Source organism: Sturnira hondurensis, unplaced genomic scaffold (genome assembly GCF_014824575.4).
Source record: "Sturnira hondurensis isolate 20B ecotype Veracruz unplaced genomic scaffold, ASM1482457v3 Scaffold0009719, whole genome shotgun sequence".
Taxonomy (NCBI): Eukaryota; Metazoa; Chordata; class Mammalia; order Chiroptera; family Phyllostomidae; genus Sturnira; species Sturnira hondurensis.
Window position 1 is genome coordinate 668,661 of NW_028082350.1, and position 104,985 is coordinate 773,645.

The following is a 104,985-nucleotide window of genomic DNA, read 5'->3' on the forward strand; positions in this document are numbered from 1 at the left end:
CTGGTGTTATGTCTAAAAAAAGTTTGACTAACACAAGGCCCGAGAGATGTTTCTCCTATGTTCTACAAGTCTTACAGTTTTATATTTAGATCCATTATGCACTTTCAATTGTTGTATAATGTGAACATATGAATCAAAATGTGTATTTCTGCATTGGGAAGCTCAATTTTTCCAGCACCAATTACAAGGGCCATCCTTCCTTCACCGAGTTATCTTTGGTACCAACTGTGCTACTTGGACTGGGCCTGCCTGAGTTTCATTAAAAGCTCAAACCAGAACCCAGCTGAGCTGCTCCTGGATTCCTGACTCAGAAACTGTGGGTGATAATACATGTTTTTAGGCTGCTAAATTTGGGATAATGTGCTATAGTGATAACTAAGACATCAGGAAAAGATCACCCATTGTTTCTTCAATGAAACAAGCAAAATTCTGATTAGAATGCTTTTGACTAAGATATTAAACAGCAAAACTCTGTTCAAGACAAAATTATAAACCCATGTTTGAGATGTAGAAAAAAATTTTAAAAAGCAATTCCCAACTTATTCAATTACTGAAACTCCTTCCTCACTGCAAAGAGGAAAAAAAATTTAATATACATGATTTGTATTCAATGCATACCAGTAAATGAGATCACAGCCTTTAGGTGTCAGATGTCTTTAGCAATTACATTTTAAAAAATACAGCAGCAGAAAGACTTTTCCCCTCATTGAGACTGAACTGCAGATACTGGGCAGTGTTCCTGGCAAGTTTCAAAAGGTCTGATTTAGGAGGCCTTGATTAGACTTTCCCTATTTTAATTAGCTTCAAAGCAAGATCTTAAAGAAATGTCAAAGTATTTCGAAAATCAAACAAGCCAACAGTAAACAAAGACTATATAGAGCTGCTGACAGCAGAATTCAACACCAAAGCAGGGTCTTTTCTGGACATTTATAACACATCACAGATTACTACCAGAACATCATCACATAAGTTTATTTCAGATGTAACAGCAATGTTAAAATCAACAAGTTTAATTTTTAACTGCACCAAATAAACTTAGCCATTTAAGTATTTTTAAAGTTATTCCCTCCAAAAAACTGAGGGAGCTTTTCTTTTCCACCCCACACAACACATTTCCGAATAGTTCTGTTTTTGGAGGACTTTCAATTGATGAATAAACTGGGGTATTTCAGAACTTCTTTCCCCAAATAAAAACTAATCTGGACAAATTATGTATTGCATAGATTTCTCTGTAGATTCTTTTTAGAACCCAAATGCAATAGCCATCCAGTATAAATTTTTACCTATTCACCCCACAGTAAAAACTATTTGTCCTGAAAAATATGATGGATATATCCTGTGTTTCTCCAATTAATAGAACTGTTTTACCTAGATAAATTTCATATTTCAAAATAACCAACTAAACATGAGACATTATTTCAGTCTTTACTGACTCATAAACATATGAACTAGTGCCCAGCCTCTACCTCTCTACAGCCTCCTCCTCCATAAGTGGATGGAATTATTTATATAAGTCTGATGTAGGACAGTTAACCCTTTACAAACATTTACAATTTAGGTTAAAGCCATTGACTAGAGTAGAAAAAGAAACATTATATATAATGATAGGGAGCCTACACACTCAATTCAAAATTTAGTTATTTTTTCCCCTCCTTAAATAACATGTACTTAATTGTCATGAGGCAGCTATTCGGTTTTCAATAACCACATTTAGGGATACATTCATAGGACTGATTAGCCAGCCCAGGTGAAATGGTTATAGAAATAGAGGCAGTGTTATCTCAGAAAACTCATTTATATATCAAAATCTATTTTGATATCTGGAATTTTACAAAAAGGCTGAATTCTTCAAACTTATTATGCCTTCTGTAACTCAAGCACTCTTCTCTTGGCAAAAGCAAGCTGAAGATTATCCATGAAGGTAAAGGTGCTTAATGCTAAACTTTTCTTCTAAGCTTAGATTTAGACTGTTCAAGAAACTGATATCCAAGAAATCAGCATGGTCTTTCTACATTTTTACTGTCTTAAGATTAGAACCCTATAAACCCCATTCATCAACTATCTTCCTTTTCTGTATTACTCTTGGCACTCAATTAAGACTGCTGAAGTCTATGTACTTTGTACTTTCACATTCTCAAATAAGAATTTTAGATTATAAAATGTGCATAAACACTGTGTAAAATAACTGTCATTTAACATATTTAGAGATGACTTTCATAGTGGAATTTACATAAGAAAACAAATATTATGAATCAACCTCCCTTTTAAAGTCAAATGACAGAATCTTCAAACTCTGTGCATTGTTTTAAAGCCTAATGAGATCATTTGTTGGGCCACCAATATTGGCAAAGCAGAAAAATTTAAATATTGGAAATGGGACTATGGAGGAAAACAAGAAAATTTCAGTTGTCTCCTACCTTACAAAGTTATCAACCCATTAAAACCACTTCTTATTCATCAGAAAATAATCTGGCATAAACCAATGCTGTCAGCACAGGAGGTCACAGTGATAACTGCATTAGTAACACTTCTAGATTTACTTTTCCAAGAACAGAAATAATATGTTTAACAATTCTCCCTTCCCTCAAATCCTTAAACTCAATATAATAGGCACACAATGTAAGCAAATCTGGGATATTCTCTAACAGATAAGCAATAGCACAGCTATTTTATTCTCAAAAATACTGTCTAGATATTCTTTCCTATATAACCAAATGCTCAGTGGCCACACTTTTAACAGCCTGCATTAGCTGATATTAAATGCACTTATTGTGCCACAAGTCCATCTATGCTTCCTTTTAGGTATGTTTTAATATATCCAAGAGAAAACACCTGCATCAGCATTCTTTAACGGGATTGACCTATAAGGACATCAACTCCATTTTTAAAGTTAACTAACTATGGGTTTACTGAAGAAAAAGGACAGGAGGAAAAAAAAGGTAAATCACAGCAAACCTCTTTAGGTCATTTAAAGGCCATTATCTCTAGCTGGGATATTAAAAAAAATTAATCTCACCAGCTCACACTCTAAAAGTTAATGCCACTAATAACAATCAACAGCAGGAAAAATAAACCTGCTAACAACCAGCCAACTCATTAGCAAAAAGCAGTTTAACTCAAATACTGAGACCAAAGTCTAACACTATCTACCCAAACTATCCCACTATCCACCCTCAGCCATCAGCAAGCAAGGAAGGAAGAATTGCTTAAAAAAAACAACAACAACAAAAAAACCCTTAGTATTTCTTACAAGGATAACAATGGTCCAACTCCTGAGATAGTACTTAGAAGGACAACAGGTGGAGTTGAAGGCAATGTCTAGGGATTAGTATCCCACAAACAGTCTTGAGAAACCCAAAGTACCACAAACACACTAAACTTGTCTATGATTAGAGAATAAGATATTGCTGCTGCTTCTGTTTGTATTTTGAAATATACAGTATTTTGTAGACTCTGCACTTCAATGTGAAAGCAGGACATAAAAAGAAGCTAAAAAAAATTGAAATTGACACTCAAGTTTTTGGGACCAAATATCTTAACCGTGAAATTTCCATCAATCAATACAACTCACAACAATAAGAGAACTAAAACAATCCAAACATGATTAATTTTGAAAGTCCTTGAAAGTATTAAAACTTTTAGAAGGGAAGGAAAAACAGGAGGAAAACAAGAACAAGAGTGGGAAAAGCTTTAAAAGAAGAGGGGTGGGGTGGGAATCAATGGGCCTCTTTTTTATTTGGCGACAAGCAAGTGCAAGAAAGTCCATTTGTAATTTGTTCAGTTGTCTGTCTTTTGCATGTCTGCATTCTGGCCAGAAGGGACTTTGAGGTTTTTCTGTAGCACGTGAGCATCTGCGGGCTCTATCCTCTTATAGTAGTTCTTCTTGGTCTCAATAATCTCAAAGCCAAACTTCCTGTAGAAGTCAATTGCCGACTCATTGCTGATCTGGACGTGCCTGAGATATGAGAGGATATCAGAAAAAAAAAATATATATATTAAGATTTAATCAGCTTTTATGTGTTTTCCACAGAAAGCAGAAAACAAAAATTTTTTAAGTAAAAAACTGGGTCTCAAATGTCTGAATATACCATTCTTTATAATCTCTATGAAAGCATGCTGTATTTTGAAAATAAGTAATTCGCGCTTTCTCAATTACTCCTCAAATAGCATTATATAACTTAATCTCTCCTGCTGCCAAAATAAATATGAGAATTTTAATGTCTATAATATAAAACAATCCATTGTTATGACCTATACTTGTCTCTTAATCTAAGGTCTGTTAAGATTCAAGTACAATGGTATCATCCAGGTAACCTCTGATTTTGATTATTAAACTCTACTACTAATGAGCACATTAACTACACTTTAAACAAAATGCAGAGTACAAACAGAGGGCACAGAAATGTAATACTAATGAGTTAATTCTTATATTTAAGACTTGAATTTTAATCTTGATTTAATCCCTGTGACTTTGGACCCCCCTCCCACTCCAATATAATAAAACAAGAATATTTACCTCAGATTTCTTATCTATTATTAAAATCAGACAATAAAACATTATAACCACTACATCGATGGTGTTTCCAAAACAGTAAGTGACCAGAACTTGAAGATTCTGTAAAGATTTCTATTGCCAATTAAACTTTAGATAATATTAAATATCATTTAACTTACAGATAGATGTTGTCAAAAGTGCCGTCTTTTTCACAGATGTTTAAGACATGATTTAACATTTTAGTTCCTATTAATAAGACAAACAAGTAAGTAATCTTGTAAAGATCAATCTTTAAATTATACATTTAATGGCCATCTTAACACTTACTGAGTCCTTACAGAATTTGAAGTAAATACTAGATATCCTGATTTTCCAAACATTTGTTCTCTTATATATTATGTACATTTCAAACTACTAGCAGAAAAGCAAACTTTATATACAAGACATTCCAGGTAGAACGAAAACTGAAAAAGCAAAAGGGACATTAATAACACACTTATAAAGGGCTTCCTAATGAATTATGTTTAAAAAAGTAAGTATTTTTCACCTTATATGACTCAATAACCATTCCCCCGTATCCCTAAAAGAACTGATTTGACTTAGTGGGTCGAGAACAGTGACAATTGTGTTTATACTTCTTTGACGCAGTTTTTTTAAAAGATCAGTAACTTTTACCTATTCCTAGCCTTCGGTATGGTGCCAGACATCCTAGTGTCATGATGTAAAGTCTCTTCTGATTCTGTGAATGATCCACCCTACAGCACACTGCGCCTACTGCGATATCATTGAAATAGGCTGCCACGGAAAAACAAAAACATAACATTCAACAGACAGAATAACACATTTTATTAAATCTTTCCCATCCCCTTCTTTAAGGACTAAACTGTTGCTATCAGCATTAAATTTTTTCAGTTACTCTGAGTATCAACAGCCTCAAAAACCTCCTATACCTTCTTAGGCATTTAATCCTCATTGAAGAGTACAGCGAAATATGTGAAAACACACAGAAACGATTTAGCATTCCCTCTTAAAATTCAAATATTTTGTCTTGATTTCTCTGGGGTTTTTCTCACAACCTGAATCATCCCCATTTCTTCACTTGTAAAATAAAAGAGATTAAATTGGTTAACTCCTTCTGCTCTACTACTAATGAGGGGTCAAGAATATGAATAACCAAATGAAAGAAGAAAAAAAACACATTATACCAAGTTTTGCTAGCTCGCCAACCTCCAGCACATCCTTGTAGAACTTGTCATTGTAGCTGACTGGAAAGATAACCTGGTTTAATCTCTTCAGCTGCTTAATATTGTGTGGTGTCACATCTCCCAGCTCGATCCGGCTACTGGAACAAACCAAAAAGTACTCAGTAAAATATAATTAGCAGTATTTGTTAAGATGAATATATTAAAAGGGCACCAAATGTTTTTTACATTACTGATAAATCCTTTCAGCCATAACTATTCCGATGAAGATTTCTATTTATAAGCAGATTTTGCCAGCCATTTCATTTACATTCAACTCAGTTTTCATATACTTGTACACATTTACAGATAAACAATCACTAAGAAGCCCAGAATAATATGCTACATATATGCCAAAATTTTCCATGTCATCTACAGTTCAAAAATTAAAAACATCTATTACTTATCAAAACAAGTGACAATACCTAACTTTGGCAAGGTGGTAGCAAATAGGGTTCTTATACTCTGGTGGTGGGAATGTCAACGGATGTATCTCTGGAAGATAATCTAGTGCTATGTATCAAAAAGCCTAAAAAGTGCATCTCCTTTGTCCAAATAATTCTGCTCTAGAAATTTTTTCTAAGAAAATAGTCCAATATATAAAAATGAAAAGCTATACACAATCTATTCATTGAGCCAGGAACTACCTACAGAATCACATGGAGTAATATTCAAAATCTAGATTCCTGAACCCCACCCCATACATTCAGAAGCAGAATCTCTGGAACTAGAACAAGGGAGTCCATATTTTGAATGGGCTTTCTTTCTTTTTTTTTCTTTTTAATTTTTATTTATTTATTTATCTTTAGAGGGGAAAGAGAGAGGGAGAGCAACATCAATGTATGGTTGCCTTTCGTGCGTCCCCTGCTGGGAGTTAGCCTGCAGGGAACTGGCCTGCAACCCAGGTATGTGCCCTGACTGGGAATCGAACCACGATCCTCTGGTTCACAAGCCTATGCTCAATCCACTGAGCTACGCCAGCCAGGGCGGGAGTCCATATTTTGAAAGAAAAACAAACAAACAAAAATAAAGCAAATTACCCCACTTTGAAAATTATTATAATTTAAAAAATTGGTTCCACAGGAAAAGAGATTAAAGTTTCAGATTCATAAGAAACAAAGCTATTTGACCTACAGAGCTATCAACAAAAGGAATTTTTAATAGCTCAAGTCAATTTTACTACCGTAAGCTCAAGGGTGATTGATCAACTGTGACATGACGACTTCCGGCCAAGATGGAGGCATAGGTGGAAACACTGTACCTCCGTGCACAACCAAGTTTAAAGACAACAAAGTTTTAGTAACAAAAACGCAACCAAAACACAGAAAATTGAACTGTATGGAAGTCCTACAACAACTAACCGTTCAGCCAGACCAGTAAGAGGGGCGGAGTCAGCGGCTGGTGGAGCAGGGTCATGCAGAAAAAATCTGCCAGACCGCCCCAGGTGCGCAGGCAGCAGTTCGCAGATCCCAGGCATGGGGTGGCAACGGATAGATCCAGTGAAGGTGCAAGGCGGCTGGCGGAGCACGATCACACATTTGCGGGCAGATAAACCAGGTGAAGGAGTGAGCAGTGAGACAGACCTTGCAGGCCCCCGAGGCTTGCGGGAAGCAGAAGACGGAACCGCCATTGCCCCTCTCTGACCCCGCCCCCACATACAACGTCACAACCCAGCGACCTGAGTAGCCGCACCCTGGTGAACACCTAAGGCTCCACCCCTCATACCTAACATGCGAGAGCAGACCAAAACATTATGGCTCAAGAACAACTCAAAGCCCCAGAGCCAATAATTCTAAGCAACCAAGGGATAGCCAACCTGTCAGATGCACAGTTCAAAACACTGGTGATCAGGTTGCTCTCAGAACTGGTTGATTTTAGTCACAAATTAGAGGAACAAGTGAAGGCTAAACTAATTGAAATGAAGGGAAATGCACAGGAAACCAATAGTGATGGAAAGGAAACTGGGACTCATATCAATGGAGTGGACCAGAAGGAAGAACGAAACTTCCAACCAGAAAAGAATGAAGAAACAAGAATTCAAAAAAATGAGGAGAGGCTTAGGAACCTCCAGGACATCTTCAAATGTTCCAACATCCGAATTATAGGGGTACCAGAAGGGGAAGAGGAACAGCCATGAGTGGAAAACTTATCTGAACAAATAATAAAGGAGGACTTCCCCAGTCTGGCAAAGGAAATAGACTTCCAGGAAATCCAGGAAGCTCAGAGTCCCAAAGAAGCTGGACCCAAGAAGGAACACACCAAGGCACATCATAATTACATTAGCCAAGACTAAAATGAAGGAGAGAATCCTAGAAGCAGCAAGAGATAAGGGGACAGTCACCTACAAAGGACTTCCCATCAGACTGTCAGTGGATTTCTCAAAAGAGACCTTACAGGCAAGAAGGGGCTGGAAAGAAGTATTCCAAGTCATGAAATCCAAAGACCTACAGCCAAGATTGCTTTATCCAGCAAAACTTTCATTTAGAATGGAAGGGCAGATAAAGTGCTTCTCAGCTAAGGTCAAATTCAAGAAGTTCATCATCACCAAGCTCTTATTATATATAAAATGTTAAAGGGACTTATCTAAGAAAAAGAAGATGAAAAATATGAACAGTGAAAGGACAGCAAACTCACAGTTATTAACAACCACACCTAAAACAAAAGCAAACTAAGCAGACAGCTAGATCAGGAGCAGAACCATAGAAATGAAGATCACATGGAGGATTAGCAACAGGGGAGTGGGAGGAGGAGAAGGAGGGAGAAAGTACAGAGAATAAGTAGCATACATGGTAGGTAGAAAACAGACAGGGGGAGGGCAAGAGTAGTATGGGAAATATAGAATCTAAAGAACTTGTGACACATGGACATAAACTAAAGGGGGGGAATGGTGGAGGCGGGGGTGTGCAGGGTGGAGGTGAACGAAGGGGGGAAATGGGACAACTGTAATGGCATAATTAATAAAATATATTTAAAATTTTTTAAACTTGACACGACAAACCTGAATAGCATCTACATAATTTTTTCTTCCTATTACCATTAACACTATCATTAGTAGAGTTGCTTATATACATTATTTGTTTTTCTTAAAATCTTAATCAGGGGTGATAAAAACATTAAAACAACATCAAATAGCCCTGGTTGGTGTGGCTCAATGGACTGAGTATCAAACGTGTGAACTGAATGGTTGCAGGTTTGATTCTAGTCAGGGCACATGCCTGGGCTGCAGGCCAGATCCTTGTTGGGGGTTATGTGGGAGGCAACTGATCGATCTCACATTTCTCTCCCCCTCTTTCTCCTTCCCTTCACCTCTTTCTAAGAAATAAATAACTAAATAAATAACTTTTAAAACTCAAATGAAAATGAATTAAAAAATAAAAGAATCTGATGCCACCCAAGCAGCTAGAAAACTATGTAGGTCCTATTCTTTCAGTGCTCGTTCCAGATCAAAAGCAGACAACACAAACAATGTAGCCTAACTAATCATTTGTAAAATAGGTACATAGGGTTTTTTATTGAATTATTTTTCAAGTACAGTTTTCTGTCCTTGACTCCCATCCCAGCCCACTCCCCCGTATTCCCCACCTCCCTCCCTTATCCACCCCTCTTAGTTGTTGTCCATGTGTCCTTTATACTAGTTCCTATAGGTACATAGGTTTTGATAACTCTGTTAAAGAAATAGCTAACCAAGAATGTTAATCATCACACTTTTCTAAGAACAAAAAAGAAAAAAAATCTGAGTGTCCACCAACAGGACTGGTAAAATAAAGCATGATACACTTACTAACACAGACAGTGTTGATATATTGTTTAGTATATAAAAATTATGACCCAATTTTTCTTTACGCATACAAAAATATTTAAAAACATACTCCAAAAAACATGGTAAGAACTGTAGGTAATTTTTAAAACAAAATTCTCTCAAATGTTAAAATTTAGGTAATCAGAAAATAATGTATTACAGTTCTTTAAACAAACCAAAAAACCAAAAAACCCTGATTAGAGACCATTATGTTCATTTGAAACATAGCCTTCATTTGAAATAATTAGCCTTCCAGCCTCAATTATTCCAATTTTATGTTACCAGTTTTTGTTATTTAATTGTAACCAACTACCCTTGAACATCTCATCTTCTTAAAATCTGAACACAATGAGTTTCTTATCAGCCATACAAAATTTTAAAATATTTTATAAAAAATAGAGATTTCTTTTCCAGTTTCTAGCCACAAGAGTGAATATGAGTAAACATGGCCTCATCCCAAGAATTTGTTAACTGAAATAAATTCCCTTCATGAGATTCATGTCTTCTTTAAATAGGTTACATTTCATTCACAGAACTTCCCCTCTTTACACTTTTATCTAACCCTGGCTTTCTGGTTGTTATGGTTAATAAAATGATACTTTACCCCAAACCTTTTTGTGATTAAAACCTAGCGGGCTCACATACCTACCACCCACTCACAGTTTTTTTTTTTATCAGCACTATTACGCTGTAAAATACAGGATCCCTTAAAATACAGAAATCACATCTTTCATAAATGTCTATTTTTTTAAAAGAATTCCTCCCATTTAATTAACATATCCAACACCACACATATTTATCATTTTTGGTCTGTGGGAACATTTAAGGTCTATTCTCTTAGCAAATTTCAATTATAAATACAGTTTTCACATTATGCACTGGATCCGCAGACATTATGCATTTTGTAGCTGAAATTTTGTACCCTTCTATCAATCTCTTCCCCACTCCCCTTGCCCTGGCAACTCCTTCTCTACTGTTTCTGAGTTGTGTGTGTGTGTGTGTGTGTGTGTGTGTTTAAGATTCTACATATAAGTGATACCATGCAGCATAAAAGAACCACAAACTGGGTGTAGTAATTTCTTTTAACTATAATATATCTTTACTAATTACACTTAGTAAATTGTTTCTATTAATGTATTAGCTTATCTTTATAATTAAATTATATGTAATACCTACAAAAATCACTCCATTGCACTTTCTAAAAAGCATTTTAAAAGTGATCAAAAATTTACATTAAGTTAAACAACAATAAAGAAAAACTGAAAAACCTATAAGACAGGTTTCTCAATTATAAGTGAAAGAACCTGAATTAGAAAAATTTTAAGAATGGCCCTGACTACTGTGGCTCAGTGGGTTGGGAGTCATCCTGCAAACAGAAAAGTTGCCAATTCCTGGTCAGGCTGCATACCTGGGTTGCATGTGTAAGTGTGGCCACCAATCAATATTTCTCTAAAACATCAATGTTTCTCTCACTCTCTTTCTCCTTCCCTTCCGAACTCTAAAAAAATAAATAAAATCTTTAAAAATAAAAATTAAAACTTTAAGAATGATTTCTAAGTAATTATTGAAAATTACTTAGAAATATACTGGGCTTCAAGTATATTTATAATTTTTAGAGGGAAAATACCAGGTATTTCTTGGTTTCATGTAGAAGGAAAAGGTGGTTATAGTGCAGTGTGCTAGACTGAATCTAATAAAAGTTAACTACAAACAAAGTTCCCATTAGAGTAGACAGATCAAACCTAAGTACAGAACACAATATTAATACATTAAGGAGTAGGCAGCCTAATCTTTCTCCTGCCCAATTTTAAAATATACATGGGCTTGATTAAGAAAAGAAAAAGAAACAGTGCATTGCCATAGAAATGATTTAGAAAGTGAAAATATCCGGTAAGACCAGAAATAACTATGACAGTCTTTCCATATTTTTCTATGTACAAACATTCACACACATATTTTAGAACATTAACTGAATACTATAAAACTGTTTGGTAGCTAATTTTAAAAAAAGAATTAAACAAGTATGATTATTAACAGACTACCAGGATATGCTATAAACAGAATTTTAAAGTGTCAATTAAATGTAACTGTCAGCAAAATTCATCTTCAAATACAGTTTAACTTGCATGAACATGATATGTCTGACTGAAATGAAATACTTCTGTAATCCTGATCACTTAGCTCTGAATTATTTTAAGAAGTGGATGTTCTAAATATATCAGAGTAATATTATCAACTTATAAATATAATTTAGCAAAGAACATTTACTGCACAGAGGGCTATGTAGAAATGTCAACAAAATGAGAATATCACTTGACTGTTAAACAACCAAAAACCTTTTTAGAGGTTAAAAAAAAACCTAAATCACAAGTTCAGAATCCTAAAATATTGTAGAGCTCTCGTTAATATCACAGTTGCTTATTCAAAGCATAAATCAGTTACTTCAATATTTGAACACCTATATGCTAATATACCTAGAATGCAAAGGACTTCACACATACTGAGAAATACAGGTATATATAATGCAACATGCTAATAATACGATATGTACACAAAGTACAAAAATAGTAGAATGGAAGTGATACTGGGAAAGGCTGGGAAAGAGGACTAGGAGTTTGCTTTGTGGAAGGTTAAGAAATGCATTCTAAGGAGCAGAACATGAACAACATATCAATGATGAATTCTTGAAACTATGGGTAATGTGATATGGTAAGACAAAGCATGCTTTGTGTAAATACTGGAGCTAGGGTTGAAGAGAAAAAAATGCATTTTAAGGATCTTCCACATCAAGACAGTACTGGTTGTCTTTTCTATCTACACTTATCTTGGTGATCTCAATCTCATAGCCTTATGGTTTAATACTGCCAACTTTCACACTTCTGTCTTTAGTCTACAGCAGGGGTGTCCAACATGCAACCTACGGTCCACATGGGGCTCAAGATGGAAATGAATGTGGCCCAACACAAAATCATAAATTTAAAACAGTAGGAGACTTTTTGTGATTACATATCACAATATATTTAATGTGTGGCCTGAGACCACCATTCTTCCAGTGTGTCCCAGAGATGCCAAAAGCTTGGGCACTCTGGTCTAGCAGAAAACTCCTAAACTCCAAAGAATCTCTAACAGACCCTCAAATTAAACATATCCAAAACCAGATTTGACCTTCCCCCTGAAATGTTTCACCCGCAGGTTTCCATATCAGGTCTCTACATCTTTGCCTGCAAGTTCTTCTCTTACCTCCTTTAAGTCTTTGTTCAAATACCTCAGGAAGGGTTATTCTGATATACCTGTTGTACTTTCATTGTAATACTCTTGGCAGGCTTTCTTATCAATCAGGCTTATGTTGGCCTCAAAGAAAATTTAGAACTGTTCCTCCCTGCCCTTTAGTTATATCAGTGTTCGCTTCATTTATTTTCAAGTTATGTTATTAAGAACATAAATATGTGAGACTGTTATGAGTAGATCCTTTTATAATTTTTATTTTTTACTGTAATAATCCTTCTCTTAAAGCCTACTTTGTTCATCAATACAGACATAACCATTTTCTTCTAATCAATGTTCCACAGTGTTGCTTCTACCATCCTTTTACTTTCTTCATGTGTCTTTTGTAAACAGCAAATACTTAGGAGTCTTGTTCCTTTAATCTTACAACTGGGACTATTTAGTCTGTTCAGATTTAATGTAATTGTTGATGTGGTCTTTTCAAGTCCATCCATAATTTTCAACTTATACTAATTAATATTTGGTTCCTTAAATTTCTAATCTATCTGGAGATCAATTTTCTTAGCTTTTATTTTTTTTATTAATCATTTTTAAATTTTCAATTACAACTTTATATTAGTTTCAGGTATACAACTAGTGATTAGAAATTATACAACTAAGTAATCATCCTGATAAATCTCATATCCATCTGACACAATACATAGAATACAGTTATTAAATTATTGCTTCCTATGCTATACTTTACCTCCTCGTTACTACTGTTTCCAATTTGTACTTAACTCCTTCCCCCTTTTCATCCATCCCTCCTTTTCATCCAACCCCCTTCCCATCTGACAATCATCAAAATGTTCTCTGTATCTCTAAGTCTGTTTCTATTCTGCTTGTTCATTTTGTTTTTAAGATTCAATTATTGATTAAGTATTTATTGTTCATACTTTCTTTGATCTTTTTCTTAAAGATCCTTTAACATTTCATGTAGTATTGGTTTGGTGGTGATGGACTCCTGTTAGCTTTTTCTTGTCTGGGAAATTGTTATGCCCTTCCATTCTAAATGACAACTTTGCTGAGTAGACTATTCCTAGCTGTAGGTCCTTGCTTTTCATCATTTTGAATATTTGTCAATCCCTCTGGCCTACAAAGTTTCTACTGAGGAATCAGCTGACAGTATTATGGGAGCTCCCTTCTAGGTAACTAACTGCTTTTCTCTTGCTGTTTCAAGATTTTCTCATTGCTTTCAACTTTTTGTACTTTAATTAGGTGTTCATCTTGTTTGGGACTCTCTGTGCTTCCTGGACTTGTATGTCTATTTCCCTTGCCAGGTTCAAAAGGTTTTTTTTTTTTTTTCCCAAATAGCTTTTCAATTCCTTGCTACCTCTTCTCCTTCCGGCACCCCCATAATGCAAATGTTGGAAAACTTGAAGTTGTCCCAGAGGCTCCTTACAATATCCTTTTTTTAGATTCTTTTTCCTTTTTGCTGTTCTAGTTTGGTCTTTTTGCTTCCTTATATTACAAACTGCTCTTTTTCTTCTGAGCTTCATGTATTCCACTGTTCTTTGTAAATTATTCTTCATTTCGGTTAATATATCCTTCATTTGTTCCTTTTTTATGGTGTCCCATGTCTTCTTATGCTGCTCAAGTTCTCCCAAAGTTCATATACTCTTCCCTAATTTCACTGAGCATCCTTATAGCTAGTGTTTTGAACTCCACTTGTCTGGTTCTTTTTCTGGAGTTGTGTTCTGTTTTCACTTGGGATGTGTTTCTTTGGTCTCATTTTCGCAGTCTCCCTGTGTTTGTTTCTATGTGTTAGGTAGTGCTGCTGTCTCTCCCAGGCTTGGCAGAGTAGCCTAATGTAATAGTGTCCTGCACCATCCAGTGGCACAGTCTTCCCATTCACCTGAGCTGGGCATTCCAGGTGTAACCCCTGTGTGGGCTATGCACATCCTCCTGTTGCAGTTGAGCCTTGAGATTGTTGTTGACATGTGGATGGGAGGGATTTACAACCAGGCCAATCGGCTGCAAGGACTGGCTATGACCACCGTGGAGGAACAGCTATGCGGGGACCTATTACACAAAGCAGGACTCAATCCAGCAGAGCTTTGGTACCAACTGAGTTTTCCCCTTGAGTACATCACTTGTAGAGGTGGTTGGGTGGTGCTTCACCATGGTCTGAAGTTGTCCACTGGGTGTGCTGGCTCTGGGACAACCTGGGAGGTTCAGGTCAGGGTCAGCCACAGGCAGTGTTCCACCTGGGGCCACCTGGCATGACCTATACAGGTATCTGCAGATGGCTGCTACTTGTGCTGGGCTTGGAGGTGCCCAGAAGACATGAACTAAGACCAGCTAGTGCCTGTCCTGGGGCCACTTAGAAAGATACTAGGCAACACTCAGGCCAGATGCTGTTTGTCTGAGAGAGTTAGGAAAGTTCAAAGCATGGACCAAGAGCCAAGACAGGCCATGCATATGGAAAAGCCACTGGAAACAGCTTGGATGGGCCCAAAACTTGGTGAAGAGGGGTTTCAGGGAATCACCAGGTTTGGGTGAACAATGATGGCCAGGTTGATGAAGACTCAGATATGGCACCAGCCTTCCGGTATCTGTGGCGGAAGGGCTCTGAAAAGGAACAATGGCCTCTGTCAGCATTTGTCTGGGAGAAAGCTGCCCCTCCAGCCCTCTTCCCATATGTCCCTGGTGCCTTTAGAGCTGTTGCCCCCATGCTGGAACTCATAGGGAGAAAGTCAAGTAAGTCCATCTCACTCAGTCACAATCCCTGCTGGTTTTTAAATTCAGCAGTTATGGGCTCTTTTCTTTTCTGTACTGGAACCCTTGGTTGGGGACCCTGGTGTGGGGCTAGAACACCTCAACCTTCAGGGGGGACCTCCCACAGCCAAGAAATCCCTCCTGATTTTTATCCATCATGTGTGTGTGGAACCAGACTGTTTCACACCTCCACCTCTCTTACCATTCTCAGTGTGGCTTCATTACATCCTTAGCTGTAGGACTTCCATTGAGCTAGATTTTAAGTGCTTCTGAATGATAGCTCTTCTGTAGTTTAGTTGTATTTCTTATGTGGTTGTGGGAGAATGCAAGTGAATTTTCTTAATTTTTACAAACAATTAACTTTTTTGGCGTATGGTTCTGAGACCTGACAAACGTGTACAATCATGTAATCACCACAAGTACCAATAGAATGCTTCCACCATCCCAAAAATCTCACGACCTTTAAAATTCAACTGTACTACCACTCCCAGGCAACCATTAATCTGTTTCCCCATTTTTGTTTTCAGTATGTCACATACACAGAATAAAAAATAACCATTTGCTTGGTTCCTTTTATTCAGCACAATGCCTTTGAGATTCACCTTGCTTTTGTATCAACAGTTCACTCCTTATTATTGCTGAATAGTATTCCATTCTATGAATGTGGCATAATTTATCTCTTTGTGACAGGGCATTTGGGTTGACTGTAGTTTTTGGAGATTATGAATAAAGAACCTGTACAGATTCTTGGGCAGACATGCTTTTATTTCTTTTGAATAAATACCTAGGAGAGGAAATGCTGGGTCATAAGTATATGGGAGTTCCAGTTGCTCTATATCCAAACCAGTATTTGGTACTGTTGACTTTTAAAATTTATGCCACTCTAATGTGTGCAATATTTCACTGCATGGACCTAAGAAACACAATTTTGCAAATCTTTTCATTTACTTTTTTTGCCATACATATATTTTCTTTTGCAAAGAAACTGTTGGAATCTTTTGCCAGTTAAGAAAAATGGGTTCTCTTACTGAGTTCAAGTGGGTTTTTTTGTAGAAAAATGCATGCCCTTTGTAAGTGGTATATGTTGTCAATGATTTCTCCCAGTTTGTGGCTTTTTTCGTTTTAAGAGTTTTTCAGATTAGAAATTTTACATTTTGATGAATTTGTTTTGCAGGTCATGCTTTTTGGTGTCAGAAGGAATTTTTGCCTAAGCCAATATCACATCACTAAGAATTATATTCTCTTCCAGAAGTTTTACAATTAGATGTAAGAGGTCCATCCCTACCCCCTTTACATCCCTCTCATTTACTTTTTTCCTCTCTCTCTTTTTTAAGAAAGGGAAACATCAAAGTATGGTTGCCTTTCGCACACTCCATGCTGAGGACTGGCCTGCAACCCAGGCATGTGCCCTGAATGTGAACTGAACCAGCAACCTTTTGGTTTGCGGGCTGGCATTCAACCCACTGACCCACACCAGCCAGGGCTCATTTATTTTTCTTTTTAAACTGCCTCCTTGATATCTAATTTATTATACTGAGTAGGCCAAAAAGTTTGTTTACTTTTTTCCATAAAATAAAGGACACATTTTTCACTTTCACCAGCAACTTTATTGATTTGAATGTATTTTGAGTATGCCAGCTATCTCCAGCATGGTTGACTGTTCTTAATTAATGTCTTGATTTGATCGCTATCAACTTCAACTGCTCTCCCTGACTGTGAAGCATCATCCAGTAAGAAATCGTCAACATGAAACTTCATAAATCATTTTTGACATGTTTGATCAGTCGTAGCACCTTCTCAATACACAGCACATTTTTTTTTTGGTGCTTCAGGTGCATTTTTACATTTATTGAAATAATAAAGCATAATATGCCAAAAATGTTTGTTTTCTTCCATGTTCAGTATTAAAATGTCTGGACAAATATTCACCAAATTTGGTAAGTTTTTAAAAAATGCACGCTGATAGGACTTCTGGCCAAGATGGAGGCATAGGTGGAAACACTGTGCCTCCTCGCCCAACCAAGTTTAAAGACAACAAAGTTTTAGTAACAAAAACGCAAGCAAAACACAGAAAATTGAGCTGTACTGAAGTCCGACAACAACAAACCATTCATCCAGACTAGTAAGAGGGGCGGAGTCAGCGGCTGGCGGAGCAGTGTTGTGCAGGAAAAAGCAGCTGGACTGACCCAGGTGCGCAGGCTGATCCCAGGCTCAGGATTGCAATGGGCAGACCCAGTGAGAAAGCAAAGCAGCTTGCTGACAAAGGTCACACATTCGTGCACAGATAAGCCAGGCAAAGGAGCGAGCAGTGAGACAGACGGCATAGCCCAGGGCCCCAGTGCTAGGAATTAAAGCCTAAAAGCACCAACTGGAAAAACTTTCGGGGTCCAGGAGCTGGGAGAGGCTCCCAGGCTCACAGAGAGTTAGTTGGAGAGTCCCACAGGGTCCTGGGATCCAGCACCAGAAGGGCCCAAGTTCCTTGTGGGAAACAGCAGAGGGGACTGAAATCCGAGAGAGAAAATAGAACAAGCACCATCACCCCTCTCTGATCCCGCCCCCACATACAACGTCACAACCCAGCGACCTGGGTTGCCCCACCCTGGTGAACATCTAAGGCTCCTCCCCTCATACCTAACAGGTGAGAACAGACCAGAACATTATGGCTCAAGAACAGCTCAAGGCCCTGGTTGGTGTAGCTCAGTGGATTGCGTGCAGGCCTGCAAACCACACGATCGCGGTTTAATTCCCAATCAGGGCACATGCCTGGGTTGCAGGCCAGTTCCCAGCGGGGGACTCACAAGAGGCAACCATACATCAATGTTTCTCTCCCTCTCTCCTTCCCTTCCTCTCTAAAGATAAATAAATAAAATCTAAAAAAAAAAGAATAATAGCTCAAAGCCCGAGAGCCAATACTTCTAAGCAACCAAGAGATAGCCAACCTGTCAGATGCACAGTTCAAAACACTGGTGATCAGGTTGCTCACAGAACTGGTTGATTTTAGTCACAAATTAGAGGAACAAGTGAAGGCTAAACTAATTGAAATGAAGGGAAATGCACAGGAAACCAATAGTGATGGAAAGGAAACTGGGACTCAAATCAATGGAATGGACCAGAAGAAAGAACAAAACATCCAACCAGAAAGGAATGAAGAAATGAGAGAGGCTAGGAACCTCCAGGACATCTTTAAACGTTCCAACATCCGGATTATAGGGGTACCAGAAGGGGAAGAGAACAGCAACAAGTGGAAAACTTACTTGAACAAATAATAAAGGAGAACCNAGAAGATGAAAAATAGGAACAGTGAAAGGACAACAAACTCACAGTTATTAACAACCACACCTAAAACAAAAGCAAACCAAGAGGACAGCTAGATCAGGAGCGGAACCATAGAAATGAAGAACACATGGAGGGTTAGCAACGGGGGAGTGGGAGGAGGAGAAGGGGGGAAAAGGTACAGAAAATAGCATAGACAGTAGGTAGAAAATAGATAGGGGGGAGGGCAAGAATAGTGGGGGAAATATAGAATCTAAAGAACTTGAGACAGGTGGTTATAAACTAAGGGGGGGAGAATGGTGGGGGAGGGAGTATGCAGGTGGAGGGGAATGAAGGGGGGGAATAGAACAACTGTAATGGTATAATCAATAAAATATATTTAAAATATATAAATAAACAAATGATAAAAAAGAGGTGACGATAAACCATGTTTTCTCAATTTGGATGAGAATAAGCCTTCCATTTTGGTGCAGACCTCCCCTTCTAAATCCAGCAGTCTCAGGATAGGCTGTCATTCATTATCTTTGCCTTTGGTGTAAATGGCCACAAGTCCTGACTTTTAAATGTTACCTAATGTCACTGGAAGCAATGTGGATGTTAAGTAGATAATAAAGATTAGATAGAAAAGAAAATGTACCGAGACTTTCACATTTATTTAACTCATAAGAAAAGAACTCCCCTTCTGTAACACACCACTTTGAGAGTTGTTTTCTGGATATAAAAAGTGCAAAAGGTACACTCTCTGACTACGGGAATAGATCACATTACCAAAAAAAATGTCCAAGTGATTAGAACATCTAAAAACAGAAACACTCACATTTTAGGGGTAAAAGAACAAGAACCCATAAAGATGTCCAAGAAACAAATTTCACAAATGTAGGAAAAAAATTTGGAGAAGCACTATTGCAATGTCTAAGAATGGATTCCAAACCCAGCTATACACCAGAATCATCTTGCCAGTTAAAAATTCAGATTCCCACATCTCCCTTTAAAATCTTTTATTTTGTAAATAAGCTTGTTACATTAACCATACAAATTTAAGTCACCTAAATTAATAAACTTCTCACATGTATGTAAAGTTCTAAATATGAGGGTAATAGAAGCTAAACATGCAGGTAAGTGGAATAGGTCATTGGAAAAAATATGCCACGTTTAGAATGGATTTCACATAAAATGTTAATCATTTCCCTGTAAATACTGTAGTATGTAACAGTATATCTTTAATGTATGTGGCATAGCTAGTACGTTTTTTACTCTTGTCCCTACTTTCCTTTGTTACTTCCCCCTACCCTCCCAAACCCTGGTCCCACAGCCAATCTCCACTTTGTTGTCCATGTGTCTTTTATATATAATCCTTCACTAGACCTTCCCCATCCCCTCCACTCTGGTCACTGTCAGTTTGTTCTTTATTTCCATGTCTCTGGTTGCATTTTGCTCATTTGTTTTGTTCATTAGGTTCCACTTATACGTGAGATCATATAGTATTTCTCTTTTACCACCTGGCTTATTTTGCTTAGCATAATGCTCTCCAGTTCCATTCATGCTGTCACAAAGGGTAGAAGTTCCTTCTTTCTGCTTCATAGTAGTCCATTCTGTAAATGTACAACAGCTTTTTTGATCCACTCATTTACTGATCCATGTTTAGGCTGTTTCCAGCACTTGACTATTGTAAATTGTGCTATGAACACTGGGGTGCATAGATCCTTTTGAATTAGTGTTCAGGATTCTTAGGGTGTATATAATCCCAGTGGTAGACTGCCAGCTCAAAAGGCAGTTTTATTTTTAGTTTTATGAGGAAATTCCATACTGTTTTCCACCGTGGCAACACCAGTCTCCATTCCCACCAACAGTGCACTAGGTTTCCCTTTTCTCCACATCCTTGCCAGCACTTGTGTGTTGATTTGTTAATGATGGTTATTCCCACTGGTATGAAGTGGCACCTCATTGTGATTTAATTTGCATCTCTCTGATGGCTAGTGATGTTGAGCATTCTTACTTATGTCTATGGGCCCTCTGTATGTCCTTGGAGAAGTGTCTGTTCAGGTCCTTTGCCCAATTTTTAAATTAGTTCGTCTTCTTGGTGTTGCGTTATTTATATTTTGGAGATCAAACCCTTATCTGAGGTATCACTGGCAAATATGTTTTACCATACAGTTGGTTCCCTTTTCATTTTGCTGATGTTTTCTTTAGCCATTTAACCTTTCAATTTGATGTAGTCCCATTGGTTTATTCTTTTTTTTAAATATTTTATTGATTTATCTTTTTAGAGGGGAAGGGAAGGAGAGAGGAAAGAAACATCAATGTATGGTTGCTTCTTGTGCATCCCCTGCAGGTAACTGGCCCCTGCCGGAAACTGGCCTGCAACCCAAGCATGTGCCCTGACTGAGAATCGAACCGCGATCGTCTGGTTCACAGGGCCGCTCTCAATCCACTGAGCTACACCAGCTAGGCCATTGGTTTATTCTTTATTCTTCCTTTACATCCCTTGCCTCAGGAGATATATTAGCAATAATAATGCTGCTCGGGATATCTGAAAATTTTCTGTCTATGTTTTTCACTAGTACTTTTATGGTGCCAGGATGTGTATTTAAGTTTTTCATCCATCTTGAGTTTAGTTTTATGTATGATATAGCAGAGCTATTATTGAGGAGCTCTGGCTCAAACTCAAACCAGCCTGATGCAAAACCTGGGTTGTTAATCACTGCACTCACTGCTTACTTCAGAAGAAGATCTTGATATAATTTAATAATGTAGACTAATAATTAATTAGTTTAAGACCTCTACTCTGTAGATGACCCTCTAATTCTTGGCCAAAAGCTTATATTGGCCATGTGGCCACATCTAAGTGACTCAACAGGTTTTTTTAAAATTAAGTTGGATGCTAATATTTAAATGAGATTTTACACAAAGCTTCCATTTCTTCTTGTTTTACTCATTTATCTTATGTTTTGTCCTAGGTTCCTACTGGCAGTAGAGTTTACAACCCTAACTATAAAAATCTGAGGACAGCAGTATTAGAGACATGAAATTATTCTCTTCACTCAAGTAAATTCATGTGACATGTTATTTTTTTCTTGGCTTTGAAATTCATAACAAACCCCAAAGCACTTCCTACCAAAGTTTCTAGACTAAGGATCTGAAAGGGGAGACAGACTGATGTAACAGAAGTACCCATAGAAATGTGTATCATCAAGTCCTTAGATCCAGAAAACTTGCTACTTGCTTTCCATTTCACAAAACCCATTAGAATTATGTTGTGCTAGCACCAGAAGATCATTCCGTTATTCAATCAGTTACATAATCTTTTCAGCTTAGACTATGGTAGTTCTGGGAAACCATAGGTAGTTCTTGCCTTATAAAAAAGAGCAGTGTGATATAATGAGAAAATGCATGTTAAGTATTCAGCACACCAACATCAGATAATAGGCACCCAAATGTTTTTAGCTATTAAAGGGAATGCCTATTATGCCCATAATTATAAAAACAAAATTCAGTGGCAGTATTTTCCAAGGCCACAAGATGGAGACATGACTACATGAAAGTGGGTCCTTCTCTACAAATTGACTTTTATATAGCAAAAAAGAGAAAATCAAGTACAGAGCTGTTTAAAGCCTGTTTTTATTTTAGGTAGGAATTAACTGCATCTTGACACTAAAGTTTAACTATTTGGTCACTTCTTGTACAGGGTGTTTGCTCTGCCTATGTCTACAAACTCCCACTATAGTGCAAGATCAGCTACACATACGTCCCTCAGAAGAGTCATCTTTACTCCTTAGGCCCTTAATATATTTGTAACTAATGGGCTCTCTCATCTCAACTAAATTGTACAGGCCTGCGAACCACACGATCTTGGTTCGATTCCCAGTCAAGGGCATATGTCTGGATTGCAGGCCAGTTCCCGGTTCCCTGCAGGGGACACACGAGGAGCAACCATACATTGATATTTCTCTCCCTCTCTCCTTCCCTTCCCCTCTAAAGAAATAAATAAAATCTTAAAAAAAAATTTACAGCAGAGTTCCTCAATCTTGGTACTACTGGTATTTTGGGGCTGGATAATTCCTTGTTGGGAGGGGCTTTACAGAGCATTGTAGGCTATTTAGCAGCCTCTATCCATCTCATCTCATTGTGACAACCAAAATGTGTCCAACAACTACCTACCAGATTTCTAGGATGGCATAGGAGGTATGTCCCTGGTTGAAGTCACTGTTCTAGAGAGGGTTAGCAGGTATCAAAAAAGGGGGTGGGTCAGCTCTCCAAGTTGTGTGACTACAAGTATCGTATGTGTAAAATCAGCAATTATTTGGTTGGGCTCTAGAAATATTAAACACACACATGGACACAATCTACTCAAGATTACAGCCTAGAAAGAATCAAACTATTCGTTGAGAAATTTTCCATGGCTATACATATATTCAATTAGGAGAGCTCCTTCCCAGCTCTGGCTTTTTCCTTAATAGTGTTTTTCTTCAAAATCTCTGAATCCAAACATGTCTTTCTAATTACTTACTGGTTATTTCAAAGGAATCTCAAATTCAATACATCAAAAACTGAACGCATCACTCTCTACAGGGAATTAAAATATCTATATCTGTCTTTGTTAATAGCCCCACCATTCATCAAACACAGAAATTTAGTTTTAGATGTACTCTTATGTCCCACTTTAATCTGTTAAGTCTAATTCATAACCTATTTGTACAGCTTTTGAGCAGTATGGTTCACACCATCATTTCAATCCAAAATCTACAGCCTAATGAGGGTAATAAGAACAGAGGTAAGGCAAAAAAGTCATAACAATGCAGACAGAATAATTCTTCTAAACCACAGATCCAATCACTTTACTTCTCTGCTTAAATTTTTTCAAAAGCTACACATAACCTAACAAATGAAATTCAAATAGTACCAGCATAAATAAATCCCTTTCATCATCTAGCTGTGGACATAGGCCTAGCCTTTTCTTCTTCTCTCATTGTTTTCTGGCTACAAAAAAACTATTACAAATCCCAGAATTCATCCCTTTCCTTCTTGGCTACCCTCCATAACTGCTTTTTCATTACACTATATATACTATACCTGTAGCAGGTGTTTCACAGTGAAGGACATGTTAACTGCTATAAAGAGTAAAAGTGCCATGACAGGGAGGGATGAAAGAGCAAGTCTCCAAAGACAGAGAAACAAGAGCGAAATGAAGACATCAGCTTTAAAAATTACAATTAAAATATGACTTCAAAGTACTGTTTCTTGGTATTATATTGGACTGGCCAAAAAGTGTTTAGTTTCTTCAATAAAATAAGAGATTTTCCATTTTCAGTAATAACTTTATTAATTTGGATATTTTGAGCAAGTCAGCTATTTCCCACTACTGGCTTCTAGTGGATACAGGCCAAGTGTGCTGCTAAACATCTTCCAATGCATAAGACAGCCCCACAGCAAAGAATTACTTGGCCAAAATACTGACTGTACAAGAGACTTTCAAACCACTTTTGACATGTTCAACTAGTCACAGCATCTTCTCCATAAACTGAACAAAACTTTCTTGCATTTCAGTTGCATTTTTACCTGTTGTGAAATAACAAAGTATAATACTCCCAAAATGTTGTATTTTCTCTCATTTTCAATATTAAAATGGCTGCACAAAAATTTACCAATTTTAGCAAGTTTTTTCCTAAATGCACAGTGATATGACAGCTGTCACAATACAATCTAACAAAATTGTTTCAAATGAAGTTAAAGACAACTAAGTACTACTAAAGTCATGGTATGGAAAAAACTAAACAAACTTTTTAGCCAACTCAATATAAAGTTAGAGATGACAGAGACCAGGGATGGCAAACATGTGGCATATGTGGCACAGCACTAATAGATATTAATGATCAATAAGCCCTGACTGGTGTGGCTCAGTTGGTTGGGCATTGTACCACAAAGTGGAAGGTCACTGGTTGATTCCCAGTCAGGGCAAATGCCTGTGTTGTGGGTTCCATCACTGGTTAGGGCGTGTACAGGAGGCAGGTGATCCATGTTTCCCTCTCATATGATGCTTCTCTCCATCCCTCCCCCTGTCTCTAAAAATGAATAAAATCTCTAAAAAACAAAACAAAACAATGATATTACCTTTTTATTTTACAATCTGAGCTATTGACCTATTAAATTATGATAAGTTACTACCAATAAATTAGAACTACCACATGAATTAGAGTTATTTGTCCATTCTTCTTCCATGCAAACTATTCTCTTTAAAAGTCAAAGAAACCTAGGCCCAGGTCAATAAACTTACTAGTGTCCCTACTAACTATGATTACTGGTCAATGCCACAATAAACAATAAAACATGGTTGCTTTCAGTTCAATGCTTTTTGCATCACAGTAAGTCTCCTTTATGAAGATTAAATGATGATACAAGTAATAAACCATACAAACCAGACTGGGAAATCCAAATATATTTTTAAGTATACCTTAGTTTTCTGGAAAGAGAAATAAGAAATGCTTAAAATGCTAAGTACAAAATATTTTCCTTGCTTGCCATAGCTTAACAAGACCCGCCTGCAAAACATTTTCTTTCTAATGATCTGGGTTCTAAACTAGCATCACTGACAATATTTACCAATTTGAATGTCTCAACCTATTTTCTAAAGAACATTATCTCTGATTGTTTTGTAATTTGAAATAAAAAAGTAACCAATATCTAAGTTAAAAACTGTTAAGTCACAAAGGTAAAAAAAATGGCCAGAGGAAGTGGGAAATGTCCAACTGAATTACAAAGCAGGAAAGGAAAACAAAGATCATTTATCACCTAATCAGCAAAGCAAAACTAGAGTTATGGCTTTATGTGACTATGTCCTCAAAGCCAACTCGTGAAGATAAAATGACAATTATTTCTATCATTTTACAACTGTTCAATGTAGACCACTCATCCCAAATAAGGGTATTTTATACCACCCATGGCTGAAACGGCAGCCACCATTGTCTTCCTCCATTTCCTTAAGGTTTTTTCAAGTGCCCCTCTCCATCAGTTCCTGCAGAAGGGCAGTGTATACTGCCATACACCGCTGGCAGTATAAATTGCTACTACCTTTCTAAAGCTAATTTGGCAAAAAAGAATCAGAAATTTTAAAATGCCCATACCACCCAGTCCAAAAATTTCACTTCTAGGGAATTATCCAAAACAAATAATTAAGGATGCATGTCAAATAGTTTTATAAGTAAGCATTCACTTCAACACTATTGAAGACTAAGCTGAGAAAGTCTTTCCTTTTGAAAAACAGGGCTATTTCCTCCTCCCCACCCTCACAACCTCCCCTGCCCTAAACAGCTTCAGCAATGACAGAGACAGAACACAGGTGGCACTAGATCAGAAAAGGCAAATACATACTTCCAATTATCCTTCCCTATTACTGCAGACCAAGTGATTGGATTATAATATTTTAATCTAAAAACTTTGGCCCACAGTTAAAACATTTAGAAACATTTACCACTTGGGACTAGATCCTAAGGCAAGAGGTCACATTTTACACAAATTGGATTCTTCAGGGTCTAGCACAGCACTGTCTAATAGAAATCTAATTTGAGTCACATATGTAATTTACAACTTACTAGTGTGTACATTAACAAGTCAAAAAGGTGCAGGTGAAACCATTTCTACATATAACAAAAATATCAATTATTGACTTATTTTACTTTTTCTGAAATCTTTTTTTCATATCAAGTTCTAAAATCCAGCAGATAACGTTTCTAACACATCTCAATTCACACATTATTTTCATCAGAAATATCTGATCTATATTTACATTTCATTAAATTTACAGTAGATCTACACATCCAAACGTAATATTTTTGTTTTGTTTTTTAGTTGTTCCAAACGTAACTGTCCAACAACCAACTTTGAGTATCAGTTTTTTAAACTAAAATTTAAAATCCAGTTTTTCATTAACACAAGCCACATTTTAATTTCTCGATTATAACTAGACACTACCATATTAAACAGAAGACTAACATTTTGCCACTAAGTCAGGCACTGAATAAATGCAAACATATGATGGAAGTGAACCAGTCAAGAGCAAGCAGTGTTTCCTGATAAGAGTAATTACATAATTTTGTAGTTATTACACTTTAACCCATAAAATTCTCAATATTGTAATAGAAAGGTAGTTTCTATTTGTCAATACTGGTATTCTAACGGTTTCTGCAGACTGCTCTAAAAAAAGGACAACTATTTAAATAACTGAGGTGTATCTTTTAAACTGAACTCTCAACCCAGGCATGTGACCTGACCAGGAATCAAATCAGTGACCTTCACTGTGGTATGATGCCCAACCAACTGAACCACACTGGTCAGGGCTACTTCCTTCTTTACTTTGTGCATATGTATTCACATCTTGTTAGACATTTTTATTAGAACTAAGTTTTACTACACCTCTTTACTACAGATAAAGGGTAAGCAGATTCAGTTTTACTTTCTATTATATAGACCAATTACACTGCCATCACAGTCATGTCTGTGTACAGCACCCCCTCATGCTTAAATTTCACCTTCCCTAGCGGAACAACAGATTTTTTAAAAATCAGCTTACCAACCATAAATTCAACCTACAACATTCCTGGTTTATAACAATAAGCAACCTCAGTACAAAAGTAACAAATCCTAACATACCTCAAATTTTAGATCATGCATATAAATACATGCAGTAAGTAACTGCACATTTATGTACTATGGGGAAAAGACAATTACATGTCAGCATAATAGAATGTCCTACTACTAATAAAAACTAAATAAGATAGGTGAAATAACTAAAAAGTTTGAAAATTATAGGCAATATAGACAATGATGTAAAATATTTAAAATAATTTACAGTGGAAACATTTAAAAATGATTTAAAATTTGAAATCATTTCCAACTTTACATATTTCTATTCAACTTAACAATTCAACTAGCTTCCATATACAATGAAACACTTAAGCAATAAAATTTTATACAAAAATCATATAAGCAGGACCACTACTTCATTTCATAGGCCTTTCAACACTAACCACACTGTGCATGTTGATAAAAGTCTTTGAATTTGAGGACCTTCAAATATTTTAAGTAATGCCTATTGTTTTCATTTATTCAGTGGCTTAAATACAAGGTTCAGAAGTAAAAAAAAAAATTTAAGTCCCACCCTACCTGGGAGTTAGTTCATCTATGAAGTTAAAGGGACTATTCCTATGAAATCATCTTAAAAGTTTATCATTAAAAACACGATAACTAGATTTCATTTCATTTCAGGCATACTTGATGGCATAAGATAACAGATTCAGTAACTAACAATTTCCTCTAAATTTGGCCAGTTCCTCTAAATTTCACTCCATCAGGTGGTTACCCATAAATAATCATTTTAAATAAAAGATAATGGTCTCACTCGTATATTAACTGAAGGTAGACTGTGATTAATACCACTCTTGACCTATTTCTACTGCCAAGTTAGGTATCAAAACAATACACCTTAGCGTGACTGAGCTAAACCAAAGATTTTGGAACCAAATATATGGAGTAATTTCTTGGAGGCCTTCCTTTACAAATCCATGCACAGTCTCAACACTGGGAACTCTGCCTCAGCCTCATTTTTATTATTGTCTCTTCAAGAGAATACGACAAATAAGCATTGAGTGCCCTAGAGAATACAAAAATGAGTACAAAACAGCACCCAAATTCAAGAAAAAAAAGAAAAATCTCTCCAAAATACATCGGATCATATCTAAAAGAGCCAAACTTCCTACATCATAATTCAAGTGCAACAAATACTTCTCCTACCCCTCAACTGGTATCCTGATTGGAACGCTTTAGAACCTGATGTGAAATAGTAAGAAAATTTCTTCGTGACTTCAAAACTTTAATTACAAGAGATACGACTCAACATTAGAATGAATTTCCAATACTTAAAGCAAAACCAGAGTAAAGAATCGCGTTACAGAGGTAAGACCAAATTAAACTCTTGGCGTCTTCTGCAACCGAGATAAATACAACCGAGATAACATTTAGACCCTTGTTTTAGGCAGATTACTTACAATACTGACTTTTATTTCATCCTCAGAAGAGTTGCTGAATAGTTGGAAAGGCTTCACCAACTCAAAACATTTACAATTCTTTCACTTGCTATAATAGAAAACTCAGGAGTCACAAAAAAGCTTTTAACATTGTAAAGATTTCATTTCTTCCTCTAAGGAGGGTGTAAACGCAAGCTCTCAGCCTATCTAGGCAGTATTTTAAAACACCGTATTATGTAATTAACACTTTAGCAGTATGTAACTTAATAGTAGGTGACATCTTATCCAAATCAAAATAGTCGAACCAAAATAATCCTTAATTGTATCCAAGAGGGAAACTATGGGAGAATACTAACTCTGCCAATCACCTGAAGAAAGTGTCAGAGTAACTACGGACCCCCACAGTACAGGGGAGATACTAAACTACTGCAGCAACAGCTCCACCTACCGATCAACAATAGTTCCTTAAACGTTTTGGCACCCCAAATCTACAAGGCTCCCGCTCTCTTCCCCCCTCCTCCACTCACTCTGACCCAACCCAAATCCAGTTGAGTCACTAGCTCTGAATACTCGTCTCCCTCCTCTTTATTCCAAATCCTTCCTCCAGAAGGTCTGCATGGCTCTCAACCATGAATAAAACTGAAAAGTGACAAACACCAAGGTTCTCGATGTGGAGCCTAGGTTTGAAGAGGACAACCAGACCATCCCACTCGAAGTGGCGGACGGGGGGGGGGGTGTCTCAGCCCTCGGTTTCTGGGTTGAAGACCGCAAGGATCTCAACCCTCTTCCCGTGCACACTCAATTGCTATCCTCCAATCAACACACACTCGTCCTCTGGGCCGAGAACCTGGGTTGCCCGGGTCTTGTCTCTGTCGGCCCTTCAGCGCGCGAACAGCCCAAGCCGAGCCTCCGCCCCCTCCAAGAGCAGAGAAACCCAGAAATCTCCCTCCGCCGCGTCTTCGCCCAGTCTCTCCCCTCCTTCGCAATCCTCTCCCGCCGGCTCGGCGCGGCTGCCCTTCCTCACCCTTTCATCTTCCCCGCCTGCTGAAGCCGTCGTTACCACCGCTATCAACGCCGTTGTCGTCGCCGACCTGAGCTCTCAGTGTCCTCAGCTCGGGCCACTCAACCCCACTAGCCGACCTCCAAGCCTAAGGCAAGGAGCTGAGCGGGTGACGAAGGCCGCGAAAGTGGAGCGCGGCCCTGCGTCTCTGGACGGAGCGGGACTGTCTCCCTTAGCGGGACTGGTGCTGCCGCTTCTCCACACGTGCACTCAGGGTACTCGGCTCCCGCCTGCGGCCGCCGCCAGCCAGACCCGCCGCCGCGTTGTGACCTTTCACCCCGCCCCCTCTGCGCGCCGGCGCGTAGGCCGACTCCCGCGCAGCCTCACTGCCGGCCTCGGCGCACCCTTCCCCCTCCGCTTTAAGACCTCCATCTTTCTACTGGGCTGTGCCCTCTGGCGTCATCTTCCTCCTCCCATGCCGTACGACATTCCTTGTGGGGCTTGCCCGGTAGGCCTTGGCGGTAAAATCCGGATTTTTCCGCCCCTCCTAAATCTCTCACTTAAGGGAAGTCAGTCTTCCCCGACCCTGTTCTTCCTTGTTGGTAGTTCTCCTGATGACCTTCAAACGCTCCATTCTCGTAATGAGATTTTTTTATGAAGTAGGTTTTTATAGAAGCCTGTGCGAAACTCAAGTGAATGAGGTTTTTCATTTTTTTGTCTTTTTAAGACAAACGTAATTAACAAATGGCCATGTAATTTGTCTTAGGCCCACCACGTTTCAAGTTTTGAGGTCATGTAATTGCCTCAAACCTTTAAGATTGGGATTGTAAAGTCGGGTGCGGGAGGGACGGAACTCGGCCATTTCCGGTTTGTAGATTGTGTCGTTAGCGTCACTTCCTTAGCAATGCTTTTTTTTTTTTTTAGTCCATTCACCCACTCCTTCTACATTGCACTTAGCAACCTAGTCTTTGTGCAAGTTTTTAGGTTTTGTTCATAAGATTTAATCGTATCAAAATTAATGTTCAAGCAATCCACAAAAATACAGGACCTTGATTTGTACTGCTCCCGGCTGACGGGGCGGAGCTCAGGGCCACATGACTGTGCTTGACCCGCCCCTGCAGTGGAAGACTTCCCATCCTCAGTGACGGAGTCTGTGGTTCTGCGGTGTGCACGGTTTCTGCATCTCGCGCACTGTCAGGTGAGCGGCGCCCTATAACCCGCGGCAGGTGAGGATTAGAGAAGGGGTGGGGGGAGGAAGAGAAGGGGTCGGGGGAGGAAGAGAAGGGAGAGTGTGAACGACCGCCTCCGCTGTTCCAGGCTTCCTTCCCGCTGTCATCCTGCACCGGCAAGGAGCTCATTTCTCACCCCTGCTTTCTCACTGTTTCCGTCCCCGGACGTAGGGGTCCAGACATCCACTTTTCTCAGGGCTGGGGGTGAGTACAGCCATTATGGTTCTCTGTTCGGAGTCTTTGGGGCTTCTGGTAGTGGGATTGGTTCAGCCATTCTTGGGGGATATGCAGTGCCTCTAGGTTCCAATTCCTAAAGCCTCTTCTTTGTCAGACGCCCTGCACTGTCTTTACCTTCATCCTGGTAAGGAGAAGCGGGGAATTAAGAAAAACCCCGGAGGCGGAGGCGTCTCCGGTGAGACTGGCTTGGGAGGGAATGACACTGATGTGGCCCTCACTGCAGAGTCACGGTAAAGCCTGCTTCCGAACGAGCTTTCTCAGTGCTTAGGAGTTTTTTTCCCGTGAATTCCTCGCAAGAGGCGTTCTATGGGTGTTCACATACTTTAGATAAATCTAGAAGGGTAAAAGCAGGTCTTTTACCTTTCTCTGATTTTGTGGTGCAGTAAGGGAGGGGATAGTTGAAAGAGTAAAGATGTCCTACCTTCAAAACAGGAGGTGTGAATAGACAGTCTCGATTTAAAGGTAAGTGAGGCATTGAAAGATAGTGTTATGGTGTCGTGATCTGCAGGAAACTGGCTAGTTTATGTGAAAGTGGTTAAGTTTCACAGAGAAAAAGCTAATTTTTCAGAAACTAATTGGGCTGGAATAAAATTGAGCCAAACGTAATTCACCGTAAATTTAAAGGAAAGATTATGTCGAGATATTGCCGACTTCATGTTTTATGCTCTGACATTTTTTTTGCCATTTTCCTCTAAAATCTCACTCCTAATCAATTCCTTGACCAGTGCTAAATTCATTTTAAGTAGCACCTGTGCCTCTCTTTAGTTTTCCCCATTTCTAAAACTCCAGGTGACCTCTTCAGATATTGATGAATTGTATTTTGTGAAAATACAGAAATTACGTTTAGGTTTTTGCCCAACCCAGTGTACTCCCATTTCATTTGCAACGTAACCAATGTTTTGACCCGAAACAATATGCTTTAGGGAAGAGTATTTTTCAGTTTGGGGTTTAAACTCTTTTATTTACACTTCAAACTCAGAAAGCCCCTTGGTTCTTTTAAATGGAAAGGCATGACATATTACAATTCTGATTTTGAAATGTAAATTTTTGAGCTAAAAAATCATATTTGCATTTAAATCTTTTTGTTTTCTAACCAATATAATTGAAGAATCCATTAAAAAGAGCAGAAAAATGAGAAAGATGGGATCATCTTTGGTAGATGTGACTGGCTTAAGTTGTCTGTGTTTTCCAAACTCTCTACAATAAACTGGTCCTTTTTTGTCAAGGAGAACAAAAAATTAACTTCTAGAGTAACAGCAATTTAACAAGATTTCCCCTCCTGCAGTGACATTCCACCAAATTAGACAAATCCCATAAGTGTCCTAGAGCTTCAGACCAGTCCTGTCTGGGTGAGATGGAAACGGGAAAGAGAAAACCAGTTAAAAAGTAATGAGTACTAGGGCGTAAATGTCAGTATGAAAGAGGTTGAATGACTCTGCAGTTTTCCTTCACAACTCCCCCAATTTTAGGGAACTTGTGAAGGCAATGTCTTAGACCACTAATGAAATCTGAAAAATTAACAGCAGGAAATGGTGACTAAATTGGTATTAAAGTTGAAAATGAAAAAGACCTTTAATATTTTACACAGTTTACATACACGAACAAGTACTTTGAAGCTTGGAAATCACTAGACTACCTTTATCAGTTTTTGAGTATTACATATAGAAATCTTTACATGTTTTAGGGAATTGTGCTGTAGTCCAATATTAAATGACACACAAGGATTTTTGTGTTGGGGTCCCTGATAACCTTGTGTGCTTACTCTGAGGTGTTATATTTCACTGCCTTTATAGATTATCACCACCCTCAAGAATGCTTTCTTTCCCTATGGGCAGAGAGCCTATACACTAATAGACAACATTTCCTATTCCTCTATTTTCACTTCTAGCACATTGTGTTTAATTATTGTTTTCTAGTCTGTTCCTTAGTAAACTGTAAAGCTCCTAGCACTTCAAGGACGGTGTTTCTACTGTTGTCTTTAACACCAGGATGCTGCAGTACCTGATAGCTACTCAGTAAAATGTTTGTTGAATGAGCATTGAAGACAACTGGACAAGAAAATTAAACTACCTCTAAAGCTCTTCCAGATCATAGCTCTTTCTAAGGTTGTGCACTAAGTATAAGCTTTCAAATATAAATTAGTAATAACAGCCATCCAAGTCATGGTCAATACAATAGATATAAACCTCAGATGGACTTTATTAATGCATTGAGCACCTTATTTTCACAACATATTTGGATGATAGGGAAAGTAAGAGGAGTGAGTTGTACTTAATGAAAAAGTGGCTCGTACAGGCAAGAAGTGATTTAGCACTAGACTAAAAGAGGATTGCCATTCAGCTCTGCCACTTTAGTTACATGCTCTTAAGTAGTTGGGGGTGTGGGTTAAAGTTCTTGTACTTAGGAACTTTACTGTCAAGGTAACTGAGTTCAAGTGAGATTAAACTGTAAATAAATAATCTATGTGAAGTATATAAAACCTAAGTGGTATTAAAATGTAAAGCAATATAATACTTTACTAGAATAGATTTCCCAATCATAGACTTGGGTTCATATTCTGAATCTATACCTTATTTAAGTTTTGTGACCTTAGACAGTTTACTTAATCTAAGCTTAAATTTATTCATGTTTCAATCTGTCCCATAGGTAAATTAGTCATGAATGCAGAAGGCCTAGTGCATATAGGGTGGGGCAAAAGGTTTACAGCTGTGAGAGTATGCAAAACACAGAGTTTATTCTTGTATCATTATTTACTAATGATTGTGTTAACTTCCATGTGAATAACTAAATCTACTTTTGCCCCACCCTTTATTTTGTAAAGGAGACTTAAGACATTTTATAAAATTCAGTAACAGGTGTGAAGTATGGCGAAAGGAGTGGAGTTTGAAATGAAGTTTGGGAGTATCAAGGAAGAACTAGAATGAGGTTATTAAAAAATAGAGGAGAAAAATAATGTACTTTTACCAAAGATTCTAAAGTAGATTTATTAATAGGAACAGAAATATCAACACAAAACCCATTATTTTGGCAGTGACTTAATATTTCCTATAAAAAGATTTTCCAAAGCATATGATCATTAGTTTGTAAGGAAGTATAGCTCTTTTATTTCTAAATTGTTATCTCTACAGTGGATTATAGAAATAGATTAAAATTGTATAGACTTATAGAACAGGAACTCTTGAGCTTATGTTTAAAATATTTGCCTTTCATTTTAACTTTTTTTCTTACTTTTATTATAAAGTAGACATGGGACTATAGAGAAAATAATGGAGATATGAACTAGATAAAAATTTTCCCTTCCTAGATTGAGATGATTCACAAGGATTAGTGGCTTCGTATTGGAAAATATAAATAAATTAAGCAGTAATTGAAGTATAGCTATCATGTGTTTATGTTTCATCTTAATCCAGAAAAAAATCATTACTCATTTATTCTAAGGAAACATTAAGAGATCATTGAGTATTCTCTTCAATATCAAGTTCTCTATTATAGTAAAATTATAGTCAGTAACAGTGTTTTCTATTTAATTTCTTTCAGTACAAACTTTAAAAGTTTTACTATTCTCTTTTTTATATTGTGAGATAAAGTTGACTTTGGTTTAATAAATATATTCTCATATGTAGGATATATGTATTAGGTATATAGTAAACATACACACACACACACATACAATGTATGCCTGTAAAGACAGCTGAAGTAGATGAATATTTTTACGGTAGCAAATTTTTATTTTTACCAAAAACTATTAAAGCCATCTTTAAAATTAGCCACAATTGTGAATAAAATTACCTAGTAATTACTTTAATTGATTTGAAATTCCGCTTATATTTGTTCATTAATTCTAATGAATGTGACAGTTGCATATAGTTTTTTAAAAATGGATGGTATTTTATAAGTATGTTCAGATTTAACCGATGATGTTTTGGTTGCTGGGGGTTTTTTTATTGTTGTTTTTGTATCAATATTTGACTAAATTACTACAATAACATTTTCACTTTTGATTCTTTTTTCTTTTTTTAAAATGTCATATTTGTTTGTTTATTTATTTTTAAAGATTTTATTCATTTCTCTTTAGTGGGGAAGGGAAGGAGAGAGGGAGAGAAATACCAATGTATGGTTGCCTCTCGTGTGTTCCCCGCTGGGAACTGGCCTGCAACCCAGGCATGTGCCCTGACTGGGAATCGAACCATGATCCCTTAGTTTGCAGGCCCCCACTCAATCCACTGAGCTACACCAGCCAAGGTATACATTTTCACTTTTGATTCTTAATGCTACCTGTAGAAGCCATTGTTCTTTGGATGGTAAACCTTTTTAAGAATTATACCTGCAACATGCCGTGTTTGGTGTCTTTTCTGAAAATTAAGCTTATTTCATTGAAAATACAATGCGTAGTGCATGGTGTGATGCAGAAGAGTTCCAGATGTGCTTGAGCAATGCAAAACAACCAGACTTTGTTTTAGCTACTTCTTAGTTCAACTTTTAAGTGTTCATTTCAAAGTAAAATACAGTCCTAGCCAGGTGGCTCAGTTGGTTGGAGCATCATCCTGTGCACCAAAAGGTTGCAGGTTAGATCCCTTGTCAGGGCACATAGGTGGGTTGTGGGTTGGATCCCCAGTCCTGGACATGTGGGAGGCAACCCATCGATCTCTCTCTCTCTCTCTGCCCCCTCCTGTCTTTTTTAAAATCAATGAGGGTACATGCCTGTGTTGCTGATCAGGTCCCCAGTTATGGGCACCCAAAAGGCAGCTGATTGATGTTTCTCTCCCCTTTTCTCCCTCCCTTCCTCTATTTCTAAAGTAAATAAAATCATTTTAAAATTTTTTAATTTTTGTATTATACCATGTGTATATTTGATTTTTTACATTCAGAAGTCATTGGTTTGGACAGAAAAAATGTTTTATTTGGTATGGAAAATTAGGACATATACATGATTTCTTCTTAATTACTTAGATACCCTTTTTTTTATTTTTAGAGACAGTGGAAGAGAGAAAGAAAGAGAGGTAGAGAAATCCATGTGTGAGAGAAACATTGATGGGTTTCCTCTCGGTCTGTAAGCTAGGCATGTGCTTTGACTGGGAATCGAACCTGTGACCATTTGGTTCACAGGCTGGCACTCAATTCACTGAGCCACAGCAGCCAGGGCATTAATTGGATATCTTACATGAAAATGTTTTGACTTATCCACATGACTGAATAAATTTTTTAGTTTTATAGGTGTAGATATACTTTTAGGCTTATGCAAGTACAGAATTTTAAAAAGCAAAAGTACACTCCAGCATGTAAAGGAGTATTTTTGTCATTATACAAAAACATCAGAGTAGTAATAATTTCTTAATATTATCAACTATCCATCCAGTCAGTTTGAATTTCTCTGATTTTCTTTTAGTTTCTGTTTCAATTTATTTATTAAATAAATTGAGTCATTTGTCCTATATAGATTTTTATGATCTGAATTTTATTAGTTTCATCCCTTAGGTGTCATTTAATACATCCCTTTGTTTTCTGTATTCTTCAAAATGGTTAGTTTGATCTAGAGACTTGATCATATTTAGGTTCTAGTTTTTGGCAAGAGTATTCCAGAGGCAATGGTGTGTTCTTACTTTTTTATTAAATAATTTTTTATTTTTTAATTACAGTTGGCATAATATTAGATTAGTTTCAAGTGTACAACCAAGTGATTAGACATTTATATAACTTGTGAAGTGATCATTCTGATAAATCTACCCATCTGACACCAAACACATTTATTACAATACTATTGTTGATATTTCTTATGCTATATTTGACATCCTCATGACTATTCTGTAACTACCAATTTGTATTTCTTAATCTCTTCACCTTTTTTGCCCAACCCCCCTCCCATCTAGCAGTCTTCAAAATGTTCTATATCCTCTCTTTCTTTCAGTTTTTATAGTTTTCTTTATTTTTTCCTAATAACATTAACATATATTATTCTCATCACATTTGGATGATTTCAATGTCCTCTGTTACTATTCTGCTTGTTAATTTGTTTTTTAGATTTCTACATGTAAAAATGTGACATTCTACATGAAATCATGTGACATTTGTCTTTCTCTGACTTATTGTACTTATTAGCACAACACCCTCTAGGTTCATCCATATATTTGCAGATGGCAAGATTTCATTCCTTTTTATGGCCGAGTCATATTGCATTATGTATGCCCTACTTCTTCTTTATTCATTCATCTATTGGTGGAAACTTAGGTTACTTCCATATCTTGGGTATTGTAAATAATGCAGCAATAAGCATATGAGTATATATATCTCCTTGATTTGGTGTTTGGGGCTTAATCAGGTAACTACCCAGAAGTGGAATTGCTGGGTCCTTTGTTGTCTCTCATAGTAACTTTTTTTTTCCTTTTCTTTTTAATTTTTTTCATTACCATTTATCCTCCCACCCACAATCACCACACTGTTGTCCATATCTATGAGTCCTTTTTCCTTTTTGCTCAGTCCCTCCGAGCAGTCAGCTTGCTCTCTAACTTTGAGTCTGTCTCTATTTTGCTTATTCAGTTTGTTCATTAGATTCCACATTTGAGTGAAACCATACAGTATTTGCCTTTTTCTGACTGGCTTTTTTCACTTAGCATAATGTTCTCCAGGTCCACCCATGCTGTTGCAAACATGAAATTTTCTTCTTTTTTATGGCTGAGTAGTATTCCATTGTATAAATGTTCCATAGTTATTTTAACCATTCATCTACTGATGGACATTTGGGCTGCTTACATATCTTGGTGATTGTAAATAATGCTGCATTGAACACAGGGTGCTTATGTTCTTTCGAATTAGTGTTTTTGGCTTCCTTCAGATATATTCCCAGAAGTGAGTGGATTGGCTGGATCATAACATACAGTCTTCCAAAACTAAATCAGAAAGAATTAGAATCTGAATAGACAGATTACACCTAGTGAAATTGAAGCAGTAATTTAAAAAACTCCCTACAAACAAAAGCCCTGGATCAGATGGCTTCACATGTGGATTTACCAACCATTCTGAGAAGAACTAATACCTCTCAAACTATTTCAGAAAATTCAAGAGGAGGGAAAACTTTCAAGCTCATTTATGAGGCCAGCATTATCCTAATTCCCAAACCAGATAAAGACACTACAAAAAAATTATAGGCTAGTATCCCTGATGAACATAGATGCTGAAATCCTCAACAAAATAATAGCACACCTTTGTTTTAAAGTCTGTTTTGTCTGGTATATGTATTGCTATCCCACCTTTTTCCCCCCATTTCCATTTTCATAAAATATCTTTTTTGTCCCTTTTAGTCTGTGTATATCTTTCCATCTGAAATAAATCTTTTGAAGGTAGCATATGTAAAGGTCTTTTTTGTTATCCACTGAGCCACTATATGTCTTTTGATTAGAGCATTTAATCCATTTTCATGTAAAGTAATTATTGATTGATATGTGTTTATTGCCATTTTATTTCTATTTTTTTAATCTTTTTTTTTCTAGAAGACTCTTTAACATTTCTTATAACACTGGTTTAATGGTAATGAACTCCTTTAGCTTTTTCTTGTCTGAGAAACTATCCTAACATTCTAAATGATAGCTTTGCTGAGTAATCTTGGTTATGGATCCTTGCTTTTCATCACTGAATATTTGTGTGCCATTACCTTCTGGCCTGTAAAGTGTCTGATAAGAAATCAGCTGACAGTCTCTTGGCATTCCCTTGTAAGTGCTTTTTTTCTTGCTGCTTTTAAGATTCTCTTGGCCTTTAACATTTGGCATTTTAATTGTGATGTGTCTTGGTGTGGGCTTCTTTGAGTTCATCTCTTTTGAAACACTCTATGCTTCCTGGACTTGTATGTCTGTTTCCTTCACCAAGTTAGGAAAGTTTTCTGTCATTTTTTCAAATAGCTTTTCAATTCCTTGCTCTCTCTTCTTCCAACACCCCCATGATGCGAATGTTAGTATGCTTGATGTTGTGTCCAAGGCTCCTTAAACTGTCTTAAATTTTTTGTATTTTTTTCTTTTGGCTTTTCTGGTGGGATGCTTTCTGCTTTCTTGTCTTCCAAATCACTGATTTGATCCTTTGCTTCATGTACTGTACTGTTGATTCCCTAATATTGATGCCCTATATTTTGTATAGGGAATATAAACTGAATATAATCTTTATAACTGAAGTTAGTGTATCCTTCATTTCTGGCTAGTTCTTTTTTCTGTCTGTAGTTTTATGTTTTTTATCTCTTTGTTGAAGTTCTCACTAAGTTTATTTATTCTTCCCCTAAGTTAATTGAGCATCATATAACCATTGTTTTGAACTCTGCATCTGTTACTAGATTACTTGTCTTCATGTTTAGTTCTTTTTCAGGATTTCTCTTCTCTCCTTTTATTTGAGACATATATCTTTGTCTCCTCATTTTGTATCCTGGTTTCTATGTATTAGGTAGAGCTGAGTTAACACTAACATCAATTGTAAATAGAGAGTGGGATACTGAACTGTAAGAATTCAGAACTCTACTTGGACATAGTTGTAATGGCAACTAATAAACCACTGAACACATGGAATCCTAACACAACTAAATATGAGTCAGAGAACCGGCCACAGAGTGCCTCACAACATAGCAATGTGGATAGGGTAGGGCACGAAGACTCTTAGGAGCCACAGATATGTTAATGGATGCATAAAACTGAATATACAACTTTCCCGATTTTTAGCCACCACAGGTAGTTCAGGACCAACCTATTCCAAAGCTTCGCCCCTCTTGCCATTCTTGATGTGGCTTCTTTGTAACTTTAGCCATAGGACTTCTGTTCAGCAAGATTTTACGCAGTTCTGAATGATGGTGGTTCTTAGTTGTAATTTTGATGTGGTTGTGGGAGGATACAATTCTGATTTACTTATTCTGCCATCTTGACCAGAAGTTTTCATATAAAGGAATTTAATATGTGATGCGTTATATGAGGTCTGTCCAGAATAAGTACAGCCATTGTTAATATAACAAAAACAATTTGTGCAACATCACTGTAATCTGACAGCCAAGGAAAGTGGACTGAAATGCACTTGCATGAACAATGATGACTTCAGGAGGTAGATGCCATTCAGTGAGCATGCATACTGTGCGAGTAGAGCAACAAATGTGCATCAATTTAGCGTTAAGCTTGAACATTTCTCTGTAGAAACTATTTAGATGATTCAGCTATAGGCAGCTGGTGATTGGGACCTTCATCAAAACAGTGCTTCTGCTCATGCATCACATCTCATGCAGAGCTTTTTTTGAGAAACATCAAATCACCCAGGTGTCTCAGCCCCCTTACAGCCCAGATTTGGTGCCCTGTGACTTCTAGCTTTTCCCAAAACTAAAATCACCTTTGAAAGGGAAGAGATTTCAGACTCTCGGTGAGATTCAGGAAAATATGACGGGGCAGGTGGCAACAATTGGGAGAACTGCGTGAGGTCCCAAGGTGCCTTTATTTGCATTTTCTAGAATTTTATATAAATGGAACCATTTTTTTCTGTCTGCTTTTTTACTTAGCATAGTTATTTTGAGATTACCCCAGGTTGTTACGTGTTTCAGTGATTTGTTTTTATTACTGAGTATTATTCCATTATGGATATACCACAATTTGTTTATCTATTTACTTATTGATAGATATTGGGGTTTTGTTTTCACTCTCTGGCTATTGTGAAAAAAGGTGCTGTGAACATCCATATAAAAGTCTTTGTTTGGACATGAGCATTCATTTCTTGTGGGTAAACACCCAAGAAGTATAATGACTGGATTATATGGTAGGTATATGTCCATCTTTGTAAGAAATTGTAAATTGTTTTTTAGAGTGGTTGTACCATTTTACATTCATACTAGCAGTGCATGAGAGGTCTAGTTCTGCCTTATTACCAACACTTCCTGCAGTCAGTCTTTTAAAATTTTAGCCATTCTAGGTTTGGAATGGGCGTGAGTCCTGGGAGTTCTTTGTATGTTTTAGATACGTCCTTTATCAGATTTATGCTTTTTAAATATTTTCCCCAGTTCATAACTTCTTTTTTTGTTGTTTATTTTGAAGAGCAAAAGTTTTTAATTTCATGAAGTATAATTTATCTATTTGTTCTTTTGGGCATTGTGCTTTCAGTACTGTCTCTAATAAATCTCCCTAATCCAAAGTGACTAAGGAAGTCTTATAATGAATTTTTAGGTTTTGCATTTAGGTCTACTGTTTGTTCTTAGTTTATCTTTCTCTGTGGTGCAAGATACGGACTGAAATACCCTTTTCTGCATTTACCTGTATAACTGTTTATCACCACTTGTTAAAAAACTATATTTTCTCCATTGAATTGCCTTTGAACATTTTTCAAAAGTCTGTCCATTATGTGTATCATTGCCTTTTGGAGCTAATAAAGTATTTGTAGAAATCTAAATAATACCAAACAGAATAAGAGAGAGAAGGTTCTTACCTATTCTTTGTGGAATTATTTGGTGTTCTAGGATTCATTAGATTACAAACAAAATAACAAACTAAAATTTTATTTGTTTTAGTGGAACAAAGTAACCACTAAAGTTATAACATTTTAACTAAAGTTATAACATTTTAACTTTAGACAAACGTTTTTATTTTATATCAGAAGGTCATTCCGTGATGATATTTGGCTTCAGCTTTGGCCTGAGGTAAATATTGATTTTTAAAATCTTGGCCCCTAACAAAGCATATGAAGAATCTACATACTGAAAACTACAAAGTACTATTAAAAGAGGTTGAAAGATACAGTTATTTCTATTAAAGAAATAGAACAAAAAAAATCATTGTATTTGTACAGAACCACACAAACCCCTGAATAGCTAAAGCAGTCTTGAGAAAGAAGAACAAAGCTGGAGGTATAACTCCCTGGTGTCAAATTATACTACAGAGCAATGATGATCAAAACAGCATGGTATTGGCAGAAAAACAGACACATGGACCAATGGAGCAGAATTGATGGCCCAGAAATAAAACCACATGTATATGGGGAAATAATTTTTGACAAAGGAGCCCAAAAAACACACAATGGAGAAAAGAAAGCCTTTTAAAGAAATGGTGCTAGGAAAATTGGAAAGCCACATGTAAAAGAGTGAAACTAGATTACATTTTTGTCCCCATGTACAAAATTAATTCAAAATGAATCAAAAACCTAAATAAGATCTGAAACAACAAATTGTATAGAAGAAAGCATAGTTACTAAACTTAAGGACCTTGGTCGTAAGGTTACTCGACTTAGGGATTTGATCCCAATGGCAAGGGAAATAAAGGCAAAAATAAATGAATGGAACTATATCAAACTAAAAAGCCTCTGCCCTGCAAAACAAAAAGGCAACAAATAGAATGGGAGATGATATTTTAAACAACAGCTCTGATGAGGGGTTAATATCCAAAACAAAGAATTCATACAACTTAGCATCAAACAAACAATCCAGCTAAAAGAAATGGGCAGAGTACTGCCTTGGCTGGTATGGCTCAGATGGCTGGGCATCATCCTGCAGACTGAAAGGCTGCGGGTTTGATTTCCAGTCTGGGCACATGCCTGAGTTGCAGGTTCAGTCCCCATTCGGCACACAGAAGGCAACTGATCAGTATTTCTCTCACATTGATGTTTTCTTCTTTTTCTCCCTTGCTTCCCTGTCTGTGAAATCAATAAAAGAAAAAAAAATTTAGTGGGCACAGGATTTAAACAGACACCACTCCCAAGAAGACATACAAATGGCCAACAGATATGAAAAGTTGTTCAACTTCACTAGCTATTAGGGAAATGCAAATGGAAATTACAATAAGAGACCACCTCGCATCTGTTAGAATAGCTGGTACTAAGACAGGTAATAACAAGTGTTGGAAAGGTTGTAGAGAAAAAGGAACTCTCATTTACTGCTGGTGGGAATGTAAACTCTTATAGATTGTTGATTCCTTTCTCTAAGAAGGTAAACTGTGTCTGCAAATAAGTATTTTATGGTAATCAACTAGATTTTTCTTCATCTTTTAGCTATTATTTCCAGAGGTAGTCCTTAATCAACTAGATAGAATGTACTTTTCCAAGTGTTACATTAAAATAATATTTCAGTGTCAGTGGAGTGTCCTGGGAATTGTACATAAATATTGTCTTAGAACCTTGGTATTTAGCTTTTATATAACACCTCACCCTTGTTCCCATCAGCTGTATCATCCAAGACTGGTAGTAAAAAGAATTATTTCTAGGATGAGATTACCAGGTATAGTACATTGACCAATAGCAATGTACTTGTAGGAGTAGGCCTTGTAAAATGGAAGGGAAATAAAGTGTGCTGTCTAGTGTGCTGTGATTTTGCCACTGCAATGTTCTGTGCTGGGGGGTGGGGATGGGGACTGATGACTCATTAGAGCAGATGGTTGCCTGTGCTAATCTTCTGGATATTTCCTCTTCTACGGCAGTTTTCTTTTTCAATATTTCAAAAAATATGGAGGAGAGCCCTACAATTTGTGATTGTAAGAATCTTACTTGTAAATTACAATTATCCTTGAAGTAAGGGTTGACAGCTTAAGGCAGAAATTTGATGTAATCATTGAGTTGATTTTTCTATGAATGCAGCTGTGAATACCACATTATTTTCTTAAAAGCAACTATCATGCTTTATTTTTTAAATGATTGAAAGCAGCAAGAAGAGCTACGTATTCTATTGGCAAGGAACAATTAAATAGCATAAAAACTATAACAGTAAAGTATTTTAATGCTGTCATAAAATGATAGTTTTATGGGTCCAAACTATCATTCTATATCGTAGAATGATAGTTTGGACCTTACAAAGATTTAGGCAAGGAATAATTAAATAGCATAAAAACTTTAGCATTAAAGTTTTTTTATGCTATCATAAAATGATAGTTTTATAGGTCCAAACTATCATTCTATGATGATAGTTTGATAGCATAGAATGATAGTTTGGACCTTATGAAGATTTAGGATAAGATTAACTTTCAGTATTACCTAACCTGCACTATAATTTTCTCATTGCAAGTTAAAATGTTTTGGGAGGTTGCTTTCTTAACATTTAAGAGCCTCTGCTTTTTCATATAGAGCAACAATTTTTAACTGGTATGCTGCAGGAATTTTTAAGACATACAGTACCTGACTAATTAGTCAGGGGTATTGACCTTTTTTCCTGTAGATTGCCAAATTAAAAAAATGACAACATGCAACACAACAATATCTGTCTGGTGTGAATGAATCAAAATACCTTTTTTTTTTGACAGATTGGCAAAAAATATAAAACTTTTTGGTGTGCTGCAGAAATTACTGATTTTAGTAATTTATGTGTGCCATGAGATGAAAAAGGTTGAAAGTCACTGACACAGAGCCATAAGCATTTAAGAGTGAAGTAAATTTTAGGGGAGTAATTATATTTTCACTGTTAATGTGTTGTGCCTGTGCTTATCAAACTGCTATGTGCTCAGCTGAGTTCAGTTACGAAGTCAATATAATAATCTATCTAATAAATCATTTTTATTTTATTTGTGAGAAGGTAGCATATTTTTCTTGTAAAAGAGGAGAGGAGCAAATGCAGGCAAGCACAAAACATATCAAAAACAATGCTTGTTCAGCATGATGCTGTCGAAACACTGGCATTAGGAGAAAATGCTAATACTTAATAAATTTACATTCAACATTAAAAAAATATATACAAGAGCATACAAAGAAATTTCCCTGTTTGCAGTAGACTGCTATATCCTATTCTCAGTCCAAATTCTGGGGAGAAGACTGGGGAGGTTATTTATTCACTTCAGGGTTTGCTTGTCATTCTGCTGTTGGATGTTTAACTGTTAAGAGGTTGGAGCCTGCCATGTCCGGACCTAGAAAAACATGTTTTCCAATTCTATCAAAATACAGTATTTTAGAAGTTAAATAAACTTTAATGAGTCGGGACTTACTTCCTTGTAACTACTGATGGTGGGGCTCCATCTAAGATTTAAAGGATGAGCGAGTTTCTTGTAGAAACTAAGGCTTTGGTTGTATGGGAACTTGGCCTTTATGTAGGTTGCTTTATTTAGCCTGAGCATTGAACTAAATGTCCTGCTTTCTAAACCCACTTTTGTATTTCTTTTCCCATTTTCACAAAACAATTAAGACAAAACAGGCCAAAAGTTACATGTACGGGTTTAAGTGTGAGTCTTAAGTTTTAGTTGTCCTAGGAGTAATTGTTCAGTATTTTATTTTTTGAGTATTTTGGGTTCTCTGGAAGAAGATGCCAAGAAGGATTTTGATGTATAAGGTATTTGTTAGGAATCAATTTGTGTGAAAGGAAGAAGGCAGAAGCAGAGTTGGGCAGAAGAATTTGAAATGCAGTGCAAGTCCAACAAAACCTCAGCCAAACTGGTAAGGAATCTGGAGTGAAGTATTACCTGTTAGCATATCCCCACATCGGGCTGATGTGACTGGGCCTTTATACCTCCACTTTGCTCTGTCACCAGGTGCAGGTTGCTCTCTGAAAGATGTGAATTCAGGCTAGGCACAGACCTACCCTGAAGGGTTGACAGCTGTTGGAGGTCCACTGACCACAGTTCCCTGTCCTTTCAGGACCAGGAATTGGGGTACTGCATCTCCATACCTAATCCAATAAATTACTGCCTTAAGGCAGACTATTGTAACTGTACCTTATAGAATTGTTTAGATGTGAAGAACAGAAAAGAACCTGGTTATAGGTTTTGGAGTCAGACTGTCTCAGTTCAAATCCCACCTATACTGCTTGCTATTTAATGTGGTCTTGGATCAAGTTACTTAAATCTCCATTCCTTCAGCTTCCCTATTTGTTAAGGGGTGGGGGTGGTATTAAGGAGATCTGAAATTATTCAGTAACTGTTCACTGAGTACTTGTTTTCTTTGCACCTCATGAAACTTGAATTCTACATAGTGATACAGACAGTAAACAAGTACATGAATATTACAGTCTTTTAGTAGTTAACTATAAGTGCTCCAAGGAAAAATCCAGGTAAGAAGATTGAGGATGACAATGGCAGGGGAGGGAATATTTCGGCTGGAGTGAGGAAAAACCATTCCAGGCACTGGCACAGCAAGTATATAGCTGTGTGTTGCTGGAGCTGAGATTAACATTTTTATGTAGACAAAAGTGCTTGGAATTCCTTTATTATGCTTTAAAAACTGATTTTTGTAATTTTCTTATTTTACCTGAAAGATGTGTTCAGGGCTGGTTTGGGGATGTTTCTGCAACCACTTCTCTGCATATAGCACAGTGCAGTAGAGAAAGCTAAATTACTCCTCTAACCCTGTCTTAGAGAAGTAGCATCATCTTGATTTTATACACATACAGTTCACCCTTGAACAAAGCAGGTTTGAACTATGCATCCACTTATACAAGGTCAGTCTGGAATAAGTCCAGCCAGTGTTACTGTAAAGGGAATAGTATAATGGGAATACATCAGTATTTACATTGATGTAACCTGGCAGCCAAGGAAAGTGAACTGGAGTGCACATGCATGAACAATGACAACTTCACTGTACTAGCCAGTGGAGATAGTAGATGCCATTGAATGAGCATGTGTACTGTGTGGCCATTACATTCAGAATGACTGCAGCAAATCATCAAATTTTGTGGTAAGCTTGAACATTCCTTTGTGGAAACTATTCAGATGATTCAGAAGGCTGCAGCTATGGGCAGCTGGTGATTGGCAGCCTCATCACAGTGAGCCTGCTCACGCATCACGAATCATGCAGATTTGTCTTTTGTGAAACATGAGATCACTCAGGTGACTCAGCCCCGCTACAGCCAGATTTGGTGCTCTGCAACTCCTGGCCTGTCCCAAAACAAAGATCGCCTTTAAAAATGAAGAGATTTCAGACCATCAGTGAAATTCAGGAAAATATGATGGCTCAGCTGATGGCGATTCCAACAAATGATTTTGCGGTGTTTTGAACAGTGGGAGCGATGCTGGATAACTGAGGTCCCAAGGTGCCTACTTTGAAGGGGACTGAAACATCATTGTCCTATGTACAATGTTTCTTGTATCTTCTTCAATAAATGTCTCTATTTTCCATATTACATGGCTGCATAATTTCTAGACCTCATGTATTTTTTTCCAGTAAATATGTGCAGGTAATATGAATATATATTCTTTTTCTTATTATTTTCTTTTTTAAAAATGTAATCCTTTTTTTCACATTACCTTTTAGTGCCCTTATACTTCTTCCCCCCAGCAATTATCACACTGTTGTCCATGTACATGAGTCCTTTTTCCTTTTTGCTCAGTCCCTTCACCCCCTAAACCCTCCCCCCAACTAGCTGTCATCCTGCTCTCCATCTATGAGTCTGTCCCCATTTTCCTTGTTAGTTCAGTTTGTTCACTAGATTCTACATAATAATTTTCTTTACTGTAACCTTATTGTAAAAATATAGTATATACTACATATGATATACAGAATATGTGTTAATCAGCTATGCTATCAGTAATACTTCTGCTCAGTAGTACACTGTTAGTAAAGTTTTGGGGGAGTCAAAAGCTATATGTGGATTTTCAACTGTTGGGGGGTCGACATCCCGTGTTGCTCAAGTATGAACTGTATAAGACTATGAATCAGATAAAAGCAAATTTGTGGATCTGGTTGAAAGCATCTCTAAGTAGTAAATATGTAGAATTCACTGAGACTCTTGATTCTCTTGTTTGATGTCACTGTTCCTGACGCTTGCTGTCTTTGGCACAAACTTAATATATTCCTAAAAACAAAATATTAAAAATCATAGAATCATCAGTTCTCATGGTGACTAGGGTAATCCAGCTACATGATAAATCCACAAGGCAGCTGAATTATGAACAAACTCATTTGATTTCCACTAATCATTGCTCATACATTTAGAGGTTTTCACTGTTTTTTTAAGTGAAAGTACATAAATTCTTATATTAGAACATCAGCCCTAGCCAGATGGCTCAGTTGGTTGGAGCATCGTCCTATGCACCAAAAGGTTGTAGATTTGATTCCCTGTCAGGGCACATAACTAGATTGCATGTTTGATCGCCATTTAGGGTGTGTACAGGAGGCAACCAATCAATGTATTTCTCCCTTCCTCTCTCCCTAAAGGTAATAAAAAGCATATCCTCAGGTGATGATTATTTTTAAAAATCAGAAAAAGACCACTTTTGCCTCATGAACTCTAAACACCTTTATGAACCCTAGGAGATTTGGACCATCTGTAAGGAAGCGCTACTGTAAACTCTAATGCCACCTTGTTCATTTTTCAAGTCTCAGCTGTCTCCTCTAAGTCACTCCTGTCCTGCCCGAAAGCCTGTGTTTTAATGCTCTTCTAGAGCAGCCTGCACTGCTCCTGTGAGAGCACATATGCCACCTTATTGTGATTACCAGTTTGTCTCTTTAGCCCAAGACAGAAGCTCCTTGGGGCAGATTGTGTCTTACTCCATTGTATTCTCAATTTATAATACAGCACCTAGCACATCATTGATGCTTTAAAAAATATATTTAGTTTTAGAAAATAAAGGTATGGTAAAAATATGCATAATAACTAAGAAAAAGCTAGCCAAGTGACTAGATTTGGTTCAAGCAACAAAGATGATAAGAATGCATAGGTAGTTTTTAGAAATTAGGTACTTTTTCAAAATTAGGCAGTCTTAGCTTGCATTACCAGAACATTAGTTATCAGTATTATTTTTCTATTAGACTCACTGCTAGGTGCCTAACAACAACCCCATTAGATTTTACAGGTAAAACCTGATATCAAACTGTATTACAAGGCCGCTGTAATCAAAACAGCCTGGTACTGGCATAAAAAGGGGCACATAGATCAATGGAACCGAACAGAGAGCCCAGAAATAAACCCAACTCTCTACAGTCAATTAATATTCGACAAAGGGGGCAGTAACAAAATGGAGTAAAGATAGCCTTTTCAACAAATGGTGTTGGGAGAACTGGACAGCTACATGCAAAAAAATGAAACTCAAGCACCAATTTACATCATACACCAAAATTAATTTAAGGTGGATAAAAGACTTAAATATAAGGCGTGAAACCATTAAAGCCCTAGAGGAGAACATTGGCAGGAAAATCTCAGATATTCCACGCCGCAATATTTTTATTGATACGTCCCCTAGAGCAAGGGACATAAAGGAAAGAATAAACAAATGGGATCTCATCAAAATTAAAAGCTTCTGCATGGCTAAGGAAAACAGTATCAAGATAAAAAGAGAAGCAACAGCTTGGGAAAACATATTTTGCTAATGATACCTCAGACAAAGGTTTAATCTCCAAAATATACAAAGGACTCACTCGACTCCACTCAAAGAAGACGAGCAACCCAATTAAAAAATGGGCAAAGGACTTGAACAGACATTTCTCCAAGGAGGACATACAAAGGATCCAGAGACACATGAAAAGATGCTCGGTATCACTAGCTATCAGAGAGATGCAAATTAAAACCATAATGAGATACCACTTAACACCAGTCAGAATGGCTATCATAAACAAAGAAACAAACAACAAGTGCTGGAGAGGTTGTGGGGAAAGGGGGGCCCTAGTTCACTGTTGGTGGGATTGCAGACTGGTACAACCACTATGTAAAACAGTATGGAATTTTCTAAGAAAACTAAAAATGAACATGCCTTTTGACCCAGCAATTCCACTCTTAGGAGTATATCCTAAGAACCCTGAAACACCAATCCAAAAGAACCTATGCACCCCAATGTTCATAGCAGCACAATTCACTATAGCCAAGAGTTGGAAGCAACCTAGATGCCCATTGGTCAATGACTGGATCAAAAAGCTATGGTACATTTACACAATGGAATTCTATGCTGCAGAAAGGAAGAAGGAACTCCTACCCTTTGCAACATCATGGATGGAACTGGAAAGCATTATGCTGAGCGAAATAAACCAGGCAGTGAAAGACAAGTACCATATGATCTCACCGTCAACAGGAATCTAAACAAACCAAACAAGCAAGCAAAATACGACCAACGACACTCAAATATGGAACAGGCTGTCAGGGCCCAGAGGGGAGAGGGGAGAGAATCATAGGGGAAAAGGGGATGGACTCACGTGAACAAGTATAAAGGACACATGGACAATAACTAAGGTGGGGGGGTGGAAATGGGAGGAAAGTGGGGAGCACTCGGGGCAGACAGGGCTGGGAATATAAAACAGAAAACTGTACTTGAACAAGAATTAAATAGAAATTAAAATAAAAAAGACTTCACTTGGGGTGATGGGCACGTGATACAGTGTGTGGATGATAATTCTCTTTAGTTGTACATTTGAAATCTGTTTGGTTTTGTGAACCAATATCACCCCCAATAAATTCAATAGAAAAAGAATAAAAAGGATTTTACAGGTAAAACAAAGGCTCATAAAGTTGAAAGAATTTGATTTGCCGAAGGACACAACTTTTAAATTCAAACTCAATCTGTCTGATTCAAAGCCTTGGTCTTTCTCGTAATATAATGAAACATCCAGAACAAATGAAGTGGTACTCTTCAGTACTTACTCATACCATATCTAGAATACCGTTTTTATTTTTTTTGCTCCGATTTAAAATAAACATTGACATTATGAAACACTTCCAGAAGAGGATAGCTTAGAATTAAAGGATCTGAAAAGAGGTTATCTTTTGAGGAAGACACTAAATGGTTGAAGGCACTAAAGAGAATTCACTTGGAGAGGGAACATACTAACTCTGGGGCTATAGTACTTTGACGAAACAGGGTCAGAGCGTAGAAGTTATGGGGAAAGTGATTTGGATTAGATATAAGACAATTCTCTAAGAGGAGATTTCTAAAAGTAGAATGGACTTTTCAATATTGAGGCCCTGTTTAAATAGTAATACTACTGATAAAATTGTATGAGCATTTTACATTTCATAAACATTTTAATAAATTTGTAATTTAATCATAACTCTGGGGTAGATGGTAAGCATTATTCCTATCTTACAAATAAATATATAAGAGATTTTCATTTGTGGCATGTGACTGGCAGAATCAGCTGTGTCCCCTCCGCTGACTCAAGCTGTTGTGCCATTTCCACTTTAATAGACAGATGACTGTGCATCATGAATGCCAAGGAAGAAATACCCATATTTGGGAAGGAAGTTAGACTATGTAATTATCAGGTTCTCTTCTGACTTTGAAAATGTTTGATTTTAAATTTTGACCTCATTTGTGCCCTGGCCAGTGCAGCTCAACTGATTGGAACATCCCTTAGACCAAGGGGTTCCCAGATTTGATTCCCAGTTGACGCATATGGGAAGCCAACCAATTGATGTTTCTTTTCTCACAGCAATGTGTCTCTCTCTTTTTCTGTCTCTAAAAGCAATGAAAAAATGGCCTCTCGTAAGGATAAAAAATATTTTTTTTTACCTCATTTGTTTATTCACTACTTCTTTGAAGACTTTGACCAACCCATTCCTCAAATGTGTTTGTACCTAAGCTTTGGGGTTTTTTTCCTCCTATTATCTAACTGGTTTCTAGAAAAACTTGCCCCATCTGTTTATATTCTAGTCCTTGTAGTCCCATACCTGCTTAATCAATATCCCCTTCTTTAAGAAGCTGAGAATCGTGGTAAACCAGTTTCCCCTTTTCATTATTTCCTCCGTCAAATGCCCTTCTAGTTAGTTTGTCTACTGAGGACTCCAAAATCCTTGTGCCCTTTATTTTTTTTTAATTTTTTAATTGTTGTTCAATTACAGTTGTTTCCACTTTTCCCCCATTACTCTCCCCTGCCCCCAATTGTCCTCATCCTTTATTGTGATATTTGTGTCTCTAGAAGTATTTGGTTTCTTTCTCCTTTCTTTCTAACTTATCACCAATATCATCTACAAGTTCTTGGTACATTTCCTGCTCCTTAGATCATATTTGATTAACTTTTTTCCCATATCTCCATAGATTTTTAATCTTTGTTGTCACTCTTCCCTGTTTCTTTTTTTTTTTTTTAAGATTTTATTTATTTATCTTTAGAGGGGAAGGGAAGGAGAGAGGGAGAGAAACATCAACGTATGGTTGCCTTTCATGCGTCCCCTGCTGGGAGTTGGCCTGCAGGGAACTGGCCTGCAACCCAGACATGTGCCCTGACTGAGAATCGAACCGAGATCGTCACTCAATCCACTGAGCTACACCAGCCAGGGCTTCCCTGTTTCTTTAATCACTCAATTTTAGCCCTGTCCACCATCGCCCTTCTGGCGGCACTAATTTATCAAACCAGAAGTCGTCTGTTCGTGATTTCATTGTTATACTTCCCTCATTGATGCCTTGCTATTTTGGTTAATAGATTACAAATTACATTCTATGGAGTATGTGGTTCTCATACTGCTCCTTCAGTAAGTAGCTCTCCAGACTGAAAAACATTATTCTCACCAGAATTGATCCCCAAGGCTCAGGGTTTCGTTCTCTCTTTATGTATTCTTTGTATCTGGGCTTAACTCAATCAGCCTCAAAAGCCTCAAAACTTACTTCACAGCTACCTGTGTTCTCTATTTCATCCACATTGGTAACACTTCTCCCACATCCAAATCATTTCTCTTTGGTGTTCAGTGTGTGGTCATTTTGAACACTTACGCATTGTGCTTTATATAGTACAGTTGTTTAGTACCAGTGAAAGTTCCTTTTATTCATAATCCTCATTCCCTACATTTAACACAGTTCCTTTTCTTTGATAAGAGCTCAATAAACATTTAATAAATTGAATTCCATTGACACTCAAGCCATAACTATTTCTAGAGCTTTTCAGTGTAATCTGTTAAATTAACTAAACATCATTTTTCCCATAAAAGTTCTTTCCCAATCTTCAGTTATTTCCTATTGTTTGTAGAATCAAGTCTACTTGGCATTTATTTCAAGACCCACAAAAAGGCTCTGTCTACCTTTGCATCTTTATATCTCACTTTTGTCCTAATATAACCCTTTTATTGTAGCCAGAATGGCCTATTAATTTCCTGTAAATGTTTTCTTCATTCCTTTGTTCTTGTTATTTCCCCATCTGTAATGCCTTTGCTACCCTTTGTTTTTTTCTATTTTTTCCAAATTCTACGCCTTCAACATATCTTCCCTAAACATTCTAACCTTTGGATTTTTAGTATGTAAGTTATATTATTTGACACTCTATTACTTACTGATCTATCACCCTTTATGGTTGGTTTGGGGCATTGTTTAACTTTGTGTATGTACACGTATTTATCTCCATTATTAAACATCAGTAATTGTTAAGTTATACCAGTAGTTAAAAATAAACTTTCTACTTTGGAATCTGCCACCAATTTTCTGTTAGCCTTAAATAGTATATTCTTTAGGTTCTTCAGTTTGCACATCTATAAAGAAAAGAGATAGAACTGAATTGCTTACGCTATTCTGTGTTCTGCTAAGGAAAAAAAAAGGAAAACCCTTTCAGAAAATTTTTAAAGATGGATAATACATTAAAAAATTAACTAAGATGTAATTTGTTAGATAGTGAAAAATAAAGCAATGAAAGGGAAGTAGTTGTGATTTTAAATAGGTGGGCGGAGAAGCTTCTTAAAATAAGGGACAATCGAGTCAAGACCTGAAGGAGGTACAGGAGCAGATATATCTGCAAGAAGAGTACTCCAGGCAGAGGGAGCAACATGTACGAAGACCCTGAGGCAGAAATGCATATATGTTTTTGAGAAACAGCAGAGTTCAGTGTATACAGGGGTAGGCTAAAGTAGGTTTATAGTTGTGAGTACGTGAAATAGTTTATTATTGTGTTATTATTTATTAATTACTGTATTATTTATTTGTGTTTACACTGTAAACCTAATTTTTCCCACCCCTGTGTTAAGGGAATAGGTACATGAGGAGAAGGTCAGAGATAATGAGGGAGAAGGCAAGATGTAGGGCTGGATAAGCCATTGAGAAGACTTCACATTGGTATACTCCTTGGTATTTTCTATGGAATATTTTTCGCACTGAATTGTAGAGCATCCAGGAATAAGGTCCTTTTAACCAAATTTAAGAATTTTATATTTTAAGTTTGAAGAGCTGGTAATAACTCAAGATACACTGAAGATGAGAGTTGGCTACCTATATTGGTTCTTTTGCTTAAGGGTTTGTAATTACAACTTAATTTTTTTTACTATAGGTAAATTAACATGATGGATTTCTCCAAGCTACCAAAAATACTTGATGAAGATAAAGAAAGTGCATTTGGTTATGTGCATGGGGTCTCAGGTCCTGGTAAGTAATATATAATAATCTCAGTGGCAAAGATTCCTAACTTAAGTTACTGTCTTTTGAAAGTGTTTTAGGTAGGTACGCAAGGTTCTGGTCACCTACATAAATTCTGTCCTGAAAAGACTTTTTTATAACTGCAGCCACAGCTGGGTGGCTCAGTTGGTTGGAGCTTCATCCCCTACTCCGTCAGAAAGGTTGCAGGATCCATCCCTGTCTGGGCGTGTCCCAAAGCAACTGATTGATGTTTCTCTTCCTCTCTCTGTCTCTCTCTCTTTCCCTTTGTCTTTCTGTCTCTGTGTCTTTGTCTCTCTCTCTCTCTCTCTTTTTCCCCCTTTCCTAAAAAGCAATGGAAAAATGTCAAAGCGAGGAAAAAAAAACACTTTACGACTGCTATAAGACTGAGGTAATACCTCCATCATAAGGGCTCATCTAATAACCATTATCTAAATTTGATCATTATTAAGGTACTAATTTGTAATAACGTGTTTATTGTGTAAATGTATAATCACTGTTCAGAATTTTGCCTATTTTTTGTTGAATCTGAGGTTAAAAAAATATAAAGTTTATAGTTTTTAGTATGTAATACCTTGTAAATTAAAAGTATTCAGTAAATATGTTAATTTGGTTTGAGCTTTAATGTTTTCAGAGCATTTCTCAGCAATATCAACCCTAGCTCTTTACATATATAAATCCTGTATGGGTGTTTCAAATATCACATAACCAATTAGCTGTGGAAAAAGAAGTTTTATGATATGACACTGATAATGGAAAGCAGTCTTATAGCTCATGTTCATTTTGACAAAACTTTGGGTACTGCTATATTTTAAATAATCTCATTCTAGTGTTCATTTTCTTACTCTGTTATACTCTTACTGCAAAACATGATTCACAGTTTTTGTAGGCGAACCTGCACATTGATTTATAATCCTTAATGGAAATCCATATTTGATTAATGCAAATGAAGACTGACAGTCACTGTGCTTCTGGTATTTCTCCCCAGGAAGCTTCTACCACTTAGAACTTGGTGTTTGAACTTCAACTCAGCGGCAAACAATACATTTTACAGTTTTCAGTCTCCTTTGCCATTCAGAGAAACAGTTTTCCCCTTGATAAAAATAAGTTTTTAGAAAAGATGGTCAGGCTACACACATAAGACCTTTTAGGGAAAAGACAAAAGAACACAATCAAAAAAGTTTAAGTAGTCCTAGCTGGTATGGCTTAGCAGAGCGTGGGATTGCTGATTGATTCCCAGTCAGGGCACATGCCTACATTATTGATACCCCATCGGGAAGCATATGAGAGGCAACCGATGGGTGTTTCTCTTCCTTTCTTTGTCTTGCCCTTCTCCTGTCTCTAAAAACAAAATAAAATATTTCTCACTAAAAAGTTTAGGTAAAAATATTTTTTTGAAACTTGTAGAAAATTCCTGGAATCTATTTATAATCTTTAAGTACTTAATAGGATAAAGAAATGGCGTACTTTTGGTTTATGAAATAAGATTTAAAATTTTAGTTATTTCTGATATTTCAATTCATCTTATATAGTAAGTATATATGTAAATATTTATGAAATTAATAAATCTTCATTGTTCTAAAAAACTAATGAAACTTTAATACTTTAATAGTTTTCACTTCAGTATTTCCTAATATACTGCTCTAATCAACTATATCAGAAAGATAAATATTAAAAGTAGATTTATTCCTATACCTCTCTGAAAAGTGCACCCTTCCCTCCCTGCCAGAAAGGTAATTTTGATGTAGTAGACCATGTCCAAAATGGTATGTACACATTCTGGTTCAGTATTTATAAGAATTGTGGATTCTTAGTAAAAATTTCAACCATTAGTGGTAACTGATTATAAATATCCCTATGGTATATGAAAAAAATTTTGTGGATGCATATGTGAGTTTTTCTAGGTAGAACTGTCATTAGTTTAGGAAAAAAGCCCCTGTCCCAAGAGTTTTAAGAACCATTGATATAACGTGGTACAGAGTAACGATACTGTTTCAGACATTGTCTCTCAAAGGAATGATGACAGTACAGCAAAGGGATTGTGTAGCATTCTATCATGCTACTAGCTAAAGTTCCTGTTCTGATTTTAGTCTTAAAAGTTTTTAATATTGTCCTCAAACCCATCATTTCATGTATCTTAGCAAGCTGAGTTGACCAAAACCCATACTTATATTATGGCTTATTATGGATTGTTATGGGTATGTTATATAAATGACTAATCTTTAGCCTAACGAATCTATTTTGTTTCCCTCTATATTATGTGCTAAAAATACATCTTTCCATGAAACTACATGTATGTTCCATAGTGAATGTTTTATTTTTCTTATGAATATATGAGAGAGCTGTTTTATTGGATTTATAGGATATTTTAATTATCTATAACTTTCACAGTTTCTTAAGTCATCATAACACTCGTGTTCTTTTCAGTCGTTACAGCCTGTGACATGGCAGGTGCAGCCATGTATGAGCTGGTGAGAGTGGGCCACAGCGAGTTGGTAGGAGAGATTATCCGATTGGAGGGTGACATGGCCACTATCCAGGTGTATGAAGAAACCTGTATCCTTTTTGGTTCAAATTCTTCCACTTGCTACAAGTCACATTTTAAGGATTTATGGCAAAAGTAGAAGCAACAACCGGTAATACAGAAACATGAAATATTGGTGTTAGCAATCTGCTTTATATAGGAGGATATTGAAGAAAGGTGCTAGGAATTAGTGCTTTCCTTAATAAAGTAGTCCTCTTTTTTCTGCCACCCTGGCTAGTGTGGTTCATGGACTAAGCACCAAAAGGTTGCCAGTTTGATTCCAGGTCAGGGCACATGCCTGGGCTGTAGACTAGGTCCCCAGTAGTGGGTGTGTGAAAGGCAACTGATTGGCATTTCTCTTCCTCTTGTCCTCCCCCTTCCTCTAAAAATAAATAAATTTAAAAAAGAAATTAGCATTATTTTCTGAACTTTCATTACCCTTAATATTTCAGTAGTTCAATCTTTAGGGGGAACCATTTAGAGACATTGTAGAAGAAACAATAAACAATAACATCATCACTTTTCATGGTTAAAATTCTCAATTTCTGTTTAAAATACTAAATCCATAAATAAATTAGTCACCACTCTATCTGTTTTCCTAATAAACAGTGCTATGTGATGCATTACATTATAGTTTTAGCATTAGGAATCTTCACTGTTTGTTTGGTTAGCATAATTTTGCTTGTTAAATGTAATATTTTCAATTTTCTATAAAAAATAAAGAGATAGCCCTGGCTGGAGTGGCTCAGTAGATTGAGTGCAAGCCTGGAAACCAAAGGGTCACTGGCTCAATTCCCAGTCTAGGGCACATGCTTGGGTTGCAGGCCAGGTCCCCAGTAGGGGGCACGCAAGAGACAACCATACCTTGATGTCTCTTCTTTTCTTTCTCCTTCCCTCCCCCTCTCTAAAAATAAATAAAATTTAAAAAATAGTAAAGTGATAAAGAGTTAAGCCTTGTGAAGAGAAACACTTTTCTTTTGCTTTATTTGTGTATTTTACTTAGATTGGCTCTCAATATCAGCATTAATTCTTTGGCTATTTAAGATTTATTTGGTACAATAAACCTTCCCCACTCCCATACTAAAATGCATGCTTGCCAATAACTTTTTTGTCTGTGTGAGTACTGGGGTGCTAATTCAAAACAAAGTCATCTGGAATATTTAAGCTGCACTATTTACCGTAGCCAAGATTTGGAAACAGCCTAAGTGCCCATCAGTAAGTGAGTAGATAAAAAATACTGTGGTATATTTACACAATAAAATAATACACAGCAGTGAAAAAGAAGGAATTCCTACCTTTGCAACAGCATGGATGGAACTGGAGACTCTTAGGCTAAGTGAAATAAGCCAGGTCAGTGAAAGACAAATACCATGTGATCTCACTTGTAAGTAGAATCTAATAAACAAAATAGCCTAATGAGCAAAGTAGAACCAGAGGCATAGAATCATGTAGTAGACTGACAACTGCAAGAAGGAGGGGTGAGGTGGGGACTGATTGAAAGAAGGGGAAGGAATTAGTCAAAGTACATGCATACATGACCCATGGACATGGACAACAGTGTGGGGATTGACTGTGGGAATGAGGGAATGCTGGGGGAAGAGGGCAAAAAGGGAAAAGTGGGACAACTATAATAGCATAAACTACAAAATATTTAAAAAGAAAACAGTTATTTAACAGTATGCTGAAAGTAAACTAATTGAAAAATTAAAAGTGGTAAAGGTCATCTCAAACTTAAATGAGAAATTTATAGCTATGAAATCATATCTAGTCAAAAGGATTTTTTTCTACTTTTACCTTTATCTTTTGCACAGTTTGCAGGTTTAAAATAAAAAAATGACATGTATATAGTTTCAGTCCTCCCTGCTTTTGTCATCCTGTATCTGACCAGTTTTCAGAATACATGCATGCATGCAGCCCTTTTTATTAAGTTTTTAAAATTATTGTATACCTTTCTGGTTAATTGCACATGCGAACCAGTATAAATATGTATTTTTCTTCTCTTTTTTCTTAAAAGATAGCATATTGTATGCACTTAGAATTAAATGTATAGATATGTGATAAGTATAGAAAAATGTCAATGGTAGAATCTAACTAGTAGAGATTGAGGATGGAGTTCACTATAAAATTCAACTTTGCGGTAGGTTTAGAATTTCTTAAAATATTAGAAATGAACGTATATTTTGGAGATCTTTCTAGAGAAATTCATAGAAGCTCCTATATCTTTTTTACAGCTACATAAAATTTTATCATATGCATATACATAATTTATTCATCACTCTCTTAATGATAGAAATTTTTGTTGTTTCTAGTCCTTTACACACAAATAGAATGAATTCACAGAAATCGAAGTCAAGGTTTATGCATTTTAATTTTACAGATATTGCTAACTTGCTGTCAATAAAAGTGCTGATTTTACTCCTATAAACAAGTAAATGAGAGCAGGGGGGATTCAATGCATTTATTTGCAGGTTTTCTTTTTTTCCTTTTTAACCCCACTTTTTAGTTCTTAAGATTTTAAGTTTTTCTTAGGTACTGATATTCTTCTTAGGGTACTGATGTTCTTCAGTAATATAGTAAAACAACATATTAAGGAGAGACTTTTGCTTCTATTTTTAGTTCTGTGGTTTACCAAACTGCACCAAGGCACTCTGGGCAGCAGAGTCATGTGGGTTGTAGGACATTTAAAATTTTTGAGGTTAACACAAGAATATTAGACATCTTGTCAGACAGCATGTAACCTAGCAGCTTGAGATAATAAACCGTTTCGTTACCTGGCTGTACTATTGTTGATGATGTCATGTGTTCACAAAGCTGAGTTTTTGGTGATTGCTACGCTAAAAAGCAAGTATTATGTGTAAGTGAATATGAATCAGGTGTCCCAAGGTTTGAAAACTGTTAAATGCCTGACAGGCACATATATCCCATTTGTAAGAACTAGGAATATTTAAGAATGAAATTAAAATATATTGTTTTCTCTTTATATTTTTCTTTCAAAGTGCTACTCAGTTGTTTGGACATGTATATTTATTAAGTTGTTTGGACATAAAACTAATAAATGAAATTACTAGATATGAGTTTTATAATAGGTCACTATGAAAAAGTCACTAAAACACTCAGGATATTGTGTAGTATCCCTAAACTTTCATAGTGAGTTTTCCTCAACTACTGTTTCTAGCTGGTGTGTCTGTTGGAGATCCTGTACTCCGCACTGGTAAACCCCTCTCGGTCGAGCTTGGTCCTGGCATTATGGGAGCCATTTTTGATGGTATTCAAAGACCTTTGTCAGATATCAGCAGTCAGACCCAAAGTATCTACATTCCCCGAGGAGTAAATGTGTCTGCTCTTAGCAGAGATATCAAATGGGATTTTACACCTTGCAAAAACCTGCGGGTATGTCTTTGTAACCAAGATTTCTAAAGTTCATGAAAGAATGTGAAGTGGAGATTTGGTGAATTATTGTACACTCTTAGTTCAAAGAAAAGTAGACCACAGAAGCGTAGCTTAAATTTTTGTTTGAATCTACTAGAGTTATAGAACTAATAAGCTTTATTGGTAAGTGAGGCAAATGATTTAATTAACAATAAGTGTGAGTCTACTTCATGTATCTTTGAACATTAAACAACAAATGCATATGTTCTCTAGGTTGGTAGTCACATCACTGGTGGAGATATTTATGGAATTGTCAATGAGAATTCACTCATCAAACACAAAATCATGTTACCCCCACGAAACAGAGGAACTGTAACTTACATTGCTCCACCTGGAAATTACGATACCTCTGTAAGTATCATGTAAACTGTATCTCAAAGGGTGGCCCTTCATGTATATGCTAGTTATCCTGCTTTAGTGCCCTGAATAGTTATAGAATTGTCATTTAATGTGTAGGTTTTTAGGTAATTTTTGTAGAATTGTTTTAATTAACTTTTTAAATTTAAACTTGAGCTTGGAATACAAAAAGATGGTTTTAAAAAATGTTAAAATATGGTTGGCATACAGTATTATATTAGGTTCAGGAGTACAAGAGAGAGGAATATCTAGTATAATATTTTCCTATCTTGTTAACTTAAGCTCCATTATTTAAAGCCCTGATTCTTTAGACATAGAATAGACTTTGATTTTAATTGTCAGTCTCTAGTCACATAATTAGTTGCATAATGGATTATGGTATATGACTTCTTGGGTGAACCATTTAAAACTTAGCCCTTTAGTGTTATTGATAGCTTCATCATATCACATACACTAAATTCCTGATATTTTTTGTGGGTATGAAGGTTATTGTTACCAAGAGAGCCAAGTTAGAGGGCTACCCCTCCTCAATTGTTGCCTTAATCACAAGAAAGGAACTCAAGCAAGAAGCAACACATTTCGTGGAAATTAGAAAAGTTTATTTATGAAGTACACTTGAACACAAAGCTGCAAGCAGGCACCCAGCTAGTCTGAGTGCCCCAGCTATTAGGATCTTACGGGTTTTAATGCTTTAACCAGCCTCTAGGATCTCCCTGCTCCTCCTACTTCCAGACCTTGGAGTGAATACACAGTTTCAAGGCTTGTCTTTCCCAGCTAGTGGAAATGATACATGCAGAACTTCAAGGGCTTCTCTCCTCCTGCACCATCATGGTTTTTGCAATTTTTGGAATGCCTAGCAATCTTACTGGACCAGGCTCAGGACTTCTGGGTTAGTGAGTGAGACATGTCTCCCTCCCCTCCCTGCATTGGTTTATTATCATCCTGCCTAACATGGCATAATGGATTACAGTATATGAATTTGTGGGTGAGCGAGCCATTTAAAACTTAATCCTTTAATGTTATGGATAGTAGCATCATATCAAATACACTAGATCCCTAGTAGTCTTTGTGGGTATGAAGCTAACTATTGAGAAGACCATTGTGATGTATCATTTTTTCCTGATAAAATGTGATGAGATAATTTTCTAATATTTCACAAGAATAAGTTTGTGCCCTATAACACATAGAGAATAAGAAATAAGAGTGTGAGATACTGGGCAATGAGCTAGTTTTAACTCACTAGCTTAGAGACTCATTCACTCTTATGTGGAAGAACAACCTTCACGTGGCTCATGTATCAACAAAATTACAGATTTCTCTAGATGTGTAGGCTTTGGGATTATTTAAATAGTTGAAATCAAGTCAATGTTCATAAATGTTAGAGTATTACTCATTGCCTTTTTGCTTTTATAAATATTTAGAAATATTTAAATTTATTAAGTATTCTAGGGTCCTTTAATAGATGTGTTTTTCATTAAAGCACTATAGGAGCATTATAATAGCACTATAGGAGCATTATAATGCTCCTAGCATTATAGGAGCATTTATTTTATTATAATAAAACAATAGAAAGTAACTTTTAAAGTATATTTTATTGATTATGCTATTACATTTGTCCCATTTTTTCTCCCTTTTATTCCCCTCTACCATGCATCCCCCTCCCTCCAGCATTCCCCCCTCTTAATTCATGTCCATGGGTCGTACATATAAGTTCTTTGGCTTCTCCATTTCCTATACTGTTCTTGACCTCCCTCTGTTTATTTTGTACCTACCATTTATGCTTCTTATCCTCTGTACCTTTCCCCCCATTCTCCCGCACCCCTGAACTCCCTGCTGATAATGCTCCATGTGATCTCCATTTCTGTGCTTGTTTCTCTTCTAGTTGTTTGCTTTGTTTGTTTGTTTGTTTGTTTAGGTTTAGTTATTGGTAGTTGTGAGTTTGTTGTCATGTTACTGCTCATAGTTTTGATCTTCTTTTTCTAAGATAAGTCCCTTTAACATTTCATATAATAAGGGCTTGGTGATGATGAACTCCTTTAACTTGACCTTATCTGGAAAGCACTTTATCTGTTCTTCCATTCTAAATAATAGCTTTGCTGGATAGAGCAATCTTGGATATAGGTCCTTGCTTTTCCTGACTTTGAATACTTCTTTCCGGCCTCTTCTTTCCTGTAAGGTTTCTTTTGAGAAATCAGCTGATAGTCTTCTGGGATTTCCTTTGTTGGTGACTGTCTCCTTTTCTCTGTCTGCTTCTAAGGTTCTCTCCTTATCTCTAATCATGGCTAATGTAATTATGATGTGCTTTGGTGTGTGTTTCCTTGGGTCCAACTTCTTGGGACTCTCTGAGCTTCCTGGACTTTCCGGAACATTATTTCCTATGCCAGATTAGGGAAATTCTCCATTGTGTTTCAAATAAGTGTTAGATTTCTTACTTTCCCTCTCCTCTTTTAGTCACCCCTGTGATTTGGATGTTGGAACATTTAAAGTTGTCCCAGAGATTCCTAAGCCTCTCCTCATGTTTCTGAATTGTTTCCTCATTCTATTCCTGTTGAATGTCAATTTCTTCCTTCTGCTCCAAGTCATTGATTTGAGCCCTGGTTTCCTTCTCTTCACTGTTGGTTCCCTGTATATTTTTCTTTATTTTACTTTTCATAGCCTTCGCTTTTTCCTCTATTTTTGGACCATACCCAACCATTTCTGTGAACATCCTGATTACCAGTAGTTTGAACTATGCATCTGATAGGTTGTCTATCTCCTTGTCGTTTAGTTCTTTTCTGGTTTCAATCTGTTCTTTCATTTGGGCCATATTTCTTTGTCCTGATGTACCTGTTACATTGTAAGGAGCAGAACCTGAGGTGCTCGCCAAGGCAGGGCGACCCACTTGGCTACACTGTGGTGCTGTATGTGCAAGAAGGGTCAGAGAAGGAACAATGCCACTTTTTGGCTCTCAGCTGGCTTTCAGTCACTTCTGCTACCCCCAAGCCAGTTGAGCCCTTTTGGTGTTGACTGCCAGCTGGGTGGGCTTGTGTACATTCTCAGACCCTGTGGGTCTCTACAATGAACTCTCTCATGAGACTGGAAGTTTCTTTCACCGCTGCAACCTCCACAGGTTTTTACAGCCAGAGGTTTTGAGGCTTGCTTCTCTCCGCACTGGAACCCTGGGTTGCACAGTCTGTCTCATTTCCCAGTTGTTCCTCCTGTTTTATCTACCCACAAGTGTGGGACCACCAGCCACCTCCTTGTCCACCAAGTCCTCTGGCTGCTACCTTGCCAGTCATCGCCCTCTCCACCCCAGCTGCCTATCTCTGCCCCTCCTACTGGTCTGGATGAATGTGTCTTTAACTCCCTGGTTGTTGGTCTTCCATACAGTTCAATTTTCTGTCAGTTCTGGTTGTTTTTTCTTTTTAAATTTGTTGTCCTTCTTTTGGTTGTGGGAGGAGGCAAAATGTATCTACCTATTGCTCCATCTTGGCCAGAAGTCAGAATAAAAAGTGATTTGTGAAAATATTTATTTGTCCTCTCTCTCAGTCCCAGGAGTATCTATCTACTTTATCCTTCAAGACTTCTGTCTGTGTATATCCAAATAATTTACCTGTTGCTCTATTACTTGAGATATCTCATTCTCAGTAACTCCTAAACTGTTCTTAATAATTAAAACAATAAAAAGCACATCTGATTTTAAGAATTAGAACTAAATATAAGGATTTACAACAAAAAATATGAATCTCCCTCCCCATTTCCACATAAGACCACCCTATCCTATCCCCAAGAAGAACCTGGGGTTACTCTGATTTTAGAGGAATAAATGTTCATAACTTTGACGGTACTTCAAATCCTGATGTATTTTTATAGGATGTTGTCTTGGAGCTTGAATTTGAAGGTATAAAGGAGAAGTTCAGCATGGTCCAGGTATGGCCTGTACGTCAGGTTCGACCTGTCACTGAGAAGCTGCCAGCTAATCATCCTTTATTGACTGGCCAGAGAGTCCTTGATGCCCTTTTTCCGTAAGTTTGAGCTGTATCCCAGTTTTCACTCCATTATTGTATGTCATTATTTTAAGATTTTATTGATTTATTTTTAGTGAGAGGGGAAGGGGGGGAGAAAGAACGGGATAGAAACATCAACTTGTGGTTGCCTCTCACATGCCACCTACTTGGAGACCAGCCCACAACTGAGGCATATGCCCTGACTGGGTATTGAACTGGCAACCCTTTGGTTTGCAGGCCCATGCTCAATCCACTGAACTATACCAGCCAGAACTATAGGTAAAGGTTTTATGTGCTAGCCTATAATAAGTTTTATCTTGAGCACTGGCCAGTGTGGCTCAGTTGGTTGGGCACTGCCCTGCAAAGCAAAAGGTTGCCGGTTCGATACCCAGTCAAAGCACATGCCTGAGTTTTGGGTTTGGTCCCTGGTCAGGATGTGTACTAGAGGCAGCCAGTCAGTGTTTCTCTCTCACAATAATGTTTCTTTCCCTGTCCTTCTCCCTCCCTTCCTTTCTCTCTCTCTAAATATGAAGTCTTTTTAAAATTTTATCTAGAGAAATAATAGTGAATTAGTTAAATACATTTATATATCGCCAGTGTTTTCTTAAGTTATCCAAGAATTAGTAGATTGATGCCACTATAAATTGAGGGTTTCTAAAATAAACTGGACTCTCTGTGCTTCCCAGCAATCTGGTCTTTTGCCATTTTCTTCATCAACTACCCAAAAACCTCCTTTCTCATTACATCTCAGTCCTTACCATACCCTACTTTACTTTCAACAAATACTTCATTTAATTTGCAAAAAGACTGAAGCTGGAATCCAGTAACTCCCTCAACCTCTAACCACCAAACCCGTATATATCCTACTTACCCTTTAGCCTCTTACCCTTCAGACCTACCCTTGGAATTGTTCTTTTACTCTTTCATTCTTATTAGTCGGCACCTCGTATTTCTATATCCTTCACTATTCAGCTTAAATTTAATAACCTATCACTTTTATAAATTTTATGGTTCCTTTTTTGTCACACCTACCTAGTAAAATTGCAACTATAAATCAAGTTATCTCCTTCTCCCAAGTCTATACACAGGCTACTAAGAAAATAAAATAACCAGTGCAAATTGACTTCTCATTATAGTATAGCAATCCTTCTGCAGTTCCCTAATCATTATTCTCTAGATCCCATTTGAAACCTCTCCACTTGCCTCAGATCTTTGACTTCACTGTTCTGTCTCCTTTATTCTCAACAAATGATGGTACTAGATCCTTCAGAGAGAAATGACAGACCATTAGATTTCAAACTCCTTCCGTTTCCTGCCACCAGGCTGATTTAGCATTCATTCTTGTTCATCCCTACTTTTTCTTTCTGCAGTTTATCCCATCTCTGGTCTCTTCAGACCTCCTTCTGTCAGTTATCTTTCCTTTATCACCCATCTAATGAAAAAAATAAAAGAAACTACCATCTTACCCTTTCCCCCTTTTTACCTTCCACTCTTTCCTCATTCTCACAGCTACACCTGTGGAAAGAATGAGTCATTGTTTCCACTTTTCCCACCATGGTTCACCATATAGCTCTGCCCCTGGCTCCACCGCTCAGCTAAAATTGCTCTCACTAACATGATCAGTCACTCCCATGCTGATAATTCAATATGTAAGTTTTAGTATTTTCTTAATTTCCATAATGTTAGATATTTCTTCCTACTCATTCCTCCTCGAAACACCTTCTTTCTTTGTTCTTCCTATTAGCTTCTGTCCACAAGTTCTAATTCTTCATTGCAGGTTTATTCTCCCTTAATTTTGATATTTCTTGAGAGATTTTCCTCCTTCGGGGCATTTTTTCTCCGAATTACATATCTTACCCTCTGTGGATGACTTCATCCACTCTCACGACTTTAATACTCATCTGTATAAATAAGGACTCCAAAATCTGTTTCTTCATCTCAAATTTCTTCTGAGTTCCAGACTCATATAAAAATACTTATGATTATATCTCTCCTTTTGAATATCCTACAGATGCCTCAGAGTCAGTATGTTCAAAACTAAAATAATTATCTCACTTACCACTTCCTTCCTTGAAACTCGCTCATCTTGCTTTGTTGCCTCTCTCAACAAATGTTATTATCATCCATCCAGTGAATGCCTAAAGTCTGTTACTTCTCTCAAGGATCTTTCTTACCCTTCCACATCTAATTATTAAACAAGTGCTTTTATTCTGTTCCCTAAATTTTTTTTATCTACATCTTTCATCCCTACTCCATGATCCTAATTAAGGCTCTTACCCTAATTACCCTAATTTCTTAGCCTAATCACATTGCATCAGACTTAATATCTCCAGTCTTGCCTTCTTTCCAAGTGGTTGTCCATATTATATAGTGACCCATTTAAAGCCCATGCCTGATCCTGCATTGTTTTGCTTGAAATCCTTAAGTCCTCTTCATTACTCTTAAAACAAATACATACTCCTTAACGCCTTACATAGATACCCGTGATGTGGCCATTACTTACCTTTCAGTATTGTCTCTGCCACTTAACTGCTCAGCTGCTTCCTTACATACTATCTTCCAGGCATATTGAGGACTGTTAATTTCTCAGGCTGCGCTCCCTCTTGGATCTTTGGCCATGTTCTTCCCTCTGCTGAAAATGTTACTTTACTTATCTGGCTAATGTTTCCTTTCAGGTCCTAGCTTCTTTCAGGAGACTTTCCTGACCCCACTCCAATCCAGTTTTAGACCTTGCCCTCCTTCCTGTGAGCTCCCACAATACTTCAGTTGTTTTCTATGATAGCACTTTTCACAGTGGATTGCTAAACTTCAAACTGGGGCATACCCAGCCCTGCCTCCCCCTCCCGAGGTTAATAATGATTTGAAAGAGGTATGTAAAGCCATGGGGTGAATGGGCATGCCTTCTCAATTTATCAGTCACCGAAAGGTTTGGAGGAGAAAAGATTTTAATACTTGTTATTTTATATTGGAAGAAAGTCTGGTATTATTAAGAATGCAATGTTTTAGTGAATTTTTATGATAAAGCACAACATTACACAGGAATTTCCCTTAGTGTTATGTCTCATTTCTCCTGCCCAGACCCTCCCAGCCCACACACACCGCAACATTTTCTTTCCTCTGCCCTTCGGATTGTTCCACTCTCCGCTGCCACTTTTTAGGGAAAGTTTGAAAGTGACTGCTACATGTACTGTGATCTCCAACTGATGGCAGTTTACCCCACTGGAATGTGAGAACTCAGTACAGAAACACGTTTATCTTATTTACTATTGTCTTTCTAATATTTCCAAGCACAGTTTTTAGTGCCCAGGAAGTACTTTAAAAATAGTTATCGGATGAATAAAAGGGGATTGACTTAACATTTTGCCAGAAGTCTTTGTTCATTCACAGTGAGATGTGAATTTTAGGTCTTATTTTTTGCCTTAGGAGACAACTTACAAAAGTTGTTTATATTTTTAACTTCAATCCATATATTGTCTTTCATGAACTAATTCCAGTAAGCATTCAGAATGTCATTAGTACTATTTTATTTATCTTACTTGTTTTTTGTATCCCTTTTCCTAACGTATCTTGTGGAATATGCTTTCACTTTTCAGCTATTAAAAATGATAGAGATGGCCCTGCTGGTGTAGCTCAGTGGATTGAGCGTGGGCCTGCGAACCAAAGGATCACAGTTTGATTCCCAGTCAGGGCACATGCCTGGGTTGCAGGCCAGTTCCCAGAGGGGGATGCACAAGAGACGACCATACATTGATGTTTCTCTCCCTCTCTCCTTCCCTTCCCCTCTAAAGATAAATAAATAAAATCTTTAAAAAATTATAGAGATAGATGATCAGTGAAGATGTAAAACTTAACCTGTTTTATTTACTAGTATCTATTAGCAAATAAAGTAATTCACTCTGGTTTCCTTTGTTCAGATGTGTACAGGGAGGAACTACCGCAATTCCTGGGGCCTTTGGCTGTGGAAAGACAGTGATATCACAGTCTCTGTCCAAGTATTCCAACAGTGATGTGATTATCTACGTGGGATGTGGGGAAAGAGGAAACGAGATGTCTGAAGTCCTCCGAGACTTTCCAGAGGTCCGTATCTACAGAATTTCAAATAATATTTTAAACAAATACTACTAATCAACTTTCACTGGCAACTAATACTGCTTTGTGTTAGAGCTGGAGCATTGCTTTCATTTGTCAAGGATCTTTTGAGGAAATTTCTAATTATATTTGTGATTCAATTTTGTGTATTCAGGGAAAGGAATTTTGAGTTTTTAGTTTGACACTTGAAAGTTTCTTACTGTGGTCTAGTGGTTTTCAGTAATTGGGAGAAAGATAAAATGGACAATAGGCTTTATATGATTTACTTGGTTTGCTGTAATAATATTCCTTTTTTCATAAAATAATGGATTTTACTTAGGAAATGGAAACAATGGATATTGTTTTACAGCACACAGTGGGACAGGGAAAAGGGGTTGGAATGATGGGCAATATTATTTGGCAACACTGATGAGAAGAGAGGTGAAATATAGACAAGTTGTAAAAAGGGATAACGTGTTCCATTTAGAAATAAGATCATAATAGATGTTTGTCTCTAGCTCACAATGGAAGTTGATGGTAAGGTGGAATCAATTATGAAGAGGACAGCTTTGGTGGCCAATACCTCCAACATGCCTGTGGCTGCTAGAGAAGCTTCTATTTATACTGGTGAGTACATGAAATTGGAATAAAAGCAGTTTACATTTATTTTTAAATTTAGAGCTTTAAACAAACATTTTCTTTTCCAAAGAACTTTTCTTTCATTCTAAAATACCTCTGTACCTACAATCTTATTTCTTGTTTTTTAAAAATGTTTTACTTATTGTATCTTAAGAATATGTCAGTATAAGACATTTATAAAGCTTCCTTAATCTTTTTAATGACTATTTAATTATGTATCTTCTACTACTGTGGGGGTTTTTTACACTTTTTATGATCAATTCTGAATATATCTGTATCTCTATAACTTGAATCATCAGCTTTGAATTAGTGTATTTTGACTCCTGGATATGAAAGATGAGAATATCAGTGTGTTTATGTAGTACCATCAAACTTTGCTCCCACTTCCACCCTGGCTTTTGGTACTTTTATTTCTTCATTCTCAGGACTTATAATATTTACCTACTGTTCTGTAACCATAAATCCAGTATCTGTGTTAGTCTTAGACCTGTAGTAAAATGGCATCAGTCACACCATCAGTTCTTTGGCTACAATTTCTCCATTTGCTTGGTGGTTGACTAAAATTTTTGAAAATTTCTTCAAATAGAGGCTTTGGAAACTACTGTATTTTGCCATGCACTTCTGTGTGTAGTGTGCACCCACGTTTTTGACCCAAACTTTCAGGAACAATATCTTTTGTTTTAATTTTCTAATTCAATTATTTATATATATTTAGAAACAAAATCAATTATTGTATTCTGGGTTATTATTTTGCATATCATTATTGCTTCCTAGAGTTATACTTTTAATGCCTAAGTGTAAATAAAAGAATTAAAAACATTTATATAGATACAGAATTAGTACTACTCATGTATAATGGGCATCCTTATTTTTTCCTCAAAAATTTGGGCAACAAAATGCTCATTATACATGGCAAAATACAGTGTAGTCCCTGAATTTTTATTTCTTTTATAAGTTTGTGTTTTTTCTATTGCCTTTAATTTTTAAGAATTATTTAGCTGAGTGTAAAATTTGGTGATCATGTTTCTTTCCTCGAGACTTCTTATTCTAGGATGGAATGCTGGGGAGAGATCTGAGGCAGGCCTACTCTTTTTCCTTTTATATGTGATTTTTTTTCTTGCCCAAAGAAATTTCTCTTTCATTCGAAAGCTCAAGCTTTATTAGGATATATACAGTATTGATAGTTCTGATAAATTTTTTCCTGAGTGTTTTCTTTTATCTATGAATATATTATTTTTGGAAAATTTTTGAGAATTGTTTCTGAAACTTTTTCTTTTCTATTACAGTTATCTACTTCAAACCAAACATACTGGATCTCCTTTATCTGCTTCTATCTATATTATTTCCTCTCTAATTCTTCTTATTTAGCATTTTGTCCATAAGCTCACAAGAGAGTGCTGTTTATTTTTTGCGTTGCTTCTAATGAAACCTTCATTTTCTTCCACCTTTTTGTTGAATTCTGCTGGTTTGTGAAACATCTTTTTCGATCTTACTGTATGTTCTGAGATTTTGCTTCGCAGTAGGATGCATTAAGATTTTCTGTCAGTTCATTGCAGTCACAGTTTTCATCTGTTCCTTTGTCAGCATTATGTTTTTGCTCTTCTGTTTCCTTCCTATGGTTTTTTGTTTGTTTGTTTGTTTGGGGGTTCTTATACTAATGTTGTTAATGCTGTTACCCATCTTTTTTTTTATAGAATTCTTTTTTTAAAGATTTTATTTATTTTTTTCTTAGAGAGAAGGGAAGGGAGTAGAAAGAGGGGTAGAGAAACATCCATCAGTTGACTCTTACACACGCCAGGACCAGGAACCAGGCCTGCAACCAGGCATGTGTTCTGACTGGGAATCAAACCAGTGGCCTTTCGCTTTGCAGGACAACTCTCAACCAAGCTACAGTGGTCAGAGCCTAGTATTCATCTTTGCAGCAGATGGGAGGAGGTGGTCAACTTTCACTGGCAACTAATACTGCTTTGTGTTAGAGCTGGAGCATTGCTTTCATTTGTCAAGGATCTTTTGAGGAAATTTCTAATTATATTTGTGATTCAATTTTGTGTATTCAGGGAAAGGAATTTTGAATTTTTAGTTTGACACTTGAAAGTTTCTTACTGTGGTATAGTCTATAGTAGCAGGAATTCTTCATGGCAATCTGTGAAGTTTATTGTTGCATGGGATTGTCTAAGTAAGATATTTTTTATTTTTCCTCTCCTGACACACTTTGCAGCTGTAAGGTCACTTATAATTATTTCTTTCTATTCCAACCTGCCTCACACCCACTTACTGGAAAGTAGAAGTGCCTACCTATGTTTTATTTGTCCCCATCTTCCTGCTCTGCTTGATGTCATTATCTGCAGGGGTGTTCAGACTTTCGGCATCTCTGGGCCACACTGGAAGAAGAAGAGTTGTCTTGGGCCATACATTAAATACACTGTGACAAATAACCACAAAAAAAATCTCATAATGTTTTGAGTAAATTTATGATTTTGTGTTGGGCCTTGTTCATAGCCATCCTGTTGTGGCCCGCAGGCCACAGGTTAGAACTGGTGGGTCCAAGGAACTCCTGCCACTACCCCCGAGCCCCGTTAGCAATGTCCCGAACACAGCGTTCCTGGTTTTGCCTCTGGCGAAGTGTCTCGTAGTTTGCAGAAGCTTAATCTGAGATATACAGCCTCAGGTGTCTTTTCCCATTATTTTGTTGTAGAGTTAGATATGTATGACCCCTAGTTTTTGATGATGGAGTTTGTGTTTCTCTATTTCTTGTTTCCTTGATTAGTGGTTACTTTTACGAGAAAAAAAGAGAAAGTAACATTTACCTATTATTTTAAGACAGTAAGTCTATAAATGACTTCATAGTATCCCTTTGTATGGATATACTGTACTCTGTTTAACTGGCATCCTTTTGGTGGAATCTTGGATTATTGGTAGGTTTTTTGTTTTGGGTTTTTTTTGTTGGTTCGTTTGTTTTTTTTGCTATAACAGAGTTCACATTGCTAAAGCATTTTTTTTTTATCTTTATAAGATTTTCTTCAGCCAAATTGATGACAGTGTCGGGCAGCAAGATTTTAAATGGTCTCACTAAAACATTCTTATGCATATTTCTTACACTTTTTCTTGGCATGTTTTGTGGGTACAGTTTTGGTACATTTTTGTAAGGTGAGTTCCTAGGAGCAGAACTGCTAAAAGTACAACTGTTAATGTGGATTTTAGATTCTGAGAGCCCTTCAAAAGAAATAACAAAGGACGAGAGGTCTGTTTCTCCACATCTTCACCAATGCTGGTTTTTCCAGTGCTTTCGTATGAAAGTTACTGAACCCGTAGAAAAGTTGAATGTTACTACAAACACCCATGTACCTAGTACCTAGATTTGACAATTAACATATTACTATTCCTGCTTTATTCGATGCCTACTTAGTCTTTTTTTTTTCTTAACAGTGAGCTATTGTCATTCCTATGTTTCATTTGAAAACTGCCTTCTGTCTGTTTGCCTTTTGGAAAGTTGTCTTTCATACTGATTTGTATGAAATAAGCTCTATGAAATAAGTCTTTTGTCTGTCACAAGTTGTAGATGTTATCCCAGTCTGTTCATCGTTTGAGGTCTGAGTTTTTTTGTTCCCCCTTGTAGGTGCTGATCTTCATTTAGGTCTCTGAACTTCCTTGAGGTTTACTTACACATACCTGTCTATTCTACCAAGTCTTTCTAATATATACACCCAAATATTAGTTAATGTCATCATAGAAATTTAAAAACATAGCCATGCTTGTATAAGGTCTGATTGTATCATCAGATTGAAATATGTAATAATTATTGTGTTTTTAAAGTAATACTTCTTAAAGACTTTGTTCATGGAACCAGTTTTTGAAGCCTCAGAAATCAGTATTTTTTATTCTGAAATAAGTATTACAATAAATAGTTAAGTGCTGAATTTTCCAGCACATATCTTGTTTTACCTAATATAAGCCTCTGTGTCTTTACTGGTAAAATAAAGGAATTAGAGGCATAGATTCTGAGACTCTTATAATGTAGCAACAACTATATATTTCTAATATCTTAAAGTTGCACAGTTCTTTGTACTTTTCTGAGGGCATCTATATGTATCATTTAATCTGTTATATACAGGCAGATAGGGTGAGAGTTTTTTTATTTTAACATATTAAGAAACCACCCTGGAAAGTGAAGTCACTTTGCTAGGATTAATGACAGAACAGGAACTGGAATCCAGGAGTTCCTTCTATATATTAGCTTCTTCTACGTGGTTTGCAGCAGCTGTCCCCAACCTTTTAGGCACCAGGGACCAATTTTATGGAAGACAGTTTTTCCACAGATGTGGGGTTGGGGATATGGGGGGTGGGGAGACAGGAAGCAGAGCTCAGGCAGTAATTTGAGGGTATCCACAGACAAAGGAGGGAGGTTGGGGACCCCTGGTTTACAGGACAGGACCTGATGTGTGTAACAGAATCACTGAATAATTAAGACATCATCCATGTTAATAACGTAAGCTACTTTTGAAAAATACCAAACAAGATAATTAGTTAAGGGTTTTGTGTGTATAAGTGTGTGTGTAATATATGGACAAAAGCCATATGGGAAATTAACTTTAAACTTAATTATATTAATAGGGATAAGAATAGAGAAAACAGACTTTTTCTACTTTTTAAATTGTATATTAAGGTAGACTAGGCTATGGCAACAAATAAACCCAAATATAATTACTCAGTACAATAGATGTCTATTTAAAATGGTCAGGAGACTCTTTACTGTCATCCTGGGCTGGGACCTAGGCTGAAAAGAACGCTTTCATTTCAGCACATGCCTTCCAGTGCTCCTGGGAGCTCTCTCCTTCTCAATAAGCCAGAAGGAAGAAGGAATATGGAAGGTTGTGTGGCTTGCCTGGCAATGGAACACTTTACTTTGACTTATATTCCATTAGCTAGTGATCAGTTACATAGTGATATCTAAATGCAAAGGAGGCTAGGAGATATAATTTCATCTGTGTGCCCAAAAGAACAGATTTTGGTGAAAGAGCATTCTGTCTCATGTACTTATTGCTTTAAAGTTTTCTCAAGCATAAAAAATGTCAGGGTTATACATTATAGTATTATTACTTGTAATTTTCTTCCCAATTCAGGAATTACACTGTCAGAATATTTCCGTGACATGGGTTATAACGTCAGTATGATGGCTGACTCTACCTCTAGATGGGCTGAGGCCCTTAGAGAAATTTCTGGTCGCTTAGCTGAAATGCCTGCAGGTAAGCCTTTGTATTACTTATTATGTAAGCAAAACTGATAGGTTTTGGGGGGCTGCCCTAGAACCTCTCTCTTTAAATTTTTTTTTCATTTTTCAGATAGTGGATATCCTGCATATCTTGGTGCCCGTCTGGCCTCTTTCTATGAACGAGCAGGCAGGGTGAAATGTCTTGGAAATCCTGAAAGAGAAGGGAGTGTCAGCATTGTAGGAGCGTAAGCACCTAAACATTTACTTTTCAAAAGAAAAAAGGGTCATTTATTTTAAAGAGAAAATATGTAGCCACCTCTGAGGGTAGTGATTCTTATCCAGGTTGCACTTCAGAGTCACCCACTAAGCTCTTTAGATCCTCCTAGATGTTCTGGTTCCATAAATGTAACTTGAGTGATTTATTACGTTTAAGGCACAATATCCTAGGAACAATTTAGAAAATTATATACATGTGAAGGTAAGATTATATCATGATAAAAAACAATGTGCAGATTCATGATCACTACATAAAGCCATTCTTTATTCTCAGAGCTTTCTTCCTTTCTGCTTCATGTATTTATTTGACTAGAATAATGAAACTGCTAAATAATAAATACCTGTTTCATTTCTCATATTAGAGGGTATTTAATTGTTACTCTTATTTGTAAATTAGTACTGGCTTGTATTTAAAATTTCTGTATAAGATTTTCTTTCAAAGGTCGTTACTGAAGTTATTTTTATTTAAAAAGCCATTTACAATAAAATTGACTTTCATACACAAGTTATTTTTCATAAGCATTTCTCTTTTTTTAATCTTTCTAATGACGGTTTTATTCTTTTAAATTTAGAGTTTCGCCACCTGGAGGTGATTTTTCTGACCCAGTTACATCTGCTACTCTTGGTATTGTTCAGGTACACCTATTCTAGTGTTGTCAACTTTTGAGCTCCCCCTCCTGCCCCCCACCCCCGTGGGCTGTTCTAATGTTATCCAAATCATCATAAAGTATTTAATTTAGTCACTAAAGAGTAAGCAATGATATATTTTGTTTTAGTAACATTCTTATCATTGAGAGCCTTTAATGCTGTCTCTTCTTTCTTAGCTCTTTACCTAGGACTGATTATAAACAATATCTATAAGTGGGAAGTATATTCAGTGTAGTAAAGTTTTATTGATGTAAATGATACTACCCTTTAATTAGAGTAATCCTAGTTATAAAAATAAATGGGCCAAAAAATATGAAATGGCAAAAACTCAGTTGGTTTTTTTCTCCTCATGGTATGGTGCAAGGCATAGATGATCCCCTCAGAGGGCAGCTCTTTTCCATTGAGTGGTAATTTATGGCTCCTTCCATCGTGTGGCTCTACTGTCTCCTAGCTTAGTAATCATCTGCATCTGGCTGGCACAAAGGGAAACTGGAGAAGGCACATCTACTTTCTGAACCTTTGGCTCGTACCCAGTACTCAACTCATTCTGTTGATGAACCAGATGAAACCAAAGCTGGAAAAATGTAGTTTCTGCTTACGCAGCTGCTTTCCAGCAGCAAGGCTTGCATGCTAGCATATAGCTAGCCAACTTAGCCGTTAAAAGAAGCCTAAATGAAAAGTGTGTACAAATAGGGCAATAGGAAAAAAAGTAGACATATTCATAAGTATATGTATTATTCATGTGGGAAAAGTAAAATATTTACTTATGTTTTTGTCAGTATTGAAGGAAATGGCAGAGGTTAAATTTACAACTCTCAAGGCCTTTGACATTGACTACAAATTTGAGTCTTAAATTGTAGGGAAAGGGGGAGCAAATCCCTATTTTATATAGGGATATATAAAATATATTTAGCCCTGGTTGGTGTGGCTCAGTGGAGTGAATGCCTGCCTACAAATCAAATGGTCGCTGATTCACTTCCCAGTCCGGGCACACGCCTGGGTTGTGAGCCAGGTCTCCAGTAAGGAGTGCTCAAGAGGCAACCACACATTGATGTTTCTCTCCCTCCCTTCCCCTCTCTAAAAATAAATTAATAAAATAATAAAATAAGGACTTCTGCCAAGATGGAGGCATAGGTGGAAACACTATGCCTTCTCCCACAACCAAGTTTGAATACAACAAAGGTTTGGTAAACAAAGATGCAGCCAAAGAACAGAAAATTGAACTATATGGAAGTCCAACAACAACGAACCGTTCAACCGGGACTGGTAAGAGGGCCGGAGCCAGCAGCGGACGGAGCAGGGTCGGGCAGGAAAGATCCCTGGACCCAGGCACACAGGCAGCCGGAGTAGCAGTGGGTGGCAGTGCGGACCCAGTGAGGGTGTGGAGCAGGCTGGCCGAGGTCACACATTCGAGCTCAGATAGGCCAGCAGAGGAGTGAGCAGTGAGACGGACAGCGCAGGCCCCAGCAGGCGAATCCAGTGAGCACACAAAGCGGTGGGCTGACCGTGGTCGCACATTCACGTTCAGTGGGACGGAAGCGTGGCCCCGAGGCAGGAGGCAGCAGACCGGACCACCATTGATTTCCCTTGACCCCACCCCCACATACAGCGTCACAACCCAGCGACCTGAGTAACCGCACCCTGGTGAACACCTAAGGCTCCACCCCTCATACCTAACAGGCACGAACAGTCCAAAATATGGTTCAAGAAGAACTCAAAGCCCCAGAGCCAATAACTCTAAGCGAAAAGGAAATAGCAAACCTCTCAGACGCACAGTTCAAAACACTGGTGATCAGGATGCTCACAGAACTAGTTGATTATAGTCACAAATTAGAGGAACATATGAAGGCTAAACTAATTGAAATGAAGGGAAATGCACAGGAAACCAATAGTGATGGAAAGGAAACTGGGACTCAAATCAATGGAGTGGACCAAAAGGAAGAACGAAACTTCCAACCAGAAAAGAATGAAGAAACAAGAATTCAAAAAAATGAGGAGAGGCTTAGGAACCTCCAGGACATCTTGAAATGTTCCAACATCCGAATTATAGGGGTACCAGAAGGGGAAGAGGAACAGCCACAAGTGGAAAACTTATTTGAACAAATAATAAAGGAGAACTTCCCCAGTCTGGCAAAGGAAATAGACTTCCAGGAAATCCAGGAAAATCAGAGAGTGCCAAAGAAGGTGGACCCAAGAAGGAACACNAATAGAACAACTGTAATGGTATAATCAATAAAATATATTTTAAAAAATTAAAAATTAAAAAAAAGAAATGTCCTGAAACTCATGCCCTTGGGGAGGTCTGAGACAGCGGGCGGAACCACAGAAATGAAGAACACATGGAGGGTTAGCAACAGGGGAGTGGGAGGAGGAGAAGGAGGGAGAAGGTACAGAAAATAGCATAGACAGTAGGTAGAAAATAGATAAGGGGGAGGGCAAGAATAGTAGGGAAAATATAGAATTTAAAGAACTTGAGGCACGTCATAAACTAAATTGGGGGAATGGTGGGGGAGGGATGTGCAGGGTGGAGGGGAATGAAGGGGGGAATAGAACAACTGTAATGGTATAATCAATAAAATATATTTTAAAAAAATAAAATATAAAAGTGAATGTTTGGTCCCAGGAAAGTAACTGTCAGGCATTACTGGATTGGCCCTCCATGATAGGGAAGTGCATTTAATCAGAACATTTAGAGGGAGTTTTTTTGTTTGTTTTTTATTTATATATTTATTTATTTTTAGAGAGAGGGTGGAGGGAAAGAGGGAAAGAAACATGGGTGTGAAAGAGAATCCACCAGTTGCTTCTCTCATGCCCCCAACTGGGGACCTGGCCCATAACCCAGGCATGTGCCCTAACTGGGAATTGAACCAGCAACTGCACATTTAGAGGTGTTTTAATCAAAGTGAAGTTTTTATTTTATCTCAGTAGGCATTTTGTGTTCACCTGTTTCTATTGTACCATCATAATCTTCAAAACAGTCAATCAGGTTTTTTTTTTTTTGCTATCTGATTTGACACACTATTAAGGAAATTCAGATAAATTTTGAATTTGATTTGTAAATACTACCCATCCTGAAATTAAAAAGAATATTATTTTTTAATTGCAAGTTTTATTCCAGTTAGTACTTGTATGCACTAAAAGGGTACATCATTGATCAAAAAATATATAGAATTATGTATTTAGGACAAACAAATATATCTCAGTAATTTTTCTCATTTTTATTTTTTAAGAAAAATAACTGGATTTTTTGTTTTGTTTTGTTTTGTTTTGTTTTGTTTTTAAATCAGGTGTTCTGGGGCTTAGATAAGAAACTAGCTCAACGTAAGCATTTCCCCTCTGTCAACTGGCTAATCAGCTACAGCAAGTATATGCGTGCCTTGGATGAGTACTATGACAAACACTTCACAGAGTTTGTTCCTCTGAGGACCAAAGCTAAAGAGATTCTGCAGGAGGAAGAAGATCTGGCAGAAATTGTACAGCTTGTGGGAAAGGTGAGTTATAAAATCCCACTGGCGTGCTATAAGGACAGGTAGAACCTTGGATATGCCAATTCTGCCTAAACAAAATGAGCATTTATTAGATATTTTTAAAATAATACAACTATAGATTATTCCATTATTCCTTTATCCAGCAGATATTTGAGGAACCTTCATGTATTGAGAAAGGCAAAAGGTGATTATTTTTATTTTCTATTGATGAGTAGCAAGTCACTGTGACACTTAGTCAATTAAAAGTGTTTTATTGCTTGTGGTTTTGGGTTTGAGGGGTTTAGTTGGGTATTCTTGTTTCGGATCCGCATACAGTTGCAGTCATATGATGGCCTAGGCTAGAGTTATTTGAAAACTTCTTCCTTCACATGTCTGGTGCCTGAGCTGGGATGGCTGGAACAGGTAAAGGTTGGCTGGGCATTTTGGTACTTGTGTGGCATGTCCACATGGCACTTCAGTGCTATCAAAGTGAGGATAAAGGAAGAAAGGAAGTGGAAACCACCAACTTCTTAAGCAAGGGCCCCCAAACTAGTATAATATCACTTCTATCTTATTGTTCTGATCAGAGCACCTACAGAGCTTGCCCACATTCAAGGGGAAGAGCTTTTATTTCAAAATGGTCACTTAAAATAAGTAACTAGATAGGGCCTTTGTATTCATTTTAATCATCTGTAGCACTTAACATGGTCCTGGTTTTATTGTACTTGAGAAGTTTACTTTTTTATTTATATTTATTTCTTTAAATAGAATGTACCTGTCTCCAACCAAATTAGAGGAGGTAGAGATAGGATCTATTAAAATACATTTTTTCAGGAACACTAAGGCTAATAAGGATTAAATTCTACCCACCATGACCTTCCTCATTAGAAATTTGTGCTCAGATCACCCTTTGAGGTTACTTTTGGTCACTAAACACGTGTGTGTGTGTGTGTGTGTGTGTGTGCCCTTTTTTGTCACAAAAAGAAAAATACTGTATGATTCCATTTATATGAAGTATCTACAGTAGTGACATTCATAGAAAGAAGAGGCTGGGAGGTGGAGGGAAAAGGGAGTTGTTTAGTGGGTATAGAGTTTCAGATTTACAAGACGAAAAGTTACGAAAATCTGTTCCACAACAATGTGAATATACTGTACATTACTGAACCTCACTTAAAAATGCTTAAGATGATAAATTTTACTTTATTTTTCTTACAGTAAAAAATAACATCAATCAAAAAGTAGTTATGAAATGAATTTATAAATCATAGGTGTATGGTTAGACAGTTTCTGCTTGCTCATTGATTACAACGGTGGTCCCACATTGTGGAATTAAATTTCTAAAATTATGTATTTTTTTTCTCTTCTAGGCTTCTCTAGCAGAAACAGATAAAATCACTCTGGAGGTAGCCAAACTTATCAAAGATGATTTCCTACAACAAAATGGATATACTCCTTATGATAGGTAACCTGTCCTACTTTTTTTCTTTTTTTAATAATGTTTAGTTTTTCAGTTACAGTTGATGCACAATATTATATTAGCTTCAGATGTACAACCAGTGATCAATCATTTATATGACTTACAAAGTGATCACTTTGATAAGTCTAGTACCTATCTGACACCATACATAATTATTACAATATTATTGACTATATTCCCTGTTGATTTACATCCCCATGACTATTCTGTACTAGTAATTTGTATTTCTTAATCCCTTCACCTTTTCTACCCAACTCATTCCCATCTGGCAACCTTTAAAATATTATCTGTATCTGTAAGTCTATATATCTGGTCAGCTTATTTATTTATTCTTGTGGTCAATTTAGTGTTTTGAGTTTCTTCTGAAAATACCCAGAAGTGAAATTGCTGGGTCCTTTGTTGTCTCTTGTTAATTGCCTTTGGGTTTTATTGTGTTTTTGTTTAAGATTTTATTTATTTATTTTTAGAGAGGGGAAGGGAGGGAGGAAAAAAAGGGAGAGAACATCAGTGTGTGGTCGCCTGTCATGTGCCCTTGCTGGGGACCTGGCCTGCAACCCAGGCATGTGCCCTGACTGGGAGTTGAACCAGCGACCCTCTGGTTCACAGGCCAGCACTCAACCCACTGAGCCACACCATCCAGGGCTAGCCTTTGTTTTAAAGTCTGTTTTGTCTGTTACAGCTTTGCTACACCAGCTTTTTTTTTTCTCATTTTCATTTTCATGAAATATTTTTTCCATCTGTTTTCTTTCAGTGTGTGTGTGTCTTTCAATCTGAAGTGAGTCTCTTGTAGACAGCCTATGTAAGGTCTTGTTTTGTTATCCACTCAGCCACTGTATGTCTTTTGATTAGAGCATTTGATCCATTTGCATTTAAAGTATTTGCTAATTGATATGTATTTATTGCCTATTACTGATATTTTGTATCTTTTTTTCTTCTTAAAGAAGACCTTTTAACTTAACATTTCTTGTAATACTGGTTTGGTGGTAATGAACTCCATTAGCTTTTTCTTGTCTGGGAAACTCTTATCTGTTCTTCAATTCTAAATTACAACATTGCTGGGTAGAATAATTTTCATTGTAGGTCCTTGCTTTTTATCACTTTGAATATTTTATGCCAGTCGTTTCTGGCCTGCAAAGTTTCTGTTGAGAACTCAGCTGACAGTCTTACGGGAGTTTTCTTGAGGGTAACTGCTTTTTTCTTATTGCTTTTAAAATTTTCTCTAACTTTAATCTTTGACATTTTAATTATGATGTGTCTTGGTGAGGGCCTCTTTGTACTCATCTTGTTTGGGACTCTATGCTTCCTGGACTTGTATGTTTATATCTTTAGCCAAGTTCAGGGAGTTTTCTGTCATTATTTTTTTAAATAGTTTTTCAATTCCTCATTCCCACTCTTCTTTTGACACCCCCATGATACGAATGTTCGTATGCTTAAAGTTGCCCCAGAGGCTCCTTAAACTATTCTCAATTTTTTGGATTCCTTTTTCTTTTTGGATGTTTTCTGCTTTCTGCTTTCTGCTTTCTGCTTTCCAAATCACTGATCCTTTGCTTCATGTGCGCTATTGATTCCCTGTAATATATTCTTCATTTCATTTAGTGTATTTTTCATTTCTTACTGGCTCGCTCTTATATATTCTATCTCCATTTTTATGTTTTCTGTCTCTTTTTTGAAGTTCTAAGTTCATTGAGCATCCTTATAACCAGTGTTTGAACTCTGCATCTGGTAGATTGCTTGTCTCCGTTTTGTTTCATTTTTTTCCTGAAGTTTAGTTCTGTTCTTTGATATGGGACTTGTTTCATTGTCTCCTCATTTTGGCAGCTTCCCTGTGTTTGTTTCTCTGTGTTAGGTAGAGCTGCTACATCTCCCAGTTTGGTAGAATGACCGTATGTAGTAGGTGTGTCCTGTGGGGCCCGGTGATGCAGCCTTCTCATTCACCCAAGTTGTGCACTTCAAGTGCACCCCCTTTGTGGACAGTGTGCACCCTTCTGTTGTAGTTGAGCCTTGATTACTGTTGGCACATCAGTGGAAGGGATTTACCCCCAGACCTATTGTTCATGAGGAGTAGCTGTGATTACAACTGAGGAGCTACTGCAGGGGCTGACCCCATGGAGCAGGAATCACTTCAGCAAGTCTGGCCCACGATGAGTTTGCCCCTTGAGTGTGTACCTCAAGGAGGTGATTGGCTGGTGCCCCAGTGTACTCTGAAGCAGTTCACTGGGTGTGCTGGCTCTGGGGCCTCCTGGCAGATGCAGGCTAAGGTCATCTGCTGCCCGCCTTGCCTGAGGCCACCTGGCTGGAGCTACAGAGTAGTCTGCAGATGGCTGCTGCATGTGCTGGGATTGGAGATGCCTGGGAGAGCCCAAGCTAGGAATCGAGCCAGCTGCTACTAATGCCAGGCCTGGGACCACTTACCAGTATGGGTAGGCTGAGGCTAGGGGCTGCTTATTTGGGGGTTGTGAACCTTTGAGAGATCTTGCTAAGATTGCAACGTGAGCAAAGGCCATTTTTTTATGGAAGAGCCCCTGGAAGTGACTGAGTAGGCTGGCAAGTTGGGTGGGGTAAGGTCTTAGGGAATCACCAAGTCAGGTGAGCACATGACCCAGGTAGATGGAGACTCAGTTTTAGCACCCACCTGCTGGCTCTTTGGGGAAAGGACTCGGCAGAGGCTCAGTGGCCATTGCCAGCACTTCTGTGTGCCAGCCCTCACCCTGACTCCAGACAAGTCAGTTCCTTCTGCTATGTCCCAGGCACCTTTCAAGCCACACCCTAGTGCTGGAGCTCAGAGCAAGTGAATCTGAATAAGTCTGTGTGTGGGCTCTTTAAGAGGAATGTCTCGGATTCCAGGAAACCTCTATCTCATTTTCAGCCAGAATCCCTGCTCATTTCCATAGCCAGTAGTTATGGGGACTTCCCTTTTCAGCCTTGGAACCCTTGCCTGGGGGCCCTGGTGTGGAACTGGGACCCCTTGCTCCTCTGGGAGGCCCTCCACAGCAGAGAATTCCCTCTAATTTTTATCGCACACAACGTGGGTGTATATGTTCCTCCTACCCATTTCTACAGGGCTCCTTTAGATCCTTAGTTGTAGGACTTCCATTCAGCTAGATTCCAAGCAGTTCTGAATAATGGTTGTTCTGTAGTTTAGTTGTAACTGTAATGTAGTCATGGCAGGATTAAGTATCACATTTACCTACTCCACCATCTTGACTGGAAAAACTGCTAACCTTTTGTACTTGAGAATTTTCTGTCAAGTTTGAAGATGGAACCACCTACATTTTATTTTTATAGCAGACATGTCACAATCCAGTATGTCCTCTTGTCTTGATTTTGCTGTATTTTTCCAGCTATGACAAATAAGGGAAAAAAAGTCATCCAACCATCTTTAATTAGATTAGATTGTGGCTTAGTGTGCAGGACCTGGTGGGGAATCAGTTCCTTTAGGAACTTTCCACTACATCTCAGCACTGCCCTTGCCTCCTTTACTCTTTTCCTAAATAACGTTTTACTTTCCTGCCTTTTTTCACACAAGTCTGTTGTTTAGATATATGTAGGTGCAAATGAACTCAGTGTAGCAAAAGGGCTTCCTATTACTTTTAGGAAATTGCTGTTCCCTGTTCTCTTACTCATTATATCATAAGGGAGTCTTTACAACTCGGTTATCCATATTTGACTATTTGGGTTACTCGTTTAACGTCATGTACAACAGTACATCCTCAGAGATATTATAACAGTACTGTTTCATTGTTCCTGAAAAATAAACATCACCCTTAATATGAAAAAAGAATATATTTCTCCATCTACCATCCATTCCATATTCTTAGACATCTTACTCCCAAAACTCGTCTTTTCTACTATCATTTTTTGATTCCTTATATATCATCCAAAAAATATACGTAGTCTTCATATTTAAATAGAAGATAATGTTCTCATAAAGTTTTGTATAAAGTATGAACCTGCTTTGGATTTTGTTTTTGTTCATTATTTTGGCTTTTTTAACCCTAGGTTCTGCCCATTCTACAAGACAGTAGGGATGCTGTCCAACATGATTGCGTTTTATGATATGGCTCGTAGAGCCGTAGAAACCACTGCCCAGAGTGACAATAAAATCACATGGTCCATTATCCGTGAGCACATGGGGGAGATCCTCTATAAACTTTCCTCCATGAAATTTAAGGTATGGTAATCTCCGCTGTAACTTACTTTAGTGGGAAATATTTCTTTTTCATTTTTTATCTACTTGAGTCGTGAGCCTGGAATATGAAACATACATTTATCATTTTCACACATGCTCAGATTATGTAAAACCAGAACAGATCTCAAAGTTATGTTCCAATAGGAATTCTAGTGATAAAAGATACAATATGTCATGTCTAAAATAAATGCTGATGTTGTCCTTTTTGTCTTAAATGCTAGGCAGTTTACTGCTAAAGGCATTGCTGAACAGCAGTTACCTTACCTCAGCTGCCTATTAACATCCAAACCCTGTGCTCATTTGAAATGACTTCTGCTGTTTACTTCTTTTACGTGTATTATTACATAATATTTTTAACTTTTAAGAGCACTGTCATTCTTTGAAAGTCCACTGACATAAACAGATAATTAAATGAAATTATCAGTAGAAACTCAAATGTGTAAGTTTGTCTTTAAATATTTTATCAGTTGAATTATATTTATTTGTTAGTTGTAATATCCAAGTATATGTACTAATTACCTATTGAGAAATTGAGAATGATTATGTATATGTGTGTTGTATATATATCACTCTATCACTATATATATAGTTGGCTGCACTATAGGTTGAAAGTAAACCTGTACAATAGATAATCCCTGTATCAAGAACTTTACAATAATCATACCCTTGAGTCCTGTCATTCTACTTCAAAGCATACAGCCCAAGGCAATAATAATCAGATTTTCATATGGAGATATAGATATAGATTCAGGTATATAGATATATACAGCTAGATAGATATGGTTGTTTATTACACTTCTTAAATGTCATCCAAGAGTGAACAGTACAGCATGGCATGTCCGTATGACAAGAGTATTATGAAGGCATTAACATCTTTCTTTCAAAGTATTCAAAGACGTGGGGAAATGCTTAGGGTATAATGAGGGGGAAAGTCAGGTTGCAAAAAATTCTGTATGTAATTGATTGAGATTTTATTTTCAAGAATTGAATATTTATAGGAACAGGATAAAATATATGTAATGTAATAACAGTGGTGTGGTGTTGTGATTAAAGATGATAACTGTTTTCTATTTACATGCACATGGTAAAAATTAACATCACAGTTGCTTTTTAATGTCATTAAATTTTTTCTGTAGCATTATTTTTGTTACTGGAGAGTAATATTTTCTTATTCTTAGGCAGTTAAAAATCTGGTTGGTGGTATGGACAATTTTGTTCTTGTAGTTAGTTTTATGAATTTTCCTAGTATATATTCCAAGAAGTGGAATGATTGTGAGCTTTAATATTTTAAAGTCTCTTTTATACATGTTACTCATTTAAATTGCTTTCCATAAGGATTTAAATGTAGTGCATTTTAAGATTATTTTAGAAATTTTTCTTCCCTGTATCAGTGTGATACTGTCCGACGTGGAATAGTAAATTCTAATCATTCTACTGCATACTCATGTACATGCAGTGACATGCATCTAATATGTGATGCTGTAGTTTCCCAGTATTTTGCATATTGTTGAGCATAAATCCATTGGTCAGGCAAAATACGGTAGTGAAATTTTTTTGTCTTTTTGTTTGGCTGGGGTATTATTCCATTTACCCCATTTCTACCTTAAAAGGAAAAAAGGGAAATAAGGATAATTTTCACTCTTGGCCTGTTGCTTACCAGTGTACCTCAGTTAACCTACTACTCAAAATAGATTAAATATAAGTAACTTACTTTACATGTTCTGAAAATTATTTTCCAAAGGTACATTGAATTCTGTAATGTTTTTTCTTCAGGATCCAGTGAAAGATGGTGAGGCAAAGGTCAAGGCCGACTATGCACAACTTCTTGAAGATATGCAGAATGCATTCCGTAGCCTTGAAGATTAGAACTGTGATTTCTTTCCTTTTCCTCAGCAGACTCTCATGTATTTTCCTAAATTTCCCATCTCAAACCCTTTGCTTCTTTATTGTGTGGCTTTGAGACTAGTGCCTATGTGTGTTATCATTCGTTTCCCTGTTTATTTGGTAGGTCTTGTATAAAATGAGCATTCCTTTGTTCCGGTGTTTAAAGGACCTCCTAATCTGTTCTCTGAAGTGGTAAATGCAGTAAATGTGATACACACTAACTACACTGCTGGAAATTTGTATGTAGGGTGACACCCCTCCTTGTCCTAGGTTTGCCCTTTCTTAGTCTCCATTAAATTTTGAACAGGACTACTGCATGTGCTCTCTTTGCAGTGGATTTGGGGTGAAAGGCCAGATTTCTAAACATTTTGACAGGTACTTTGAAAAATGACTTGATATCTATCTACATGGAAAGATTATTTGCAGCTTCGCATTTTGCTAAGTATCTGCTTTGCTCCAGGAAATAATTTGCTTTTAAAAAAACATGAATGAATGATCGTTCCAATTAAGCACTGCTTCTCCAGTATAAATAAGGAATATTTATGGGAAACTGTTGGCAACTATACTGTTTTTAAAACTGTGGGGCTTAGTACAATATACGAATCAGTACCCTAAAACAGTGGAAAAGGAGCCACGGGCCATATTTAGATTAATGTCATTTTGTTTACCTTACTTTGTTTCACTAGGAAAAATTCAGTATCAAGGACCATTCTGCATTACTAGGAAATTCTTTTTAGAATTACATTTAGAACAAACACTAAGAGCTTGAGCCCCATTGTACTCTTTCTTTTTCTCAAACATCTTAGAAGCCTAAGCATCTAAGCATCATGTGGCAGTGCAGTGAGCTATAAAATGTCACAAAGAAGCTATTTAGTAGTAGTTAAAGGCTGTTTGCACATTTAAGGACCAGCTGGGCTATAGGGATTCTTGGGACCAGAGTGGCATTATGCTTTTACAAGGTAATGATGTGTCACATGTTTGTATATTTGTTTGCTTACTGAATTTTGAACAACCAGTTTACCAGTTATAGAAAATAATACTTTCGTTCATGTGGGTTTTGATTCATTGGCTCAAAAAAGTTCTCAGAATACTGTAGCCATAACAGCATAATGGTTTCCATTCAGTTTAATAGGGATGAAATTAATCTTGGTATCTGCTGATAGCAGCATCTGGGTCATGTGAAAAAAAGATAATTTCATCCTGTCTTTTAAGTTTATGTTTTAAACTGATAGTGTCTGGTTTGGTATTTGTACAGTAAGGCACACCACAGAACAGCTGTAAGAGTGACAGTTTCCCATTAATCTCTTTCTGACCAGTTAAGTGCCAGCTCCGTTGTGTCCTCTTTGGGAAGAGGAGGAAAGGGCATGCAAGCACGCCAGGGATCTCCAATACCCAAGTGTAACAGCATAAATAGAGTACTTATGTTATGCCTTAATATGTTACTTAAATTTTTAGGGAATGTACTTCTTTTGGTTTGTTAAGGAAAGATGAGGTCAATATTCACCTATAGTTTGTTTAAATCCTTGCAAATTGCATGTTCGTGCAGTGGCCTGCTCCTCAGGAGAGGTATTCTTCCATACTTTTTGTAAACTTTCAGAATACTGGAAGATACAAATTTTGCAATGATTTGTAGATGTGGACTTACTGATGCTGCTTAATCAGTATGCTTCCAGTGTGGCCTCCTACCCAGAGCCCCTGAGCCCAGTGGATATTAAAAGAATTTCAAAAACCTGCTATTTCTACCTTAAACTTACCAGCAAACTAGGATTGTGATGGTAATGAATGATATAATGAAGAAAGTTTGAATAGTTTGGTTTTTTCTTTTTGTAGTTCTGAATTTGCGGTGTACATTTTTACTCCGTTTTTGGAATATTGATGTATGGATGTGAAAATACTAGAGAAACTATGCTCAAATGTATATTTTAAGGCCCCTTCACCTATACGTTGTAGAATTTCAGATTGGTTACTGGTCATATTTCTTTAGTAAGAATGTGTTAAAATTGCAAGTCTTTTTAAACTGATGCAGTTCTGTATTTATTGTGCTGCACCTGGTCCTAAGTGAAGCCAGTTAAACAAGTTTCATATGTATTTTTCCAGTGTTAAGTCTCACAGATTGTACCTTTGGAAATTTCTTTCCATCCTAAAAAAATGAATAGAAGAGATCATATGTATGTGTGTGTGTAGCCTTCCCATCCTGGAAATTTCACTCTCTTTATGTGAAAAGTTGTGTATAATTGTTAAAATCTATGAAAGAATAAACTGGATTTAAATTAACATTATTTTATTTGTCTCTGTGTATGTATGTGTCATGATCCCCTAGAAAACACACCACCTTGTTGTATTTTGACTTGATGTTTTCAGTATGATTTTCAAATTTTTATTTCTCACTTTCTTTACAAATTGTTACTTGAGACCATGAAATTGAATTGGGGCCCTCACTATACACTGCACAAAGTTCTATAATCATGTACATTGTGATTTGGAAATACAGTATAGTACACAGCATCCCATGCCATTCTGAATATTGTTTTAAATTGAAGTAAATGGTTTGTAAAAACACACTTATAAAATAAAGGATATCAGTGGTACTCATTTCTGATTTTGGTAAATGAATGAAGGCCTTGTAATTAATTTTGTAAGCCAACATATTTAAGATCAATGTAGCAACATGTTACTTGGGGCATTTTTTTTTTCTTAAATGTATTTGTTAACGATTTTCAAGGAAGTAAAGCAGCAGAGTGGAATGAACAACTCTATTACTCTTGAAGGCCAAGTTTATGTAGAGAAATATTTAAAAATTCATGGGAAAGCTTATTATAGAATGTTTGGGTCATTTTTAGTCCATTTGGTAATATCCTAATATCTTCTTAGTTTTAAGGTTTTGCTGCAACATAAGCACAAAGAAGGGAACCAACTTCCCCAAGTGTAGTGCCGTAAAATGCTGCTGAAGATGTTCTAAGGACCACTTGGTCTTTTCATTCCTCCAGGTGCTGACTCCAGGTGAGACAGTAAGCACCGTATTTGCTGCGTATAATGTGCACCCATGCTTTTGGCCCAAACTTTCAGGAAAAATATATTTTAATGTGTTAATTCAATTACTTATTTATTTATATTTAGATACCTGTTTTTTGTATTATAAAGGAATTTTGGCAATTATTTTTAACATTGATACAAGAAATTTTATGTAACATAATTACAAAACATAACAGATACAAGTTATTTCAGGTACTACCCATGTACAATACACATCCTTATTTTTCCCTCAAAAATTTGGACAAAATTGTGCACATGATACACAACAAAATACACTATTTGAAGACAGGCAGTTTATTTGGGAGGTGATCATTAGAAACACTAGTAGAGTAGTAAAAAATTGAGACGGAATTGAAAGAAGCCAATAAAAGTTGATTATTGTGCAAGTCAGTAGTTTGGACTACTGAGTACAGTCCTGCCATGGAGTTCTAGGAGCTAGTGAAGTATATGCCCTCAGTTATCCTACCTCAGGTGCAAGGGAGCTGGAGTACAGTCATCCCATGCTATATCACGGTTCACTTATTGCAGCTTCACTGTATCGTAACGGAAGTAAACCCACAGGTAAACCCGCGTAGAGTGTAGAAAGTGTTTAAGAGCATATGAAGTAATTTTATAAGAGTGTGGGAAAGGTTTATAGGAGTGTGGGCTTTATAAAGCCTTAAAACATGTATAAATAAAATAAAACACTGTTACTTCGTGGATTTTCACCTATTATGGGGGGTCTCTGGAACATATAACTCCTGCAGTAGGTGAGGGATCACTGTACTTTGATCAGTCATTGACGGGCCAGCACCTGTCAATCATCCATGGAAGGCTGTTCCCACAAAGACACAGAGTCAAGGCCCAGCACAGGCATATAAGAAGATCAGGCACTGGTGACCATGGAAAATGCTCTACAACTGGGTGCAAACTGGTATGCACCGAAATGGTAGTAACAGCCAAGGAGATTTATGTGGGGCACTACTAGCAACCGCTTCCGGCTCCTTAACAAGTAAGGGCGGGGCCGGCGGGCGGGAGGGGGAGGATGACATCACTCAATCAGTAACTAAAAGCCATTATTCTGCAAAATAAGGAAGCACCATATAAAAAGAACTGGACACTTTGAAAAGACTTTATTTTAAAGATTTTATTTTTAGAGAGAGGGGAAAGGAGGGAGGAAAAAAATCAATGTGAAAGAGAAACATGGATTGGGTGCCTATCCCAGGCCCACAACCAGAGACCCAGCCCACAACCCAGGCATGTGCCCTGACTGGGAACTGAACCAGCAAACTGGTCTACAAGCAGTGCTCAATCCACTGAGCCAAACCAACCAAGGCTGACAAGACTTTTTTTTAATAGAATCTCTTTAAAGAGATTTTTTTAAAGAGCAAAGAGTACACATACCAACTACAGTTCTAAATAGGCAGATGTAGGGTTTAATGATCCTGAAAGTAAAGCACTTTCTTAGATTAATGGGATTTTGATCATTTATTCCAACCTGTCTCCTAAATACAGAACAGGAAGGTGAAGTCAGGAGAGATTTACCTAGGGTCACAGCTACCTAATAGCAGAATGCAGGCCTTCTGATTTCTAGTCTCTGCACTAAATCTCTTCCTTGTATGTGGTTATCATTCAGAGCCAAGAAGTTGGGTTGAATAAATGTGAGATAGGTAAAGTAACCAGAAGAGAAGTGAGAAAAAACCTGCTAGACAAGATCATTGTGGGCAGTATGTTGATGACTCACTTATTGTAAGATGAAAAGTGTGACTGAGAAACAGTCTGAACCAGAGTTTAGGAAGCTGAGTCTAGAATAAATAGCCATTTTTTAATCAAAATTACATAGAAGTGGGGAGGAACAAGAATATAAGCAGTAATAAATAGGCTACAAAAGGACTTATGTCCAGAATATATAAAGCACTGTAAGTAAGACAGCTCTTTATAGCTGAATGGGTGAAGACTTGAACAGGTACCCAACAAAATGACCAATTAACATATGAAAAAGTGGCTCAACTTCTAGTTATCAAGGAAGTACAAATTCAAATTACAATGTGATACCATTTCATACACATTAGAAGGACTATAGTGGAAAGGACAGATAATACCAAGTGTTGGTGAGGATGTGGAACAACCAGAACCGTCATACATCTTTGATCAGAGCGTTAATTTGCATAACCACTTTGGAGAACTATACCGGTGGTATAGACAAAGCTGAATTAGGAATACCTAGGGATGTAGAAATCCCATTCCTAAGTCTATACACATTAGGAATAAATAGATACATATTCATCAACATGAACCAGAATGTTCATAGCAGCACTACTTGTAATACCACAAGCTGGGAACTACCTAATGGTAGTGGATGAGTAAATTATATAAAATACTGTACAGAAATGAGAGTTAATGTAACAACATGTTTAAATCTCACAAACTTAATGTTTAGTAAGAGCAGCCATACATACTCTATGATTCCATTTACGTAGAATTCAAAACCGTAAAACTAATACATGGTGTTTGGAGCCAGGACGCTCGTTACACACGGTGGGGAATGCAGTGTTAACCATAGGACAGTGGCACGCCGGGTGCTGATAATGCTCCGATTCTTAGCGTGGGTCCTGCTTACGTGGGTGTGTGCATTTGGGAAACTCATACAATTGAAGCATTTTTCTGTATGTACGTCAAATCATTACAAAAAAAGGATTACACCTGAGGGATTTCTGTTTATTTCAAGTGGTTTTGCACTAAGAATTATACATATATCATGGTTTTAAAATGCTTTCAAATTTTACTAAGTAAAATCAAGTTTTTATTTTATTATTTAATGTACTTTTCTAGCAGGGGTGATAGATTTTAATTATTTTTTCTTTTTTTTTACACTAGCTTAAAAGTTCCTTGCTATTTTTTACTTAATTTTTTTTCAATTACAGTTTAATTCAATATTATTTTATATAGTTTCAGGTATAAGCATTGTGGTTAGATAGTCATGTACTTTACATAGTATCTCCCCAATATTTTCAGTACCAGGCTCCATACACAGTTATTACAATATTATCAACTATCTTTCCTATACTGTACTTTACATCCCCGTGACTGTTTCGTAACTGCCGATCTGTACTTCTCAATCCCTTCACCTTTTTCATCCAGTGCCCCCACCCCACTCACCTCTGCCAACCGTCAGTCTCTTCTCCGAGTCTGTTTCTGTTTTGCTTATTCCTTTATATTCTTTAGATTCCACAGATAAGTGAAGTCATATGGTATTTATCTTTGACTTATTTCATTTAACATAATACCCTCTAGGCACATCTATACTGTCACAAATGGTAAGGTTTCATTATTTTTCATGGCCCAGCAATATTTAGTTGTACATACGTACCACAGCTTTTTTATCCACTTGTCTATTGATGGACACGTGGGTGGCTTCCATAGTTTGGATGGTGCCACTTGTGGAGCTAATTGCATCCTGCTCTGATGTTGTCTGAAGCCTGCCAGACAACGGTTGTGCTGGTTCTAGGGCCTCTCGGGAGGGAGTCCATTGCAGGTTCCTGTAAGATGCTGCCTGTGATTGGTCCTGGGCAACCCATTTGAAGTTACAAAGTTATCCACAGTTTGTGGTTGCCTCTGCTGGGCCTGGGTGTGCATGGGAAGGGCCAAGCTCAGCACCAAGACCAGCTTCCACCAGCACTGAACCCAGGGGCAGGTCAGCCAAAGGCACAAGGCACTCTGAAATCCCCCCTCGCCTGCCTCCATCTGTCAGCTGCTTGTTAGTCCCAGACCCTAAAAGAACCTCTGGCAGTACACAAGTTACATGAGGTGTTTTCTCAGTGAGTCACCAGATAGGGGCAAGTAGTGTTTGCCAGACTGACTGAAACTCATGGCCAGTGCTGGGTCTGAGGCCAAGTACTAGGGTATACCAAAGCTGGCTGCCACCCACGAGGTGCCCACACACCTTTGTGGTGTGGCAGAGTTTCAGGGAGTTGTCAAGATGAAGCCAGCAAACTCTATCAGGTCCAAACCAAGAATTGGCCATGTGAAGAGAGGGCTCTGCCCCGTTTGGATGTTAGAGGGGAGAATGGCTCTGCCCTAGAGCCACACAACTCAGTCTGTCCCTGATTCCCCCCAGGCCTGGAGAGCCTGAGCTCAGCAGGGCAGGGCAATAATGAGTAAGGAGGGTGGGCCTATTGCGTTCCCCCAGCTGGTGCTGAATAAAGGGGAGTGCTCAACCCCAAAAGACAGTGTTTGCGGGTGGTGTGGGGCAGAGAGTCAGCACAGGAGCCCTGGTGCTTATTCCTTCAGCTCTCTTCCCAGAGCCACACAACCCAGTCTCCCCTCACATGACTCTAGTTTGCTCTGAGCTGCCCTCCCTCCACCAGAGCCCAGGGTGAGTGGCTGTGAACAAAATTTGGGGTGTTGGCCCTTTAAGAGGGCACCTGGGTTTCCAGCAGACTCCCACATGTCTCTAGTGGACATAATCTTCACTGATTTTCACAGCACATGTTATGTGGGCTCCTCTTCCCAGCTCTTGTGCTCTGGGCTGGAAAGCCTGGCTGGGACCTGGACCCCTACACTCCTCACGGGGGACCTTTGCAGTTGGAGAATCTGTTTGAATTCTCAGCCACCACACATGGTTGAGGGGCCAGACCTTTTCAGATCTCTTCCTACGAGTCTCCCTACTAGTCCTACTGTGGTTATAAGGCTTCTGTTCAGCTAGTCTTCAGCTGGTTATTCAGCTTGGTTGTTCTATATTTTAATTATAATTCTAGTTTGATCCTGGGAGGAGGTTAGTTTAACTTACACATACTTCTCCACTGTTGGGGACCACCCTGCCTGGTTTCAGGAGCTGAAACCCCCCATGGCTAAGGCTGAGTGAGCAACCTTTGGACCATAAACCACTAAGGACACAAAGCTTATCTCCCTGGCAGGAGCACTGCTTCTGCTCCTTTTTCCACTGGCCTCCAATGCTTGATCAGTTAGCCAATGATGGGTAAGGTTCCCCAAGGAGGGAATCACATAAGACAGGCATGATCACATGGAGGAGGCCCCAGGGAAGGACTTGGGGGGCTATGGAGAAAGGAGGTGATGGACCCTCACCCCCAGCTTTGAAGAAGCCTGAGTCCTCAGTCTGTCTACAAGAAGTCTCCAAGAATTCCTTGGCTATCTGCCTCTTCTGCCTGACTTATGCCTGAAACAATGGCAGAGTGCGGTGCAACCTTGTGCTGGAAAGGGCGGGCTCCCCGGGGTAATCAGGTATAAGAAAGAATTCCTAAAAGTCCTGTGAAACCTGCTTTGCTAAGAGTGTTTTCATTCATATGATAAGGGTCTGAGCAGGAAATGAATATGTCTCCCAAAGTTTCTGCAACCCCCTTTCCTGATAGATACTGACTCACACTAAGCCCTCAGATTTCTTTGAAATGTTATCTACTGTTTGATCCTTGCTGCCCTGTATTCCTGTGTATTACAACCCAATAAAAGCCCCTGGAAGAAGGGGCTCCTGGCCCTTCCCCTTTGAGGGATCAGCCACCTTTCTCTCCAAGCAGATCATGTCTTGTTAGTGTTTACTCTCATCTGTGGCGGACAGGGGGACTTGCAGGCAAAGTCGCCCCACACGCCACCATCTTGGAACATCTTCTATTTGAATTTTTCAATTCAGGAACTCTGAGTTCTCTTTGCAACCAGTAATTTTCCTGTCAGCTGACTGGGATTTGGGGAATAGTGTGTTCTTTGAACAGAGTGAAGCTAACCAGACCACACAGTCATAGAATGCCATTGGCTCATTAACTGTGCTGTATCCAGTCACATACAAATATGTAGTCAGGTGTCTATGAGTACATATTTTTACCATATACCCACCTGGGGTTCTGCTGCCTGCTGCCCACAAACTCTGGAGGCAGAGGTTTGGTGAAAAAGAAAGGAGTTTGTGTATGTGCGTGTGTTTTGTTTTGTTATTTAAAGGCTATATACACTCTTGAAAGAATAATAGGCTTCTGCCTTAAAACTCATTCCCTTTAAAACATCCAAAGGTAAATAGAGCCCCCACCCCTTGCCAGTTCAGTTCAAGGATGCTCCTGGAATCCCTTCTCCCATTTAAAAATACCATCTTTTGGGAAATACAGGTGGCTTACATGGCTCAGGGTCACAGCTCAGCTGTAGGTGTCGTGGAGTCCGGGTGCACTGCTGTCCTACTCCTGGCAGACTGTCCTTTCCTCTGACCACTGCCCACTGGTCCAGCATTGCACCTGGTCCCTTTACTCAATGACTTGCGTGTGCGTCTGTGAACCTGGCCAGGTAGGGACACGCAGCGCCAGTCACCGGCGCTAGGCTGCTTCTCACGCAAGGAGAGGCTCGGTGCTTGTATCCTTGCCATGCAGTCCCCAGGGCCCAGGTGCCCAGGAATGCTCTGGTACCCAACCCCCAACCAGGCTGGCCAAGGCGAGGAAAGAGAGCAAGTTTCTATGCGTGCTCCATTTTTAAAGTCCCAGCCCAAAATCCCACCTGCGTAGGAAGCACATAGGAGGGTGTTTTTTCCCTGCACAAACATTTCTCTAGCTGGGTGCATGGGCGCAGTGTCTCTGCCTAGAGCCAGGCAGACTGCGCAGGCTCCATGCAAACTTCCTTCTGCAGTGTCACTCCACGCCTCTCGTTGCCAGGGCAATGCGCACTGGCGCTAGTTTGTTTACTGTTGCTTGGGCTGTAGGGAATCACCGGGCTGTTGCTTCAATCTCTATTCGCGGGGTTTCCTCTGGTCTCTCTTCTCCAGGAAGTGCAGCCTCTCACCCTGGATCCCGGTTCCCCCACCAGCGATCTGATCAGACTTCTCTGTTACAATACCACGGTCGTCAAAGCAGTTATAAATATAATTTTTAAAATATAATAATTTTATAATTATAAAAATTATACATGCCTGAATTAGCTATTCCCCAAACTTATCATCTGTTCCCCAAACATATGGGACTGTATTAATAATAATAGGTTCCCTGACATGCACCAAACCAAACTGAATTGGAATCTATTCTGGAGGAAAGGCATAAAAGTGACTTTATCAAACATCCCAGGTGATTCTTACCATGGGGGAAAGTTTGGAGAAACAAGTATCTTTAGTCGGTGTTTAGATATGAAAAGTTACACAAGAGACTTAAATTTAAATAAGCATTCTCTGAACCTTAACTAGTTTTACCACAATCTCAGTATTATAAGATTTTCCTGAATCATTTATTCTTTGAGAAATGTCCCCCGTTACTGACCTTAAACAGTGCTCTGCTGATTCACATGGATGCTGCCTGACTGAAATTCAGAATAGTCTCGCAGAAGGAAAAAGTTTTCCTAAAATGTGAGCAGTAATTATTTTTATACCTATGGACTTCAAAAAAAGACTCTATTAACCGTAGTTTTAGGCATTTATGGTATGTCTAGCCATTTGTCTTCTGCCTATTACTTTATATGCAGGTGATTTCAAAAAGGAATAAAAATTCCTAGACATATTTTAATTTTGTCACATACAGGCTTAGTCTATGGATATAAGTATAAAAGAATATAATTCAGGCCTTGGCCAGTATGACTCAGTTGGTTGGAGTGGTATCCCATAAAAGGTTGCTAGTTTGATTCCAGGCAGGGCACACACTTAGGTTGCGGGTTTGGTTGCTGGTCAGGGCTCATGCAACTGATGAATGTTTCTCTCCATCTCTTTCTCCCTCCCTCCCTTCACCTGTCTCTAAAATCAGTAAGTATGTCCTCAGGTAAGGATTTCTCTTTTCTAAAAAAAGGATATATTTAGTCCATTAATCCATTTTTAAAATACAGCATTTAGCCCCGGATGGTGTGGCTCAGTGGATTGAGTGCTGGCCTGTGAACCAAAGGGTTGCCAGTTCAGTTCCCAGCACATGCCTGGGTTGCAAGCTAGGTGCCCAGAAAAATTGTGGGGGCACTCCAGAGGCAACCACACATTGCTGTTTCTTCTCCCTCTCTCCTTCCCTTCCCCCCTCTAAAAATAAATAAATAAAATCTTTCTTAAAAAACAGCATCTGTATTGGGATTCAAAATTCCTTTTGCTTTAATCTATTAGGATAACATTTTGAGACAGAAAACTGTACTTGAACAATTAAAATAAAGCTAAAATTAAATTACATAAAAAATATAACATTTGATTTTTAACCATTCTCTGAATAACTCATAAAGTGTCACAACTCTCAAAGAGCTAGTACATCTAGCATTTCCAAATGACTTAAAATGGCACTAAGAGTTTTGGACACATTTTATAAAAGTCAAATTGCCTTCAATCACATAAAATTGTACTTATGGACTTTTTTAAATAGCATTTTAAAGTCTATAAAGACCTTTTGACACTTCTTTAATAGATGATTTAGGACAGTATTTCCTCAAGCCTGGTGCTGCAGGCTGGGTTCTTCAGAGACAGATGCTTACGTAAAGATGGAGGTACAAGGTGCTCATTTGAAATCAACATTTGAGAAAGCTGGCAGAGAGAAGCAAGGTTGAATATAGAAAAAATCAAAATACAAAGCTGGAGTGACACAGTCTGGGCCACTGTTGTGGGGAAGCTCTGGAGCCAATATTGTCGATCAGAGCTGACATGCATCAAGTTGAAATGGCCAGACCTTATCGCCCCTGCTTCTCCCAGAATCCAGGTTCAGGGTGCTCTGTGAGGATGTGATTTCTGGTGAGCTGGCACCTGCAGATCTGACCTAGAAGGAGCTGACAGTTGGAGGCTGGGCACCAACTCTTTCCTGGAAAGAGGATCTGCACAGCGCAGCTCTGAGTCCATGAGAGAGTTTTCAGAGACAAACAGGTGAATGGTATACATTGCACTGCATAGAGGCAAACATTTAGTACATCATATCCAAGATTTAATGGAGGAGGCCTCCTCCTTAGGGAGGAGGCCAAACTAGTAAATATTTTCTAGTGAATATTTTTTAAAGAAAAATATTAAGTGCAAAAAATTACAGGCAATAAGATATGGCAAAAGTCATGAAGGTAGTCTTCAAACCAGAAACTTCAGCAACATGCTTGTAAGTTAAAAGCTGGACTGATGGTGCTGGTGCCTATTAAAATATAAGTGCTTACTGAATACCTTTTTTAATTTATTGATATTAGAGAGAGGAGCGGGAAGAGAGAGAGTGGAAAAATATTGATTTGTTGTTCTACTCATTTATGCATCCATTAGTTAATTCTTGCTTGTGCCTTGACTGGGGATCAAACCCACAACCTTGGTGTATCAGGGATGATGCTCAAATCAACTGAGCTACCCAGCCACAGTTTGAATGCTTTTAAAAAGACCCCAAATAAATGTTGGCCTCATTTCACATAGAAATTCATCATCAAATACAAAGCTCTTCAGGAAATGACTAATTCAAAAATAAAATATATTTCTTGGCATTTGAATCATGTGACTGTTACCTAGTCAAAAAATTAAAAATTAAATAGAATGAACTGACAAGACACCATTTCAAATATATGCCTTTCCTGTAACAGCACCTGTTGGTATTACTTTGATTCAATTACTGCCAGGTAAGTATGAGAGTTCACTCATACTATGCTCTTTTGTGATAACCACAATTAAATAACCCCCTGGTATTTATAGAGTTGCTCAAGTAAAAAATAATACAATGTACCTCTGCAGTTGCTGTGTTTCTTTGGTGTGTCTTCTGGGTTTCCCAAAGGGAATTTTGCACATGCCACATTGCCTGTATTTTATCCTAAATTCAGTGACAACCTTATTTGAGCCTTCCAGTCAATAGATTATAACTTGTATTGCAATTCTTTGTCCATAAAAACATGGCCTGCATTATAAGAAGAGTTAGCTAGCTATACCATATCCTCAAAATGTGTTTTCATATGAGAACATTAAACTAATTCCTAGAAACGTTGTACACAGAATCATGGACTACTGAGTCCATATATTGAGTAGGAGGAAAAACAGGCACCTTGGTTTTACAACAAATTAACTTGAAGCATAAAGCATTATCAATTTAAATATTATGAACTGGAGATTTTAAAATTATACTTCATTAAAATAACTCACTCATAAACACGACAGAAGCAAGCAAAAAAAGATGGGCTTACTCTTTTTGGAAAAGAATTCCTGAATTACAGCCACATAATATGTTTAACTAAATGTGCCTGTATGTATATTTCTTTCTAGAGCTTTAAAACATAGCTGTTCTATTACCATCCTTAGATCCTGAGAATTTTGCTCTAACAATTATCTTGTACTGAAAGTATCATCAGCTGTTCTGTTCTGGTAGTCTGATTCCCCTTTGTCTGAGTGTGGGTCAAAATGCCATGGTCAGTAAGAGTACCTGCAAAGTGCTAGTGTGACTGAGGCACTAAGTTTTAATTTTAATTAATTTAAATTCAAATAGCAAATTTTGGTTACTGGTTACTATATTGAAGAGCACAGGTTTAGATCCATGATTTCGTGGATATCCAATTTTATCATTCATTCCATATTTATTAGCTAGGATTCTCCTATAAAAAAAGGCCTTCCCAAATGACTTTAAACTAAATTCACAATTTGAAGTGTCATTGGAACACCTAGGTAATGTGATCTACGAAGCAGTATAATGGTTGGTTTGCAATTAAAACTTTTCAGGTATGAGCTCCTCAACCCACCTTTTAATCTCTTATAGGTGACAACGTGGGACATGTTTTCTTCAAGTTCACAACCAGCTTAATGGGAAGGTGGTTTCCCATTAGACTGTCTACATTGGGACTTTGTTTCTGTCATTCTCCTCACCAGGCCTTGAAAATGAAAACTTACGGTTTGGCTAGATACAGGGCAAAAGCAGCTTCATGACTTCATTCATTTTTCTGAGTTCCTTAGACATTGGCCTGATAATTCTTACCATTTTATTAGCTGTCTTACAATTTGCAGATTTTTGAAAACTATAACCATGCTTTTATAGTTTTTCTTAGTGGGAAGTTTTGTCCAATTATGTGTCCCACTCTATCACCAGAGCTGGAAATGAAAGCCCATCCCATATTCTTTAAACCTCACAACATGTCTAAGAAAGAGTTACTATGGTCATATTTCTCTTTTTTCCAGATAAAGCAGATGAGAAACATAGAAGAATCTTGCAAACAATCATACAGCTAGTGTACATTGAAGCCAGATTTTAAGTCCACTTGTTTTACTAAAAGACTTTTCCCTTAACTGCTCAATTATATGACTTAATTAGATTTAAGACTTTCAGTGACTCTTATGAAAATTAACTTAAACTTTTTATTTTGCTTTTTAAAATCATTAAGTAACAATTAACCCAGATGCTAAATAAAAAGTGTTTAAAATATTAGAGAGACAAATGCCATATGGCCTCAATTATATGTGAATCTAATGAACAAAATAAACTGATGAACAAAAAAACCCCAAAGCATGCATACATGGAACAGACTGACAGCTGCCACAGGGAAGCAGGGGGCCGCAACTGGATGAAAGAAGGTGCAGGGATTAGCCAAAGGGCCTATTATATGCATGATGCATAGACACAGACAGCAGGGTGGTGATGGCCAGAGGAAGGGAGGGGCAGGCTGGGTGGAGGTTGGCAAAGGGAGGAAAATGGAGACATCTGTAATAGTAACAACAACAACAAAAAATAAAGTTAAAATAAATAAATAAATAAATAATAGAATGCAGTTTTATTTTTTATGATTACTACCAAAAATGTTCTAGAATTAAACTATGCAATTGAAGTAAATCGGGAGAAGTTAAGATAAAATAGAAAAAGATCACAAACGAAAATATTACCTGTAGTTGACCCTGTTGGTGAACTGCCTGTAGCCCCTTTACCAGTCCAGGTCATCCATCCTCCAGCTGAGTCTTAGCTGCTAAGAACTCACCGCAGTACATTCGCACTGAAACTAGCCTTAAACCAACAGCAGGTGCCACATCTGGCAGTGCCCAAAAGGTTAAGCACTCTGTGTCTGCCCCAACCCCTGTCAGTGGTCACAAGACAATGTGAGGGTATCAATGACCAGTCCTGTTGCCTGAAGGTGGGACAAGTCTATAATGACATTCAGGTTGAGGACAGACTTCAGCTGCATCCACATGTCTCCTTCTTCCCTCCCTCCCTTGTGAATTTCACCCCAACCAACAGCTCTTCCTCAATAAGTCACTTTCACCAGAATCTCTCTCAGGCTCACCTTCTAGGGAACCGAACTAAACACTACTCATCCACTTCTTCCCTCCGTACCCTTTTCTCTTCCACAAAAGCTCTAATTGAATAGAAGTAACTACTGTGACTTTTCCAGCCACGTTGAATATGGTCAGACAAGCATTTTGTTTCCAGAGGTTCTCGCTAAAATAGTGTCCTCAAGGAGAGTGTAATGGTGGGGACAAATGGCGATGGAAGGAGACTTGACTTGGGGTAGTGAACACGCAATATAATATACAGATGACATATCACAGAATTATTTACCTGAAGCCTGTGTAATTTTATTAATCAATGTCACCCCAATAAATTCAATAAAATAGTGCTAATTAAAAGAAAAAATAATAAAAAATAAAAGGTGGCCTTCACATTGTAGCCTTCATTTTGAGAAAATTGAACATTCAGTTCTACATCTTTCTTTCTATGCCTTTTTCCTACCCGAGGATCTGAATTGTGTGTAGATGCTCTTTTCCGGGGGTTGTACTGTGTTTTGCGTGCACTGTTGTGTGGTCCAACACAAGTTAGTCACTGACATGAGTATTCTCCTCTCTGTTTCCCATAAATATAACTACGTAAACATACTATGTACTTTACAAATTATATATATTTAGCATTGGCTTCTACTCACAATGAGCACAATTCATATACTTATCTTTAGAAGGCAGAAATAGAGCACTTATCCATGAATGATAACTGCTAAATTGTAAATGACCTCACTAGAGATTTAAAAAAAATAATACTCCTGTGGCCTATTAGATTCACTAAAATAGATAAGTAGTTTCTAAATGTCTAATTTCAAGGAAGAGCATTATATAAAGGAAAACATTGTCTCAACCTGTTTAATGATCTCTGAATTTAATTACACTATCAACAGTTTATTAGAAAACATTGGCTTCTATCTTTGTAAAAGCAGAGAATTCCTACTTCAAATAGCGATGCTAAAATTGTGAGGTTAATAGGTATCATTAACAAAAAGGAATAGGGAGGGATCAGATTTGGGTATGTTTATTTATTTAACACCATAGATTATAGTGCTACATTAGATAATACAGTATAAGTAATTCCATTTTATAAATTGGTTCAAGGTGGATTTAAATAATTCACAGTTTAATGAAATAAAATCTAGAAACCCAACACCTTTAGCAAATGACGTAGGAACTCTCTCAGCTTGCACCTTTCTCTTCTTACCCCATTGCCAGCTTCTACTTCACACACGTCCTTCGCTTTTATGAGTCTCTGAAGTTGTTCTGTCCACTGGGTTTCTTCCCGGTGGAGACAATTGTTCTGTCTCTAAGATAAAGGAAGTGCTACTCTTTATCTTAGACCTGCTTTTCTGTTTGCAGCTCTGCCGGCTTGCACTTGTGCGACTGCAGAAGCACACACCTGGACTGGCCAGTTTAACTTTGTGTTGGGGTTTTTTTTTTTTGACAGGTTATATTAGTTTGTAATTTCCAAAGTAAGTAAAAATAGTATAAAGGTTTCTTATATATCCTTTACTCAGATTCCCCAATTGTTAGCATTTCCATGTTTGTTTTACTTGTTTTATTATTCTCTCTGTATATAATTATTTTCTGAATCATTTGAGAGTCAGTTAGACCTAAACTACCTCAGTTAAACCTAAGTAAATATACATACATTATGTATATTTTCTAAAACAAGGACCTTCTTATACCTAACCATAGCATAATTATAAAAAACAATATAAGCAATATTGAATGAATTCTATAATCTTATGTGCAGACTATTCAAAGTTCTCCAATTGTCCCAATAATATTGTTTATGGCAAAAAAAGAAAAAGAAAGAGAGACAGACAGAGAGAGAGGGGAAGGAAAGAAGGAAGGAAGGAAGGGAGGGAAAAAGCCTAAGAAAGAAAATTTTTTCCTGATTTAGGATCCACCTCAAGGTCACACATTGTTTTCAGTTGCCATGTGTCTTCTGTCCCCTTTAATACGTAGCTATGCTTTAGTCTTTTTATGGCTTTCATGAGCTTGATTTTTCTGTGTAGAATCACTCAGTTTGAATTTGTCTGATGTTTCCCTGTGATTAGATTCATAGTATGCATTTTGGGGGCTATATATAATTTGCACTTTGCTCTTGTTATTTAACAACGTGTTTTGTAGCTCCTCCATGTTTTGTAGCTCAGTACAAAAAGTTTCCTTCATTTTTTTGGTTATTATTTCTTCAAACATTCTTTCTGTCCCTTTCTCTCTCTTCTCTCCTTCTGGGACTTCCATTATGTGTATGTTAGTGCACTTCATGCTATTTCACAGACCTCTTCTGTTCATTTATTTTGTTTTAACATTTTACTCATTTATTTTTAAAGAAGGGGGAAGGTAGGGAGAAAGAGAAGGAGAGAAATATTGACCAGGTTGCCTATCCCATGTCCAGAACCTGGGACCTGGCCTGCTACCCAGGCATGTGCCCTGACTGGGAATCGAACCACCAACCTTTGCTTTGCAGGATGTCACCTAACCAACTGAACCATTATGGCCAGGGCTCTGTTCATTTTTTTAGAAAATTCTACTCCTTAGATTTGATCATCTCAATTAAACTATCTTTATGTTTGCCTGCTCAGATCTGCTACTGAACCCCTCAGTGAAATTTTAATTTCAGTTATTGTACCTTTTTTCTTTCTTTTTTTTATAACTCAGATTAAGAAGATTAAGATTCTTAAGTAGCTGATTTCAGGGTCTACTACAGTGGGAAGACTTTGCTGCCTGACACTTCATCAGGCTCTTTAAATGGGTCTTCCTGCTGAGCCTGTTTTTCTAATCCCTTGTGATTGATATACAAGCTGGTGTTGCAGATACCTTGTGTTCCTCTTCTGTGGATCCAGGTATTTTCCCACGAAGTGTAAGAGATCCTTATCACTGTTGTCAGAAGCCACTGTCTGCAGGTCTTTCAGAAGCTTGGTTAACTTGATCTCCATCTCCACAGCAGACTCTAGAGCCTTTATGCCAGTTTCCCAGTTATCTGTATCAGGCCTCTTAATCACCCGAAGGCAGATTTTACCCTCAGGTCTTCTTAGATATCTTAGGAACTGCTTCCCAAATTCCCTCTTCACCTCAGCTTGGTCTTCGAAGAATTCAGGAAAGAGAAGTGCTCCCAAGTCTTCATTGTAATAACAGGCCATAGACAATTAAGCATCACTGATGTGCAGTTTATAAGACACTACGTGATTAATGGCAACCCAACACTCTTCACAGATGAGGTTTTGAACCTGGG

At 37.5% G+C, this 104,985-nt stretch overlaps 2 protein-coding genes across 4 annotated transcripts; one reads left to right on the forward strand and one right to left on the reverse strand.

Annotated features, from left to right (window-relative positions):
- Positions 1-948: 948 nt before the first annotated feature.
- NAA50 (N-alpha-acetyltransferase 50, NatE catalytic subunit) lies at positions 949-30,153 on the reverse strand. 2 transcript variants are annotated; one of them, XM_037057396.1, is made up of 5 exons: positions 29,831-30,153; positions 5,701-5,834; positions 5,171-5,290; positions 4,675-4,741; positions 949-3,955 (listed from the first exon to the last, which is right to left on the reverse strand). In XM_037057396.1, the coding sequence occupies exons 1-5, from the start codon at positions 29,836-29,838 to the stop codon at positions 3,778-3,780; spliced, it is 507 nt and encodes a 168-aa protein (XP_036913291.1). In that variant the 5' UTR covers positions 29,839-30,153; the 3' UTR covers positions 949-3,777. The 2 variants fall into 2 exon arrangements, with proteins under 2 accessions (XP_036913291.1, XP_036913290.1); XM_037057395.1 differs by having other exon boundaries at positions 5,701-5,837; positions 29,831-30,152.
- A 599-nt stretch (positions 30,154-30,752) lies between these two features.
- ATP6V1A (ATPase H+ transporting V1 subunit A) lies at positions 30,753-88,875 on the forward strand. Of its 2 annotated transcripts, XM_037057394.1 has the most exons (16): positions 30,753-31,004; positions 31,124-31,239; positions 54,340-54,434; positions 56,871-56,999; positions 60,143-60,357; positions 60,610-60,747; positions 64,606-64,757; positions 68,654-68,816; positions 69,326-69,434; positions 74,567-74,689; positions 74,786-74,900; positions 75,504-75,567; positions 78,867-79,070; positions 80,414-80,508; positions 84,523-84,694; positions 86,486-88,875. In XM_037057394.1, exons 3-16 carry the CDS (start codon positions 54,350-54,352, stop codon positions 86,576-86,578), a joined length of 1,857 nt encoding a protein of 618 aa, XP_036913289.1. In that variant the 5' UTR covers positions 30,753-31,004; positions 31,124-31,239; positions 54,340-54,349; the 3' UTR covers positions 86,579-88,875. The 2 variants fall into 2 exon arrangements, with proteins under 2 accessions (XP_036913289.1, XP_036913288.1); XM_037057393.1 differs by lacking the exon at positions 31,124-31,239 and having other exon boundaries at positions 30,754-31,004.
- The last annotated feature ends 16,110 nt before the right edge of the window (positions 88,876-104,985 follow it).

What these genes read in the sequence shown, in the direction of transcription:
- NAA50 (XM_037057395.1), bottom strand. An exon ending in ATACCGAAGGCTAGGAATAG is followed by an intron (nt 4,742 to 5,170) that starts GTAAAAGTTACT and finishes TCTTATTAATAG; the next exon opens with GAACTAAAATGTTAAATCAT. An exon ending in ACTTTTGACAACATCTATCT is followed by an intron (nt 3,956 to 4,674) that starts GTAAGTTAAATG and finishes CTCATATCTCAG; the next exon opens with GCACGTCCAGATCAGCAATG.
- ATP6V1A (XM_037057394.1), top strand. Translation starts at nt 54,350, where the DNA reads ATGATGGATTTCTCCAAGCTACCAAAAATACTTGATGAAGATAAAGAA. An exon ending in CCAGGTGTATGAAGAAACCT is followed by an intron (nt 57,000 to 60,142) that starts GTATCCTTTTTG and finishes TACTGTTTCTAG; the next exon opens with CTGGTGTGTCTGTTGGAGAT. An exon ending in CTACTCTTGGTATTGTTCAG is followed by an intron (nt 75,568 to 78,866) that starts GTACACCTATTC and finishes TTTTTAAATCAG; the next exon opens with GTGTTCTGGGGCTTAGATAA.